This window comes from Apium graveolens, chromosome 9 (assembly GCF_009905375.1).
Source record: "Apium graveolens cultivar Ventura chromosome 9, ASM990537v1, whole genome shotgun sequence".
NCBI classification, from domain to species: Eukaryota; Viridiplantae; Streptophyta; class Magnoliopsida; order Apiales; family Apiaceae; genus Apium; species Apium graveolens.
Window position 1 is genome coordinate 214,527,697 of NC_133655.1, and position 144,179 is coordinate 214,671,875.

Sequence of the window (144,179 nt, forward strand, 5' to 3'; positions counted from 1 at the left end):
ATCTGCGTAATTAAGATGGGAGGCGGCTATAATATGAGAGTCAGCCGAAGTATCATTACCAGTGTCCTTATCATTACAGAGGATCATCCCAACAGCGCCAGCATGATAAGCATTTAGGCTTTTAGCAGTTCTCGCATTTTCACCTCTTAAGCAAACCACTATCTTCCCCTTTACCTTCTTAGGATCCAGTGCTCCTGCCTCACAAATCAACCTAAAGTATGTAATATCAGCAATAATTTAGATACCACGCAGCAAATAAACAAATTATTCTGCATCAAAAAATTCATTAACAAAGGAGTTCATGTCTAACCATGATTCATGCATATCGTATTGTGATAGCAGATGGATAACAATAACATGTTTCTAAGTGCATATATCAGTGGTGCAGTTCATGTTGCAACTAAATTTGCAACAAACATTAGGTTATCATAATTAAACCATACACAAACACAAGATTCACTAACTACGACTGTTAAAAGTACACAGTTTGATCTTACGCTTTGTTGACAGATGCATGAGCAGCTTTAGCATCGGCAGCATTAATCAGTGGATAAAATTTCTTCTGTGGCAGGGGTGGCGAAAGGCTTGTTCCCTGTTAACATGCAAAACAGCAAATGAACAAATTGACGGCCCCGTGAATTTAATTAGCTATAACCTGAATACTTAATATTCATAATTAAGAAAAAGAAATAGACCTTTAGGAGATTTCCATTTTTAAGTCTGATAAAAGATAGAAACTGGCGAGAAATAGTACTTGCTCCAACAGTTATTATCCATGGTGCAACATTACTAACAGTTGCCTTGCCTGGTCCCTCATTCCCAGCTGAACATATCACCACGATACCATTTTTGACAGCATGAAAGGCCCCGATAGCAATAGCATCATTGAAGTAGGCATCAGGATCACCACCGAGGGAAAGTGAAAGGACATCAACTCGGTCATGAATGGCCCAGTCAAATGCTTTCAGTATATCAGAATCAAAGCATTCACCAGTATTATTCACAGGAGGCCAGCACACCTTGTAAGAAGCCACACGAGCTCTAGGAGAACCACCTTTTGCAGTTCCAGCTTTATAACCATACACTTTCGCACCATGTACAAAATTTCCACCAAGAGTTGATAGTGTGTGAGTTCCATGTCCGTCATGATCCACAGGACTCTGCAAAGAAGCATCCAGTTTCCCTGCAGTCGCTTCGTACCCTTTGCTAAAGTACCTTGCCCCAATAAGTTTCCTGCAACAAGTTTTAAACCAACAAAGCAGCCCAAGCTTTTAGTCTCCTTTATTTAATTCCTTCGTATAAATTAAAACTTAGAAGTAAAAATTAAGCACATATATGTTAAAAATTTATGTAAAAAACACAATATCATACATAAGTTACAGGGATAGATTATAAAATTTAGAGGAGGTGTTGTGACATACTTGTTACAAGAGATTTTATTTCTGTCACATGTGCCTTTCCACTTTGCTGGAATTTGTTCATATCCCTCATCACTGAAACTCTTTGACTCAGGCCATACACCTACAATTGGAGTAATATATAAGAGAAGTCAAAACTATAACACAAATCACAATACAAAGATAGAAACAAGTACAAGACTATCTGATATGCATATGAATATACCAGTGTCAAGATTGGCTATGATGATATCTTCACTAAAATTAGCTTTCTTCCACAAAGAATCACGTTGAATCCTGCCCTCATAATTATTCAGCATTAAAAACCCCCAAGAATTTGTTGTGTGCTTTTTTCTCCCTTTATCCGGGAAAACCGACAACACATTCGGATGCCTTGCAATCTCTGCTGCTTCCTCCTCTTCAAGAACAGCAGCAAAACCGTTTATGTGGTTGTGGTATGAGTGGTAGATTGCATCTCTAGCCTTCTGTTCACTGCATGAAATAAGTAACTATAAGCATTGTAACAAAACCTCAAACCACTTACATAATAACAAAACACATATGATTGGAAGAAAAAAAAATCGTAAACTTGCAGAAACATGCAAATAAAAGCACAACAAACCTTCCCAGTGAGGAAGCAAGAAATTGGTGGTGCGAATCCGAGACACGTTGTTCGAGTTCAGCCGAGTACAAACTGGAGTCGTCATGTGAGTGTTCTCCCAAGTACACTACATAAGACTGCACATTATAAATCAATTAGTCACAAACTAAAGAAAAAATCTTAAATATGATGCAGGGGTTAGGCTGAAGCCCCGACTAAATTCCGAAAATCAATAAAAAGAGAAGTTACAAAACAATATTACGATGCATGTAAACATAATTTATGCACGTACCCTTTTAACAGCTAATGTCGGAGTATGTAGCAAACAAAGGCACAAAAGATAAAACAGTACTGCACTAATTTTCGAAGAAGACATAGTGCTGGCAAACAATATATGAAGTTGCTAACCAAATATAATAAAAAGCATGAGATATCTGCAGATAAGTGTGTAATGTGTGTGAATTTATATTACGGAATCAGCATGCATGGTATATATAGAATTAGAATGCGTGGGAATAAGGGGTGATTACAATTTGTGTAGGACTCATGAACACTGAAAGGAAAAAGTGTTCATGTAGGATGTTGTAAACACATTCAGCATATGATACGCATATCTCAAGCATGAGACAATTAAGAAGTCCAAAACTGGTTACGAATCCTTGTTGTTGAAATATACATTTAGCTACCTGATTCTACGTGAAGATGGGACTTCTCAGCTCGGGCATGTGCATTAAAAATAACTACTTAATTTCCTACATCACATATAAAAAACATTTATAAATTACACACTAGTTGCGTTTACAACTAGTTATGTTCGGATAAATATTATATCATTTTATTTTATGATTAAAATACAGAGACAGTTTCACTAGATCAATAAAGTCACCAGATAAATATAATATTATTTTTTAAGATAAAAATGGTCAAAATATTGAAAATAGATATTTTTGTCACTTAGTCTTAAAACATGTGATTTTTGTCATTTTTTCCCGATACTTTAAATAATTTTTTTTGATCATGCAATTGGTATGTTTTTTTAAAAAAAAAATGATATTTTGATTTATTTAGTTCAAAAATGTTAGAATAATTTCATTAATATTTTTATCTTAAAAATTTATTATGCATTCTTGTCACGGTTAGAAATTAGAATGTTGTTGTATATTAGAGTAATTATATTCTTTATTATATATAATAAGCGTAATGGACTTTTTCTCCAAAATTTTGGATGTACAGCCAAAACAATCTCATATGTCATCAATACTTCTATACTATTATATTAAAGACAAAATATTAAAAATTTGATTGTTGGTTCTTGGTTACCTTTATTTTGGTAACTCTAAATCTGTAATTATATTTAACATAAAACACCATTCTTAATAGACTTATACTCTCAATATAATTATATAAATACAAATAAAATTAAATATTTATAATCGTTTCTAGCAGGAATAATATAATATATATATATAGGGGGCTGTTCAAATAGAAACAACCTTAAAATAAAAACTAGAAACACAGCCCAACCCAAAACAAAATACACCAGCCCAGCCCATAAAAAACAGTTCCTTATATTTGCCCCTTAAAATTAAAATTAAAAAACAGTTACACAAGTCACGCGCACAAAACTGCTCTATCATCTTCTACAAGCATCATCATCATCTTCATCAACGGAAATAATCACTAATTTCAACCATCAACGCGAGTTCTCGGATCTATTCACTCAATTTCAACATAATTTCTCCGTATACCTTCAAATACGACTTCAACCGAACTACTTTTCAACATTTGCTGCAACGAAGAACTTCAATTCAAAGTTTGTGACTAAAATCAACTCGAACATGTTTATATCTCATAGTTTTAAAGGTATTCATCACAATAATATGCATAAATTTATATATAAACTAAATTTAATGAATACATGCTTGTATTTTAGTGATTTTTAGGGATTTTTAATGATTATTATGTATTCGAACATATTAATCTTCAAACAGAACATATTTAGCATTTTATTGAAGCAAAAATGGCTAGGACTAGAGGAAGTATGTTGAATTAGGTTCTACAGTGCTTTATTTCATAATTTCATTTTATTTAATAATTTTTTTAATGAAATTGATTGATTTTGTTGAAATATTAAGTGATTATTTAAGAATATGTAGTGAATCTTCAATATATTAGACATAGTTTAGTGATTAATTATACGTATTTAGTTACATGAGATTGTGGATTATTATTTAGATGAACATGTATATTAATGAAAAATCATCACACTAAACTGCAAAAATTTATATATAATCTTAATTTGATGAATGTATGCTTGTATTTTAGTGATTTTTAAAATACAAGCATCCATTATTTAAGTTAGATTAAATACATAACATGTGAATTATAGAATTTTGTTAAGTTGGAATTAGGGATTAAATACAGAACATTTTATGATAATAAGATTCGAGGATAATTTGTGCTTCGATGCATTCTACTTTTGATATGATGAGATTTTATGGTGTGACTTATGTTTTGGTTTATTGATGGTTTTGCTATTTATGGATATGTTTAACGTTGTTACTGTGGAATGGAGATTCTTATTAATGGTGATGTTTCTTTCGTGTAAACTTTTGCTATTTTTACATATGTAAGTTATATGTAAGTAAACTGCTGTTGAAGAATCTTGAAATCACATATTCAGAGCCATTCACTTTTAATTTATTTTGATTCATTTAATCAAGAAACTAGGCACTTAAGTTATTTGTTTTTCTTGAACCGAGGATGTGGAAAAGGAAAGTGTACAGATTATTGTAAGTTGTGACTATTTACTAAATTCCTTATGACAACTGAGATTTAAAGAAATACAGAGATAACATTATTTTTTTTTGAAGTGCATGGTAGCTGTTTGCCTTTATTAGTCCAATTAAATAGTGAAATGATCAAAATACTTGGCCATTAGTGCCAAAGTTTCTTATGTGCTTGGCCTAGTGTCGTAAACTAGCCGAGCTTTGCTCTGTTCTGTTCTAGTATGATTTCTGAGAAAATTGTTATGTTTGAGTTCAATCTTCACATGAGCTTCTACAGTAACACCACGATGAAGTTCAAGGATAAGACAATCAACTCGACATATAAGATAAACCACACCTGTCTTTGTTGACTTGGAAGATTCGATAGATCAAGAAAATACAATAGAACAAGGTATAATATATTTAAAAATTGCTTACACTAATTTCATATTTCCATTAGTTTTATAATTCTTATAAATGATGCAGTGCCAAATACTCCTCTAAGAAGAAATACTGAAACAGTAAAGAAAATCAGGGTTTATATAAGACCAAATAAAAAATTAAAGCAAATTGCAGGAAGACCAGAAAACTACAACGATGTATGTATTCTACACTTATTTTGTTATTTCTAGTTTCCTAGATTAGTCTGCAGATTTTCCATTTGTTATTCACCTTACTTGTCAGCCCTATATGATACTAATAAATAAATAAAACTATGTAGGTTGAAATATCAACACAAGAAACACCAGAGACTACTCAGGGGGATATTCAAGAAGAACATGAGACACAAAAAAGTTAAGATGAAATGGAGATTGAACAACAAGAGACACAAGAAAGTCGAGAACAATTTGAAGAGCAAGAACCATCTAACAAACCAAAAATAAACAAGTGGAAGAGGAGGGCAGTGAAAAAGGTAAAAAATTATTATATTACAGATGTTATTCACCAAAACTGTACATAGTAATCACTAAATTACACATAGTAATCACTATATTGTACATATAAATCACTATTTATACAGTCTATTTTCTGGGATTTGAAACACATATAGACTTATGATTCATAATTGCAGGGTCCGTAAATTTTTGAGCTGGCAGTCATTAGCAATGAAAATAAAGTTGCTTTTGGTACACTTTTCGATGATGAAGAAATGAGTGTTACAGTACATGGAGTGCCACTAATGCCTGGACACGTTCGTGTGTCGGTTGACGAACAGATACAACCAGACGCATTAGTTTCTGCGCTGATACCTAATGAAATATAAAAAGTGTGCGAAACTGTTGGTTCTCACTTAGCATTGCCTCGACATTTAGTCAGCCTCCGAACAGTGGTGGTAATTTACATGTACTTATTCCTTAATAAAAATTGTCATAGGAAGTGTACTTACATTCTTTTTAATTTTACGTAGAAAAAGAAAAATGATGTGTCATCACAGTTAAAAAATAAGGGTGAAGTGCAGCAAATTCAGGATGAGTTCAATCGAGTGAAGGTGAATAGCGCAGTGCCAAGCCAATACAAGGTATTGTATAAACATGTTGCAACATTGATGAAAGCCATTTTCGGCAATATTTATCGTAGTTTCTATTTAGTAAAAAATGAGGTAAATATTTTTAAACCCTATTTAAGGAGTTGGTGAATCCCAAAAAATTAACAACTGTTAAATTTAGTTAAATTTTAAATTATACTCCCTCCGTCCCAATTTATCCGTCTGGTTTGATTTTTGATGGTCAAATTGACTCAATTTTGACCGTAAATAAAAACTCATTCTTTCATTATTTTGATAAATTAAAATATAAATATAAAAGTAGATTAAACATACTTTCTAATGATATAAATTTTATAAGTATTTTCGATATTATACTGTGTGAAATTTTCGGTCAAAGTTGAGTCAATTTGACCGTAAAAAGTCAAACAAGACAGATAAATTGGGACGGAGGGAGTTGATAGTAATCATTATTTATACAATCCAGTTTCTAGGAATTAGGTAGGCTCTAGGGTTTAGGGTCTAAATGCCCTAAACCCTAAATATATGTAATATTTATCCTAGTTTCTATTTAGTAAAAAAAGGGTAAATATTTTTAAAACCTATTTAAGGAGTTGGTGAACCCTAAAAAATTAACTACTGTAAATTTAGTTAATTTTAAATTATAGACATTAATTTCTAGATGTTGAATTATTAATTTTTGTAACTAGACAAAATAGACTATTCAAAGCAATGTTGAAGAAAAAATGGAATTTGAAGAAACTGAAACACAAGACAGTCAAGATAAATTTCAAGAGTAAGAACCAAGAAAGAAACCAAAAATGAACAAGTGGAAGAAGTGGACAGAGAAAAAGGTAAAAAAATCACTATATTAAACATGTTATTCACTAAACTGTACATAGAAATTAATAAATTACACATTCTAATCACTATATTGTATCACTATTAAAGTTGAAAAATTAATTACAGATATTAATATCTAGATCTTGAATTATTAAATTTTATAAATAGGACAACATTGAAGGTGAAGATAAAGAGATAAAGAGAAAAAGGGAAAATTTGAGAATTCTGAAGAAGAAAGCTGCAAAACTGGACACTGAGGTAAATCATATGGATAATAAAAGAAAATTATTATGCTTATAAAACTAGGTCACATTTGAGATACTATAGACGAACAAGTGAACTATATAGTCTCTAACATTTGTTTTAATTTAAAAAAATATCAACCAGATTGAAGGTGATGTGCATATCAATAAACAAAAAGGAGATTTAAAAATCAGGAATTCTCCAAGACTTTCATCCAAATGGTATACTACCTCTCAGAAGAACAAAAGAAATGGGTTAGAGAATCTGGATTCGAGCATCTAGTCGATTTCTGTTTAAAGTTGTTGCTATCAAAGCTTGCATACCATAACAATGTTTTTTTAAGGCTGAAAGATTCAAACATACAAATCACTGAGGAAAATGTTTTTGATGTTTTGGGAATCCCATATGGAGGACACTCTATCATGCTGGCATCAGGAGACAAGTACCGGAAGAGGACGGAACAGTGGTTAGAACAATTTCCAGCTGACAAAAGGGAACAAATTACTACTGGAATGGTGGTCGATCTAATGAATGGTCAAGGGCTGATTGAGAATTCTAAACTGAATTTTGTTATAGTTTTGTCAAATGTCATGTTTGGAACACCAACACATGCATACATTGACAAATAACTTCTTAAGTTGGATAGTAATCTTGATGATTTGTGCAAGTTTAATTGGGTAGAATACCTAATTTCCTACCTCGTCAAAGCAACTGATAGTTGGAACAAAAATAATTCTATTTTTTCGGGGGATCAATGGTCTTTTTGATGGTAACAATTGTATTTATTTGTATCATGTAAATTATTGTTTTTTTAGAAATAAATGTATTTATAAATCTGTTGTTATGTAGTTATTCTATGTAGACCAAGTACGCCACAGAGGAATCAACTTTATTGAGAGACACTTTCTATCTTACAAAGGTTGGCATGAGGAATTGTTGAAACAAAGACATGCACTTAAAGTGTTCAACGGAATTTTTGGTGTTGGTGCTGTTTTGCCACCATTGAGGGAATATTTGGAACAACAATCACAGAAGGAAAATATAACCAAAAAGGTAAAATTTAAAACCATTAAACATCTATGCATTCTTTTTTTCGATACTTGCTTAAACTGATTAATTATTTATGGTTTAAATTCCAAGGAAAAGAACTTGGATGACAATGAATATACTGGATTTGAAGTTGGTAATGATGGCTGGGAATAGAGTCAGGATGGACGAAAGAAAAATGATATTGTCAAATATCAAAATCAGGTAATTTAAAAAATCATTGATCTTAATACTGTATTACATAAAAAACCACTACTAACAATTAAAAAAACACAGGGTGACAAAGATGCTGAAAAAGAAATGGAAATTACGCAGAGTGATTCAGGAAAAACACATGATAAAAATGTATAATCACTAAAATTGAATATTTTAATCCCTAGTTCTTGAACTTTAATCACTAATTCGCTGCTATAAAATCACTAATACTTGAAAGTTTAATCACCAGTTTTTGCTTATTAATCACTAATTACAACTTGTATTATATCTTATATAATGTCTCCTAAAATATATTGCATATACAGGATGAAGTTGAAAAATTGCGAGAGAGAGCAAATAATTTAATTGAATCAAAGATTCTGTTTGATACGGATCTAAAATGTGCATTAGAAAAAGATCCAAAAAATCAGAACTTATTGATGATTAAAGACTTGATCAATGATGTATTTATTCCTAAGAGCCAAGGCGATACTACTGCAAAGAAAAATAAGCAATCAAATCAGAAAAGGCAATAAATAGACGAAGTAGATGTTGAATTGGGAGATGAAGAATTTGATGAAGAATTGGTAGATGTTGATCTTGTTGAATATGTGAGAGCTACACAAGGAAATCTTTCCAACTTTGGTCTAGAGGAAGACGATGATGGAATTCCACCTTTTTTTCTTGGAATTGATGAAGATATATATGGAGAAGAGAGTACTGATTACATTACTCCTAAGCCAACAATCAGAGAGAAAAACACACTTCTCCAAAATTGGGTAGATTTGGCAAATCACCATATGTTGACAGAATGGTAGACATTGAATCAAATTTTACAAGTCAGGAGGTTTGATTATGGAGATTTACACTACAAAAAAGAGATTTAATGTAAGTACTCCATATTTATTGTATTGTATTATACATTATAGTATATAATTAAAGCCGTACAATAAGCAATTAAATATTGTGGCAGGGAGATGATGTTTAGCATGGATGATTTCTTTTATATAAGGGAAGATATGCAAACTCTGAAAATCAACAATAATTTAGCAAGTGCAGTAATCGGCACATACGTAATTATTCTGAATGATAATGAAAAGTACAAGGCAGAGGAATCTTCATTGCATATATTCTGTACTACTGATTGTGTGGTAATTAATCTATCCACTAATATTCATAAAGATTATAAACTTATTTATCAAATGTCCAGTTCTAATTTCATAATATACATATTTAACAGCATCCAAGTTTGGATACTGAAAAGAGCGTTACTGCAACATATCCGATATTTGCTGAGAATATGGATAGGATGCTTGAAGGACAAGGATTTATAGTATGAATATGGTAAAATTCAAATTTACTGTATGAGCATTTCTATTCGATTTGCTACGATATTATTGCCATATTTACAAATCTGATACCAAATTTATTGCAGGTGTTTTTCCCAATTATTGCATATGAGCATTTCTATTTGATTTGCTACAATATCAAGAATCCAACATGGGAAATAATTGACAATATAAGAAGGAATGATGATCCAAAAATCTGCTATGGACAAAAAACAAAAACTCTGGTATAAAAATATCAACACTCAATTTTTTCAATTTATTCAGTAAATTTATGTAACTAAATTTTTGTTCAGTTTATTTCAGCTTTCACACTTTGTCAAGTACATCAAAGCAAAGGGACATGTCATGGCGGCAAATAGGATAAAAAGCTTGAAGCCAAATTATTTGAAAATGTCATGGCAGACATTATACAATTCAATTAATTGTGGCATATTCCTAACTAGGCACATGGAGACTTATAAAGGAGACGCAAATAACTGACAAACAGGGTTGAAAGAAGAACAGGTATACAAAAACTTCCAAAATATTCACTAAAAATATACAAATAATCAAAAAAAAAAATTAACAACTAATCAATGTAGTCTTATAATTTTTTAAATTGCAGAATGGGCAGAAAAATCAGCTCAACAGGCTTCGAATCAAGTATAACAGTGTTGTACTATATCATCACAACTCAATTCTATAAGGCAGGAAATCATCAAGGAAGGAAAAGAACTTTATATTAAATTTGCCTCAAATAAGCTAATGAACTTGGTGATTGAATTCTCTCAACAGTCTCAGGAACAAAGAATGACCAATAATCAAGGAGACAGAGAAGAGCAGTCTACAAAAACAAAAAATGTGACTTTTGCGAAAAACTTGACAAGTACATTTGATGAAGCTGCAAAGAAAAAATTTGTACAAGACTAGTTCTATTATGTTCTATCTTTGGAAAATGTAAATTTAAATAGTGGGAATCTCTATGTGATATTAACGTTTAAGTAGAAGCAGTGTTAATTTTTTAGTATTTCAGTTTTGGAAACTGAAGAATGATGATATGATTTAAATTTTAAATATTATGAATGTTTCTCCAAATACATTGTTACAGTTTAAAATTTAAATGTTATGTTTATTTTAGTTGCTGGATAATGTTTTGGTTAAATATTAATATAAAGCCACAGTATAACATTTATCTTTATAAGACATAAATTTTGTTTAACATCTTGTATTTCTCTAAATATAATGATAAAAATGATACAAAATTATATCATATCATAATAAAAGACCCAAACATATTTTATAACAATAAAAAAATATAAGCTTGTCCCGTAAAAATTAAACAATCTATATAAGTAAAAAATTTGAATTGTCTAAACAGTACTCACAAATCTCTTGCAAGAACACAAAGCATGGTTTCTAACAGAAACCTGCACAAAATATAGTGAAACACACTATAATCACTAATTATTCAACCAACAATCACTAAACAAAACAAACCCAATCACTAAAAAATTACAATTAATCACTTATAAAAAGTTGAAAAGTAACAGCCTAGTAGAATAGATTAATCTTAAAAAAGTTTGCCTTTTTCCATTCTTCTAATACTAAAAATACCATAATAATATACAACATATCATATCATAATGAAATTCACAAACATATACAAGTACTTTTATAACAATCAAAAAATATAAACTCGTCACGTAAAAAGTTCAACAATCTATATATCAAAATTTTAAATTGCCTAAACAGTAGTCACAATCAATTTTATTCAACCCTGGCTTTCTTCCTTTTTATACATCTTCTTGCATCCTGGGTTGTTGCGCCACATAGTGCACACTTTCGAGTCCTTTTATTCGATTTATTAATTACTTTTTCCTATCACTCATCAGCCTCTTAAAGTAGTTTCCTTTGTTCTTACAAATATTAGGTGGAAGAATGTTCACTTCTCTTTCAGGTTGCTGACCGACCATTGCAGCAATATGATCCTTTTTCATAAAACTGACAATAGATCCATCATAAGCATCTAACTCTGTATTTAACTTTTTTATAGTGTTGTGTACATGCTCAAGCCTATCCATTTCTACTCCAGCCTTGTCAACTACTTGGCGAAAATCAAACCAAATTGTGGTCAGTTTTAAAGATACTTGTTCCATCTTAAAATAATCACTGGTTACCACATATAAATTCAATGAAGTTCCACTATCAACAGTCTGCATCAAATGATTAAGAACAAGGCTTCTTGGAAATTTGGTAACCCCAATTTGTTTCAAACCACAAAATGCATGTCTGCAAACAATACCACACATCACAAATTTCTTACAAGAACACACAACATGGTGCATACTAACAGAAACCTGTATAAAATATAATGAACACATTATAATCACTAATTATACAACTAAAAATCACTAAAACAAACACATCCAATCATTAAAAAATAAAAAATAATCACTAATAAAAGATGAAAAGAAACAAAATAGTAAAAGAGATTAACCTTAAAAAGTTTGTCTTTTACCCTCACATCCTTGATTTCAAAATGAGTAACACCATCAACTTCTTCACTCATACGCTTAATTTGCATTTCCAAACAAGAAGCAAGGATTTCTTCCTGAATTTTATAAAAAATAGTACGTGTATACAAAGTGGCTGCATCATCTTCTATAAACCACTTTGACAATATCGTAGGAAGACTTGACTTTGACTCATGATCCAGTCTAACTGGCTCATTCCTTTGCTTGTCCATTGCACTTTCAAAACACAACCAAAATTCACATAACGTATCTCCTTGTTTATGAAACTGCCCAAAAATGAGTTTTCACTCTCAGATCTTAAAGTAGTTCTTAGCAACCCAAACATTGACTCATTTCTAAAAAATGCAGAAATCCATGAAGCCTTTAGATCATACATATCTTGCAACTACTTATTATTTTCTAAATTAAATTCCTTTATAACTGCCTTCTATCCGCTCTCAAACTCTTCAGTTTCAATAATTGATGACCATATATAAGTTTTCATTTCTCCGTAAAGTCTGTCTCCTTGCATAATTGGTTACCAAGCTGTTTAAAAAAATAGAAAAATAATAAAACACAATATAAAACACAATGAATAATTATTTTAATCATTAATAAATATCACATTTATTAATAACAAGGAAGAACAATGATACATGGAAAAATACAAAGAAATATAAAAATTCACTAAAATAATTATTTTAATCACTAATAAATATCAAATTAATAACTATACATTATTTTCCTAATCACTTATAAATGGCACTATATTAGGTCACACACACTGTAGAAGGGAGGTTGAATACAGTGTATACTACAATCAAATCAAATTAAGAACACAAGTATGAAACACATAATAATCTTATTAATAAAATAGTATTACAATGGAACCGTTCTCTCTCAGTGATGAACAAATATCACGAGAGCTGCTAGAGTTACAATGAATAATATTCTCGATTATGATAACACATATAGTGTAAACCCTATGCTGTGTTTATATAGACACACAATTACAAGTTAATCTTCTAATTGATATCGAATATAAGTCTGCATCCTAAAATATATCAACTAGTTATCTTTTCCTCCAAGTATTCTATTCTTCATAGAATTCTTCTCCATGCATATATCTTCTTGTGTTTGTCTTAATCTTCTTTCCTTCAATCAGCCGCCTTCCTTATCTGAATGTCTTCTTAAGTCCTGATATTATCTCCTGATAAATATCTTCTGATATCTTAAGTTCTGATAGCTTAAGTTCTGATATCTTAAGTTCTGACTTCAGTATAAGTACTGATTTCCAGTTAAGTCCTGATTTGTCCTGTTAGTCAAGATCTAAAAACTAAACATAAATCATTATTAGACATGACATCACAAATATATCTAACAATCTCCCCCAACTTGTAAATTAGCATAATATACAAGTTTAATAGATATTTGATGATGACAAAAACATTAAGTACAAATGCATATGAGAATTTTACTAAGTAACTACAACTCATAGTCCTTGTAATAACCCCAATTTTTGGAAATTTTTTGAAACCCTTATGAATAGTGTTTTTGCTGAATGAGAAAACTTTTCATGCCACACTATGTAGGGGTTCTGATATGGATATTCTGAGATTTTATTAGTACTTTATATGGGATATAAGTGTATGTAAAGATCGTCAGAATCCAAATCCGAACACTTTGATTTTTCCCGGAAATCCACTAGATACGGAGAGAATTGAGTATAAGGTAACAGGATAAAAAGGATTTAAATTAAAGGATTATAGGAGAGGATCATAAAAGGAATATAATATATTGAGAAAGGTTAAGGGAACCTAAGTAATAAGATCCCGGGTATGATCCCTCAAACGATAAACGAAAACGAAAGTTAAGCGAACCGTATAACAGATCAGCGGTCATTAGGCAAACAATTAGGAAGTTAAGCAAAGGGATTAGAGGAAGTGATGTCACCCAACCAATGAGAAGAGGACAAGGAAGGGAGGATGACATAGCAATGTGATGTAAGCATGACATAGGGAAGGAGGAGGTGTGGTTGGTTTATAACCACACAAATATAAGGTTATTAAGGTAATTAACCAAAAACAAAACAAAAAACAACCAAGCTAAGCCAAACAAATCAAAAAACACAAAATCATTTCATTCTCATCATCTTGCTCTCGGCTTTTCATCTTTTTCAAGGGCAAGAATTTCAAAAATCAAGTTCCAAGCATTGTTAAATCACAAGGTAATTATCTAAGCTTCCTTGTACATAGATATGGATATGCTATAAGTTTAAGCTCCTAATTCCTTCACAATCTCTTCCAATAAATCAAGGAAGAAGATGGTGAATAGTAACCTTCAAGAAATAACTTTAGTTTTCTTGAATTTTTATGAAAGATTAAGGTTATACAAGCAAGGATCAAGGTTCTTTTAGGCATTCAAAGCTCTTGGGTTGTGTTAGGAAGCTTCAAGGAGGTATAAACAACTTTCACCTTTAACTTATAGTTTGAACTTTGAGTTTTGATGAGTTCATGGATGGATTAATGTATATATAGAAATATCCATGTATGTATAGCAAGATCCATGTATGTTAGATAGTTTGGTTGGATTTGTGGTGATTTTGGATATGAATCTTGGTTAATGGTTAATGAATCTTAAGTTATGGTTAGTAGATCATGTTTGCGGTTGAATAAGTTGGAAAACCTTGAGATTATGGACTGACTTTGCCTTGATATAAGTTGTGTTTGATGTATTGATGATGGTTGGGTGGTTTGTAGTGAATTGGTAAAGAATTGGAGTGGTATAAATATTGGTAATCGCGTAAACATAGCCGTCGTAACGGCCGATTTTCTTTGGACTGTTTTTGTGCATAGCCTTAGGACCCGAGAACCCCCTGCTAGATTATGACCACTGCCATGTTTAGATAGCTCATGTTACGAGCTTCATTTTGATATGTAGTTCGTTCGATTCCGATGCACGGTTTAGGAGAAACGACCGTTTCAAGTAACGGCGTTTCGCGAACGAAACTTTTTCCCTCGCCTTACTTTGAAACATAGGTTAAAGACCAAAAAGGGTTAATTAATGTATGAAACATTTATGGTAAGTGTGTTAGGCAGTTGGTAAGACACTCGCGAAGGAATCGCTTTAAAACTCGTAAAGGTTAAATTATTAAAAATGGTGGAGCCGAGGGTACTCGAGTGACTTAAGAGAATCAGTAAGCGCAGAATAAGCGTTAGAGTCTAAGTTAGTTAAAGTATAGATTTACAAGTGATTTTGGTTTAATTCCAACTTACTTGTTGTTTATAGGTTACCAGACTCGTCCCGAGCCATTCGTAACCCCAGTCGCTCAGGCAAGTATTCTATCCGTTATACTGTTGTTGTGATGTATACATTTGTATATGCATGATCTTGCGATAAATGCATATTGGTTATTTAGCAAATTCTTGCGATATATTGTAGCATGTGATATGGTGTATATGCATGCCTGTTTCATATTCTTGAAATATATATCTGTTGGTTCAGTTGATAATACCTATGCTAGAGAATAGCGGTAACTTGCGTATACCCTTAGTACAGGGACCCAAAGGTGAAAATATTTTCTAAAACCGGGAGTCGAGGATCCCGAGTAGATTTTGTATATATGGATATGGATATATATATATATATATATATATTTATATATATATATGGTTATAGTTTTTCCAAACTATTAATCGAATAAGGTTTATTCGATAACTTTAACTTTATTTTATTATTGAATATTATTTTGAATATTATTCGAAGGCGTATGACTCCTTTTATTTATTTATCTGAATATTATTTGAATATTCATTCGAGGGCTTATGACTCTTTTATATTATTTATTGAATATTATTTGAATATTCATTCGAGGGCTTATGACTCTTTTATATTATTTATTGAATATTATTTGAATATTCATTCGAGGGCTTATGACTCTTTTATATTATTTATTGAATATTATTTGAATATTCATTCGAAGGCTTATGACTCAGTTTATATTATTTAATGAATATTATTTGAATATTCATTTGAGGATCTATGACTCCGATTATTTGCTGAGGTATATTCTTTATTTTATTAAAGAATAAGGTGTCAATAATCAAACTTATTTTCGATTATTCAAATAAAGATAATACTTTCATATAAGTATATCTTTGGTTATTTAATACTCGTTTCAAGTATAAGTTTTAAAACTTCTACTTCAATTATTTTTATAAAAGATTATTCTTTATGGGAATATTATTTAAATAATAATATTCAGTCATTTTCTAAATATTCTGGGGACTGATTTACTTCATTAAATCAGCTTTACTCCAAACACTCTTTAAAGTGTTTTCGAGTCTTCAAAATGATTTTTAAAAAGTTAGAGCGGATCCCAAAACTCATTTTTATATTTAAGATCTTCCTTTAAAGGGGATTTAAATACTCGTTCAAAACCTGGGGAATCCGGCTCTGTGGTGTATTTTATATTCGCAACAAGGTTGCAGTTTTGGTAAATGAATTGATTACTTACCCAACGTTCGGGAAGTAAGTCCATCTATTGAGTCGGCATAAGCAACATGGGCTCAGTGGGCGTCCATGATAGTGTAAGTGGCTCAGTGGGAGTCCATCAAATGCATAAGTGGCTGAGTGGCAGTCCAGCATAAGGTCCTAATTATGACCAGGGTGATGACCAGTGGGGAATTCGTCCATCTACTAGTAGAAAAGGTTACTTATGGGTATCTTTGCCTGATCAGCAAGATATCTGGTTTATGCCAAAGGTTTTCTTTTCCTTCCAAATTCATTGGATATTGCAACTCTGTTCATACTTTACATAACAGAGGTTCCAGGAAATGTTTTAGAGATATATATATGTGGATATATATATATCGGGACTAAATAAAGTATCTCATAACTTTTTCATTCAATAATATTTCAAAGATTGAATCTATTCAAATCTTGTCTTGTAGTCTCATCTATGTGATGAACTTTTGAAACTGATTATAACTTGAACGGTGGTAGTTCAAGTAGTATTGGGAAAGATATAAGTATATTGGGGTATTTGGTAACCTCATCTTTTAAACTTATATCTAGTTAATAATTGTCTTATGAATGACAAAGATTTTCAGAAAAACGTTGAGACAAGGTTAGATGTATGAGATCACCTTGCAACGATATTTTTTTTATATATACAGTTATATACTGGGATTTTGTGTATATTATGCATGGAAGAGGACTTCCAATATTTTGAAAAGTATATATGTATATATACTGAATATTTTGCGACTTCATCGCATTAAGATATCAAACTTGGTTCATTTCTTTTGACCAAGACTTTCATGAGTATTATGAGTAGGCTCATATATTGTAAATCATTATACATATTATTTTGGTGGGCTTGCTGCTCACCCTTGCTTTATTTCTTCATCACACAACAACAGTTAGGAAAGATGGCCAGACTCCAGCAGACCCAGCGCAAGCGCGTGGGAAGCGTCCCGCGTCTTCCCGTTGATGTTGTAGCTGCTATAGCTGCAGAGGTAGATCTATTGTAGATCAGACCATCTACTTTTGAGAATCAATTATGTATAATTATAACTTGTGGCAGATAATGGCAATTAACTGTAAATTTATCAAGTAATCATTTTGGGTTGTAATAACTTTTAAATTGTGGATTCAAAGACTTGTACTTATTTAAATTTCATCTCTGAGACTATAACGGGTTGTGGTGTGTGTTAGTGTGGGGTCACAGCATAAGGTTATTATTATTAATTAAGTGAAGTGATATTGTGGAAAGAAAGATCGTGACGACCCGGATCCTCGACCCCGGATCTGGGGGTGTTACAGAAATGGTATCAGAGCTAAGCGTTATAAACCTCAGAGATGATGGGACGTTAAGATAATAAGTTCACAAAGATAATAAGAACTCTTGCCAAGTTCATAGTCGGGCTACCTAACGTAGTACTGACAGTTAAAACCCTTATGGGAACCCTTATAAATATCATGATAGGAGCGTAGTTCGTTATCGTATATGGTAGCGGGACTCCGAACCCTGAGGTTGAGGAGCAACAGTGCGATGATGTTTTATTACTAATTGGAGATCGGATTGTGGATCCGATAGAGTGTCCTAATGCAGGACCGGATGATGTTGATATTGAGGATGTAGCGGTTGAGGATGTTGTCCTAGAAGGGATAGTTGTTAAGGAGGATCCCATGGAGGATCCTGACAAGATTGGATAAAGGACCACTGATGAATTGATGACCATGGTTAGGTCGACTACCAGAGGTAGGATTGGCCGGTCACTACCGGAGGTTCGTTCAAGTTTGTAAAGATAGTAACCCCTTTAACGCGGCTTACTCGTAAGACTGAGAAGTTCGAATGGACAGAGAAATGCGAGAACAACTTTCAAGAACTGAAGCAGAGGTTGGTGATGGCCCCTATGTTGGCATTGTCGAATGGAAAAGGAGATTTTGTGAAGTGTAGTGACGCTTCGCACAAGGGCTTAGGGTGCGTGCTTATGCAGCACGGTAAGGTAATCGCGTACATGTCAAGACAATTAAGGTAATATGAAATTCGATATCCCTGCCCATGAGCTTAGGCTCGTGGCAATAGTTTTACCCTAAGGATTGGAGGCACTACTTGTATGGAGAGAAGTGCAAGAATTACCTAAGCCATAAGTGCTCTAGTACATTTTCACGTAGAAAGAGCTCAACATATGCCAGAGGAGGCAGTTAGAGCTAATCAAGAATAATGATTGGGAGATTCTTTATCATTCGGGGAAAGCCAATATGGTGGCTGATGCCCTTAGTAAAAAGGAGAGACTCAAGATGATAATGTCTTTTGGAGAGTTTATAAGAGATTTTGAGAAAATGGAAATAAAAGTGAAGGTAACCGGAGCCGGTACCGAAAAGCTGTTTGAGATTGCAATACAGCCCGAATTATTGGAAAAGATCATATTGTGCCAGAAAAAGTTATGAATGAAGGCAGAGAGCCAACAATTAGATAAAAGATTAATATCGAGAAAGATGGTAAGGGAATAATGAGGTATTCCTATAGAATTTGGGGTTCCAAATGTTTAAGAGCTTAAAGATGAAATCTTAGATGAAAGCTAGTTTGAGGAATAAGAGTTAGAGCAAACCCTGAATGTGATAGTCAGGGAGGACGCCATCAAGATAGAAGGAACCCATAACATAATGAAGTGGAAAATGAGGATTTTAACGTACAAGATAACCCCAAGTATGGGAGAAGGATGAAACATTCCATACTAAGGAAATGGAAAGTCGAGTAAGGAAAGGAGACCCGAGACGGTACTCCAATATGGCAATTCATGGACCTGTCTAAAGAGAACTTAGACTATTATCCCCAACCACCACCCTGAGGGGACAATGCGGCAGGAAATTCTTTCATGACCTTTAAATCGTTAAGCTCTCAGAGTTCCAAGGAACAGGTTGACCTAGTCGAGGCAAGAGCCTGGCTAAAGGAAATATAGGAATCATTTGAGATTCAAAATGATTGATGAACCACAAAAGACTATTTTTGTCACTTACCCTCCTAAGAGAGAGACCACCCGCCGGTGAAAGACCAAGAAAGGCACGGAGCCAGAGGTTACAATAAACTGATTTAAGTTTAGTCAATTGTTTTCGGGAAAGTAATTCCCAAAGATAAGGAGATAGTGTAAAAGCTTTGGAGCTAGAACAAAAGTGGATGAGTATGATGAATTATGAATCTAAGTTGTAAAAGTTATCAAGATTCGTTCTGAGGACACGAATCCAGAATGACGGGATGTTTGGAATCAATACTTATGTTGTGTTAGTTCATGAAATAATGATAAGAGAAAGAAAAAAAAAGAGAAGAAACTGAAGTGGAAAGGAATATAAAGGCAATAGAGTTTGAGGTATGATAAGGGAGTTGGGTATGAGGAAACCCTAAAGACTCGTAGCAATAGACATAGAAAAGTATGTAATCGTCAGGATGATGATGATCCACCATGAGTTAAAATTTATGGTTGAAGGCATAAGAGATACATATATTGTACCCCCTTTAAGTTGGGAGGATTCGAGGAAACCTTGAAACAGTTCGAAGGATAAATAATGAGACGCGGATAGACTGAGGAGACAAGAAAGTAAGAAATTAGGAAAATTGGATGAAGGAAGTGACCTTCAAGAATGTGAAGTGTAAGACCGGTGGCTTGATACCCAGAAAGGGAGACGCCAGGTATGAAAGATATCCCAACATTGAGGTGACTGTTGAGATAAACAACAAAAGTAAATAAGGAATTATTAAGAAGAAGTTCACGTTGAACATGACCAATATCTTCCAGAACCTCCATGTTATCATTACCAAATCAGGAAAGAAAAGCGGATGACCATTGTTATCTTTTGGAGGCCATATGGATTGACCTCAATTTGAATAAGGATGCTTGTACCTTTTTAGAGGTGGAATTAAGGATAGAACATCGGTAACTTAAAACGAATCCTAGGGGAATGCATAAAGGTTGGCATTTCACCCTTAATAGGGATAGTATGAGTTTTGACAGTATGAATTGGAAAGGGTTAAGGTAACAACAACCTTTAAGGATCAGTGGAGAAATTTTTCAGAAGTATATAGACAATGGTTCTACTATTAGTAAATGGTATTGTGATATGCCCTGTATCTAGGGAATACAGGAGGAACGATTGAAGGATAACCTTAGAGGTTTTATAAGGAAAAAGGTAATATTCAAAATTTTCAAGAATAGAAATGTGGATAAAGGAAATATGACGTAATTATAATGATGCCAAGTGGGGCACGTGTTGAACCACGAGAAAGTATGAATCGAACCAGTAAAGGTCGAAATTGTTCAGGGCAATTAGGGCCCAGGATAAAAGATGTTCTAAGTATGATTAAGAGTCAGTCATGACAGTGATTAACCTCTAAAGACTGAGGCAATAACTTATGGAAAAATGGTGATATTTTTTTTTTAAGGAATACATCTTCACAAAAGCAGTGATTGAAATAAGGTAGAAAATTTATTTGGAGGTGGTTAAAATGACATTGACTATAAGGAAATTGTACTATCAGGAAAGGCCAAAGAGGTGGCCGACACTTTAAAGGTAAGAGGATAATTATAGGCACTTGTGCCAAAGGAATACAGTGATGATGGTTAAAACTGTGAAGGTTGTATTATGGTTTGGAAGATTGACATTCCTTCTGATGACCGTGCAATACCCAACCGTAATAGTAGTTAGTAAAGGTTTAATTCGTGTAATCGCCATGAACGGGCTATCTATCTTAGAAGGTCCTATCTTGAGATAATCCAGGACCATGTTTCAAAAAGGACCAAACAAACCTTTGAGTTAAGTCTTCTATTGAAGGCATATGATTAAGAATGGTATTAACCTGCTATCGGTGCTTTGATTGAAACTCTTCTGCAATTTTATCTGCTTCATGTCATGAAAGTACGTCAGAGTTTGGAGTGTTCTTCATGAATTGTGATTGGTGGTTATGTTAACTCCTTAGAAGAATTAGATACGAGATGTATGGACTCCGTATGGTTAGTTATTAAGACTTCATGGAAAACGAATGACTACAGTAGGTCAGTGGTGGACCTTAGTAAGGCAGCAATGATTCTGCGAGTAATGAGCTGATTACAACCGTGAGAGTTGTATTGGAATGGATGTTGAGATTGAGTACCACTAATCGGGTCGTGGTAGTGTATAAGTTATCATTGATAGACTAATTAAGTAGAGTATCTACCTAGTGAATATTTATTCTTTCTTATCAATAGAGAGTCGTATTATTATACGAAGAAGGTTGCGGTATAGAAATGGGTTCTAGTAACGATGAGGTCTAGAATGAGATCCCAGATTCGATTTTCGATGTCGAGGGAGTTTCAAAGGTGATTGTGTATAAGCTCGAGGAAGAGCATGGGTCCATAGAATGATGGACGGGATAGCGAAAATATTTAGGCACGTGAAATGCGATGCTATAACACTTGATGTTGATATAAATACATATATGTTTTGTTCTTCTATGACAAACCTCTATAGTTCAGAGGTAGATTCCAAGCCAGATATTTTATGGCAATAAATTTTTTTTTTATGAATATACAATTCTCTTCAATTCGTTCTTTTCTCTTCTTTTCATTTCATGTAAGCTGAGAAGAACAACCCTTCCAGAAGGGGAGGTATTGCCGAATGACTATCTATCTGTGTGATAGAAGCCTAGTAGGATACCATCTATTGTTTAATTGCTGGTCAAGTACTAAAGGCTGGCCACCTTCTGTACTAACTATGCGATATAACAAGTGTTCATGATCATAGTGATCTCTCAACAAATTCCTTTACTTCTATTTGATTGATCAAATTCCGGAAAATAGAAACAGCTGAAAAAGGAGTAATAAAGTTGTGGTAGTATTCGGAATGGAAACACATTCGTGATACTAAGGTTGACGTGGTTATTAAAAGGTTATAGAATGCTAACGAGCAAAAGTATAACCAGTATAATATTAGGAACGGAAGGTAGTAGCGATTACGAACTGGAAAAGAATGGGTATTGAGAAGCAGAAGCTCTAATGCTAAAAGCAATAATGAGAGTCTGTGCAATAGACTTGAAAGAATTTGGAATGATCACTTAATTCGGATTGAGTTATCTTACGACAATAGATCATATGTCATTATCGAGATGTCGCCTTATGAGATCCTTGAGGGAAGACAATGTCGATCTCCCTTATGTTAGGATGAAGTTGTAGAGCGCAAGATGCTCGGACCCGCAGTAGTCCAAAGGACCAAGGATATGATAGATCTAATCAGAGGACGGCTGGTAGTAGCCCAAGATGGACATGATAAGTATGTTGATTTGACACGAAAGGATAAAGAGTATGAAATAGGGGACCTAGTAATGATATAGGTATCCCTTGGAAAGGATTGATGAGGTTCGGAAAGAAAGGAAAGCTAAGTCTACAATTTGTTGGACCCTTGGATATATTAAGACGTTTGGGAAGTTAGCATATGAGCTAGCCCTAACCCCAAACATGTAGCAGGTTGTAACGTGTTTCATGTATCAATGTTAAGGAAGTGTAATTCAGATGCCAGATAAATAGAGGCATATGAGCGCATAGATATGCAACCCGACGTAACCTATATGGAGCAACCAGAAAGGGTTATAGATCGAAAAGGGACAAGTGCTTAGGAGAAGGGTTATCAAACTAGTCAGAGTTTGATGGTAGAACCACAATGTGGGAAAATTGACTTGAGAGTTAGAAAGTGCAATACTAAGAAAGTATCCCTATTCATTTCTATCTGATTCCGGGACGGAATCCTTTTAAGGAGGGGAGACTGTAATAACCCCAATTTTTGGAAAATTTTTGAAACCCTTATGAATAGTGTTTTTGCTGAATGAGAAAACTTTTCATGCCACACTATGTAGGGGTTCTGATATGGATATTCTGAGATTTTATTAGTACTTTATATGGGATATAAGTGTATGTAAAGATCGTCAGAATCCAAATCCGAACACTTTGATTTTTCCCGGAAATCCACTAGATACGGAGAGAATTGAGTATAAGGTAACAGGATAAAAAGGATTTAAATTAAAGGATTATAGGAGAGGATCATAAAAGGAATATAATATATTGAGAAAGGTTAAGGGAACCTAAGTAATAAGATCCCGGGTATGATCCCTCAAACGATAAACGAAAACGAAAGTTAAGCGAACCGTATAACAGATCAGCGGTCATTAGGCAAACAATTAGGAAGTTAAGCAAAGGGATTAGAGGAAGTGATGTCACCCAACCAATGAGAAGAGGACAAGGAAGGGAGGATGACATAGCAATGTGATGTAAGCATGACATAGGGAAGGAGGAGGTGTGGTTGGTTTATAACCACACAAATATAAGGTTATTAAGGTAATTAACCAAAAACAAAACAAAAAACAACCAAGCTAAGCCAAACAAATCAAAAAACACAAAATCATTTCATTCTCATCATCTTGCTCTCGGCTTTTCATCTTTTTCAAGGGCAAGAATTTCAAAAATCAAGTTCCAAGCATTGTTAAATCACAAGGTAATTATCTAAGCTTCCTTGTACATAGATATGGATATGCTATAAGTTTAAGCTCCTAATTCCTTCACAATCTCTTCCAATAAATCAAGGAAGAAGATGGTGAATAGTAACCTTCAAGAAATAACTTTAGTTTTCTTGAATTTTTATGAAAGATTAAGGTTATACAAGCAAGGATCAAGGTTCTTTTAGGCATTCAAAGCTCTTTGGTTGTGTTAGGAAGCTTCAAGGAGGTATAAACAACTTTCACCTTTAACTTATAGTTTGAACTTTGAGTTTTGATGAGTTCATGGATGGATTAATGTATATATAGAAATATCCATGTATGTATAGCAAGATCCATGTATGTTAGATAGTTTGGTTGGATTTGTGGTGATTTTGGATATGAATCTTGGTTAATGGTTAATGAATCTTAAGTTATGGTTAGTAGATCATGTTTGCGGTTGAATAAGTTGGAAAACCTTGAGATTATGGACTGACTTTGCCTTGATATAAGTTGTGTTTGATGTATTGATGATGGTTGGGTGGTTTGTAGTGAATTGGTAAAGAATTGGAGTGGTATAAATATTGGTAATCGCGTAAACATAGCCGTCGTAACGGCCGATTTTCTTTGGACTATTTTTGTGCATAGCATTAGGACCCGAGAACTCCCTGCTAGATTATGACCACTGCCATGTTTAGATAGCTCATGTTACGAGCTTCGTTTTGATATGTAGTTCGTTCGATTCCGATGCACGGTTTAGGAGAAACGACCGTTTCAAGTAACGGCGTTTCGCGAACGAAACTTTTTCCCTCGCCTTACTTTGAAACATAGGTTAAAGACCAAAAAGGGTTAATTAATGTATGAAACATTTATGGTAAGTGTGTTAGGCAGTTGGTAAGACACTCGCGAAGGAATCGCTTTAAAACTCGTAAAGGTTAAATTATTAAAAATGGTGGAGCCGAGGGTACTCGAGTGACTTAAGAGAATCAGTAAGCGCAGAATAAGCGTTAGAGTCTAAGTTAGTTAAAGTATAGATTTACAAGTGATTTTGGTTTAATTCCAACTTACTTGTTGTTTATAGGTTACCAGACTCGTCCCGAGCCATTCGTAACCCCAGTCGCTCAGGCAAGTATTCTATCCGTTATACTGTTGTTGTGATGTATACATTTGTATATGCATGATCTTGCGATAAATGCATATTGGTTATTTAGCAAATTCTTGCGATATATTGTAGCATGTGATATGGTGTATATGCATGCCTGTTTCATATTCTTGAAATATATATCTGTTGGTTCAGTTGATAATACCTATGCTAGAGAATAGCGGTAACTTGCGTATACCCTTAGTACAGGGACCCAAAGGTGAAAATATTTTCTAAAACCGGGAGTCGAGGATCCCGAGTAGATTTTGTATATATGGATATGGATATATATATATATATATTTATATATATATATATGGTTATAGTTTTTCCAAACTATTAATCGAATAAGGTTTATTCGATAACTTTAACTTTATTTTATTATTGAATATTATTTTGAATATTATTCGAAGGCGTATGACTCCTTTTATTTATTTATCTGAATATTATTTGAATATTCATTCGAGGGCTTATGACTCTTTTATATTATTTATTGAATATTATTTGAATATTCATTCGAGGGCTTATGACTCTTTTATATTATTTATTGAATATTATTTGAATATTCATTCGAGGGCTTATGACTCTTTTATATTATTTATTGAATATTATTTGAATATTCATTCGAAGGCTTATGACTCAGTTTATATTATTTAATGAATATTATTTGAATATTCATTTGAGGATCTATGACTCCGATTATTTGCTGAGGTATATTCTTTATTTTATTAAAGAATAAGGTGTCAATAATCAAACTTATTTTCGATTATTCAAATAAAGATAATACTTTCATATAAGTATATCTTTGGTTATTTAATACTCGTTTCAAGTATAAGTTTTAAAACTTCTACTTCAATTATTTTTATAAAAGATTATTCTTTATGGGAATATTATTTAAATAATAATATTCAGTCATTTTCTAAATATTCTGGGGACTGATTTACTTCATTAAATCAGCTTTACTCCAAACACTCTTTAAAGTGTTTTCGAGTCTTCAAAATGATTTTTAAAAAGTTAGAGCGGATCCCAAAACTCATTTTTATATTTAAGATCTTCCTTTAAAGGGGATTTAAATACTCGTTCAAAACCTGGGGAATCCGGCTCTGTGGTGTATTTTATATTCGCAACAAGGTTGCAGTTTTGGTAAATGAATTGATTACTTACCCAACGTTCGGGAAGTAAGTCCATCTATTGAGTCGGCATAAGCAACATGGGCTCAGTGGGCGTCCATGATAGTGTAAGTGGCTCAGTGGGAGTCCATCAAATGCATAAGTGGCTGAGTGGCAGTCCAGCATAAGGTCCTAATTATGACCAGGGTTATGACCAGTGGGGAATTCGTCCATCTACTAGTAGAAAAGGTTACTTATGGGTATCTTTGCCTGATCAGCAAGATATCTGGTTTATGCCAAAGGTTTTCTTTTCCTTCCAAATTCATTGGATATTGCAACTCTGTTCATACTTTACATAACAGAGGTTCCAGGAAATGTTTTAGAGATATATATATGTGGATATATATATATCGGGACTAAATAAAGTATCTCATAACTTTTTCATTCAATAATATTTCAAAGATTGAATCTATTCAAATCTTGTCTTGTAGTCTCATCTATGTGATGAACTTTTGAAACTGATTATAACTTGAACGGTGGTAGTTCAAGTAGTATTGGGAAAGATATAAGTATATTGGGGTATTTGGTAACCTCATCTTTTAAACTTATATCTAGTTAATAATTGTCTTATGAATGACAAAGATTTTCAGAAAAACGTTGAGACAAGGTTAGATGTATGAGATCACCTTGCAACGATATTTTTTTTATATATACAGTTATATACTGGGATTTTGTGTATATTATGCATGGAAGAGGACTTCCAATATTTTGAAAAGTATATATGTATATATACTGAATATTTTGCGACTTCATCGCATTAAGATATCAAACTTGGTTCATTTCTTTTGACCAAGACTTTCATGAGTATTATGAGTAGGCTCATATATTATAAATCATTATACATATTATTTTGGTGGGCTTGCTGCTCACCCTTGCTTTATTTCTTCATCACACAACAACAGTTAGGAAAGATGGCCAGACTCCAGCAGACCCAGCGCAAGCGCGTGGGAAGCGTCCCGCGTCTTCCCGTTGATGTTGTAGCTGCTATAGCTGCAGAGGTAGATCTATTGTAGATCAGACCATCTACTTTTGAGAATCAATTATGTATAATTATAACTTGTGGCAGATAATGGCAATTAACTGTAAATTTATCAAGTAATCATTTTGGGTTGTAATAACTTTTAAATTGTGGATTCAAAGACTTGTACTTATTTAAATTTCATCTCTGAGACTATAACGGGTTGTGGTGTGTGTTAGTGTGGGGTCACAGCATAAGGTTATTATTATTAATTAAGTGAAGTGATATTGTGGAAAGAAAGACCGTGACGACCCGGATCCTCGACCCCGGATCTGGGGGTGTTACAGAAATGGTATCAGAGCTAAGCGTTATAAACCTCAGAGATGATGGGACGTTAAGATAATAAGTTCACAAAGATAATAAGAACTCTTGCCAAGTTCATAGTCGGGCTACCTAACGTAGTACTGACAGTTAAAACCCTTATGGGAACCCTTATAAATATCATGATAGGAGCGTAGTTCGTTATCGTATATGGTAGCGGGACTCCGAACCCTGAGGTTGAGGAGCAACAGTGCGATGATGTTTTATTACTAATTGGAGATCGGATTGTGGATCCGATAGAGTGTCCTAATGCAGGACCGGATGATGTTGATATTGAGGATGTAGCGGTTGAGGATGTTGTCCTAGAAGGGATAGTTGTTAAGGAGGATCCCATGGAGGATCCTGACAAGATTGGATAAAGGACCACTGATGAATTAATGACCATGGTTAGGTCGACTACCAGAGGTAGGATTGGCCGGTCACTATCGGAGGTTCGTTCAAGTTTGTAAAGATAGTAACCCCTTTAACGCGGCTTACTCGTAAGACTGAGAAGTTCGAATGGACAGAGAAATGCGAGAACAACTTTCAAGAACTGAAGCAGAGGTTGGTGATGGCCCCTATGTTGGCATTGTCGAATGGAAAAGGAGATTTTGTGAAGTGTAGTGACGCTTCGCACAAGGGCTTAGGGTGCGTGCTTATGTAGCACGGTAAGGTAATCGCGTACATGTCAAGACAATTAAGGTAATATGAAATTCGATATCCCTGCCCATGAGCTTAGGCTCGTGGCAATAGTTTTACCCTAAGGATTGGAGGCACTACTTGTATGGAGAGAAGTGCAAGAATTACCTAAGCCATAAGTGCTCTAGTACATTTTCACGTAGAAAGAGCTCAACATATGCCAGAGGAGGCAGTTAGAGCTAATCAAGAATAATGATTGGGAGATTCTTTATCATTCGGGGAAAGCCAATATGGTGGCTGATGCCCTTAGTAAAAAGGAGAGACTCAAGATGATAATGTCTTTTGGAGAGTTTATACGAGATTTTGAGAAAATGGAAATAAAAGTGAAGGTAATCGGAGCCGGTACCGAAAAGCTGTTTGAGATTGCAATACAGCCCGGATTATTGGAAAAGATCATATTGTGCCAGAAAAAGTTATGAATGAAGGCAGAGAGCCAACAATTAGATAAAAGATTAATATCGAGAAAGATGGTAAGGGAATAATGAGGTATTCCTATAGAATTTGGGGTTCCAAATGTTTAAGAGCTTAAAGATGAAATCTTAGATGAAAGCTAGTTTGAGGAATAAGAGTTAGAGCAAACCCTGAATGTGATAGTCAGGGAGGACGCCATCAAGATAGAAGGAACCCATAACATAATGAAGTGGAAAATGAGGATTTTAACGTACAAGATAACCCCAAGTATGGGAGAAGGATGAAACATTCCATACTAAGGAAATGGAAAGTCGAGTAAGGAAAGGAGACCCGAGACGGTACTCCAATATGGCAATTCATGGACCTGTCTAAAGAGAACTTAGACTATTATCCCCAACCACCACCCTGAGGGGACAATGCGACAGGAAATTCTTTCATGACCTTTAAATCGTTAAGCTCTCAGAGTTCCAAGGAACAGGTTGACCTAGTCGAGGCAAGAGCCTGGCTAAAGGAAATATAGGAATCATTTGAGATTCAAAATGATTGATGAACCACAAAAGACTGTTTTTGTCACTTACCCTCCTAAGAGAGAGACCACCCGCCGGTGAAAGACCAAGAAAGGCACGGAGCCAGAGGTTACAATAAACTGATTTAAGTTTAGTCAATTGTTTTCAGGAAAGTAATTCCCAAAGATAAGGAGATAGTGTAAAAGCTTTGGAGCTAGAACAAAAGTGGATGAGTATGATGAATTATGAATCTAAGTTGTAAAAGTTATCAAGATTCGTTCTGAGGACACGAATCCAGAATGACGGGATGTTTGGAATCAATACTTATGTTGTGTTAGTTCATGAAATAATGATAAGAGAAAGAAAAAAAAAGAGAAGAAACTGAAGTGGAAAGGAATATAAAGGCAATAGAGTTTGAGGTATGATAAGGGAGTTGGGTATGAGGAAACCCTAAAGACTCGTAGCAATAGACATAGAAAAGTATGTAATCGTCAGGATGATGATGATCCACCATGAGTTAAAATTTATGGTTGAAGGCATAAGAGATACATGTATTGTACCCCCTTTAAGTTGGGAGGATTCGAGGAAACCTTGAAACAGTTCGAAGGATAAATAATGAGACGCGGATAGACTGAGGAGACAAGAAAGTAAGAAATTAGGAAAATTGGATGAAGGAAGTGACCTTCAAGAATGTGAAGTGTAAGACCGGTGGCTTGATACCCAGAAAGGGAGACGCCAGGTATGAAAGATATCCCAACATTGAGGTGACTGTTGAGATAAACAACAAAAGTAAATAAGGAATTATTAAGAAGAAGTTCACGTTGAACATGACCAATATCTTCCAGAACCTCCATGTTATCATTACCAAATCAGGAAAGAAAAGCGGATGACCATTGTTATCTTTTGGAGGCCATATGGATTGACCTCAATTTGAATAAGGATGCTTGTACCTTTTTAGAGGTGGAATTAAGGATAGAACATCGGTAACTTAAAACGAATCCTAGGGGAATGCATAAAGGTTGGCATTTCACCCTTAATAGGGATAGTATGAGTTTTGACAGTATGAATTGGAAAGGGTTAAGGTAACAACAACCTTTAAGGATCAGTGGAGAAATTTTTCAGAAGTATATAGACAATGGTTCTACTATAAGTAAATGGTATTGTGATATGCCCTGTATCTAGGGAATACAGGAGGAACGATTGAAGGATAACCTTAGAGGTTTTATAAGGAAAAAGGTAATATTCAAAATTTTCAAGAATAGAAATGTGGATAAAGGAAATATGACGTAATTATAATGATGCCAAGTGGGGCACGTGTTGAACCACGAGAAAGTATGAATCGAACCAGTAAAGGTCGAAATTGTTCAGGGCAATTAGGGCCCAGGATAAAAGATGTTCTAAGTATGATTAAGAGTCAGTCATGACAGTGATTAACCTCTAAAGACTGAGGCAATAACTTATGGAAAAATGGTGATATTTTTTTTTTAAGGAATACATCTTCACAAAAGCAGTGATTGAAATAAGGTAGAAAATTTATTTGGAGGTGGTTAAAATGACATTGACTATAAGGAAATTGTACTATCAGGAAAGGCCAAAGAGGTGGCCGACACTTTAAAGGTAAGAGGATAATTATAGGCACTTGTGCCAAAGGAATACAGTGATGATGGTTAAAACTGTGAAGGTTGTATTATGGTTTGGAAGATTGACATTCCTTCTGATGACCGTGCAATACCCAACCGTAATAGTAGTTAGTAAAGGTTTAATTCGTGTAATCGCCATGAACGGGCTATCTATCTTAGAAGGTCCTATCTTGAGATAATCCAGGACCATGTTTCAAAAAGGACCAAACAAACCTTTGAGTTAAGTCTTCTATTGAAGGCATATGATTAAGAATGGTATTAACCTGCTATCGGTGCTTTGATTGAAACTCTTCTGCAATTTTATCTGCTTCATGTCATGAAAGTACGTCAGAGTTTGGAGTGTTCTTCATGAATTGTGATTGGTGGTTATGTTAACTCCTTAGAAGAATTAGATACGAGATGTATGGACTCCGTATGGTTAGTTATTAAGACTTCATGGAAAACGAATGACTACAGTAGGTCAGTGGTGGACCTTAGTAAGGCAGCAATGATTCTGCGAGTAATGAGCTGATTACAACCGTGAGAGTTGTATTGGAATGGATGTTGAGATTGAGTACCACTAATCGGGTCGTGGTAGTGTATAAGTTATCATTGATAGACTAATTAAGTAGAGTATCTACCTAGTGAATATTTATTCTTTCTTATCAATAGAGAGTCGTATTATTATACGAAGAAGGTTGCGGTATAGAAATGGGTTCTAGTAACGATGAGGTCTAGAATGAGATCCCAGATTCGATTTTCGATGTCGAGGGAGTTTCAAAGGTGATTGTGTATAAGCTCGAGGAAGAGCATGGGTCCATAGAATGATGGACGGGATAGCGAAAATATTTAGGCACGTGAAATGCGATGCTATAACACTTGATGTTGATATAAATACATATATGTTTTGTTCTTCTATGACAAACCTCTATAGTTCAGAGGTAGATTCCAAGCCAGATATTTTATGGCAATAAATTTTTTTTTTATGAATATACAATTCTCTTCAATTCGTTCTTTTCTCTTCTTTTCATTTCATGTAAGCTGAGAAGAACAACCCTTCCAGAAGGGGAGGTATTGCCGAATGACTATCTATCTGTGTGATAGAAGCCTAGTAGGATACCATCTATTGTTTAATTGCTGGTCAAGTACTAAAGGCTGGCCACCTTCTGTACTAACTATGCGATATAACAAGTGTTCATGATCATAGTGATCTCTCAACAAATTCCTTTACTTCTATTTGATTGATCAAATTCCGGAAAATAGAAACAGCTGAAAAAGGAGTAATAAAGTTGTGGTAGTATTCGGAATGGAAACACATTCGTGATACTAAGGTTGACGTGGTTATTAAAAGGTTATAGAATGCTAACGAGCAAAAGTATAACCAGTATAATATTAGGAACGGAAGGTAGTAGCGATTACGAACTGGAAAAGAATGGGTATTGAGAAGCAGAAGCTCTAATGCTAAAAGCAATAATGAGAGTCTGTGCAATAGACTTGAAAGAATTTGGAATGATCACTTAATTCGGATTGAGTTATCTTACGACAATAGATCATATGTCATTATCGAGATGTCGCCTTATGAGATCCTTGAGGGAAGACAATGTCGATCTCCCTTATGTTAGGATGAAGTTGTAGAGCGCAAGATGCTCGGACCCGCAGTAGTCCAAAGGACCAAGGATATGATAGATCTAATCAGAGGACGGCTGGTAGTAGCCCAAGATGGACATGATAAGTATGTTGATTTGACACGAAAGGATAAAGAGTATGAAATAGGGGACCTAGTAATGATATAGGTATCCCTTGGAAAGGATTGATGAGGTTCGGAAAGAAAGGAAAGCTAAGTCTACAATTTGTTGGACCCTTGGATATATTAAGACGTTTGGGAAGTTAGCATATGAGCTAGCCCTAACCCCGAACATGTAGCAGGTTGTAACGTGTTTCATGTATCAATGTTAAGGAAGTGTAATTCAGATGCCAGATAAATAGAGGCATATGAGCGCATAGATATGCAACCCGACGTAACCTATATGGAGCAACCAGAAAGGGTTATAGATCGAAAAGGGACAAGTGCTTAGGAGAAGGGTTATCAAACTAGTCAGAGTTTGATGGTAGAACCACAATGTGGGAAAATTGACTTGAGAGTTAGAAAGTGCAATACTAAGAAAGTATCCCTATTCATTTCTATCTGATTCCGGGACGGAATCCTTTTAAGGAGGGGAGACTGTAATAACCCCAATTTTTGGAAAATTTTTGAAACCCTTATGAATAGTGTTTTTGCTGAATGAGAAAACTTTTCATGCCACACTATGTAGGGGTTCTGATATGGATATTCTGAGATTTTATTAGTACTTTATATGGGATATAAGTGTATGTAAAGATCGTCAGAATCCAAATCCGAACACTTTGATTTTTCCCGGAAATCCACTAGATACGGAGAGAATTGAGTATAAGGTAACAGGATAAAAAGGATTTAAATTAAAGGATTATAGGAGAGGATCATAAAAGGAATATAATATATTGAGAAAGGTTAAGGGAACCTAAGTAATAAGATCCCGGGTATGATCCCTCAAACGATAAACGAAAACGAAAGTTAAGCGAACCGTATAACAGATCAGCGGTCATTAGGCAAACAATTAGGAAGTTAAGCAAAGGGATTAGAGGAAGTGATGTCACCCAACCAATGAGAAGAGGACAAGGAAGGGAGGATGACATAGCAATGTGATGTAAGCATGACATAGGGAAGGAGGAGGTGTGGTTGGTTTATAACCACACAAATATAAGGTTATTAAGGTAATTAACCAAAAACAAAACAAAAAACAACCAAGCTAAGCCAAACAAATCAAAAAACACAAAATCATTTCATTCTCATCATCTTGCTCTCGGCTTTTCATCTTTTTCAAGGGCAAGAATTTCAAAAATCAAGTTCCAAGCATTGTTAAATCACAAGGTAATTATCTAAGCTTCCTTGTACATAGATATGGATATGCTATAAGTTTAAGCTCCTAATTCCTTCACAATCTCTTCCAATAAATCAAGGAAGAAGATGGTGAATAGTAACCTTCAAGAAATAACTTTAGTTTTCTTGAATTTTTATGAAAGATTAAGGTTATACAAGCAAGGATCAAGGTTCTTTTAGGCATTCAAAGCTCTTGGGTTGTGTTAGGAAGCTTCAAGGAGGTATAAACAACTTTCACCTTTAACTTATAGTTTGAACTTTGAGTTTTGATGAGTTCATGGATGGATTAATGTATATATAGAAATATCCATGTATGTATAGCAAGATCCATGTATGTTAGATAGTTTGGTTGGATTTGTGGTGATTTTGGATATGGATCTTGGTTAATGGTTAATGAATCTTAAGTTATGGTTAGTAGATCATGTTTGCGGTTGAATAAGTTGGAAAACCTTGAGATTATGGACTGACTTTGCCTTGATATAAGTTGTGTTTGATGTATTGATGATGGTTGGGTGGTTTGTAGTGAATTGGTAAAGAATTGGAGTGGTATAAATATTGGTAATCGCGTAAACATAGCCGTCGTAACGACCGATTTTCTTTGGACTGTTTTTGTGCATAGCATTAGGACCCGAGAACCCCCTGCTAGATTATGACCACTGCCATGTTTAGATAGCTCATGTTACGAGCTTCGTTTTGATATGTAGTTCGTTCGATTCCGATGCACGGTTTAGGAGAAACGACCGTTTCAAGTAACGGCGTTTTGCGAACGAAACTTTTTCCCTCGCCTTACTTTGAAACATAGGTTAAAGACCAAAAAGGGTTAATTAATGTATGAAACATTTATGGTATGTGTGTTAGGCAGTTGGTAAGACACTCGCGAAGGAATCGCTTTAAAACTCGTAAAGGTTAAATTATTAAAAATGGTGGAGCCGAGGGTACTCGAGTGACTTAAGAGAATCAGTAAGCGCAGAATAAGCGTTAGAGTCTAAGTTAGTTAAAGTATAGATTTACAAGTGATTTTGGTTTAATTCCAACTTACTTGTTGTTTATAGGTTACCAGACTCGTCCCGAGCCATTCGTAACCCCAGTCGCTCAGGCAAGTATTCTATCCGTTATACTGTTGTTGTGATGTATACATTTGTATATGCATGATCTTGCGATAAATGCATATTGGTTATTTAGCAAATTCTTGCGATATATTGTAGCATGTGATATGGTGTATATGCATGCCTGTTTCATATTCTTGAAATATATATCTGTTGGTTCAGTTGATAATACCTATGCTAGAGAATAGCGGTAACTTGCGTATACCCTTAGTACAGGGACCCAAAGGTGAAAATATTTTCTAAAACCGGGAGTCGAGGATCCCGAGTAGATTTTGTATATATGGATATGGATATATATATATATATTTATATATATATATGGTTATAGTTTTTCCAAACTATTAATCGAATAAGGTTTATTCGATAACTTTAACTTTATTTTATTATTGAATATTATTTTGAATATTATTCGAAGGCGTATGACTCCTTTTATTTATTTATCTGAATATTATTTGAATATTCATTCGAGGGCTTATGACTCTTTTATATTATTTATTGAATATTATTTGAATATTCATTCGAGGGCTTATGACTCTTTTATATTATTTATTGAATATTATTTGAATATTCATTCGAGGGCTTATGACTCTTTTATATTATTTATTGAATATTATTTGAATATTCATTCGAAGGCTTATGACTCAGTTTATATTATTTAATGAATATTATTTGAATATTCATTTGAGGATCTATGACTCCGATTATTTGCTGAGGTATATTCTTTATTTTATTAAAGAATAAGGTGTCAATAATCAAACTTATTTTCGATTATTCAAATAAAGATAATACTTTCATATAAGTATATCTTTGGTTATTTAATACTCGTTTCAAGTATAAGTTTTAAAACTTCTACTTCAATTATTTTTATAAAAGATTATTCTTTATGGGAATATTATTTAAATAATAATATTCAGTCATTTTCTAAATATTCTGGGGACTGATTTACTTCATTAAATCAGCTTTACTCCAAACACTCTTTAAAGTGTTTTCGAGTCTTCAAAATGATTTTTAAAAAGTTAGAGCGGATCCCAAAACTCATTTTTATATTTAAGATCTTCCTTTAAAGGGGATTTAAATACTCGTTCAAAACCTGGGGAATCCGGCTCTGTGGTGTATTTTATATTCGCAACAAGGTTGCAGTTTTGGTAAATGAATTGATTACTTACCCAACGTTCGGGAAGTAAGTCCATCTATTGAGTCGGCATAAGCAACATGGGCTCAGTGGGCGTCCATGATAGTGTAAGTGGCTCAGTGGGAGTCCATCAAATGCATAAGTGGCTGAGTGGCAGTCCAGCATAAGGTCCTAATTATGACCAGGGTGATGACCAGTGGGGAATTCGTCCATCTACTAGTAGAAAAGGTTACTTATGGGTATCTTTGCCTGATCAGCAAGATATCTGGTTTATGCCAAAGGTTTTCTTTTCCTTCTAAATTCATTGGATATTGCAACTCTGTTCATACTTTACATAACAGAGGTTCCAGGAAATGTTTTAGAGATATATATATATGTGGATATATATATATCGGGACTAAATAAAGTATCTCATAACTTTTTCATTCAATAATATTTCAAAGATTGAATCTATTCAAATCTTGTCTTGTAGTCTCATCTATGTGATGAACTTTTGAAACTGATTATAACTTGAACGGTGGTAGTTCAAGTAGTATTGGGAAAGATATAAGTATATTGGGGTATTTGGTAACCTCATCTTTTAAACTTATATCTAGTTAATAATTGTCTTATGAATGACAAAGATTTTCAGAAAAACGTTGAGACAAGGTTAGATGTATGAGATCACCTTGCAACGATATTTTTTTTATATATACAGTTATATACTGGGATTTTGTGTATATTATGCATGGAAGAGGACTTCCAATATTTTGAAAAGTATATATGTATATATACTGAATATTTTGCGACTTCATCGCATTAAGATATCAAACTTGGTTCATTTCTTTTGACCAAGACTTTCATGAGTATTATGAGTAGGCTCATATATTATAAATCATTATACATATTATTTTGGTGGGCTTGCTGCTCACCCTTGCTTTATTTCTTCATCACACAACAACAGTTAGGAAAGATGGCCAGACTCCAGCAGACCCAGCGCAAGCGCGTGGGAAGCGTCCCGCGTCTTCCCGTTGATGTTGTAGCTGCTATAGCTGCAGAGGTAGATCTATTGTAGATCAGACCATCTACTTTTGAGAATCAATTATGTATAATTATAACTTGTGGCAGATAATGGCAATTAACTGTAAATTTATCAAGTAATCATTTTGGGTTGTAATAACTTTTAAATTGTGGATTCAAAGACTTGTACTTATTTAAATTTCATCTCTGAGACTATAACGGGTTGTGGTGTGTGTTAGTGTGGGGTCACAGCATAAGGTTATTATTATTAATTAAGTGAAGTGATATTGTGGAAAGAAAGACCGTGACGACCCGGATCCTCGACCCCGGATCTGGGGGTGTTACAGTCCTTGTAGCTTTTACCATCCTTAAAGTCTGATATCAGCCTTAACCTGTATATCCTTCAAAAATTATCAGCTGTAGTTCTTGACTTGGATTCATTGTATGATCTCTCTAATGTCAGGAGTTGTTCTAAGATAGTTCTTGAACAAACTCCTCTCAACATATTCAAGTTCATTCTGCATCCTCCTTTTTGCATCTTTAAGTTCAACAGTATCTTCTCCTGTCTGGAAGATAGCAGCCCTGAGATCATTTATTTTTGCTTTCCTTATTTCCTGATCTAGTCTGATGACATAGTCTTTATCAGACTCTAGATTGAATTCAAGACCCTTAATACCAAGAAATGTAGTGATTTTGGCGGTATTAGGCTTCATCTCAAAAATATCACCATTGTGAGCTCTGTACTTAGAATAGTATGGTCTGTCAGACTTTACAGAATAAAGTTTCTTCTGCATTTGAATATCATATTTTAAGTAACTGGCAGCACCATCTGTTGATCTATTTTTCACTTGAAGTAGAAATAATACATGTTGCAATTCTTCAAAGTACTTCAAACGAATAGAATCATTTCTAATCTGGAATACCCTCCCATCTGTCATGAAATATAACATGATATCTTCTTTCAATACAGAGTGGTAAACCATTTGTACAGACTCCAGTTGATTCAATCTTTCAGGAGTTGTTCCTACTCCCGGTTCACTCAAAGAGGTTGGATCAGAGGTAGTATTATTTACTCTCTTTTCTTTAGAACTACCCAATCCTGATTTGTCTCTAGCTTCCTTCCCACTAATAACTCTTGCTTCAAAATCATTTGATGTAGTCTTCAAAGGTTGAGTAGATTGTTGAGCTTTAGTAAACCCAGGTAGTAGAATTTTTGAAGGTTTAACATGAGCTATGTCAGAGGTTTCCTTTTCTTTATCTTCTGATATCAAGACAACTTGAGCTTTTTTAGAGGTTGCTTGCTTCATTGTCATATCAGAATTTACTAAGTCCTGATCTTGAACAACATGAGCTCTGTCAGAGGTTGTTGAATATTCTTCTTCTTTTTCAAAATCAGACTAGTATCTTCATCATCCTTTATTTCCAGATCCATAAATGGCAGATAGATTTTTACAGGTTCATTAACTTTATCTTTGCCCTTGAACCTTGGATCTACCTCTACTTGTGATTTGGCTTTGGATTCAATTTTGGTTGCCTCAGAGTTTGTCTTCTCTTTAATCACAATGCCCTTAGGCTTTGGAGGTTTCTTTGCAGTAATAGAAGCTTTAGACTTGGATTTGACATTTTCTGCTTTAAGTCTGGCTTCTTCTTCTTTCAGACTTTCAAGGTCCATTCCTGGATTGTCTTTGAGAAATAATCTTTTTGAAATTTCTTCATCCAGCTTCTGTAACTTGGGGTCTTGATAGTAAACTGATGTTTCCTTCCCCTTAAGCTTCAGTGTCTGCATAAACTTCTGTGATTCTTGACTTTCACCTTGTATCAGAACATCAGGCTTAGTCAGAACTTGCTTATCAGAACTTTTTCTTCTATCAGCATCAGAGCTTGATCTCTGTGTAGAAGTTCCTGCTTTCCTCGATGAAAAGCCTTTGCCTTGACCATGACCTCTACCCCTTTCAGAGTTTCCCTGGTCATCATTTCCATCATCCTTTTTCTTCAGTGCTAAATCAGTAGAGCATTTGGACTTAATCACTTTCTCCCCCTTTTTGGCATCATCAGGTAATAGGAGAGAGAGAAGTAATTCCACTGAAGATTGGATTTCATTTAGTTGAACTTGTTGAGAAGCTTGATTCTTTAGTACCTCATCAATCTGAGCTTGCTGTTTTTCCTGAGCTTTCTCAATAGCCTCAACTCTGCTAAAGGTAGGCTTGAAAAACATGTTCTTATCCAGTTTAACATTCATGTCTTGCTGAATCAGTGTTTCTTGAATTTTGGTCACCTTGGCTTGAGTTATTGAGTGTTGACCTTGAAGGTGCCTTGTACTCAATGCAGTAACTCTGAGCTGTGCTTTGAAGTCATTATTCACCAGCATCTCATCAGCTTTAGCCATGTGCTCAGCAAGAATATTTGCAGTAGAAATAAAATCAACTTTGTTCCACTCCTTGATCCATTCTTGTCCTCTTGGAGTTTCACTCCAAGGTACTGGTGCATCCTCTCTAACAAAGTTCTTGATTAAATCAGCTTTGCCTAGAACTTGTTGAGGTGCATGTCCTGAAGGACCAGCTGCATCATCATTTAGATTTATAGCAGCTTCACCAGTAGTATCAACATTTACAGCATCAGAACTTACAGAGCCTGCAGAATCAGCTTCCTCTATTAAAATAATAGTGTGTGAGGCTATAGAGGTTTCAAAATCATCCTCTAAGTTCTGATCAACATCCAAATTCTAATGCTCACCTAATATCTGATCTTCATCATCTAGATTCAAAAGAGGTGTTGTTGGAATATCTGCATTATAATCAGCATCTAAAATTGGTGTTGTGGGTGAAGTATGTTGAAGAATGGTTGGAGCTTCTAAGTACAAAACCTCAGGCATATTCAAGTTGTGAATGTCTATTTCAGCACTTATACCTGGGTCTTTAGCATGTACTTGTTCAATGATAGGAGACACATGAGGTGTAGGCACTCTGTCTTGAGCAGTTTCTTCAACTTGAACTGGTGACAGTGGAGGTGTAGATGCAGTGGCTTCAGCAAATTCTGGTTGTGTAGATGGAAGGGATTCAATCACAATTGGCTCCTTTGGAATCAGAGATTCCTAATCCCCTTCCTTAGTTGCTGCTTCCACATCCTCTGAATCTGACTCAGCTATTTCCTTGTTAGCTCTTTATTTCTTCACTTTCTTCAAGGGTGGAGAGACTTTGGGAGCTTTGTCATCATAATTTATCTTTCTAAGCCTTTTGAGGGGCCTAGAACTCCCAGTTTCCTTTGTTTTCTGAGGATTCACTTCCTCTGCTGCTTTTACAACAGGTTCTGATGTTTGAACCTGTGCCTCATCTTCTGATTCATCTCTCAGAATCATCCTCCTTCTATTCTGTTGTGTCTGAGGTACAGTCTTTGTCCTCTTTACTTTAGAAGAAGAAGGCTTCACAGTAGGTGCTGATGGTTGATTGGTATGTGCTGATGTTTGTGTTTGTGGAGTGACAGGATTAGGTGCTGATGGCTGTTGTGTGTTGGTAGGTTGGACATCAGGATATAACAATGAATATGTAGCAACATCAGCATTTACAAGAGCCTGCTTTACTGATAAAGGAATACTAAGGGGTCTCAAAACTCCCTTCTTGTTGTCAGCAGTGAAAAGATCAGTAAAAGCCCTTTTTGCTAACCTAAAAGGTTCTATGAGTTCACCTGCTAGTTTTGGTTCATCTTCTGTACAGTAATTGTAAATTAACTGACAGAACCTAGCAAAGTAAACTACATTCCTGTCCTCTTTCATTCTATCTCCTATAAAACATAACACAGTCTTAGCATAATCAAAATGAGACTGGTTTAGGAGTGCATACCCAATTTGTCTTGTCAGAATAGGAATGGCATCAAAATTTGAGCACTTGTTGGCAAACATCTTCGTGATGCAATCGAAGAAGAAGCTCCATTCCTTTCGAATATATGGGCGTTTAAGTTGACCCAACTTAGCCAAACTCTATTCATACCCAAGATTAGCCATCATTTGCTGTAGCAAGGGCTCCTCCACAGCAGAACTGAATTGACAGGATTCAGGTAGGTGTAGAGCTTTTCGAACTGCTCCCAGAGTAACAACATACTCAACCTCATTTGCTGTAAATATGATGCTTGGAGTCCCATGCTTACCACCATCATCATAATGTCCAGTATGCCAGAATGTCAGAACTTGAGTTCAGATATACTGTATGACTGTGTCAAAGCGAACCCAATTTCACTATGAGATAAGAAATCCTGTATAAAATGAAGTTTTGAAGGAGCTTCACTCTTAGTGAGAATGGAAGCATAGTTGTTGGGGACGAACTTTGCTTCATTAAAGATTATATCCTTGGGTGCCATTGTGAATAGGTGAGAAGTTAGAATGCATGAAAAGTGTTTGATAAAAAGTCTGTATAGCAAACCGTCAGAAAATATGAGAGAATAGAAAATGAGAGAGAGTAAATAGAATAGAGATGAAAATAAAAGATTTGAAAATCTTTTATCTCTTTTACTTAGACACCCCATGTGACAACAGTTATTGAGAAGTGAAACAGACTATACACCTGTAAGGCATACAGCAGTTAAGACAAAAGTTAATGGGCACGGGAAATAAGTAATGATTACTATGCACATGCAGTTTCTTTTTAAAAAACAATTGTTCTCACTAAAAAAATGATTATTACTGTCTTTATCTCACTTAAACTAATATTCTGATAAAATATAACCGTTCAAGTATTGACCTAAAAATAAATCAAGAAAATAAATACTGTCATGTCAGCATCAGAACTTGATTTTTATCAGAACTTAAAAGTCATCTGAATATGGCTTCTTTACTCAAAAAGTGAATGTTTATTTCTGTAATTATTCACACAAATACTGATATGTTTTCAACAGAACTTAATCATCAGAACTTGTCCTCAGAATTTATGCAATTGACACTTAAACTGTTCATCTAAAACAACATTGATCACCACAATAATTTTCATCATTTATATGGAGTGTAAGTGTGTGCATTAAGCTAAATATCAGACAAAGAGTAAAGTCTGATTCACTTCAGTACATCTTAGAAATAAGGCATAACTAAGAACTTTGCTTAAAATCTGTTATTAGTCTGAAGTCTACTATAGAATGAGATCATGCATGAGTCCACCTCAACTGTTTTGTTCTCATTTTATGCATCTTTTGAAATTCCTTTTTACAGTGGCTTCTCAGTGTAAGTGAGTCACAACTGCTTATCAGAATTTATGCTATTATCAGAGTATTTCTCCAGTAATCAGAGAATGTGAAAAGTCACCAAGAAAATTTTATTTTGCTTTTCTAATGCATATTACTTAATACCAACAATGCACTTGGGTCTTCGCTTCCACATAAATTTTTCTCTAGATCTCAAAGGAGTACCTGATATTTATTTCTTTTCTTTTTCTTTTGATAAGTGAGGCTTATCAGCACTTAGTACATCCATAAGATTTACCAACATCAGGACCTAACAGATAAGAAGCACTATTCTAGTTTTTGATTTAGTAATAAGATACACAAAGTAAACCTAACCAAGCTCAATATCAAAATTTTCTTGTGTTAAAAGATTACCACATAAACAATTACTTCAAACATTGGATCTTTAGTATATTAGTGACTACTAGGTCAGCATCTACCACAGTTATCCTCATTGGATTGAATAGTCAGAGAAACATTCATATCACTATCAGAGTTTAGAAGTTCATATCAGACAACAATCAACACTTAGTAAATTTCAATTTTAGCACAGATTACATAAAGAGACTAATATCTGTAAATACTGATCATAAAGTCTGATGTATCAGAACATAAACTAAACAGATTTAGAGAAAGAACCTGAAACCATTCCAAGTTCATTTACCAATCTTGTAAAAGTAGCTTCACACAGTGGTTTTGTGAAGATATCTGCTAGTCGTTGATCTGTTGGAATAAAATGTAATTCCACTGTACCTTCCATCACATGTTCCCTTATAAAATGGTACCTAATGCTGATGTGCTTTGTCATTGAGTGTTGAACTGGATTACCTGTCATAGAAATAACACTTTGATTATCACATTAAATAGGGATTTTAGAAAATTCTAACCCATAATCCAGTAACTGATTCTTCATCCAAAGAATTTATGCACAACAGCTTCCTGCAGCAATGTACTCTGCCTCTGCAGTTGATGTGAAAATTGACTTTTGTTTCTTGCTAAATCAAGAAACTAATCTGCCTCCAAGAAATTGGCAGCTTCCACTTGTGCTTTTCCTGTCAATTTTGCACCCTGCAAAATCTGCATCTGAGTAACCTATTAGCTTAAAGTCTGATTCCCTAGGATACCATAATCCCTGATCAGCTGTACCCTTAAGGTACTTAAAAATTCTTTTCACAGCTGTTAAGTGAGGTTCTCTTGGATCTGCTTGAAATCTTGCACAAAGACAGGTAACATACATGATATCAGATCTACTTGCAGTTAGATAGAGTAATGAGCCAATCATACCTCTGTAATCAGTAATATCTACTGATGTACCAGTATCCTTAGCAAATTTTGTTGCAGTGGCCATATGAGTGGATGCACTTGAACATTTTCTGATACTCCCCCTGAAATTATGCTCTTTGAGTTGGATCCTTCAGAATTTGAGTTTCCAGAATTATCAGAACTTGATGAATCAGAACTTGAAGAGCCTGTTCTAGGTTCTGATGCTTCTTGAGATGTGGTTGAATCTTCAATATGCTCCCCCTGCACAGGTGCATTTTCCTTTGGCGTAGTCACCACAGTTTCAAGAACATCAGAGTTTAACCCATCAGAGTTTGCAGTATCAGGATTTAGACTATCAGAATTTACAGAATCAGAATTTAAAGCTTCATTCTCAAATCTCAGCTAATCATGATCATTGAAATCTTCAAGTCCAGTAATCTTCTTATCATCAAAAGAGACAATGATAGATTACATGACAACCCTTATTCTTAAATTGTAGACTCTGAAGGCTTTTGTGGAAAGTGGATATCCAACAAAAATTCCTTCATCAGCTTTTAGATCAAATTTGGATAGCTGTTCAGGATGAGTCTTAAGAACAAAACACTTGCATCCAAATACATGAAAGTACTTCAGATTTGGCTTTTTTTCTTCACCATCTCATATGGTGTCTTTCCATGCTTGTTGATAAGTGTTGCATTCTGAGTAAAAGAAGCAGTCAGCATAGCTTCAGCCCAAAAGTAGATTGGTAACTTTGCTTCATCAAACATAGTTCGTGCAACTTCAATAAGAGTTCTATTCTTTCTTTCAACAACTCTATTTTGCTGTGGAGTTCCAGGAGCAGAGTATTCCTGCTTTATTCCATGGTCTTTGCAAAACTCTTCCATAATCATATTCTTGAACTCAGTGTCATTATCACTTCTTATAATTTTCACAGAGTCTTTGACCAATTTATCTAGTTGTTTGACATGATCAATCACGATAGATGTAGTTTCACTTTTTGTGTGTAAGAAATACAACCATGTGTATCTGGTAAACTCATCTACTATGACCATAACATATTTCTTCTTTGCAATAGACATGACATTCACTGGACCAAATAGATCAACATGTATTAGGTGATAAGGCTCAAGAATTGAAGATTCAGTCTTGCTCTTGAATGAAGATTTTCTTTGTTTTTCCTTTTGATATGAATCACAAAGGCCATCAGGAGCAAATACTGATTTTGGTAGTCCTCTCACAAGATCTTTCTTGACTAGTTCATTTATATTGTTGAAATTTAAATGAGAGAGTTTCTTGTGCCAATCCCAGCTTTCTTCAATTGATGCTCTACTTAACAGACAGATTGCAGAACCATCAGAACTTGTTGAAAGTTTGGCTTCATAAATGTTACCATGCCTGTATCCCTTTAGAAGAACTTTGCATGTAGATTTGCTTACAACTTCACAGTGTTCTTCAAAGAAATCCACATGATAGCCTCTATCACAAATTTGACTAACACTCAGCAGATTGTGTTTTAAATCCTGAGACTAGAGCTACTTTTTCAATGATGACATTCCCAAGATTGATATTGCCATATCCCAGAGTTTTTCCCATAAAAAACTCCTGGGCCAGCTTTCTCCACAAAGTCTGATAGCAGGGCTTTATTTCTAGTCATATGTTCTAAACATCCACTTTCCAGAACTAGGATATTTTTTCAGTTGCCCTGCAATCACAAAGACCACTAATGATTAGTTTTAAGGACCCACACTTGCTTGGATCCTTTGGCCTTATTAAGTTTGTTAACATTTGCAGTGGATTTAACATCAGAGTTTATGTTAACATTTTTCTTATTAGAATTTACAGTATCAGACTTTGCATCAGAACTTACACTAGAAGGAATAATACGAACTTTCTTTAAAGAAGGTTTTATTTGATAATAATCATAATACAAACTATGATATTCCTTACAAGTATAAATGGAATGCCATAAACTACCACAATGAAAATAAGGATTTTGTGGTTTAAACCTAACAGACTGAGTCTTAACTCCTGATTTAGGAGGTAAAGAATTTATATCCTTATTCTTCCTGCAAAAAGAAGCAAGATGGTTAGTGTTTCCACAGTTATTGCATTTCTTTCTTGGAGCATTAGGAACAGACTTATAATTATTGCTTTTGTTCACACCTTCCTTTCCATTCCTATTTTTCCTAGGTGGCTTTACCTTGTTTACATCCTTAATCTCTTTCAGCTTGTACTTAAGCTGCTTCTTAGTCATTAAGCCTATGTTAACTTCAGCTGGTTTATCCAGTTTTAATTTGTCAGAAGTTGACTCTGCCTTAACTCTTGTACCAATATCTTTCATCTTTTCAGAATCAGACTTTACAGTTTTAGCTACAAACTTAATAGGATTTACCTTTGGCTTATTAGTCTGTTTAACAATAATTGGCTTAATTTGTTTAGTTCCTGTTTCACTTTTATCATCTCCATAACCTAAATCCTCTTTCCGGTTTCCACTACTTAGTAAATTCTGAGTTGTTCTGCCAGAGTTAGTCCAAGTCCTGATAATCTCTCTTTCATTTTCTAACTCAGTTTTTAGAGATTGATTCAATTTTAACACTTCATCTCTAACATAAAAAGCATCATCTCTTTCTTTCTGAGTTTGATGGAACATAACTAACTCCTTTTCTAAATAGTCATTCCTTTTCTTAAAAGCCAGATTTTCAGAAGTTAACCTATCACATGTTAAGGTCTGATCTCTATAGCTAATGAATATGGTTTTAAGATAAGATCTCAACTCATTAATATCATCAGTATGAAAAGAATAAGTTGTTTGAGGTACCTTTAACTCAACAGCTTCAGAACTGCTATCAGCACTTCCCATCAAGGCATAGTTCACCTCATGTTTAGAATCTGAAGTGTCTGTCCAACTTTTCTTCTTTGTGACAAGTGCCTTGCCTTTGTCACCTTTTCCTTTCTTGTAATCAGGAGATATATGGCCTTTCTCACCATAATTGTAGCATTTAACATTTGAGTAATCTCCTCTGTCAGACTTTCCTGCTTTGCCTTCAGATTTTCTAAATCCCTTCTTATCAGAACTTCCACTTTTCCTGGAAAATTTCTTTCCCTTTCTGAATTTCCTGTAGGCTATCTTTGTGATGCCCTTCACCATAAGAGCACACAATCTCATCATCTCTTCATCAGCATCCATCTCAGATAGACTTTTAATTTCTGAATCCTCATCATTATCAGAACTTGATGACTCAGTATCAGACTTTGTGATGAGAGCCTTTCCTTTGCCTTTCTTTGAGATAACCACTTTGGGGGATTCCTCCTCAGCTTTAAAAGCAACTGTTTTTGACTTTCTCCCATGTCTCTTGCTTCTTTGATCCATCTCAAGTTCATGAGTTTTGAGCATACCATAAATTTCATCAAAAGTAGTTTCATCAAGAGCATAGTTGTCTCTTATAGTAGTTGCCTTCAAATCCCAACTTTTAGGAAGAGCTAAAATGAATTTAATATTAGTATCTTCAAGATCATATTCCTTATCCACCAGTGATAGATCATTCAAGAGTTTGACAAATCTGTCATATAAACCAGTTAATGACTCATCAGGTTTTAAGTCAAAGTGCTCATACTCTTGAGTGAGTATAGTCCTCCTGTTCTTCTTAATTGAATCAGTTCCCTGGCATCTTGTTTCCAAGGCATCCCATATCTCCTTTGCAGTTTTGCAGTTAATAACCCTGTTTGACAGGACATTATCAATGGCACTATGCAGCAAATGCCTTACCTTTGCATCATTGGCAATAGATGAGATATCTTCAACTGTATATTCACTTTTCTCCTTTGGTACAGTCATTGCTGGCTGATTTGAAACTACAACATAGAGCTTGGTTGGCTTATGTGGTCCTTCATTAATTCTGTCAAGGTATTCTGGATCTGTAGCTTCCAGAAACATAGTCATCCTCACCTTCCATATGGGATACTCAGAAGGTTTCAGTATGGGAACCCTAATAGTCTCATATCGATTATGGATTTGAGTCTTTGGAGTTTCTTCAATTTTGGTGGGCTTGGTTGGAGTTTTCTCTTTTTCAGGCATGATTGTTTTGGATCTTTACTGTATATGTGTTAACAGATTGGCTCTGATACCACTTGTTAGGTCACACACACTGTAGAAGGGGGGTTGAATACAGTGTATACTACAATCAAATCGAATTAAGAACATAAGTATGAAACACAGAATAATCTTATTAATAAAATAGTATTTCAATGGAACCGTTCTCTCTCAGTGACGAACAAATATCACGAGAGCTGCTAGGGTTACAATGAATAATATTCTCGATTATGATAACACATATAGTGTAAACCCTATGTTGTGTTTATATAGACACACAGTTACAAGATAATCTTCTAATTGATATCGAATATAAGTCTGCATCCTAAAATATATCAACTAGTTATCTTTTCCTCCAAGTATTCTATTCTTCATAGAATTCTTCTCTATGCATATCTCTTCTTGTGTTTGTCTCAATCTTCTTTCCTTCAATTAGCCGCCTTCCTTATCTAAATGTCTTCTTAAGTCCTGATATTATCTCCTGATAAATATCTTCTGATATCTTAAGTTCTGATAACTTAAGTTCTGATATCTTAAGTTCTGACTTCAGTTTAAGTACTGATTTCCAGTTAAGTCTTGATTTGTCCTGTTAGTCAAGATCTGAAAACTAAACACAAATCATTATTAGACATGACATCACAAATATATCTAACACACTATAATACCTTAACTGGGAATTTCTCCATAATATGCCACATGCGTAAACGATGCTTACTACGAACAAGACCGTTAACATCAGAAAATACATCACACACAGACACCTTCATAGCAGGACATTGATCAGTAATAAACAAAATAGGATTTCGTCCCATTGCCTTTACAAGATAACCAAAAACCCAACTGTAATCAACAACACTCTCATGTGAAAAAAGACAGGATGTAAAAGTTACACATCTGTCGTGTTTGTCAACGCCAGTGAATGGTGCAAAAAATCAAATTATACCTGGAAAAATAAATAATAAAAAACATAAAAGAGTTAAAAACTAAATAGAAAAAACAACATAATAAACAAGAAAACTCAGTATATAATTAGAGTAAATAGATGTCGAGTACCTGTTTGTATCAAATATTGCATCAAATGATATTGCATCACCATACAATTCAAAATTCCAAAGACCAATAGAATCATCCCAAAATAGCTTTGTGAGACGACCATCAGAATCAACATCAAAAGCATAATAGAAGGTTTTAGATTTATCCTGGATATGTTTGAATTTGTCAATCATCATCTGTGCATCCTTATCACATATAAACAATTTCAAATCCTTAATTCTGTCAAGGTATTATGGATCTGTAGCTTCCAGAAACATAGCCATCTTCACTTTCCATATGGGATACTCAGAAGGTCTCAGTATGAGAACCCTAATAGTCTAATATCGACTATGGGTTTGAGTGTTTTGAGTTTCTTGAGTTTTGGCGGGCTTAGTTGGGGTTTGTGTTTATTCAGACATGATTGTTATTTGGATCTTTACTGTATGTGTGTTAACAGAAAGGCTCTGATACCACTTGTTAGGTCACACAACACTATAGAAGAGGGTTGAATATAGTGTTTATACAATCAAATCGATTTCAACACAAGTATGTAACAAAAGATCAAGTATATTCAAATAAACTCTATTACAATAGAACTGTTGTTCTCTCTCAGTGATGAACAATATCACTAAGAGCTGCTAGGTTACAATGAATAATGTTTCTCGATAATGATAACACATATAGTGTAAACCCTAAGCTGTGTTTATATAGTACAAAATTTCAAGATATATTCTAATTGATATGGAATATAATTATGTCTCCTAAAATATATCAATCAGATATCTTTTACAAGTCTTCTAGTCCTCTAACTCTTCATTGTATATCTTCTTTTGTTTTAGTCCAAATCTTCTCCTGTAAATTAGCCGCATTCTTTATCTGAAGTTTTCCCGCACTTAAGTCCTGATATTTATCTTCTGTCGCCTTAAGTACTGATATTAAGTTCGGACTTCAGTAAGTTCTGATTTCAGTAAGTCCTGATATGTCCTGTTGTTAAGTTGTGAAAACTAAACACAAATCAGATTAGACATGACATCTCAAATATATCTAACAATCTCCCCCAACTTGTGAATTATGCAAAATATACAAGTTAATAGATTTGATGATGTCAAAAACATTTTAAGTACAAATAGCTTTTACCAATCTCATTGAGTCAATCTGAATCCAAAGTGATTCTTGACAAAGTTTGATATCAGCTTTTCTTCTTTATTCCTCAGGACTTGAGCTATTGTAGCTTTGACTTGTTTCAATTCTTTACCCTGACTTCCAATCTAGTATATTGCAGTCCTTAGTGCTGAGATGTGATTTCTTTCTAAACCATCAACAAGTTTGATAACCCTTGGATGAGAAGAGTCTTCATTGTAGCACAGACATTTCTCTTTCAGAATTACTTCAAGTTTAGCAGAATCCTCTTCATTGGAATTTCTCTTCCACCATCTTCAACTATGTTTGGAATGAATTCTATAACCCTTGAACCAGAAATTCTTGCTTTATCTCTTATGGTCTTTATTATGAAATTTGACCATCTCCTGGTAATCTCAGACTTTATCTCTAAAAGATAATGAAAGAATTGAAGTTCTTTCAGAGATTTGTTCAGCACATCAGTTTGTGACATTTGATATGTTCTTCCATCTTCAAGAAATAGAATCAGATTTTCTTTGACATTATGCTTATCATGAGCATCCAGTACCACTTGAACAGATATAACCATATCAAGATATTTTTGTGTAACTTCTTCAAGAGGTTTGTCAGTCAATAAGAATGGATCTCTTGTAAGCACTTCAACTCCTGTCTTGATCTTGGCTTCATCAAAACCTAGTCCAGCTCTGTCTCTTGCTTCTCTGGCTTTCAATCCAACAGTCATGAAATAAGATAACAATTGGCTTTTCTTTGGATCTGATGGTTTAACATTTTTCCATAGGTGTTTCTTCTTATCAACAACTTTCATCTTGTCTAAATCAACTTGAGCACTGTCAGAGGTTGATTTCTTGATGACTTGATCGTAATTTGTTGTTTCTTTTGTGGCTTGTTATTTTTCACTCTGAATAACTTGAGTTTTGTCAGAGGTTGTCTTGAATTCATCAGTTATCTTCCTTCTTTTCAGAATTTGAACAGTTTCATCTTCAACAGCAGTATCATCATAAACTTGAACCATTTTGCACACAGGTTTCATCAGGATTTGAGGAATCTTCATCTCCTATGGCTTTGTTGGTTGATCAACTTTTCCTTTCCCTTTATCTTTGGGATCAATCTCAACTTGTGATCTTGTCTTGGGCTTTGAAGCCTCAGAATTTGACTTTTCCTTGATCACAATGCCTTTTACCTTAGGCCTTGGAGGTTTCTTTGCATCATAAGCTTTAGACTTTAGATTTGTCTTCTCAGCTGCAAATCTAGCTTCTTCCTCCTTGAGATTCTCTAAATCCATTCCAGGATTATGCTTGAGAAATAATCTTCTAGCTATCTCTTCATCAAGTGTCTGAATTTTAGGGTCTTTGTAGTAGACAGTAGTCTACTTTCCTTTGAGCTTCAGAGTTTGCAAGAACTTCTAAGAGTCTTTACTTCCTCCATGAATCAAAACATCAGAACTTGATATCAGATTTTGATTATCAGAACTTGCTATCAGAGCTTGAGCATTTATAACATCAGAATTTGTCTTCTTTTGAGTAGAAATAGAAGATTTGCTAACATCAGTAATTAGTTTCCTTGAAGAAACTTTGCTGCTTTGCCCTTGACCTTGACCCTTTCTTGGGTTTCCCTGGTTATCACCTTTCTCATCCTTTTTCTTCAGTACTTGAGTATTAGAACATTTGGACTTAACTACCTTCTCCCCCTTTTTGGCATCATCTGGTAGTAGGAAAGAGAGAAGAAGTTCTACTGAAGATTGAATTTCACTAAGTTGAGCTTGTTGAGAAGCTTGATTCTGCAGGACCTCAGAAATTTGGGCATGTTGCTTTTCTTATACCTTCTCAATAGCTTCAACTTTCTCATGTATAGGTCTGATAAGTCTTGACTTGTCTAATTTGAGAGTCATATCTAGCTTTTCAGTTGATTCCAAAAGTTTATCAACCTTGGCATGAGTTTGAGAGTGTAGACCTTGAAGAGATTTGGTACTTAGAGCAGTGACTTTTAGTTGGTGCTTGAAATCAGAATTTGTCATCAGCTCATCAGCTTTGGCAATGTGCTCTATCAGCACTTTTGAGCTTGGAATGAAATCAGATTCATTCCACTTCTTGGTCCACTCAACCCCTCTGTGAGTTTCTTCCCAAGGAATAGGAGCAACTTGCTCAACAAACTTTTCAATCAATGCATCCTTTCTAAGAATGGGAGCTTGAGTATTAACTGGAGCTGACTCTCCAAAACTTGCAGAAAACCCATCATCTTCTAACAGTACTAAAGTATGTGTTATTGAAGGTGATTCTGCAGTAACTTCATATAAATTCTGATCATCGGAATTTATCTCCAGAACTGGAGTTGTTGGTATCTCAGCCTGTAAGATAGGAAAAGTTGCATTAGTTGGCTGAGCTGCAGTAGGAGCTTCCAGATAGAGCACAGTTGGAATGATCAGCCTATGAAGGTCAATTTCAGGACTTAATCCTGAATCTTCAACTATAATATTGTCATGAATAGGAGAGACAGGAGGTGTGAAAACTGTATTCTGAACAATGTCTTCAGCCTGAGTTGGAGGTGGCAAAGATTCAATTACTATTGGCTTTGAGATCAGAGATTCTTGATCCCCTTCCTCAGCTTCATTAGTATCCTCAGATGGAGGTGTGCCAAATGCATTCCTGCTCTCTGTTTCTTTGATCTCCTGGATGGTGTAAGAGTTGCTTGATTAGCATCAGAACTTGAAGTTCTTTTTCTTTTCAAAATATTAGAATTTGATGCTTTAGTTTCAGTCTGAGAAGTTGCCTTTTCAGCTTCCACTGTCACAGGTTTTGATGCTTGAACCCGGACTTGCTCATCTTCATTATCAGATTCATCCCAAAGAATCATCCTTCTTCTTCTTGGTGGACATTTAGGGACATATTTTGCTCTTTTAGGCCTGGAGGATGAAGTTCTGATGGTAGGTACTGATGGTTGAGGTTGAGATGATTGAGCTGGCTGGAAATATATTCTGATGGTAGGTTGAGTTGGTTGAGGTTGAGAAGTGTAGGTGGTTGATTGGTTGTAGGTGCTGATGGAGGTTGGGATGATTGTACATCAGGAAATATAGCACTGTATGTGAGAGGGTCAGAGTTTACTAAGACCTGTTTGACTGACTGTGGAATTTGGAGGGGTCTTAGTACAACCTTCTTATTATCAGTAGATAATAAGTCAGTGAAAGCCCTTTTTGCAAGTTTAGAGGGTTCAATCAACTCACTAGCTAGTTGGGCCTTATCAGAACTACAGAAACTGTAAATAAGTTGGCAAAACCTAGCAAAATATATAGTATTTCTGTCCTCTTGCATCCTATCCCCAATAAATCCTAGCACAACACTAGCATAATCAAAATGAGATCGAGTAATTAGAGCATACCCAATTTGCTGACTAAGGATTGGAATTGCATCAAAGTTGGAGCACTTGTTTGCAAAGGCCTTGGTGATGCAGTGGAAAAAGAAACTCCATTCCCTCCTTATATGGGGTCTCTTCAATTGGCCCAGCTTTGCCAAAGGATTTTTATAGCCTAAATTTGCCATCATTTGTTGAAGAGCTGGCTCCTCAACTGTTGAATTGAAAATACAATCTTCTGACAGATGTAGAGCTTTGCGAACAGTAGACACAGTCACCACATGTTCATCCTCCCCTGTTGTAAAGATAATACTTGGGGACCCATTTGCACCACCATCATCATATACACCACTCCTCCAAAACTCCAGTATTTGAGTTCCTGAAAGTGTTTCTGGTTGGGTCAAAGCAAACCCAATCTCACTGTTAGCAAGAAAGTCCTGAACGAAATGAAGATCTGATGGAGCTTCGTTCTTGCTAAGAATAGCCATGTAGTTGTTGGGAACAAACTTGGCTCTATTGAAAATGATATCTTTTGGTGCCATTTCTGTAGAGAAATAAGTGAGAAAATGTGTGTTTGCCAAGTGTTTGATAAAATGCCAGTGAAAAATAGAGCGTCAGAGAATATTAGAAAGAGAGAGAGAATAATAGAGATAAGAAAAGAATTTGAAAGTAGGTAAAAGATTGTAAAATCTTTTAACTCCCATATATATACTCTCTCCACTCAACAGCTCTTTTTGGAAGTAAAACAGACACTTTACACCTGTCAGCCAATAAATAGTTAAAGCAGTAGTTAGTGGGCACGAGAAATAAGCAGTAATTATTGTGCACATGTAGTTGTCAAGGCAAACACGTTTCCCACTAACCAAATGATTATGACTGTTTTTATCTCACTTAAATATTTTTTGATAAATATGACCATTACAGTAAAACCATAAATAAGTCAAGTAAATAAATAATGCAACGTAAGTATCGGAGTTTCCATCAAGATTTGCATTAGAACTTGACTATTATCAGAATTTAATGGTCATCAGAACATGGCTTCTGTACTCAAAAAGTGAATGTCTATTTATGAGATTCTTTATACAAATACTGACTTGTTTCTTCAGAATTTAATCATCAAAACTTTCATCAGAACTTGTCCTCAGAATTTATGCAAATAACAGTTAACTGTTTGTTAGAAACAACTTAATCACCATAATAATTTTCATCATTCATATGGAGTGAGAGTGTGTGCATTTACAAATGATCAGATAAAGATTAAAGTCTGATAAACTTCAGTATATCTTAGAAATAAGGCATAACTATGAAAAATGCTTAAAATCTGTCTTTAATTTTGAAGTCTACTATAGAATAAATTTATGCAAGAGTCCACCTCAACTGTTTATGCTCATTTTATGCATCTTTTGACATTCTTTTTACAGTGGCTTCTCAGTGTAAGTGAGTCACAACTGCTATCAGAATTTATGCTATTATCAGAGTATTTCTCCAGTAATCAGAGAATGTGAAAAGTCACCAAGAAATATTTATTTTCTTTTTTATTGCATATTACTTAATACCAGCAATGCACTTGGGTCTTCCCTTTCACATATTTACTCTCGATCTCAAAGGAGTACCTGATCTCAATTTTCTTTTCTTTTCTTTTCTTCAGATAAGTGAGGCTTATCAAGCATGTAGTTCATCCTTAAGATTTACTGACATCAGAATTTAGCAGATAAGAAGCAAGAGTCTAGTTTGTGACTTAGTAATAAGATACAGAAAGTAAATTTGACTAAGCTCAAAATCAGAATTTGCTTGTGTTAAAGAATTTCCATATAAACAACTAATTTAAACATGATTTTTTAGTATGTTAAAGACTACTAGGTCAGCATGTAGCACAATAATCCTCATTGGATTGAATAGTCACAGAACATTCAAAACACTACTAGAGTATAGAGAATCACATTAGATAACAATCAGTATTTAATATATTACAGTTTAAGCACAGATTACATGGAGGTAAGACAATCTGTAAACACTGATCATAAAGTCTGATGCACGAGAATAAAAACTAAGCAGATTTTGAGAAAGAACCTGAAACCATTCCAAGTTCATTTACCAGTCTTGTAAAAGTAGCTTCACATAGTGGTTTTGTGAAGATATCTGCTAGTTGTTGATCTGTTGTAACAAAATGCAATTCTACTGTACCTTCCATTACATGTTCCCTTATGAAATGGTACCTGATGCTGATGTGCTTTGTCATTGAGTGTTGAACTGGATTACCTGTCATAGCAATAGCACTTTGATTATCACAGTAAATAGGTATTTTAGAAAATTCTAACCCATAGTCCAGTAACTGATTCTTCATCCAAAGAATCTGCTTCTGCAGTTGATGTGGAAATTGATTCCTATTTCTTGCTAAACCAAGAAACCAATCTGCCTCCAAGAAATTGACAGCTTCTACTAGTGCTTTTCCTGTCTATTTTGCATCCTTCAAAATCTGCATCTGAGTAACCAATTAGCTTAAAATTTGATTCTCTAGGATACCACAATCCTAAATCAGCTGTACCCTTGAGGTACTTGAAAATTCTTTTCACAGCTATTAGATGAGGTTCTCTTGGATCAGCCTGAAATCTTGCACAAAGATATGTAGCATACAAGATATCAGGTCTACTTGCAGTTTAATAGAGTAAAGAGCCAATCATACCTCTGTAGTTAGTAATGTCTACTGGTGCTCCGGTATCTTTATCTAACTTGGTTGCAGTGGCCATATGAGTGGATGCTGTTGAACAGTCTTGCATTCCAAATTTCTTGAGTAAATTTCTGGTGTACTTGGATTGATTTATGAAAGTACCTTCTTCATTTTGCTTGACTTGAAGTCCCAGAAAATAGCTAAGTTCTCCCATCATACTCATTTGATATCTTGACTGCATTAGCTTTGCAAACCTTTCATAGAGTTTGGCATTTGTAGAACCAAATATGATATCATTAACATATATTTGTACTAAAAGTAAGTCCTTTCCATGGTTCAGGTAGAACAATGTTTTATTAATTGTGCCTCTGTTAAATCTACTTTCCAGAAGAAATTGAGCTAAAGTCTCATACCATGCTCTTGGAGCTTGCTTAAGGCCATAAAGTGCTTTATCAAGTCTGTAGACATGATTAGGAAATTTTGAATCTACAAATCCTGCAGGTTGTTCAACATATACTTCTTCTTCAAATTCTCGATTGAGAAAAACACTTTTCACATCCATTTGAAAGACTTTAAACTTTTTATGAGCAGTATAAGCCAAAAAGATTCTTATGGCTTCCAATATGGCAACTGGTGCAAATGTTTCATCATAATCAATACCTTCATATTGAGAATAACCTTTAGCAGTCAGCCTTGCTTTGTTTCTTGTAATTATGCCATCACTGTCAGTTTTGTTTCTGAACACCCATTTTGTGCCAACAATTGATCTGTTCCTTGGTCTTGGCACTAGGGTCAGTTTTGTTTCTTTAGCAACCAGCCTTGCTTTGTTTCTTGTAATTATGCCATCACTGTCAGTTTTGTTTCTGAACACCCATTTTGTGCCAACAATTGATCTGTTCCTTGGTCTTGGCACTAGGGTCCAGACTTTATTTCTTTCAAATTCATTTAACTCTTCCTGCATTGCTTGCACCCAATCAACATCTTGAAGAGCTTCTTCCACTTTCTTTGGTTTAGTCTGAGATAGAAAGGAATGATAGAGACATTCATTTGATGTTGCAGTTCTAGTTTTGACACCTGCTTCAGGATCTCCAATTATTAAGTCAGGTGTATGTGCTTTAGTCCACTTCCTTGTAGATGGAAGTTGTTCTCTAGAACTAGATCCTCCCCCATGATCCATGCTGTCTTCATCAACATTTTCTGATGCTCCCCCTGTAGTTATGCTCTCTGAGACTTCAGAATTTGAGTTGGATCCTTCAGGAATTGAAGAATCAGAGTTTCCAGAATTATCAGAATTTGGCTCATCAGAACTTGATGAATCAGAACTTGAAAATCCAGTGACGGGTTCTGATGCTTCTTGAGAGTCTTCAGTTATGGTAGGATCTTTAGCTTGCTCCCCCTGAACAGGTGCATTTTCCCTTGGAGTAGTTACCACAGTTTCAATGACATAAGAATTTAACCTGTCAGAACTGACAAGATCAGGATTTAAACCATCGGAATTTACAAAATCAGAATTTAAATCTTCATTTTCAAATCTCAGCTGATCATGATCATTGAAATCTTCAAGTCCAGTAATCTTTTTATCATTAAAATATACATTGATAGATTCCATGATAACCCTTATTCTTAAATTGTAGACTCTAAAGGCTTTTGTGGAAAGTGGATATCCAACAAAAATTCCTTCATCAGCTTTTAGATCAAATTTTGACAGCTGTTCAGGATGAGTCTTAAGAACAAAACACTTACATCCAAATACATGAAAGTATTTCAGATTTGGCTTTTTTTCTTCACCATCTCATATGGTATTTTTCCATGCTTGTTTATGAGTGTAACATTCTGTGTAAAACAAGCAGTCTGCACAGCTTCAACCCAAAAGTAGGTTGGTAGCTTTGCTTCATCAAGCATAGTTCGTGCAGCTTCAATGAGAGTCCTGTTCTTTCTTTCTACAACTCCATTTTGTTATGGAGTTCCAGGTGCAGAAAATTCCTGCTTTATTCCATGCTCTTTGCAGAACTCTTCTATGATTGAATTCTTGAACTCAGTGCCATTATCACTTCTTATTATTTTAACAGAATCTTTGACCAACTTATCCAGCTGTCTGACATGATCAGTTAGAGTAGATGCAGTTTCATTCTTCTTATGCAAGAAATACACCCAAGTGTATCTTGTGAACTCATCAACTATAACCATAGCATATTTCTTCTTTGCAATTGACATGAAATTGACTGGACCAAATAGATCAACATGCAGTAAGTGTAAGACTCAAGAATTGAGGATTCAGTTTTGCTCTTGAATGAAGATTTTCTTTGTTTTGCCTTTCGAGATGAATTACAAAGGCCATCAGGAGCAAATACTGATTTTGGCAGTCCTCTCACAAGATCTTTCTTTACTAGCTCATTTATGTTGTTGAAATTTAAATGAGAGAGTCTCTTGTGCCAATTCCATCTTTCTTCAATTGATGCTCTACTCAACAGACAGATTGCAGAACCATCAGAGTTTGTTGAAAGTCTTGCTTCATATATGTTACCATTCTTGTAACCTTTCAGAACCACTTTACCTGTAGAATTACTTATAACTTCACAGTGTTCTTCAAAAAAATCCACATGATAACCTCTGTAACACCCCCAGATCCGGGGTCGGGGATCCGGGTCATCACGGTCTTTCTTTCCACAATATCACTTCACTTAATTAATAATAAATAACCTTATGCTGTGACCCCACACTAACACACACCACAACCCGTTATAGTCTCAGAGATGAAATTTAAATAAGTACAAGTCTTTGAATCCACAATTTAAAAATTATTACAACCCAAAATGATTACTTGATAAATTTACAGTTAATTGCCATTATCTGCCACAAGTTATAATTATACATAATTGATTCTCAAAAGTAGATGGTCTGATCTACAATAGATCTACCTCTGCAGCTATAGCAGCTACAACATCAACGGGAAGACGCGGGACGCTTCCCACGCGCTTGCGCTGGGTCTGCTGGAGTCTGGCCATCTTTCCTAACTGTTGTTGTGTGATGAAGAAATAAAGCAAGGGTGAGCAGCAAGCCCACCAAAATAATATGTATAATGATTAACAATATATGAGCCTTCTCATAGTACTCATGAAAGTCTTGGTCAAAAGAAATGAACCAAGTTGATATCTTAATGCGATGAAGTCGCAAAATATTCAGTATATATATACATATATACTTTTCAAAATATTGGAAGTCCTCTTCCATGCATAATACACACAGAGTTCCAGTTTATAACTGTATATATAAAAAATATCGTTGCAAGGTGATCTCATATATCTAACCTTGTCTCAACATTTTTCCGAAAAATCTTTGTCATTCATAAGACAATCATTAACTAGATATAAGTTTAAAAGATGAAGTTACAAGATACCCCAAAATACTTATATCTTTCCCAAATACTACTTGAACTACCCCCGTTCAAGTTATAATCAGTTTCAAAGGTTCATCACATAGATGAGACTACAAGACAAGATTTGAATAGATTCAATCTTTGAATATCATTATAAATAATGAAGCTACGAGATACTTCATTAAGTCCCGATATATAAATATATTCATATATATCTCCCATACATTTCCTGAAAACCTCTGTCATGTAAAGTATGAACAGAGTTGCAATATCCAATGAATTTGGAAGGAAAAGAATTTTGGCATAAACCAGATATCTTGCTGATCAGGCAAAGATACCAATAAGTAACCTTTTCTACTGTAGATGGATGAATTCCTCACCGGTCATCACCCTGGCCGCATTAGGACCTCGCGCTAGACCGTTACCCGGCCACTCACGCGTTGATGGACTGCCACCCAGCCACTTATACTTTGATAGACCGTACCCCGGCCTGTCGCTTATGCCAACTCAATTAGATGGGCTTACTTCCCGAACATTGGGCAAGTAATCAATTCATTTATCAAAACAGCAACCTTGTTGCGAATATAAAATACACCATAGAGCCGGATCCTTCAGGTTTTGAACGAGTATTTAAATCCCCTTTAAAAGGAAGATCTTAAATATAAAAATGAGTTTTGGGATCCGCTCTAACTTTTAAAAATCATTTTGAAGACTCGAAAACACTTTAAAGAGTGTTTGGAGTAATGCTGATTTAATGAAGTAAATCAGTCCCCATATATTAGAAAATATCTGAATATTATTATTTAAATAATATTCCCATAAAGAATAATCTTTATACAAATAATTGAAGTAGAAGTTGTAAGACTTATACTTGAAATGAGTATTAAATAACCAAAGATATACTTATATGAAAGTACTATCTTTATTTGAATAATCGAAAATAAGTTTGATTATTGACACCTTATTCTTTAATAAAATAAAGAATATATCTCAGAAAATAATCGGAGTCATAGATCCTCAAATGAATATTCAAATAATATTCAATAAATAAAATAAGCTGAGTCATAAGCCCTCGAATGAATATTCGAAATAATATTCATTAAATAAAATAAAGGAGTCATAAGTCCTCGAATGAATATTCAAGATAATATTCATTAACAAAATAAAGTTAAAGTTATCGAATAAACCTTATTCGATTAATAGTTTTGAAAACTATGACCATATATATATATAAGTATATATATATATATATTTATATCCATATATACAAAATCTACTCGGGATCCTCGACTCCCGGTTTTAGAAAATATTTCCACCTTTGGGTCCCTATACTAAGGGTATATGCAAATTACCGCTATCTTCTAGCATAGGTATTATCAACAATTATATATGGAAAGAATACGAAACAGGCATGCATATATATATACCATAGTAGCATGCTTCAATATATACCACATTTGCTAATTAACCAACATGCATCTATCGCAAGATAATGCATATACATATACTCATCACCACAACAGTTATAACGGGTTAAAAACTTGCCTGAGCGACTGGGGGTTACGAATGGCTCGGGATGAGTCTGGTAACCTATAAACAACAAGTAAGTTGGAATTAAACCAAAGTCACTTGTAAATCTATACTCTAACCAACTCAGACTCTAACGCTCGTTTTGTGCTTACTGATTTGCTTAAGTCACCCGGGTACCCTCGGCTCCACCATTTTTAATAATTTAACCTTTACGAGTTTTAAGGCGATTCCTTCGCGAGTGTCTTACCAACTGCCTAACACACTTACCATAAATGTTTCATACATTAATTAACCCTTTTCGGTCTTTAACCTATGTTTCAAAGTAAGGCGAGGGGAAAAGTTTCGTTCGCGAAACGCCGTTACTTGAAACGGTCGTTTCTCCTAAACCGTGCATCGGAATCGAACGAACTACATATCAAAACGAAGCTCGTCACCTGAGCTATCTAAACATGGCAGTGGTCATAATCTAGCAGGGGGTTCTCGGGTCCTAATGTTATGCACAACAACAGTCTACAGAAAATCGGACGTTACGACGGCTATGTTTACGCGATTTCCCAAATTTAAACCAATTCAAACAACCACAATTTCAACTCCAATTCACAACCCAATCAAACCTCCATCTAAACTACATTACAACAGCCCCCAATCAACTCAATATTACCAATTTATTCATCTAAACCAAGTCAAAAAAAAGTGACCAAGAACTTCAAATCTAACAAGCATCATTCCTAACTCCAAAATCAACAAAACCACTTACTAAACAAAGCTCTATTATGAGTACACACTCATTACACTAACCCATCATCTAACATTATGAAATCCAAACCAACAAAACTTAATACTAAGGGTTTGAGAAGTTATACCTTCCTTGGAGAGTGGAGAATCAAGAGAATGGCTTGGAATCACCCTTAAAGTCCTTATCCAAGCTTAATCTAAACAAAACTTCAAGAACACAAATTTTATTTCTTGAAAAACACTATTCACCATCTTCTTCCATGATTTATAGAAAAAGATTGGCTTGGAATTAGAAGCTTAAACTTATAGGAAGTATGTAACTATCCATGGGGAAGCTTAGATAATTACCTTGCTAAATAGTAAGTGGTGGAGCTTGGATCTTCATTTTTTAAGGAATGGGCCGAGAGCATGAAGAAGAAGAAGAGAGATTTTTGTGTTTTGCCTTGTTTTGCTTTTGGTTGGTTGGTTTTTGTTGTTTGATTTAGTCAATTACCTTGTTGTCCTTGAATTTGTGTGGTTCTCATTCAACCACACCTCCTTCCTTCCCATGTCATGCCTACATCACTTTGTGATGTCATCACCCCTCCTTTGTCCTCTTTCTATTGGTTGGATGACATCATCCCCACTAATCCCTTTGATTAGCTTTTAATTGTTTGCCTAATGACCGCTGATCTGTTATACGGTTCGCTTAACTTTCGTTTTCATTTATCGTTTGAGGGATCATACCCGGGATCTTATTACTTAGGTTCCCTTAACCTTTCTCAATATATTGTATTCCTTTTATGATCCTCTCTTAAAATCCTTTAATTTAAATCCTTTTTATCCTGTTACCTTATACTCAATTCTTTCCGTATCTATTGGATTTCCGGGAAAAATCAAAGTGTTCGGATTTGGATTCTGACGATCTTTACATACACTTATATCCCATATAAAGTACTAATAAAATCTCAGAATATCCATATCAGAACCCCTACATAGTGTGGCATGAAAAGTTTTCTCATTCAGCAAAAACACTATTCATAAGGGTTTCAAAAATTTCCAAAAATTGGGGTTATTACAGTCTTCCCTCCTTAAAAGGATTCCGTCTCGTAATCAGATAGAAAATGAATAGGGATACTTTCTTAGCATTACACTTTCTAACTCTCAAGTAAATTTTCCCACATTGTGGTTCTACCATCAAACTCTGCCTAGTTTGATAATCCTTCCCCTAAGCACTTGTTCCTTTTCACTCTATAACCCTTCCTGGTTGCTCCATATAGGTTACGTCGGGTTGCATGTCTATGCGCTCATATGCCCCTATTTGTCTGGCATCCGAATTACACTTCCTTAACATTGATACGTGAAACACGTTATGAACTTGCTACAGGTTCGGGGGTAGGGCTAGCTCATATGCTAACTTCCCAAACGTCTTAATATATCCGAGGGTCCAACAAATTGTAGACTTAGCTTTCCTTTCTTTCCGAACCTCATCAATCCTTTCCAAGGGATACCTATAACATTACTAGGTCCCCTATTTCGTACTCTTTATCCTTTCGTGTCATGTCCATCTTGGGCTACTACCAGCCGTCCTCTGATTAGATCTATCATATCCTTGGTCCTTTAGACCACTGCTGGTCCGAGCATCTTGCGCTCTACAACTTCATCCTAACATAAGGGAGATCGATATTGTCTTCCCTCAAGGATCTCATAAGGCGATATCTCAATACTGACATATGATCTATTGTCGTAAGAAAACTCAATCCGTGTTAAGTGATCATTCCAATTTCTTTCAAGTCTATTGCACAGACTCTCATTATAGCTTTTAGCATTAGAGCTTTTGCTTCTCAATACCCATTCTTTTCCAGTTCGTAATCGCTACTACCTTCCGTTCCTAATATTATACTGGTTATACTTTTGCTCGTTAGCGTTCTATAACCTTTTTAATAACCACGTCAACCTTAGTATCACGAATGTGTTCCCATTCCGCATACTACCACCACTTTATTACTCCTTTTTCAGTTGTTTCTATTTTCCAAAATTTGATCAATCAAATAGAAGTAAAGGAATTTGTTGAGAGATCACTATGATCATGAACACTTGTTATATCGCTTAGTTAGTACAGAAGGTGGTCAGCCTTTAGTACTTGACAAGCAATTAAACAATAGCTGGTATCCTACTAGGCTTCTATCACACAGATAGATAGTCATTCGGCAATACCTCCCCTTTCTGGAAGGGTTGTTCTTCTCAGCTTACATGAAATGAAAAGAAGAGAAAAGAACGAATTGAAGAGAATTGTATATATGAAAAAAAAATACACTGCCACAAAATATCTGGCTTGGAACCTACCTCTGAACTATAGAGGTTTGTCATAGGAGAACAAATCATATACGTATATAAATCAACATTAAGCATTATAGCCTCGTATTTCCCATGCCTAAATATTTTCGCTATCCCTTCCATCATTCTATGGACCCACACTCTTCCTCGAGCTTATACATAATCACCTTTGAAACTCCCTCGACATCGAAAATCGAATCTGGGATCTCATTCTATACATCATCGTTACTAGAATTCTATGCTTGCACCGCAACCTTCCTCGTATAATAATACGACTCTCTATTGATAAGAAAGAATAAATATACAATAGGTAGATACCATTAGTCTATCAATGATAACTTATACACTACCACGACCCGATTAGTGGTACTCAATCTCAACACCCATTCCAATACAACTCTCACGGTTGTAATCAGCTCATTACTCGCAGAATCAGTGCTGCCTTACTATGGTCCACCACTGACCTACTGTAGTCATTTGCTTTCCATGAAGTTTTAATAGCTAACCATACGGAGTCCATTCATATCATATCTAATTCTCCTAAGGAGTTAACATAACCACCAATCACAATTCATGAAGAACACTCCAAACTCTGACATACTTTCATGACATGAAGCAGATAAAATTGCAGAAGAGTTTCAATCAAAGCAATGATAGTAGGTTAATACCATTCTTAATCATATGCCTTAAATAGAAGACTTAACTCAAAGGTTCGTCTAGTCCTTTTGGAAACATGGTCCTGGCTTATCCCAAGATAGGACCTCCTAAGATAGATAGCCCGTTCATGGCGATTACACGAATTAAACTTTTACCAACTACTATTACGGTTGGGTATTGCACAGTCATCAGAAGGAATGTCAATCTTCCAAACCATAATACAACCTTCACAGTTTTACCCATCATCACTGTATTCCTCTGGCACAAGCGCCTATAATTATCCTCTTACCTTTAAAGTGTCGGCCACCTCTTTGGCCTTTCCTGATATTAAAATTTCCTTATAGTCAATGTCATTTTAACCACCTCCAAATAAATTTTCTACCTTATTTCAATCACTGCTTTTGTGAAGATGTATTCCTTAAAATCTGATGAGTAAAAAAAAAATATCACCATTTTTCCATAAGTTATTGCCTCAGTCTTTAGAGGTTAATCACTGTCACGACTGACTCTCAATCATACTTAGAACATCTTTTATCTTAAGTCCTAATTGCCCTGAATAATTTCGACCTTTACTGGTTCGATCCATACTTTCTCGTGGTTTAACACGTGCCCCACTTGGCATCATTATAATTATGTCATATTTCCTTTATCAACATTTTTATTCTTGAGAATTTCGAATATTTCCTTTCTCCTTGTAAAACCTCTAAGGTTATCCTTCAATCGTTCCTCCTGTATTCCCTATATACAGGGCATATCAAAATACCATTTACTAATACTAGAACCATTGTCTATATACTTCTGAAAAATTTCTCCACTGATCCTTAAAGGTTATTATTACCTTAATCCTTTCCAATTCATACTGTCAAAACTCATACTATCCCTATTAAGGGTGAAATGCCAACCTTTATGCATTCCCCTAGGATTCGTTTTAAGTTACCGATGTTCTATCCTTAATTCCACCTTTAAAAAGGTACAAGCATCCTTCCATGGATAAATAAGGTCATATATCCCTGATAAGGGTATCTTATTCAATCATTTCCACCTCGATAGTCTATACCGAATTTCACAATAGCATCCTTATTCAAGTTAAGGTCAATCCACATGGCCTCCAAAAGATAAAAATGGTTATCCGCTTTTCTTTCCTGATTTGGTAATGATCACATGGATGATCTGGAAGATATTGGTCGTGTTCAACGTGAACTTCTTCTTAATAAATCCTTATTTACTTTTGTTGTTTATCTCAACAGTCATCTCAATGTTGGGATATCTTTCATACCTGGCGTCTCCCTTCCTGGGTATCAAGCCACCGGTCTTACACTTCACATTCTTGAAGGTCACTTCCTTCATCCAATTTTCTTAATTTCTTACTTTCTTGTCTCCTCAGTCTATCCGCGTCTCATTATTTATCCTTCGAACTATCTCAAGGTTTCTTCGAATCTTCCCAACTTACAGGGGATAATATATATGTATCTCTTATGCCCTCAACCATCAATTTTAACTCATAGTGAATCACCCTCATCCTGATGATTACATACTTTTCTATTTCTATTACTACGAGTCTTTAGGGTTTCCTCATACCCAACTTCCTTATCATTCCTCAAACTCTATTGCCTTTATATTCCTTTCTCTTATCATTATTTCATGAACTAACACAACATAAGCATTGATTTCAAACACCCCGTCATTCTGGATTCGTGTCCTCAGAACGAATCTTGACAACTTTTACAACTTAGATTCATAATTTATCATACTCGTCTGCCTTTGTTCAGACTCTAAAGCTTTTACACTATCTCCTTATCTTTGGGAATTACTTTCCCGAAAACAATTGACTGGACTTAAATTAGTTTATTATAATCTCTTGCTCCGTGCCGTCCTTGGTCTTTCACCAGCGGGTGGTCTCTCTCTTAGGAGGGTAAGTGATAAAAACAGTCTTTTGTGATTCGTCAATCATTTAGAATCTCAATTGATTCCTCTATTTCCTTTAGCCAGGCTCTTGCCTCGACTAAGTCAACCTATTCCTTGGAACTCTGGGAGCTTAGAGACTTAAAGGTCCTGAAAGAATTTCTCACCGCATTGCTTCCTCAGGGTGGTGGTTGGGGATAATAGTCTAAGTTCTGTCTAGAAAGGTCCATAAATTATCATATATGAGTACCGTCTCGGTTCTCCTTTCCTTACTCGACTTCTATTTCCTTAGTCTGAACGTTTCCTCCTCCTCCCCGTAATCGGGGTCATCCTTCATGTTTTAAATCCTCATTTTCCACTTCATTATGTTATGGGTTCTTTCTATCTTGATGGCGACCTCCCTGACTATCACGTTCAGGGTTTGCTCTAAATCTTATTCCTCAAACTAGCTTTCATCTAAGATCTCATCTTTAAGCTCTTGAACATTTGGAACCCAAATTCTGTAGGAATACCTCATTATTCCCTTATCATCTTTCTCGATATTAATCTTTTATCTAATTATTGGCTCTCTGCCTTCGTTCATCACTTTTTCTGGCACAATCTGTTCTTTTCCAATAATTTGAACTGTATTGCAATCTCAAACAGCTTTTCGGTACCGGCTCCGGTTACCTTCACTTCTATTTCCATTTTCTCAAAATCTTTTATAAACTCTCCAAAAGACATTATCATCTTGAGTCTCTCCTTTTTACTAAGGGCATCAGCCACCACATTGGCTTTCCCCGAATGATAAAGAATCTCCCAATCATTATTCTTGATTAGCTCTAACTGCCTACTCTGGCATATGTTGAGCTCTTTCTACGTGAAAATGTACTAGAGCACTTATGGCTTAGGTAATTCTTGCACTTCTCTCCATACAAGTAGTGCCTCCAATCTTTAGGGTAAAACTATTGCCACGAGGTCATGGGCAGGGATATCGAATTTCATATTACCTTAATTATCTTGACATGTATGCGATTACCTTACCGTGCTGCATAAGCACGCACCCTAAGCCCTTGTGCGAAGCGTCACTACACTTCATAAAATCTCCTTTTCCATCCGGCAACGCCAGCATAGGGGCCATCACCAACCTCTGCTTCAGTTCTTGAAAGCTGTTCTCGCATTTCTCTGTCCATTCGAACTTCTCAGTCTTACGAGTAAGCCGCGTTAAAGGGGCTACTATCTTTACAACTTGAACGAACCTCCGGTAGTGACCGGCCAATCCTACCTCTGGTAGTCGACCTAACCATGGTCATCAATTCATCAGTGGTCCTTTATCCAATCTTGTCAGGATCCTCCATGGAATCCTCCTCAACAACTATCCCTTCTAGGACAACATCCTCAACCGCTACATCCTCAATATGAACATCATCCGATCCCGCGTTAGGACGCTCTATCGGATCCATAATCTGATCTCTAATAAGTAATAAACCTCATCGCATTGTTGCTCCTCAACCTCAGGGTTCAGAATCCCGCTACCATATACGATAACGAACTACGCTACTATCACGATATTTATAAGGGTTCCCATAAGGGTTTTAACTGTCAGTACTACGTTAGGTAGCCCGACTATGAACTTGGCAAGAGTTCTTATTATCTTAGTGAACTTATTATCTTAACGTCACATCATCTCTGAGGTTTATAATGCTTGGCTCTGATACCATTTCTGTAACACCCCCAGATCCGGGGTTGGGGATCCGGGTCGTCACGGTCTTTCTTTCCACAATATCACTTCACTTAATTAATAATAAATAACCTTATGCTGTGACCCCACACTAACACACACCACAACCCGTTATAGTCTCAGAGATGAAATTTAAATAAGTACAAGTCTTTGAATCCACAATTTAAAAGTTATTACAACCCAAAATGATTACTTGATAAATTTACAGTTAATTGCCATTATCTGCCACAAGTTATAATTATACATAATTGATTCTCAAAAGTAGATGGTCTGATCTATAATAGATCTACCTCTGCAGCTATAGCAGCTACAACATCAACGGGAAGACGCGGGACGCTTCCCACGCGCTTGCGCTGGGTCTGCTGGAGTCTGGCCATCTTTCCTAACTGTTGTTGTGATGAAGAAATAAAGCAAGGGTGAGCAGCAAGCCCACCAAAATAATATGTATAATGATTAACAATATATGAGCCTTCTCATAGTACTCATGAAAGTCTTGGTCAAAAGAAATGAACCAAGTTGATATCTTAATGCGATAAAGTCGCAAAATATTCAGTATATATATATACATATATACTTTTCAAAATATTGGAAGTCCTCTTCCATGCATAATACACACAGAGTTCCAGTTTATAACTGTATATATAAAAAATATCGTTGCAAGGTGATCTCATATATCTAACCTTGTCTCAATGTTTTTCCGAAAAATCTTTGTCATTCATAAGACAATCATTAACTAGATATAAGTTTAAAAGATGAAGTTACAAGATACCCCAAAATACTTATATCTTTCCCAAATACTACTTGAACTACCCCCGTTCAAGTTATAATCAGTTTCAAAGGTTCATCACATAGATGAGACTACAAGACAAGATTTGAATAGATTCAATCTTTGAATATCATTATAAATAATGAAGTTACGAGATACTTCATTAAGTCCCGATATATAAATATATTCATATATATCTCCCATACATTTCCTGAAAACCTCTGTCATGTAAAGTATGAACAGAGTTGCAATATCCAATGAATTTGGAAGGAAAAGAATTTTGGCATAAACCAGATATCTTGCTGATCAGGCAAAGATACCAATAAGTAACCTTTTCTACTGTAGATGGATGAATTCCTCACCGGTCATCACCCTGGCCGCATTAGGACCTCGCGCTAGACCGTTACCCGGCCACTCACGCGTTGATGGACTGCCACCCAGCCACTTACACTTTGATAGACCGTACCCCGGCCTGTCGCTTATGCCGACTCAATTAGATGGGCTTACTTCCCGAACATTGGGCAAGTAATCAATTCATTTATCAAAACAACAACCTTGTTGCGAATATAAAATACACCATAGAGCCGGATCCCTCAGGTTTTGAACGAGTATTTAAATCCCCTTTAAAAGGAAGATCTTAAATATAAAAATGAGTTTTGGGATCCGCTCTAACTTTTAAAAATCATTTTGAAGACTCGAAAACACTTTAAAGAGTGTTTGGAGTAATGCTGATTTAATGAAGTAAATCAGTCCCCATATATTAGAAAATATCTGAATATTATTATTTAAATAATATTCCCATAAAGAATAATCTTTATACAAATAATTGAAGTAGAAGTTGTAAGACTTATACTTGAAATGAGTATTAAATAACCAAAGATATACTTATATGAAAGTACTATCTTTATTTGAATAATCGAAAAATAGTTTGATTATTGACACCTTATTCTTTAATAAAATAAAGAATATATCTCATAAAATAATCGGAGTCATAGATCCTCAAATGAATGTTCAAATAATATTCAATAAATAAAATAAGCTGAGTCATAAGCCCTCGAATGAATATTCGAAATAATATTCATTAAATAAAATAAAGGAGTCATAAGTCCTCGAATGAATATTCAAGATAATATTCATTAAAAAAATAAAGTTAAAGTTATCGAATAAACCTTATTCGATTAATAGTTTTGAAAACTATGACCATATATATATATATATATAAGTATATATATATATATATTTATATCCATATATACAAAATCTACTCGGGATCCTCGACTCCCGGTTTTAGAAAATATTTCCACCTTTGGGTCCCTATACTAAGGGTATATGCAAATTACCACTATCTTCTAGCATAGGTATTATCAACAATTATATATGGAAAGAATACGAAACAGGCATGCATATATATATATACCATAGCAGCATGCTTCAATATATACCACATTTGCTAATTAACCAACATGCATCTATCGCAAGATAATGCATATACATATACTCATCACCACAACAGTTATAACGGGTAGAAAACTTGCCTGAGCGACTGGGGGTTACGAATGGCTCGGGACGAGTCTGGTAACCTATAAACAACAAGTAAGTTGGAATTAAACCAAAGTCACTTGTAAATCTATACTCTAACCAACTCAGACTCTAACGCTCGTTTTGTGCTTACTGATTTGCTTAAGTCACCCGGGTACCCTCGGCTCCACCATTTTTAATAATTTAACCTTTACGAGTTTTAAGGCGATTCCTTCGCGAGTGTCTTACCAACTGCCTAACACACTTACCATAAATGTTTCATACAATAATTAACCCTTTTCGGTCTTTAACCTATGTTTCAAAGTAAGGCGAGGGGAAAAGTTTCGTTCACGAAACGCCGTTACTTGAAACGGTCGTTTCTCCTAAACCGTGCATCGGAATCGAACGAACTACATATCAAAACGAAGCTTGTCACCTGAGCTATCTAAACATGGCAGTGGTCATAATCTAGCAGGGGGTTCTCGGGTCCTAATGTTATGCACAACAACAGTCTACAGAAAATCGGACGTTACGACGGCTATGTTTACGCGATTTCCCAAATTTAAACCAATTCAAACAACCACAATTTCAACTCCAATTCACAACCCAATCAAACCTCCATCTAAACTACATTACAACAGCCCCCAATCAACTCAATATTACCAATTTATTCATCTAAACCAAGTCAAAAAAAAGTGACCAAGAACTTCAAATCTAACAAGCATCATTCCTAACTCCAAAATCAACAAAACCACTTACTAAACAAAGCTCTATTATGAGTACACACTCATTACACTAACCCATCATCTAACATTATGAAATCCAAACCAACAAAACTTAATACTAAGGGTTTGAGAAGTTATACCTTCCTTGGAGAGTGGAGAATCAAGAGAATGGCTTGGAATCACCCTTAAAGTCCTTATCCAAGCTTAATCTAAACAAAACTTCAAGAACACAAATTTTATTTCTTGAAAAACACTATTCACCATCTTCTTCCATGATTTATAGAAAAAGATTGGCTTGGAATTAGAAGCTTAAACTTATAGGAAGTATGTAACTATCCATGGGGAAGCTTAGATAATTACCTTGCTAAATAGTAAGTGGTGGAGCTTGGATCTTCATTTTTTAAGGAATGGGCCGAAAGCATGAAGAAGAAGAAGAGAGTTTTTTGTGTTTTGCCTTGTTTTGCTTTTGGTTGGTTGGTTTTTGTTGTTTGATTTAGTCAATTACCTTGTTGCCCTTGAATTTGTGTGGTTCTCATTCAACCACACCTCCTTCCTTCCCATGTCATGCCTACATCACTTTGTGATGTCATCACCCCTCCTTTGTCCTCTTTCTATTGGTTGGATGACATCATCCCCACTAATCCCTTTGATTAGCTTTTAATTTTTTGCCTAATGACCGCTGATCTGTTATACGGTTCGCTTAACTTTCGTTTTCGTTTATCGTTTGAGGGATCATACCCAGGATCTTATTACTTATGTTCCCTTAACCTTTCTCAATATATTGTATTCCTTTTATGATCCTCTCTTAAAATCCTTTAATTTAAATCCTTTTTATCCTGTTACCTTATACTCAATTCTTTCCGTATCTATTGGATTTCCGGGAAAAATCAAAGTGTTCGGATTTGGATTCTGACGATCTTTACATACACTTATATCCCATATAAAGTACTAATAAAATCTCAGAATATCCATATCAGAACCCCTACATAGTGTGGCATGAAAAGTTTTCTCATTCAGCAAAAACACTATTCATAAGGGTTTCAAAAATTTCCAAAAATTGGGGTTATTACAACCTCTGTCACAGATTTGACTCACACTTAGCAGATTGTGTTTAAGTCCTGAGACAAGAGCTACTGATTCAATGATGACATTCCCAAGATTGATATTGCCATATCCCAAAGTTTTTCCCATGTTGCCATCTCCATAAGAAACTCCTGGGCCAGCTTTCTCCACAAAGTCTGATAGCAGGGCTTTATTTCCAGTCATATGTCCTGAACATCCACTGTCCAGAACTAGGATATTTTTCCTGTTGCCCTGCAATCACAAAGACCACTATTGGTTAGTTTTAAGGACCCATACTTGCTTGGATCCTTTGATCTTTTTAAGTTTGTTAGCATTTGCAGCAGATTTAATTTTAGAGTTTATGCTAACATGCTGTTTATCAGACTTTATATCAGACTTTGCATCAGAATTTACACTTGAAGGAATTACACTGACTTTCTTCAAAGAAGGTTTTATTTGATAATAATCATAGTACAAACTATGATATTCCTTACATGTATAAATGGAATGCCATAAACTACCACAATAAAAATAAGGATTTTGTGGTTTAAACCTAATAGACTGACTCTTAACTCCTGATTTAGGAGGTAAAGAGTTTATATCTTTATTTTTCCTGCAAAAAGAAGCAAGATGGTTAGAGTTTCCACAGTTGTAACATTTCTTTCTAGGAGCATTAGGAACAGGCATATAATTATTGCTTTTATTCACACCTTCCTTTCCATTCCTATTTTTCCTTGCTTCCTTGGCCTTGTTCACATTTCCAATCTCTTTCAGCTGATGCTTAAGCTGCTTCTTTGTCATTAAGCCTATGTTTACTTCAGCTGGTTTATCCTGTTTTAATTTGTCAGAAGTTGACTTTTCTTTTACTTCTGTCTTAGAATCTTTCATCTTTTCATAATCAGACATAATAGTTTTTGCTACAAATTTAACAGGATTTACCTTTGGCTTAGCAATATGTTTAACAATAATTGGCTCAATTTGCATAATTCCTTTCTCACTTTTATCATCTCCATAACCTAAGCCCTCTTTCCAGTTTTCACTACTTAGTATATTCTGAGTTGTTCAGCCAGAGTTATTCCAAGTTCTGATAATTTCTCTTTCCTTTTCTAAATCAATTTTTAGAGATTCATTCATTTTTAGCACTTCATCTCTAACATACAGAGCCTCATCTCTTTCTTTCTTAGTTTGATGAAGAAAAACTAACTCCTTTTCTAAATATTCATTTCTGTTTCTAAGAGCAAGACTTTCAGATGTTAATCTTTCACATGTTAAAGTCTGATCTCAAAAACTAATGAACGTTGTTTTAAGATATAATCTCAACTCAGTAATATCATCAGTATGAAAAACAAAAGTTGTTTGAGGTACCTTCAATTCAGCAGTGTCAATACTGCTATCAGCATTTGCCATCAATGCATAGTTCTTCTCATCTTTAGAATCTGAAGTGTCTGTCCAGTTTTTATTCTTTGTGACAAGAGCCTTGCCTTTATCACTTTTTCATTTCTTGCAGTCAGGAGATATGTGGCCTCTTTCACCACAATTGTAGCATTTGACATTTGAGTTGTCTCTTCGGTCATACTTTCTTCCTTTGCCTTCAGAATTTCTGAACCCTTTCTTATCAGAACTTCCACCTTTCCTAAAAAACTTCTTGCCCTTTCTGAATTTCCTGTAGGCTATCTTTGTGATACCCTTCACCATAAGAGCACACAGTTGCATCATCTCTGCATCAACATCAACTTCAGAAAAAATTTCAGTTTCTGAATCATCATCATCAGAATTTGATGACTCTGAATCAGACTTTATGATGAGAGCCTTTCCTTTGCCCCTTTTCGAGGCAACCAATTTAGGAGATTCCTCCTTAACTTTAAGAGCAAGTGTCCTTGACTTTCTTCCATGCCTCTTTCTCCTTTGATCCATCTCAAGTTCATGAGTCTTGAGCATACCATAAATTTCAGCAAGAGTAGTTTCAGTAAGGTCATAGTTGTCTCTTATGGTAGTAGACTTCAAATCCCAATTTTCAGGAAGAGCTAAAAAAAATTTTAGATTTGAATCTTCAAGATCATATTCCTTGTCCACCAGTGACAGATCATTCAACAGTTTGGCAAACCTGTCATATAAATCAGTTAATGAGTCATCAGCTTTTGAGTCAAAGTGCTCATACTCTTGAGTGAGTATAGTCCTCCTGTTCTTTTTGATTGCATCCGTTCCCTGACATCTTGTCTCCAAAGCATTCCATATCTCCTTTGAAGTCTTGCATCCAATTACCCTGTTTGACATGACATTATCAATTGCACTATGCAGCAAATGCCTTACCCTTACATCCTTGACAATAGATGAGATATCTTCAGGTGTGTATTCATTTCTCTCCTTTGGTATAGTCTTTGCTGGTTGAACAACAACTGTAACAGAGAGATTGGTAGGCTTATATGGCCCTTCATTAATTCTGTCAAGGTATTCTGGATCTGTAGCTTCCAGAAATATTGCCATCTTCACTTTCCATATGGGATACTCAGAAGGTCTCAGTATGGGAACCCTAATAGTCTCATATCGACTGTGGGTTTGAGTGTTTTGAGTTTCTTGAGTTTTGGTGGGCTTAGTTGGGGTTTGTGTTTCTTCAGACATGATTATTATTTGGATCTTTACTGTATGTATTTTAACAGAAAGGCTCTGATACCACTTGTTAGGTCACACAACACTATAGAAGGGGGTTGAATATAGTGTTTATACAATCAAATCGATTTGAACACAAGTATGTAACAAAAGATCAAGTATATTCAAATAAACTCTGTTACAATAGAACTGTTGTTCTCTCTCAGTGATGAACAATATCACTAAGAGCTGCTAGGTTACAATGAATAATGTTTCTCGATAATGATAACACATATAGTGTAAACCCTAAGCTGTGTTTATATTATACACAATTACAAGATATATTCTAATTGATATGGAATATAATTCTGTCTCCTAAAATATATCAATCAGATATCTTTTACAAGTCTTCTAGTCCTCTAACTCTTCATTGTATATCTTCTTTTGTTTTAGTCCAGATGTTCTCCGGTAAATCAGCCACATTCCTTATCTGAAGTCTTCCCGCACTTAAGTCCTGATATTTATCTTCTAACGCCTAAAGTACTGATATTAAGTTCTGACTTCAGTACGTTCTGATTTCAGTGTGTCCTGATATATCCTGTTGTTAAGTTCTGAAAACTAAACACAAATCAGATTAGACATGACATCTCAAATATATCTAACAAAAATAATAATAATCACATAAACAAATCACAACTAACATCAATCGCATATATAATTAAAAAATTAAGCTTAAGCTATTCGTTATACAACTTAAAATCACAGAAAGATACAAAAAAGCCTAAACAAATCAAAAAATGAACTTTTCAACATATCAAAACATATAAAACAAAATAATTTACGTTGATTAACTCTAATTTTATCCAAATCAGCTATAATCATCTTCAAACCAATCGACAAGCCGGGAATTTCTTTATAAATCAACAATCACTAAATCTGTGTTTTCAACAAAGTTTCCGAAGCTAATTCTTTTTCGAAGCTAAAAAACTATATCAACAATCAACTATTTCTTTTTCGAAGCTAGATGAACAATGTTTAATGGAATAAAACTGAAAAACTAGAGAGGGATGGAGAAAGACACGGAAGAACAAGAGAGAGAGAGAGAGAGAGAGAGAGTCAAAGAGAGAGAAACTAAAAACCGGTTATGAATTTTAGTGAACAAAATCTATGTCTTATATTTTTTAATAAAATTAAATGAGTGGCTAAGATTTAAAGTTATAAGAAAGGAATGGATGGCTAGGATGGGTTTCTATTTTTTATTTTAGGGTTGGTTTCTATTTGACCACTCCCCTATATATATATGCCAAAAAAATTATACTACCGAGCTGATGTAAAATAAAATAATTAAATATGTATAATGGTTTCTTGCTAAAAAAAATTATATAATAATCACCCGAGCCAAAAAAATTATACTATTGAAACGATCTAAAATAAGATTAAAATTAGAATAATTGGTTAGTATGTATGACAGCTGGGGATAAAGGAAAATAATATACATTATTCATACGGGTTTAAACAACATTATATACTACTGATCCGGGTTAAAGTAATAAATAAAAAAAACTAAATATACTTTGTTGATTTGTTGTATCGAGCTAAAACACAAAAATAAATGTTACTTGCGGTTTATAATAATATATAGTATCATTTAGGCTAAAACTAAATACAACTAATTCGTACTCATCCGAGCTAAAATTAAATATAACTAATTTATTGTTTGATATAATGACATCTAGTTAAGACAAATAATATATACAACCCATCCACGCTAAAACTAAATACTATTCAACCCGAACTAAAATATAATTAAAAATAAAATAAATTTAATTACTTGAATTTGGTTGATATAAATATCGTAAATAATGAAAGGCTTTCTTCTATATCTATAATATCCGTATTATTTTATGAAAATAAAACTAGAGACAATATTATTTTATTAACACAAAACTAGACATTTTTCGTTGATTTGTATCATAGGGCCGAATAAACACAAAATAATATATATTGTCATCCGAGCTAAAATAAATTTATATAATTAATCCAAGATAAAAATTAAAAAACAAAATATTATTAGACCAACTATATATATATATTTATAATTTTATTAGGTATAAAAAATTTATACAATATATCCGAACTTAAATAAATTATATTAAAATTTGAATATAATTACTTGGATTTTGGTGATTATAATGTGTTTAGGTTAAAACAAAATAATGTGTACAACTGAAGGCTAAAACAAGGCTAATATCGAATTAAAAAAATCCCATTATTAATTATGTTAAAATATTAAAATAAAATAATAAATAATATATATATATATATAAATTAATAATAGAATATTAAAATTAAAAATTATAGTTATATAAAACAATCGTTCATCACAGGGGTGATAGGCTGGTAATAAAAAATAAGCGATTAACTATAATTTTGGTCATGTACTGTCAAAACAATCTGAACCGTTGATCTGATATAATAAAAATAGACGATTAAAATTATATGTTATTAGAATAAATATACTCTTAATACAATCACAAATATGAAATAATTACATTGTTCTACTACTATTCAAACACCAATATACAATATTTTAATACAATCTTAGATAAGGTATGATCATAGATTTAACAAATCATAAATATAAAATGTGATAGGCCCGACCCAATCTGTCAGGCCCAAACCCATCAAAAAGCCCAAAAAACAGGCCCAACCAACTAATAAACCAAATGCCGCGCTCGAACAATCCAGGCCCCAACTGACAAGCTTTACTGACAACCCATATGGGCAAATGATACCCACATGGGGGGCTCCTGTCATATCACCAGCCTTCAATAGCCTACACCCGATACATCATCAGCCGTCAGTAGACTACGCCTGACATCGCCACCTACGACACCAAGTATGACAGCTCATGCACATCCCCCAAGCACTTATGCCACTCACATGCTCCCATCCCCTATACATATCCAGCAAAGCAAAGAAGAAAAGGGTTCACCTTTTTTCCTACATGTTCGTAAGCTCTACTTTCTCTATATCTTTCTCTCTCTAAAATTTGACCGAAATACTTACTCTTACATCGGAGGTGTCCCCGAAGATCCCATCTCCACTGGACATTCCGTTTCAGTTACCATCACACTCGAAGCCGGCACAACCCAGGAGAGAAGAAAGCCCACGGAGATCTAGAGGCTTATCATTTGGCGCTAGAAGGAGGGGCCTCCCCAAAGCTCTTCCACCCAACATCCAGTCATAAACCATACCTCACCTCCTCTGTGTTGATTAGTACTTAACTGGGCCACGACTCAGTTAACATCTAATCAGCATATGAGGCCATACCTGAACATCATGGCGGTAAACCTTTCCAACAACACCCTCAACGATGACCGAGAATCGTCGATCGTGCAGCAGCTCCCTCCCTCTCCTCCGGCCATGGACTGAAGTCGAGGACCAGAGGCAGAAACTTGACCGGCAAGATGCAGCCCGTGAGAGGGATCTTGCATGCAAGAGGGAAACCGAGGCCCGGGTCCATGCAAATCCCAACCCTCATAAACTTGCCCTCAGATCAGCAACCTCTCAGATAATGACCACCCAACAGCTATAATCGTTAACCCAACCCCAGTTGACGGCTCTCGTGGGCTTCTATCAAACCTTAATGCCTCCCAATACGGTCGCAATCAATACCCCATGATAGATCCTCAACACGAACATCGAAAGAGATGTGATCATATCCCACGACTCAGATGAAAACTCCCAAGTCGGATCGCCAAGACAACGGGTGTTTTCCCGACTAGGCGAATCACGCTAAGAAGGTCATCCTCGTCACAATGGCCCCCACCACAGGAAGGAAACCTGGGACCACTACAAAGCCCATCTGGAAGATTTCTTGAACCTCCACACTCTAATCTCTCAAGGTCCCCGCGAAGGCCATAACGAGCAAGATCAACCCCCATCTCGCTGAAAGGAAAAAAGGACCCGGAAAACGTAAAATTAGAAAACTCTCAAAAAAAGACGGTCACTTATAACAGTGCATGATAGCCCCACTCGAGAAAGATAAAAGTCTTCATTCGATCCTAAGAGAACCTCTGATAAGGAGCTATAAATAGAGATTGACCAATTACACTGCCCTGTGAACGACGAAGAGGATTGTAACCCAAAAGAGTCCCCATTCACGAATAAGTTAAAGGTCTAAAGAAAAGACCCCAAGATCAAACACCCGCAACCCAGATTCTACAGTGGAAATCAACACTCGGAGGATCACACCCAGTTTTTTGACCAGCAAATGGCTCTACACGACCATAATAACCTGATCAAGTACCGACTATTTATGTTCACCTTAGAAGGACATGCGCAAAAATGGTTCTCTCTTCTCCCAGCACGCAACATAGGCACTTGGGCCGAGTTCCGATCTGCGTTCCTCAAGCGGTTTAGAGCCAACCTCCTGTATGACATACACACAATATCCTTAGAAGCCATAATACAAATTAAAAACTAAAGTCCCAGTAATTTCATTGAAAGTTTCAAAGAGGGAGTCAATAATGTCAGCTCTATAGATGATATGAGGCCATTCGCACCTTCTGTCGAAACCTCAACAACTATGTGTAAAAGGACTATGTCTTAGAGCTAATCAGGAAGAAGCAACGAGACCTAGCCAATGTATACGCCATAGCTTCCTAGTATATCACAGCCGATAACGCCCTCAGGGCCATCAGAATTAATTAGGGGATGGTGAGGAGAGCCCGAAGCACGCAAGATTTACAAAAAAGGGCAAATATCACCACTACAGTCTGGCCCCGGCTCCCAACCAACAAAGTCATTTTATCCATCATTCACCCTCTACGACCCTACCTCCTACAAGGGCTCCTCTTCCAATAAGAAATAGTCACTCCCAGTTTGCAGATACTTTCCCGCCACCCAAACCCCTCTCAAAATGGACCAAATTTACCTGAATCCCCTTGTCTATACTGGTCAACATCAAAGACAAGCCCTACTTTAAAATACCACAACCCATGGCCCCATCTACAACCCAGAACCTGTCAAATAAATGCGATTACCACTAGGAACCCGAGCATAGAATATAGGAATGTCTCTCCCTAAAATTTCTACTCGAGAAATTGGTCAAACAAAGACACCTCTCACCTTCCTGCCAACAACCATTAGAGTACCAAAGTCAACAACCAGAGCTAAGAAAGTGATCAATATGCTCATTGGGGGGACTCAGCCCCCGAAGATATATTTCAAGAAATTCTCTTTATCGAACGATCTCCGAATTGCAATATGGTATCATTTAGTGACACATACTACACGGGAATTCACTCGGGCACAAACACATGATAGTCATCATATTAGACATCGCCGACCATAATGTACGGAAAACTTTGGTAGACAACGGGTCCTTAGTCGACATCCTGTTCTATCATGCTCTTAGTCGTATGCACCTAGGGGATCATAGACCCTAGCCACCAGAAGAGGGCATCATGTACGGTGTGGGTTATAACACAATCCCCATTCAAGGAGTCATGTACCTTCCCGTCACCTTCGAAACTCTGCCTCAACAGGTCCGCCACATCATCAAGTTCTATATCATCAACATTCCCTCGACCTACAACGCAACACTCGGAAGGCCTGGTCCAAGGAAACTCCCGGCTATAACCTCAACCCCTCACCTCAAAGTCAAATTTCCGACCCCCTTGGGGGTCGGAGAACTTAAAGCTAACCTTTTGATAGCAAAGGCTTGTTACAGAATTGCATTGGCCCTATGAATGACCCGCAAGGGAAATAAGGGAAAAGCCTATGACTGACAGAAGGAGGACTCTATCATCATTCGAACCTACAAAAAGGCCAAAAAGGCCGAGGCCCATAAAGCTCGCATGATGCAACAACACCGGCGCTGACTCTCGGAACAAGTCCACATGATGGAACAATCAGTTAACTGTTAGGAATATGTTGTAGGCTTGATGATATTTTACCAAAACACCTTAATAGATTTTATTAAGTGAATTTGTAGCTTTTAACGGATAATCTTACTTGTCATCCATTGAAAGAGTAGGTTATGTTTAAATAAATTTTTGTAGCACATTCCTGTATACTGTAATGTCTTGAAGGATTAGATGTTGTAGGATATTCTAAGTCACGTTGACTTCTAGTATGATCTGTAAAATAGGTTGGCTAATTGTAAATATTAGATGCCTTGTAATTTTGCATAAGTGAAATTGAGTCAACTGTTAAGAATATTAAGTTCTCTCTCTGTAAATTCACTTGTAAGCAGCTATGTGCTTTTTGCATCACAGAGATCTTCTATATTTATATATATCTCTGGTGGAAACAACAATCCACCAGAAAGTTTCTAAACATCCTTGTTTATTTACTTTTTGTTTGAATACTTGAATATTTCTTATCCGCACTTAGCATATTCATACACAGTTATATTTATATTTGCAAGAAGTTTTAAAGATTGAAAAGAAACCGGGAATTACATTCAACCCCCTTCTGTAATTCTACTTGTTAGATTGTTTTGGAATAACATTAACCCAACCTCAGAAGCTTCAACCTCCACTCACATCGAAATGATATAAGACGTTTCGATCATTCCAGGAAACCCAAAAAAGATAATCAGCATAGGCACCAAATTACAGCCCGAGACCCGAGAAGGATTCATCAACCTTCTGCAGACTTACTCGAATGTCTTCGCATGGACGGTGGCAGATATGCCCGGGCTACTTGAGTCAATCACCGTCCTTCAATTGGGTGTTGACCCCTGCTGCTATTAGAGGTGGCCAATTGTGCGGGTTTGAACCGCACAACCGGGACCGGCTCTTTCTAAAACCGGTATTTATTCGGCCCGGCTCGGCTCGCTAAAAACCCGCACAATTCGTCTGAAGAAACGAGCCGATTACGAGTTAGGAATCTGAAAACTGGGACCGAGCCCGCACGGCTCGCACGAACCGCACGAACCCGCACGGCCCGGACAAACAGCACGAACCCGCCCGGCTCGCACGAAGAACATATAAATACATGTACTTGTTCATGTGTTTACACAAACCAACACTTTCAAATCCAGATTAACATTACCAACTAATCAATTGCCGCAAAATAACTGTAACTGATCAAGTAATGGCTGGTTTAACAAGGATGAACAACTTGATTCTGGCGGTATTAGTGGTGGCCATGACGGCGAGTTGGGTAACAGAAGCACAAACCCTTCCATCGTGCGTTCAAAAGCTGATAGGTTGCGCTGATTCTCTCAACACCACGACCAAACCCCCAGAGACTTGTTGTGCACCACTTAAAGAAGCTTTAACTAATGAGCTTCCATGTCTGTGTAAACTCTATATCGACACTGATTTGCTTAAATCTTTCAATATTTTCAATGCAGTAGACTAGTACTCTAGTAGAGTAGTAGGTGGGAGGTGGCTAATTAAAGAACTCTATCTAAAGAGACTGTAATATATTAATAAATTATAATATATTATTTACTAAAGCTACTAAAGCTAACAAGTGGACTATACTATATTATCAATAGTTGGGTGCAAAACACAGATTGGAAAATGAGGGTGCAAAGCACGCGACCCGGTAAACCGCACAAAACCCGCACGGCTCATTCGCGGTTTTTCGGCAAGAGGTCCTGAGTTCATTTTCGTCGACTTGAGCCCGGCCCGAGCCCGGTTCGCTTGTTGACAGGCCGGTCCAGTGTCCCGTTTTCGAGTATCAAACCCGTGTACGGCCTGGCCCGGCATGCACGGACCGCACATGTGGCCACCTCTAGCTGCTATCCTATCAAACAAAAAAAGCGTAACTTCGTACCAGAAAGACAACAAGCGATCGAAACCGAGGTCAATAAGCTCCTCACAACGGGAATCATTTATGAGATCTAGTATCCAGAATGGCTGGCCAACATGGTCATGGTCAAGAAACCAAATGGGAATTGGCGCATATACATCTATTACACTGATCTAAACACGATATATCCCAAATATTGCTACCCCCTGCCGAAAATCGACCAGCTGATAGACACCACGACCGGACATCTAATGTCTAGCTTTATGGACGCCTTCTTCGGATATAATCAAGTACTTATAGCCCTGAAAGATTAGCCAAAAAAGGCTTTCATCACACACTGAGCTGTATATGCATACCTGTATATGCCCTTTAAGCTAGTCAATGTCGGGGCAACGTACTAAAGGGTGGTGAACAAAACCTTTAGAACCCAGCTGGGTCAAAATATAGAGATATACGTCAATGAAATGATTGTCAAATCCATGAGGGAAAAGGACCATCTCCTGGACTTAAAGAAATGCTTCGATTACCTAAGGGAAAGTGGCAAGAAACTCAACCCGACAAAATTCACTTTCGGGACTAACGCCGATAAATTCCTTGGCTTCCTTGCAAGCAACTGAGAAATGGAACAAGATTAAAGTTATGCTAGACATGAAACCCCCACGGAACCCGAAAGATATACAGCGGCTCACAGGCCGTCTCACAGAGGGTTTATTTTTAAATTGGCCGATAGATGCATCCCGTTCTTCGACACTTTCAAGGGAGCCAAAAACAGCAAATCCTTCAAATGGAATCCGTAATGTCAGTCCGCATTCGAGGCCTTAAAGCACTGCCTAATCTCTTCCCCAGTCCTGTGAAAGGCACTACCCAAAAAACCCTTATATATCTACCTCCCAGCAGGACCGATAGTGGTTAGTGCCGCTTTAATCCGCGAAGATGCCGAAGGCCATAAATCGGTCTATTATGTCGGTCAGAAATTGAAAGATATAAACCATATACCCAAACCTCGAAAAATTCACATACGTCCTGGTCACATCAAGCAGAAAATTGAGGCACAATTTTCAAGGCAGAAAAATATGGGTCGTGACCAATCAACCCCTCCGCAAGATCTTGCATATGCCTGAGCTGTCGGGGAGAATGGTGAATTGGGAAATGGAGCTCAGCTAATATAATAACCCCAAAAATTTTGGACTTTTTGTAATCCTTATGAATAGTGATTTTGCTGATTAAGGAAATTTTTCATGCCACACTATGTAGGAGTTCTTTTATTGATATTCTGAGATCTTATTAGTACTCCATAAAGTATATGAGTGTATGTAAAGATCGTCAGAATCCAAATTCGAACACTTTGATTTTTTTCGAAAATCCACCAGATACCGAAAGAATTGAGTATAAGGTAACATGATTAAAAGGATTTAAATTCAAGGATTATAAGAGAGGATCATAAAAGGAATATAAAATATTGAGAAAGATTTAGGGGAACCCAAGTAATAAGATCACGGATATGATCCCTCAAACGACGAACGAGAACGAAAGTTAAGCGAACCGTATAATAAATAAGCGGTCATTAGCCAAGTAATTAAGGTTTAATTAATGAGGTTAGTGGATGATGATGTCATCACACCACAAGGATAAGACATGTGTTAAAAGATGACACAATCATGATGACATAAGCATGACAAGTAGATTTATTTTGTTGGATGATTATTAGCCAAGTAAAATTTACCATGGTAAATTCTAAAAAGTAGCCAAGCCAAAAAGGGGAAGCAACCAACAAAAATCATAACACAAAAAAAAGAAGTTGACTTTGCTTTCCAAGAACAAAGCTCTCGGCCTCTTTACTATTCAAGGAAGAAAGATTTTGCAACTCCAAGCTTCACTCCATAATCAAATCCAAGGTAATTATGTAAGCTTCCCTATGATTAGATAAGTATATCCTAGGAGTTTAAGCTTCTAATTCCTTGTAAATCTCTTTCAATAAATCAAGAAAGGAGATGGTGAATAGTAATTTCTTGAAATTAAGTTTTGTGTTCTTGATTTCTTTGAAAGATCAAGCTTGTAGGAGGTTAGATCAAGACTCCTTAAGGCTTCCTAGCAACTTATCACTCACCAAGGAAGGTAAAACCTCATATCCTAGCTTTACTTTTGAGTATTTAGGAGTGGTTTTGATTGATATAGTTTATGAGAAGCATGATTCTTTTTTGTTTAAAGTTTGGTTGGATTTGTAGTGATTTTGGGTTATGAATCTTGGTTATTGGTTAATGAATCTTAAGTATAGTTAGTAGCTCATGTTTGTGATTAAATGAGTTAGAAAATCTTGAGGTCATGGACTGATGTGGTGAGGTTTAGATGAATTTTGGTTGTATTGATGGTTATGAGTTGGTTTGTGGTTAATTGAAGTAGTATAAATATTGGTAATCGCGTAAACATAGCCGTCATAATGCCCGTTTTCATTAAACTGCTTGTTCTTACTGTTCGGGAAAGAAATCTCACTGATCAATCTGTAACTTTTCCTTTTTTTAGCTAGATCGTGTCGTAAGCTTCATTTTGATATGTGGTTTGCTTGGATCTGATGTACGGTTTAGGAGAAACGACCGTTTTAAGTAACGGTGTTTCGCGAGCGAACCATTACCCCTCTCCTTACTTTAAAACCTTGATTAAGGTCCTTAAATGACTAATTGGAGTACGAAAAAATTATGTAAGATTAAATGGTCAGTTGGAAGAATATTCGCGAAAGAGACGCCTTAAAAAGTTAAACGGTTAATTTTATAAAAATGGTGGAGCCGAGGGTACTCGAGCGACTTATGTGAATCGTTAAGCGCAAAAGCGAACGTTAGGGTCCAATTGGTTAAAGTCTAGTTTCTTAAGCGACCGTAGTTTAATTCCAACTTATATGTTATTTATAGGTTACCAGACTCTCCCCAGGCCTTTTACCACCCCCAGTCGCTCAGACAAGTTTTTTACCCGTTATACTGTTATTGTGATGTATATAATTGTTGTGCATTATCTTGTGATAAGTGCATGGTTATTATTAGCAAGTCTTGCGATATATTGGAGCATATTGTATGATATATATATATATATATGCATACCTATTTCGTAATCTTGATGTCTCATTGTTGATTCAATTGATTATAAACTGCATAATACCTATGCTAGAGATAGGCAGTACTTGCGTATACCCTTAGTATAGGGGACCAAGAGTTGAACATTTTTATAAACCGGGAGGCGATCTTCCCGAGTATATTATATATATAAAAATAGTTTTCAAAACTATTAACCGAATAATGTTTATTCGATAGTTTTATATTATAAATGAATATTATTTTGAATATTCATTCGAGGACTTATGACTCCGCTTATTTTATTTAATGAATATTATTTTGAATATTCATTCGAGGACTTATGACTCCGCTTATTTTATTAAATAATATTCTTTATTTTATTGAAGAATAATGTTTCGATATTTTCCAAGTATTCGGAAAATGATTGATACGATCAAATCATTCTTACTTTAAATATTTCCAGAGATTATTTTCAAACTTTATCAAAACTATTTTTGGAAATTTAGAGCGGATCCCAAAACTCATTTTTAAATTTAAGATCATCCTTTCGAAGCGGATTTAAATACTCGCTTAAAAATCTGAGGGATCCGACTCCGTGATGTATTTTTATATTCGCAACAAGGTTGCTGTTTTGATAAAAGAGTTTTTGATTACTTACCCAACACTCGGGAAGTAAAATTCTTGGAATGAGTTTAATCCATTAACAGGTATTGCCTGGGAAATATCGGTGAGTTTTCCTTTCCAACTAGATACGACTTCTTGGTGGAGCCATATCAATAAGTTTCTACTTGGGGAAAGGGGGAATGAGCTTTACGTTTCAGAGTCATGGATTTTATCTGAACTAGGAGTAGCGTAAGTGGTCGAGTAGCGCCGACCCAGCCTTATTATATTGGCCCAACTGGCCCTGAAGTTCCGCTAAGACAGTCCATTCCTTAGGAGTCCAGCGTTCAGTCGACAAGTAAATTCGACTGTTCTCCTCTACATATAGAAAATTGTGGGGTTGCACTACTGCGACTGATCATCGTGAGTGGTCTTCCTGGCGCGGCAAACTCCCGTAATGAGTTCATCATCCAGTTTGGATATTTCTGCAACACTACCCAGAGCATTTCGATAGAATGGCTACGGATGGGTGATTGCTGAAGTGTTGTCAGGGTCGAATGGTTATAATGATGTTTCTATCGAATGAAGTACCTCGTAACTTCATTTCTTTTAAACAGTATTTTAAAGATTGAATCTATTCAAGTCTTATGTTGTAGTCTTATCTATGTGATGAACCTTTGAAAACTTATCATACTTTGAACAGTGGTAGTTGTTAGTCGCTAAACACACGCTAATATTACACGCAAGTATACGAGTTCGCAAGTAGTATATAATCTTTTCTAGTTCGTTCCCACAGAGACTGTATTGGCTAACTAATTAATTCACGCACTTAAGCAACAATGTATGGTTATTATTTAGTGCTAATATGATAACTAATTGAGGTTGTTCATATCTAAGAATTGAACTAATAATTATAACTACGAGAATAAGATTACTTGAATTAATAATTATGACAAACATGGGATTCTAACTTCATTAAATACTTCATCCAATAGCCTTATTGATTTTAACCTTAGCATGCAATGCTGATGACACTAATCAGATAACACGAAACTGATAAACGCCAACTTTCGTTGCATGAATACAATACTACCAGACATCCACAAAAGAGATAGAAGCTGAATAGACACCAATTATATTGAGACCCTATATGTATATAGAATTTGACAACATAACAGTTTAATCACAAGTTATCTATCTTGATTACACAGGGCAAGTAAGATGGTTAAAATTACCTACAAATCATGCATGACAAATACATGAACCTATGCTAGCATGGCAAGTTCTAAATCCTTAAATTCACTTTCGCTTCATTAAGAATTAACACACTATCTTATAAGTTTGCGACGCTCATAAGACGAATACGCACAACCAATACTAGGATATCATACAATCACCACATACTAAGACATCAATCAATTTAACTAAAGAAATCCATAAATAAATCTGCTAGAACCCCACGATAACGATTAGCCCATAATCGGACTCATCATCAACGTGGGTTCCGATGAAAGCATGGTAAATAAAACGTAGTCTTTATAACGAATAAATAAAATCAAGTACAAACAAGAGTATAGGTTCAACAAAAGAAGAAACGAGCATCCAAGATTACAACTTAAAACAAAGATTCACAAGAATAAAGTAGATCGTCTTCGCCTTTGTTGAATTGTGTTATAGGTCTCTTGTTGTCTTCTCCTTGTGCTCTGGTAAGTCTTCTTTTTAAAAATGATTTTGAGTTATCAATATATAGCAGTCCAAACAGCCCAGGAGTCCAGAAAACATAATTGCAATAGAATCAGGATTTTATTATCCCGACACGGTGCGGTCGCGCGCTTCATCAGCGCGGGCGTGCTGGCTCCCTAAACTTCGGCACGGGCACGCGCTTCATCAGCGCGGGCGTACTGGCCTTCTGCCAAAATTGATTTCTTGCATTTTTCTTGCAGATTCGAGCCGGTCTTCGCGAGCTTTTATTCCAACACCACCTAGACACTATATAAGCATCAAAACAATGCTAATTCACCTGATTACCTAGATAATGTCTGAAATTTAAAATACTAGAAAACACGTTAAAACACTTAACAACTTGAGTACAAATGCACCAATCCAAAGCTTATTAGAGCATTATAAAGTGTCACAAATGCCACTCATCATACCCTCAAACTTGAATCGATGCTTTTCCTCAAGCATAAACAGACTCAAAGAACAAGAAATAAAAATGCATGAATGCAACTAATATGAATGCAATGATCCCCATAGAATAACTAAACCAACCAATAAGCAACACCTCAGCAAATGCAATTATTCGCATAAAGCTTATTAGAGCATTATAAAGTGTCATAAATGCCACTCATCGTACCCCCAAACTTGAATCGATGCTTGTCCTCAAGCATAAATAGACTCAAAGAACAAGAAATAAAAATGCATGAATGCAACTAATATGAATGCAATGATCCCCATATAATAACTAAACCAACCAATAAGCAACACCTCAGCAAATGCAATTATTCGCATAAAGATCAATCAAATCTCTCAAATCAACCTACAAACTAGAGAGGTGCGTGTGTGCAGATACTTACAGATATACTATTGCTACTAGATCGGCAATCATGACTCACTACTTATCAAAACAATCGCAAGTTTATAAATAGAATAAAAGTTAGACTCAAAATAACTTATAACACTTCAATTCTTATATCAGAGTTCTTATGGATTCATGCTTTTATTCACAATAACACAACACAAGTATGCTTATTTGATCGTGCAATGAGCGAGGTCCACAAAAGACTTATACAATAGTACCCATGTAGCGAGCGTTAGGTTAGCAAATCCCAGACTATAAAAGCCTTAGGTCACTAGGCACAAAGTCCCTTAAGTACTTAATAACTCGAGTACTAAAGAGCCCACTCGTGATCAATTATACATAACTCTTATATTTTTTTCTTTTTTTTTCTCTTTTTTTTTTCTTTTTTTTATAAATTTCTGAACGAGTGTATTTCGGACCATCTCGTTCAACCCTAGACTACTCATATAAATATGATCCGGCTACTAGCCATTTGACACCTAGCCACATAACTAGCAATGAAATCCAATTTATCCAATATTTTAAATATCCATGTCTTTTATTATTAAGAGAATACCCTAAATTCTAAATGTAAAGAAGCGATTAAACCTCGACAATCAAACAAATCATGACTATGATCTAGCACTCTAGAAACCTATAATACTTAGTGAAATACAAGTGTCTCCAGCATGAAAATCAATCTAAAAATAACTCAATATCACCAAACACGACATCACTACACTAGCATCAATATCATAAATCAATCGGAAAGTTACCTAAGGGATCAGGTTATAATGCAAATGCATGAAACTACATGAACAAAATATCATAAAACTACCAAAAATAAAATAAATAATAAAAAAACTACATGGCAAAATATGCAACTATATGAATTAAAACTATCATGAATATGCAAACTATATGAGACTCACACAAACTATATTCCGTCAACTACTACTGTTAGGAGTTGTCCCACATCGCTTGTGGGAGGGGCAGTTTGCTAGAATATAAGCAGCCAGATAACTCCAATTAGTATGAGGCCTTTTGGGAGGTGCCCAAAAACAAACTCGTGCGGGCTCGGCCCAAAGCGGACAATATCATACTAATATGTAGTTAGGCCTGCTCAGCAAGCCCAACAAGTGGTATCAGAGCTTCAGGTTATAAACGGTCCAAAACAATCTCAGATGGGCTCCAGAAGTGACCTAGGAAGAGGCATATGGGCTTTCCCCAGAATGGGCTCAAGGAAAAGGCAGACGGGCCTTCCAGTATGGGCCTAGGGGGAGCAGATAGCCAGATGGACTTTCAGTATGGGTCGAGGGGGAGTCTGGTCACATTGAAGGAGGCAGAATCGACTGGTGTCGGGCCCGATGTGTGAAGGGGGAGATTGTTAGGAGTTGTCCCACATCGTTTGTGGGAGGGGCAGTTTGCTAGAATATAAGCATCCAGATAACTCCACTAGTATGAGGCCTTTTGGGAGGTGCCCAAAACCAAAACCGTGAGGGCTCGGCCCAGAGCGGACAATATCATACTAATATGGAGTTAGGCCTGCTCAGCAAGCCCAACAAGTGGTTTCAGAGCTTCAGGTTATAAACGGTCCATAACAATCTCAGATGGGCTCCAGAAGTGATCTAGGAAGAGGCAGATGGGCTTGCCCCATAATGGGCTCAAGGAAAAAGGCAGACGAGCCTTCCAGTATGGGCCTAGGGGGAGCATATAGCCAGATGGACTTTCAGTATGGGTCAAAGTGGAGCCTGGTCACACTGAAGGAGGCAGAGTCGACAGGTGTCGGGCCTGATGTGTGAAGGGGGAGATTGTTAGGAGTTGTCTCACATCACTTGTGGGAGGGGCAGTTTGCTAGAATATAAGCAGCCAGATAACTCCAATTAATATGAGGCCTTTTGGGAGGTGCCCAAAAATAAACCTGTGCGGGCTCGGCCTAAAGCGGTAATATCATACTAATATGGAGTTAGGCAGCCAGATAACTCCAATTAATACTGGAAGGCTCGTCTGCCTTTTTCCTTGAGCCCATTCTGGGGCAAGCCCATCTGTCTCTTTCTAGATCACTTCTGGTGCCCATATGAGATTGTTATGGACCGTTTATAACCTGAAGCTCTGATACCACTTGTTGGGCTTGCTAAGCAGGCCTATCTCCACATTAGTATGATATTGTCCGCTTTGGGCCGAGCCCGCACGATTTTGGTTTTGGGCACCTCCCAAAAGGCCTCATACTAGTGGAGTTATCCGGCTGCTTATATTCTAGCAAACTGCCCCTCCCACAAGCGATGTGGGACAACTCCTAACAATCTCCCCCTTCACACATCGGGCCCGAAACCAGTCGATTCTTTCTCCTTCAATGTGACCAGACTCCCCCTCAACCCATTCTGGGGCAAGGCCATCTGCCTCTTCCTAGATCACTTCTGGAGCCCATCTGAGATTGTTATGAACCGTTTATAACCTGAAGCTCTGATACCACTTGTTGGGCTTGCTGAGCATGCCTAACTCCACATTAGTATGATATTGTCCGCTTTGGGCCGAGCCCGCACGGGTTTGTTTTTGGGCACCTCCCAAAATGCCTCATATTAATTGGAGTTATCTGGCTACTTATATTCTAGCAAACTGCCCCTCCCACAAGTGATGTGGGACAACTCCTTACAACTACCCCCAAACTTAAAATATTCACTATCCTCAGTGAAGGTAATAGTAAGGAATCAGGCATACCTACTGTGAATTAGAATCCTCACCCTCAACGGGTGGAGTATCAGGCGTGTCTGGAGGCGGATACACTGAATCCTCACCAAAAACTGGTCACTGGATGTCAACACTGGTGGCTCAAAAAACTGTCCCAAGTGCCTGGGTGAGATCACATGCAAACCGACTATGGATGTCGTGCATCACATCCATCCTCCTCGCGAGACGCCTATACTGCGTCGAACTCAAACCAGATCTCATCTCTGCTCCTGCTGCCTTATGCTGCCTCCTGCTGCTACTGCTACTGTGACGAACGAGCCTCCTCTCCATACTGAGCTCTCCAAACTGCTCTACGGGCATGCTGAGAACCTCCTGTTGTAGCTTCCTCCATAGACACACCACCTGGAAAATGATCATATGAATAACCAAGCCCCTTAGGATCGGGCTTCCCTCCATACCACTCTTGCATGCTCTGCAGCGTAGCACTGTCAATAGGAGCACTGGAAAGCTGAAGCTGCTCATGTTTTGGCCAATGAACACCAACTGCCATACATAACTTCATCACAACTGACGTATACGGAATAACACCTGTAGTACCTCCCCTCAAGAATCTCAAAATCCCCTGATGTATCACTATCCCCAAGTCAATATAATCACCCTGCAAATACCCCATAGCAGACGATCATGCTCCATAGTAATCTCATGCACATGCAAAGATGGAATGATGTTAGCACAAATAAATGAGTTCCAAGCCCGTGCAAATCTGTTCATGCACGACGCCAAGAATGTGGAGTAATCAGTAGTGCCCCTCTTGACCTTCCAATGAGTCTCAGGCACACAGAGAGTAGTAACGATGAGATCCAAATCGAAGTCCTCCGGAGTCTTATTATTCCACGTGTCCTGACCCACCTTCCTCACGGGCTGCTCAATCACTACCCTGATAGCATCAGCACTGTACTCTACAGTCCTCCCTCTCACCACCGTAAACCCATTCTCCTCCTCCTCGGCATTTGCATAGAACTCCCGCACAACACTCATGGGCACAGCAGTGGGAGCCTCACAGAAAGGTACCCAGCCCATCTCGAGAATCATCTCTAACAGCTTACCATCCTTCCCTGATGGCAGAAAACCTCGCTCCTTAGTAATAGAATTCGAGAGAAGCCTCGTGTACTCCTCTTCAGCCTCAGGAGTAGAAAACCTGGGCCTTACACCACCCGCAGATGAAGAAACAGTGGTGCTACTTCTAACTTGCGTTCTTTGTCTCTTGGGTGCCATCGGGATTGAAGAAGAAAGAACAAAAGCTTAAGTGTTTAGAGAGAATTTGTGTTTGAGAGTTTGAGAATTGGTGGAGAAGTTGTGTGTAAGTGTATATATTTATATGTGGAGAGATATGAATTTTATAAGGAATAGAAGTGGGAATTTATTATGGGAATCGTAGAAATAATGAAATTGATTAGGAGATGGAATTATGGGATGTGGAAGAGTAAAAATCGGGTTGGAATTGATTTTGGAGTAAAAGTCCCGATTTTACCTTAATAATTGCTGAATTAATTTTTTTTCAAACAGGACCCGGCGCGGCCACGCGCTAGAACAGCGCGGGCGCGCTCACTCTCTGGAAAACCGGTGCGGGCACGCCCTAGAACAGCGCGGGCGCGCTTGGTTACTGGAAAAACAGCGCGACCGCGTGCTTGTTTAGCGCGGCGCGCCCAGCTTCTGTAGTAGGCCCTGATTTTTTTCCTTTTTCTGGTTTTTTTGTGTTTTTCTCTTTTCTTCTTGCTTCTTTTACCTACTAATGTACAACATACTTGGGTTTCCTCCCAGAAGCGCTCTTTTTATGTTGTTAGCTTGACATAGAATCTCAAGATCAAGTGGACAATAACACGACACTAACCACCTTGCAGTTTGCCGTGTCACCATAATAATGCTTCAATCTTTGACCATTTACCTTGAACGCTTGGCCCAGATCATTCTCAAAAATTTCCACCGCTCCATGTGGAAACACAGTTTTGACAATGAACGACCTTGACCATCTTGACTTCAACTTTCCAGGAAAAAGAAGGAGACGAGAGTTGAATAAAAGAACTTGTTGCCCCGACATAAATGACTTGAGCACTAGACCCCTATCGTGCCACCTCTTGACTTTCTCCTTATACATTTTGTTATTCTCATAAGCTTGAAGTCGGAATTCATCAAGTTCATTCAATTGAAGTATCCACTTCTTTCCAGCCGCATCCAAGTCCAGATTCAACTTCTTCAAAGCCCAATATGCCTTATGCTCGAGCTCCACAGGAAAATGACACCCCTTACCATAAACCAACTGAAATGGGGACATTCCCAATGGAGTTTTATATGGTGTTCTATACGCCAAAACTGTTTCATCAAGCTTCAAAGACCAATCCTTCCTTGATGGACACACCACTTTCTCCAAAATGCGCTTGATCTCTCTATTAGATACCTCAGCCTGATCATTCGTCTGAGGATGATAAGTCGTAATAATGCGATGATTCACATTATACCTTTTCATCATAGCAGTGAACTTGCGATTGCAAAAATGTGACCCCTCATCACTGATTATGATTCTTGGAGTTCCAAACCTTGTGAATATCTGCTTGTGAAGAAAATTAAGTACCACTTTCGCATCGTTCATTGGCAACGCCTTAACTTCAACCCATTTCGACACATAATCAACTGCCAACAAGATATACTGATTGTTACAAGATGAGACAAATGGCCCCATGAAGTTAATTTCCCAAACATTGAAGACCTCAACCTCAAGAAGCATATTAAGAGGCATCTCATCCCTCTTAGACATATTACCCACACGTTGACATTGATCACATTTCAAAACAAACTGATGAGCATCTTTAAACAACGTCGGCCAAAAGAAACCTGCTTGAAGAACCCGAGCTGATGTCTTTTATCCCCCATAATGTCCTCCATAAGTCATTGAGTGACAATCTCGCAAGATCCCCCCCGTTTCGCTGTAAGGAATACATCTCCTGATGATTTGATCAGCTTTTTGGTAAAAGAGAAACGGCTCATCCCACATATACCACTTCACCTCATGTAGAAACTTTTTCCTTTGAGCATAAGATAAGTCGGAAGGCATGATATTACTCACAAGGTAGTTCACAATGTCTGCAAACCACGGTTCTTCTTCTTGCACTCCAAATAATTGCTCATCGGGAAAAGACTCATTTATCCAATGAAGTAGAATTAGGATTTTCTAAACACGAAAGATGATCAGCAACTTAATTTTCAGTTCCCTCTCTGTCCTTGATCTCTAGTTCAAATTCTTGGAGCAAAAGAACCCATCTAATCAATCTAGGCTTTGAGTCCTATTTTGAGACGAGATATCGAATTGCGGCGTGATCAGTGAAAACTGTCACCTTAGTCCCAAGTAGATAAGATCAAAATTTCTCAAAACCATAGACAATAGCCAAAAGCTCTTTCTCTGTAGTAGTATAATTCAGTTGGGCACCATTTAGGGCCGTACTAGCATAGTAGACCACAAGAAATATGTTTTTCTTCCTCTGCCCAAGAACTACTCCAACTGCATAGTCACTTGCATCGCATATCATCTCAAAAGTCTCATTCCAATCAGGTGCAGTTATGACTGGTGCCATGATTAAACTCTTCTTCAATGTCTCAAAAGCTGCTAGGCACTCGTCATCAAACTTGAAAGGAACATCTTTCTCTAACAGACTGCACAAAGGCTTTGAAATTTTTGAAAAGTCTTTGATGAAACACCGATAGAAACCCGCATGACCAAGAAAACTGTGAATTCCCTTAACAGAAATAGGTGGAGGAAGATTTTCAATGACTCCCACCTTGGCCTTATCCACCTCAAGACCCTTACTAGAAACTTTGTGCCCGAGAATGATGCCCTATCGCACCATGAAGTGACATTTTTCCCAATTGAGAACCAGATTGGTCTAAACATACCTCTTGAGAACATGTCCAAGATTTTGCAAGCATTCATCAAAAGAATCGCCAAAGAGTGAGAAGTCGTCCATGAACATCTCCACATTTTGGCCAATCATGAATCGCCCTCCAGACCCGGGGTATAAGTCTGGGGGTTACTAACTAATCACAAACTTGTACAATATGATTAACAAATAAAAAGAAATGAATCTAAACCCCTTTAACACTAACCAGGATCTTTTTAGGTTAAAGTATGAAAACAAGAACCACTAACTACTTTATTACAAACTAAATTCAAAATCTTAAAACTCTCTTTATTACAAACTATTGTCTAACAAATTTTAAACTAATTTCATCTTTTATTCAAACACACACACTAACTATCTACACTCCACCTGTTTGGGCAACTCAAAGCTTTCTTCCTGGATTGGGATCAACACCTTGGGTATGAGAGGATCCCGAGGCTTGACCCGCTTCTTTACCACTCGAGTCCTGATGGATTTCATATTCCTTCTTAACTGAAAACAATAAGGTGAATAACAACAAAAAGGGGTGAGCCAAAAATTGCTCAAAAAGTCCGCAAAATATAAACAGTATTTAAGCAGTTTAAATGAATCGGTAACCTGGGTATATCTGTAAAGATATAACCCCGCGAAAATAGAAAGAAGGCCATTACTGGCGAGTACAAATAAACTAAACTAGACACAAGTTCGCATCTATATCCTGCTGATCATCCAGAATACAATGCAGATCTATATCTCCCTATATAGATCCAGTCGGGTACCCAAGCTCTACGGCCCATTTCAAGGCACCGGTCATGTTCCGGTCTTTAGGATCAAGTAAAACTTAATCCACAAAATATCACTATCCAGTCCATAGCATAGCAACTGGAACAATCGGTATGCTTTGATATATTCTAATCACCAGAATATATCAATATAAGTGAGTAACAAATGGAATATGAATAAGGAATTCAAGGAAAAAGGAGAAATCAAGAATCGAAATGAAATATGAACAAGAGAATAACAAGTGTGTATCAGTGTTTACGAAGAAGAATCAAAAGAGTGAAAACGTGATAAGAATCTGAAGAAATATCACTATTCTGAAATTAGAATAGGGGAAAAACTTGCCTTTTGCACGACTCACTACAAATATGTCACCTTCGTCTATCACCGACTCAACTTACCTTGCTGGCTTAACTTCTATTAGAGAAATAGACTGGTTTAGTCATTTCATACTTCAATTACGTCTTGAACCGACTTCACATCGTTCCTATTATCTACCCATACGCTTATGACTGACTCGTATATTATATATTAAGAAGTAGGACTCGATTAACCACATAATACACATAAGCACATAATCATTTTTATAGTTAAAATAATTTTTAGAATCAAAATCGACTCGCTGATCGCTCAACTGATCATTATCTGACTCGTTTTCAATTTTTCGGAATTTTTCGGACTCGTCTTGACACGCGATTCAAATGATACTCAAACAAATAACAAAGTCAACTAATTTTGTAGAAGAAATTAGGTTTTAGTATTATTTTTAATGAAAAGAATCCATTTTTCTAAGTCAAAGGGCTTTCGTTTCGCTCGAATCGGACTAACGGTCTATTTAATATCAATTAAATACAGATAATTCAATTTATTATTCAATATAAATAATTATTACTAATTTTAAACCCTAAAATAATTTTTAAATAATTGTTTAAGGAAAATCAGAATTAAAATGAATTTTCTTTAATTTTTGGAATTAAAATAAATTTATTATGATTTATGTTAGGTCACACACACTCAAATCGAACTTAAAGAACTTGAGTAACAGAAAACAAACTTTATTGAAACAATAAACTCTGTTACAATATAGAACTGTTACCTCTCAGTGATGAACAAATATCACGAGAGCTGCTAGGGTTATATATAATAATAACTTCGATAATGATAACACTTATAGTGTAAACCCTATGCCTGTGTTTATATACTACACAGTTACAAGATAATCGCTAATTGATATGGAATATAATTCTGCTTCCTAAAATATATCAATCAGATATCTTCTATTCCAAGTATTCCATTCTTTACGGAATTCCTTCTTCATGCATATCTCTTCTTATGTTTTATCTCTATCTTCATTCCTTTAATCAGCTACTGTCCTTATCTGATTGTCCTTCAGCACTTAAGTTCTGATATCTATCTTCTGATGATTATCTCCTGATAATATAAGTACTGATATCCTTAAGTCCTGACTTCCAGTATAAGTACTGATCTATCCTGTTCACACAAGATCTGAAAGCTAAACATAAAACATATTAGCCATGACATTATCAAATATATCTAACAATCTCCCCCAACTTGTAAATTAACAAAATATACAAGTTAAACAGATATTTGATGATGTCAAAAACATTAAGTACAAATGCATGAGAAATAGACTAGATAACTACAACTTACAGTCCTTAAAGTTTTACCAATTTCAACTTCTGATAACAACTTCAATCTGTATAAATATCAGAATTTAAGCAGTTATAGATCTTCGACTTGGCTTCATCATCTTCTGATCTCTCTGATGTCAGGAGTTGTTCTGAGATAGTTCTTCAACAAACATTTCTCAGCATATCTTAGTTCATCAATCATTCTCCTTTTAACACCTTTAAGCTCTGCAGTATCTTCACCAGTTTGAAAGATTGCAGCTCTGAGATCATTAATCTTTGCTTTCCTTAACTCCTGGTCTAGTCTTATGACATAAGCTTTGTCAGATTCAAGATTGAATTCAAGTCCCTTAATACCAAGATACGTTCTGATCTGTGCAGTATTAGGCTTCATATCAACAATATCCCCATTGTGATCTCTGTACTTTGGAACATATCTGCTGTCAGACTTAACAGAATAAAGCCTTTTCTGTCTCTGAATCTGTTCTTTTAAGTAGTTTGCAGCAGTCTCTGTTATTCCATCATCCACTTGAAGTAAGAAAAGTACATGCTCCAATTCTTCAAAATACTTCAAAGGAATGGCATTTTGTCTTATATGATAAACCCTACCATCTGTCATGAAATACAACATGATGTATTCTTTCAAGTAGGTATGGTAAACCATCTGTACAGATTCTAGTTGATTCAATCTCTCAGGAGTTGCTCCAATACCTGGTTCACTCAAGGAAGTTGGATCATCGGTAGTGTTGTGTACTCTTCTTTCATCAGCACTTCCCAATCCAGTTTTATCTCTAGCTTCCTTTCCAGTAACTACTCTTGCTTCAAAACCACTTGGAGTAGTCTTCAAAGATTGAGTCTGTTTTGCTTTAGTGAATCCTGGTAGGAGTGTTTTAGATCTATTTTCTGATATCAAGTTAACTTGAGCACTGTCAGAGGTTACTTGCTTCTTCTGAATATCAGAACTTACAATTTCTTGACTCTGAACAACTTGAGCCATGTCAGAGGTTGTTTTAAGAACTTTTCTTGAAGTCAGAGCAAGATCATCTTTTCCACCAGTAATTTCTTCTTCCTCAGGAGGTACATAAGGCTTGATAGGGTCACCAACCTTTTCTTTACCCTTGGATCTTGGATCTATCTGTGGTTGTGATCTAGCCAAAGTTTCTTCAGTATGTATCCTTTCTTTGATCACAATGCCTTTAGGTTTTGGAAGTAACTTTTTACCAGAAGCTTCAGATTTAGATGTGACTTTCTCTGATTTAAGTCTGGCTTCTTCTTCCTTTAAACTTTCCAAGTCCATCCCTGGATTTTCTTGAAGAAATAACTGTCTTGACATTTCCTCATCAAGATCTAGAAGTTCATCAGAACTTATCCTTTTACCAGCAGCAGAACTTATTCTTTTCCCAGTATCAGAACTTGTTCTGTGACTAGCTTGTCTTGATGTATACCTTCTACCTTGACTATGACCACTACCCATTCCAGAGTTTCCTTGGTCATCTTTTCCATCATCCTTTCCTTGCAGTGTTTTGTTGGTTTTGCATTTGGACTTAATTACCTTCTCCCCCTTTTTGGCATCAGCAGGTAATAAAAGAGAGATAAGTAGTTCCACTGAGGTCTGGATTTCAGTAAGTTGCGATTGCTGAGAAGCTTGATTTGTCAGAATTTGATCAATCTGAGCTTGTTGCTTCTCTTGAGTTTTCTCAATATAAGCAACCCTGTCAATGGTAGGTTGGAAGAACTTTTTCTTATCAATTTTCCAAACTTGTTCCTGTTTAATAAAGTTCTCCTGGATCTTGTGTAGCTCTGCATGAGTGTTGGAATGAAGACCTTGTAGATGTTTAGTACTCAATGCAGTGACTCTAAGCTGGGTTTTAAAATCATCAGAATGTAACATTTCATCAGCTTTAGTCAAGTGCTCAGCAAGATGTAAAGCATTTGGAACACATGAAACTGAGTTCCATTCCTTAGTCCACTCCTGACCTGCAGGAGTTTCACTCCAAGGTACTGGTGCATCCCTAATAACAAACTCCTTTACCAGTTCAGACTTAAGAAGAGTCAGTGGAGGAGTATGTCCTGAAGGACCTGCTGCATCAGCATCTACAGTTGTAGCAGCCTCACCAGTGTCTCCAACATTTGCAGCATCAGAACTTAGAGAATCAGTATCTTCGGATAAGACAATAGTGTGAGTAGCAATGGAGGCTTCAACATCCTCTAATTGCTGATCTGATACTAAGTTCTGATCAACAGCCATATCCTGATGCTCACCTAAAATCTGATCATCAGCATCTTGATGCAGAGAAGGTGTTAGTGATAACTCAGGAGTTTGAACAGCATCAGTAACAGGTGTTGTGGAAGGATTATTTGCTGTTGGAGCTTCTAAGAAAAGTATTTCAGGCACAACCAGGTTCTGAATATCAATTTTAGCACTTGTGCCTGGATCAACAAGAGACACAGAAGGTGAATTACCCTTTTCAGATACAGATTCCTGAGATGGAGTTGATGGAGAAGAAGTGACTGGAGCAAATTCCTTGTCTTGTGAGATCAGAGATTCCTGATCCCCTTCCTTAGCTGCTTCCTCCTCATCATCTAAAACTGACCTTTGTGCCCTCTGTTTCTTGTACTTCCTTGTTGATTTGGATTCCTTGGGAGTTTCAGGAACCGTCATACGTCTAAGCCTCTTGAGAAGCCTAGAACCCCCAATTGCAGAATCCTTCTGAGAAGTTGCCTTCTCAGCTTCATTTACCACAGGTTCTGAAGAAGGAATCTGATCCTCAGAATCTGATTCATCTCTCAAAGTAATTCTCCTCCTTTTTTGAGGTGTTTGAGGAACAGTCTTTGTTCTCTTTGGCTTAGAGGATGTAGGCTTCACAGTAGGTACGGAAGAAGAAGGTTGAGCAGTCTGTGAAGTGGAGAGATAGGATTTGAGATAAGTTCTGAGGGTAGGTTGAGTAGAATGAGAGGTAGGTACTGAGGTTGATGGATTTTGGTTATGGTGAGTTGGTTGAACATTTGAGTAAACAGATTTGTAAGTAGCAGGATCAGCATTTACCAGAATCTGTTTCACAGACTGAGGAATCTGTAATTGTCTCACCATTGATTTCTTTGTGTCAGCATTTATCAGGTCGTTAAAGTACCTTTTTGCAACCTTAAAAGGTGGGGTTTGAGTGCTGACTAACTGAGGTTCATCAGTACAATAAGTGTAAATAAGTTGACAGAATCTAGCAAAATAAACAACATCTCGATCCTCTATCATCCTATCCCCAATAAAACCAATTAAAGCAGTTGCAAAATCAAAATGAGTTTGATTGATAATTGCATACCCGATGTGCTGACTCATAATGGGAATAGCATCAAAATTTGAACACTTGTTGCCAAAAGCCTTGGTGATGCAATCGAAGAAGAAACTCCATTCTCTTCTGATATTAGCCCGTTTCAACTGTCCAAGTTTCGTCAAACTCTTTTCATATCCCAAATCAGTCATTAACCCCCGAAGTTCTGATTCCTCTGGGATAGAGAAGGTACAATCTTCTGGAAGATGTAATGCTCTTCGTACTGTACCAGGAGTGACTACATAGGATGAATCACCCACTTGAAAGATAATACTGGGAGTGCCTCGTTTACCACCATCATCAAAAACTCCATTCCTCCAGAACCGCAGAACTTGTTGACTTAAAAATAATTCAGGCTGAGTTAAGGCATACCCAACCTCACTATGTGCAAGAAGATCTTGCACAAAGTGCAATTCAGATGGAGCTTCAGCATGATCAAGAATTGCAGCATAGTTGTTTGGAACAAACTTTGCTCCATCAATGATTAAATCCTTTGGTGCCATGTGAAAAAATATTGAGATTCAAGTATGCCTGTTAGATGTTTGAGATAATATCTGTATGAAAAACCAACGTTAGAAAGAATGAGAAAGAGAGTAAAAGTAAGAAGAGAGATAAAGTATAAAGAAAATAAAAGATTAAAGAAATCTTCTCTCTGTTGTTCTTATACTCTGAAAAAAAATGTTACCGTTGGACACCTGTCAGACATGCAGTAATAACGGATAGTTATTGGGCTCGAGAAAACAGGAATGATTACTTACCCAGTTGCCTTGTTTCAAGGAAAAACCGTTCCATTTATCAAGAGACACAGTTTTAATTCAAAATTTAAACCGTTAGCACTGATTGAATTATTTTTCACTGTAACATTAATATTCTGAAAATGAATCATGTTAAAAAATGATCGAGATAATTTCAATGGTTAAGTGCTGACAGAGAATCAGAACTTAAATGAAGACAAAATTTAAATGGTCATCAGAGTATCAAGCAGGATTTAATCACAAGATAAAATAACTCAGAGACAAAATCTTGAAGTAAAAACAGTTTTCATTAATATATCAAGTCAATACATATATGAAATAGAAATTACATCAATACAAGATTTGCCCTAAGCTTCTAATCCTAACGTCAACAGCTTTAGTCCTAGCTAAGAAGCCTGACAAAGCTGAGGATGAAGAAGAACAGGAAGAAGACGAGATTAAGTCATCTTCCTCTTCCTATCTTCGATGAACAAGATGGCGAGTCGTATGATTCGCTCTTGCTGACGGATAGCTTCCCGCCTTTCCTCCTCCAGGCGCTCCAGATGGCGATGATAATCCATCTCGAAGAATAGAAGGTGAGCCAGCACCTCCTGTGGGACAGAGTCCCAGATCTCCTCAGGAATGGCTGTTATATGCCACTCCTGCTGCCACTCGGCACAACTGAGCTCCATGGTGAAGGTTTGTGCGTTCAAAAACATGTTGTATCGAACCATTGTGTTAGTGACAGAAGAAGGAGGATAAGTGTATGAGAAGAATGTGATTGAAAGACTGATGTGAAGTGGTTGTTTATATAGGCAAAAGAATGCCAAGAGACGCAAAGATATTTAATGCTGACAGGTAGAATTAATTCTACCTCATCTCCCTAGACTTTGAAAAAGAATAACAGTCATTGGAAAGAGGAATCATGGTCTAGACAACACAAGACACAAGAAATAGTGGACTGTTCAAGTACAAAACCATTAATCCTAAGCATAGTGACTATTAATCTTCCACTTCAACATATTTGAGTACAAACTGAGACTGTTATGAAATTTCATTCAAAGATAAGCCAAGTAAAGGATTAGACTGAGAAATCAGAACTTAGACCTATACGAGAACTTAACAGTCATCAGAACAGAATTTCTTAACTCGAAAAAAGAATGCTCATCTTAGTAAATACTCATGCAAGTTCGTAGTTATGAACGTCAGAACTTAATCATCAGAACGTGTAACTAGAACTTGTCCTCAGAATTTGTGCAAAAATGACACAATGACTGTTTATCTAAAATAACATAGACCACCACAGAAATTTTCATCATTCAGATGGAGTGATTAGTGTGTGCATTAAGCTAAAAACAGACAAAGAGTAAAGTCTGATTCACTTCAGTATATCTTAGAAATAAGGCAAAACTAAAATTTTGCTAAAGATCTGTCATTGTCCTGAAACCTATTGATGAATGAGTTCATTCTTGAGTCCACCTCAACTGTTTTGTGCTCATTTTATGCATCTTTTGAAATTCTATTTTACAGTGGCTTCTCAGTGTAAGTGAGTCACGACTGTTTATTAGAATTTATGCTATTAACAGAGTATTTCTCCAGTAATCATAGAGTGTGAAAAGTCACCAAGAAAATATTTTGCTTTTCTAATGCATATTTACTTAATACCAGCAATGCACTTGGGTCGTCCCTTGCACATTTTTACTCTAGATCTCAAAGGAGTACCTGATTTTATTCTTTAATCTTTTTGCTTTTGCTTTTGATAAGAGAGGTCTATCAGCACTTAGTACATTTAGCAGTTTTACTAGTATCAGAACTTAACAGATGAGTAGCATTATTCTAATTTGTGACTTAGTAATAAGATATACAAAGTAAACTTAACTAAGCTCAATTATCAGAATTTGCTAGTGTCATAAGATTTCCACTGAAATAATTACTTCTTCCATGGAATCATTTGTTTATTGAAGATTACTAGGTCAGTATCTAGCACAGTTATCCTCATAGGATTGAATAATTACTGAAACAGACATATCACTTATCAGAGTTTAGAAACATATATCAGACAACAGTCAGTACTTAAAGACATTTATCAATTAAGCACAGAATACACAATGAGATTAATTCTGTAAATACTGAGCATAAAGTCTGATAACACAGAACAAGTCTAAGCAGATTTAGAGAAAGAACCTGAAACCATTCCAAGTTCATTTACCAATCTTGTAAAAGTAGCTTCACATAATGGTTTTGTGAAGATATCTGCCAACTGTTGATCTGTGGGAACAAAATGCAATTCAACTGTACCTTCATCCACCTGTTCCCTGATGAAGTGGTACCTGATGCTGATGTGCTTTGTCATTGAGTGTTGAACTGGATTACCTGTCATAGCAATAGCACTTTGATTATCACTGTAAATAGGGATTTTGAAATATGTTAACCCATAATCCAGTAACTGATTCTTCATCCAAAGAATCTGTGCACAACAGCTTCCTGCAGCAATATACTCTACTTCTGCAGTTGATGTGGAAATTGACTTTTGTTTCTTGCTGTACCAAGAAACCAATCTGTCTCCAAGAAATTGGCAGCTTCCACTTGTGCTTTTCCTGTCAATTTTGCAACCTGCAAAATCTGCATCTGAGTAACCTATTAGTTTAAAATCTGATTCTCTAGGATACCATAATCCCAGAGCAGCTGTTCCTTTAAGATACTTAAAGATTCTTTTTACAGCTGTTAAGTGAGGTTCTCTTGGATCTGCTTGAAATCTTGCACAAAGACAGGTAGCATACATGATATCAGGTCTACTAGCAGTTAGATAGAGTAGAGAGCCAATCATACCTCTGTAGTCAGTAATATCTACTGATTTACCGGTATCCTTATCCAGTTTTGTTGCAGTGGCCATTGGAGTGGATGCACTTGAACAATCTTGCATTCCAAATTTCTTTAGCAAGTTTCTGGTGTACTTGGTTTGACAAATAAAAGTGCCTTCCTCATTCTGCTTGACTTGAAGGCCCAGAAAATAGCTAAGTTCCCCCATCATACTCATCTGATATCTTGACTGCATTAGTTTGGCAAATTTCTTGCAAAGTTTGTCATTTGTAGATCCAAAAATGATATCATCAACATAAATCTGGACCAGAAGTAAGTCCTTTCCATGGTTGAGGTAGAATAGTGTTTTGTCTATTGTCACTCTGTTGAATCCACTTTCCAGAAGAAACTGAGCTAAAGTCTCATACCATGCTCTAGGAGCTTGCTTAAGTCCATAAAGTGCTTTATCAAGCCTGTAGACATAATCTGAATGTTTGGTATCTACAAAACCTGGAGGTTGTTCAACATATACCTCTTCCTCCAATTCTCCATTGAGAAAAGCACTTTTCACATCCATTTGAAAGACAGTAAATTTTTTTGTGAGCAGCATAAGCCAAAAATATCCTTATGGCTTCTAACCTAGCAACTGGTGCAAATGTTTCATCATAATCAATTCCCTCCTGTTGAGAATATCCTTTTGCAACCAGCCTTGCCTTATTCCTTGTAATTATGCCATCACTGTCAGTTTTGTTCTTGAATACCCACTTTGTACCAACAACAGATCTATTCTTTGGTCTTGGCACTAGGGTCCAGACTTTGTTTCTTTCAAATTCATTCAACTCTTCCTGCATTGCTTGCACCCAATCAGCATCTTGAAGAGCTTCTTCTACTTTCTTTGGCTCATTCTGAGAGAGAAAAGAATTGTATAGACACTCATTTGAAGTACCTGTTCTAGTTCTGACACCTGCATCAAGATTTCCAATTATCAAATCAGGTGTATGTGATTTTGTCCACTTCCTTGCAGATGGAATGTTTTCTCTAGAACTGGATGCTCCCCCATGATCCATGTTATCTTCATTTTCATTTTCTGATGCTCCCCCTGAAACTATGCTCTCTGAGTTGGATTCTCCAGTATTTAGATTTTCAGCACTATCAGAACTTGGCTTATCAGAACTTGACGAATCAGAACTTGAAGAGCCAGATGCCTGTTCTGATGTTAAGAGCCAGATGCCTGTTCTGATGTTTCTTGAGATGTGGTAGGATCTTGAGTATGCTCCCCCTGCATAGGTGCATCTTCCTTTAACGTAGTCACCACAGTTTCAATAACATCAGAGTTTAATCCGTCAGAGTTTGTAGTATCAGGACTTAGACTGTCAGGTTTTTCAGTATCAGAATATAAGTCTTCATTTTCAAATCTCAGCTGATCATGGTCAACGAAATCTTTAAGACCAGTGATCTTCTTGTCATCAAAAGAGACATTGATAGATTCCATGACCACTTTTGTTCTCAAATTATAGACTCTGAAGGCTTTTGTGGAAAGTGGATATCCAACAAAGATTCATTCATCAGCTTTTAGATCAAACTTTGATAGCTGTTCGGGATGAGTCTTGAGAACAAAACACTTGCATCCAAATACATGAAAATATTTCAGATTTGGCTTCTTTTTCTTCACCATCTCATATGGTGTTTTTCCATGCTTGTTAATGAGTGTTGCATTTTGAGTAAAACAAGCAGTCTGCACAGCTTCAGCCCAGAAATAGGTTGGAAGCTTTGCTTCTTCAAGCATTGTACGTGCAGCTTCAATGAGAGTTCTATTCTTCCTTTCAACAACTCCATTTTGCTGTGGAGTTCCAGGAGCAGAAAATTCCTGCTTTATTCTATGGCTTTTGCAGAACTCTTCCATTATCAAATTCTTGAACTCAGTGCCATTATCACTCCTTAAAATTTTCACAGAATCTTTGACCATTTTATCCAGCTGTTTGACATGATCAATCAAGATAGATGCAGTTTCACTTTTTGTGTGCAAGAAATACACCCATGTGTAACTGATGAACTCATCCACTATGACCAACGCATACTTCTTCTTTACAATAGACATGACATTTACTGGACCAAATAGATCAACATGTATAAGATGATAAGGCTCAAGAATTGATGATTCAGTCTTGCTCTTGAATGAATATTTTCTTTGTTTGGCTTTCTGACATGAATCACAAAGACCATCAGGAGCAAATACTGTGTTTGGCAATCCTCTCACAAGATCTTTCTTGACCAGTTCATTTATATTGTTGAAATTTAAATGAGAGAGTTTCTTATGCCAATTCCAGCTTTCTTTAATTGATGCTCTACTTAACAGACAGATTACAGAACCATCAGTACTTGTTGAAAGCTTAGCTTCATAAATGTTACCACGTCTATATCCTTTCAGAACAACTTTGCCTTTAGATTTACTCACAATTTCACAGTGTTCTTCAAAGAAATCAACATGATAACCTCTGTCACATATTTGACTTATACTCAGAAGGTTGTGTTTAAGTCCTGAGACCAGAGCTACTTCTTTAATGATGACATTCCCAAGATTAATATTGCCATATCCCAATGTTTTTCCAATGTTGCCATCTCCATAAGAAACACTTGGGCCAGCTTTCTCCACAAAGTCTGATAGCAGGGCCTTATTTCCAGTCATATGACCTGAACATCCACTGTCCAGAACTAGAATATTTTTCCTGTTGCCCTGCAATCATAAAGACCACTAATTATTAGTTTTAAGGACCCAGACTTGCTTGGATCCTTTGGTCTTATTAAGTTTGTTAACATTTGCAGTGAATTTAGCATCAGAGTTTATGTTAACATTTTTCTTATCAGAATTTACATTATCAGACTTTGAATCAGAATTTATACTAGAAGGAACAATGGAAACTTTCTTCAAAGAAGGTTTTATTTGATAATAATCATAGTACAGACTATGATATTCCTTACAAGTATAAATGGAATGCCATAAACTACCACAATGAAAACAAGGATTTTGTGGTTTGTATCTAACTGACTGACTCTTAACTCCTGATTTCGAAGGTAAGGAGTTAATATTCTTATTTTTCCTGCAAAAAGAAGCCAGATGGTTAGAACTTCCACAGTTATGACATGTTTTCCTAGGTGCATCAGGAACATGTTTATAATCATTGCTTTTATTCACACCTTCCTTTCCATTCCTATTTTTCCTAGGTGATTTTACCTTGTTTGCATTCTTGACATCTTTCAGCTTATGCTTAAGCTGCTTCTTTGTCATTAAGCCTATGTTTACTTCAGCTGTCTTTTCCTGTTTTAGTTTGTCAGAAGTTAATTCCTCTTTAACTTCTGATTTCTCATTATCAGACTTTACAGTTACAAACTTAACAGGTTTTAACTTTGGCTTTTGCTTAACAACAGGCTTAATTTCTTCAGTTCCTTTATCATTCTTATTTTCTCCATAACCTAAGCCCTCTTTCCAATTTTCACTACTTAGCAAATTTTGAGTTGTTCTGCCAGAGTTAGTCCAAGTCCTGATTATCTCTCTTTCCTTTTCTAACTCAGTTTTTAGAGATTCATTCATTTTTAGCACTTCATCCCTTACATAAAAAGCATCATCTCTATCCTTCTGAGTTTGATGGAATATGACTAACTCTTTTTCTAAGAAATCATTTCTTTTCTTATATGCAAGATTTTCAGAAGTAAATCTTTCACATGTTAAAGTTTGATCTCTATAGCTAACAAACATGGTTTTAAGATATCTTCTCAACTCATTAATATCATCAGTATGAAAAGCATAAGTAGTCTGAGGTACCTTTGTTTCAGCAGCTTCAGAACTGCTCTCAGCACTTTCTTTATCAGCATTTGCCATTAATGCATAGTTCTCCTCACTTTCAGAGTCTGAGGTGTCTGTCCAGCTTTTCTGCTTTGTGACAAGAGCCTTGCCTTTGTCACCCTTTACCTTCTTGCAGTCAGGAGATATGTGGCCTTTCTCACCACAGTTATAGCATTTAACATTGGTGTAATCTCCTCTGTCAGACTTTCCTCCTCTTCCTTCAGATCTTCTGAAATTCTTCTCATCAGAACTTATGCTTTTCCAGGGAAACTTCTTTCCCTTCCTGAACTTCCTGTATGCAATCTTTGTGATTCCTTTCACCATAAGAGCACACAGTTTCATCATTTCCTCATCAGCATCAGTCTCAGGCAAGCTTTCAGAATCTGAGTCATCATCACTCTCAGAACTTGATGACTCAGTATCAGACTTTATGAAAAGAGCTTTACCCTTATCTTTCTTTGAGGAAGCTGTTTTGGGGAATTCTTCTTCAGCCTTAAGAGCAACTATCCTTGACTTTCCTCCTTTCCTCTTGCTTCTTTGTTCCATCTCCAGCTCGTGTGTCTTGAGCATTCCATAGATTTCGTCAAGAGTTGTTTCATCAAGATTGTAGTTGTCTCTTATTGTCGTTGCCTTCAAATCCCAGCATTCAGGAAGAGCTAACAGGAACTTAAGGTTTGAATCTTCAAGATCATACTCTTTATCAACCAATGACAAATCATTCAAAAGTTTGACAAATCTATCATATAAATTATTCAATGACTCATTAATCTTTGAGTCAAAGTGTTCATACTCTTGAGTGAGTATTGTCTTCCTGTTCTTCTTAATTGTGTCAGTTCCCTGACATCTTGTTTCCAGAGCATCCCATATCTCCTTAGCAGTCTTGCAGTTGATTACCCTGTTTGACATTACATTATCAATGGCACTATGCAGTAAGTGTCGTACCTTAGCATCCTTAGCAATTGATGTTATGTCCTCAGCAATATAATCACTCTTCTCCTTTGGTACGGTCGTTGCTGCTTCACCTGCAACTGCAACAGCGAGTTTGGTTGGTTTGTGAGGACCTTCCTTGATTCTATCCAGGTATTCTGGATCTGTTGCTTCCAGGAACATGGTCATCCTTACCTTCCATATGGGATATTCAGATGGTCTCAGTATGGGGACTCTGATGGTCTCATACCGACTCTGAATTTGTGTCTTTGGTGGTTCCTCAGTTGTGTAGGCTTAGTTGGAGTTTCTGTGTCCGACATGATTGTGTTTGGATCTTTACCTGTATGTAAGTTAACAGATAGGCTCTGATACCAATTGTTAGGTCACACACACTCAAATCGAACTTAAAGAACTTGAGTAACAGAAAACAAACTTTATTGAAACAATAAACTCTGTTACAATATAGAACTATTACCTCTCAGTGATGAACAAATATCACGAGAGCTGCTAGGGTTATATATAATAATAACTTCGATAATGATAACACTTATAGTGTAAACCCTATGCCTGTGTTTATATACTACACAGTTACAAGATAATCGCTAATTGATATGGAATATAATTCTGCTTCCTAAAATATATCAATCAGATATCTTCTATTCCAAGTATTCCATTCTTCACGGAATTCCTTCTTCATGCATATCTCTTCTTATGTTTTATCTCTATCTTCTTTCCTTTAATCAGCTACTGTCCTTATCTGATTGTCCTTCAGCACTTAACTTCTGATATCTATCTTCTGATGATTATCTCCTGATAATGTAAGTACTGATATCCTTAAGTCCTGACTTCCAGTATAAGTACTGATATATCCTGTTCACACAAGATCTGAAAGCTAAACATAAAATATATTAGCCATGACATTATCAAATATATCCAACAATTTATTAAAAATTATTTGATTAATTATCAAAATAAATAATCATTTTTAAATAATTAATAAATAATTAATAATTAATTAATAAATAATTGAGGAAATAATTAAATCTGATTTTTAGAAAATATTTCAGAATTATTTATAATATAAATCAATTAAATAATTAATTAATCAATTTATAAAATAAATAAAACTGATTTTATAATTGAAATAAAAATAGAATTAATTCTCAGAAACATCTGTCAGAAAATTACACTTGATAGAAACGGATCAAAACCGGGTTGGAAACCGGATTCTGATTCGGGTTGGCAAGAACAAAAACGGGTCACCGACCGGTCTAAACTCCGGCGACGTTGCCCAGTTTCCGACTAGCTCAATTCTGATAGCTCTGAGGGTTATTCAACCCTGTTCTCATAGGGTTTTTAATCCTTAATCATGCAGAAATCCAATCCCCATGGCTACAGGTACAGACGATATCTGTATCGTCTTCTCCGATCAAACTCGAAGAACGCTGGCGACAGTCGCGGCGGTTTCCGGTGACCAGAACCCAGAACTCGACCAAACTAATTGCAAAATACTCCTTACATCGTTATGATGCTAACCCAGCCCACCAAAACGTTAAACAATCAGTCCGGTGATCAGAAAATCAAAATCGTCGTTTAAGGCGGCGATATTCCGGCGAACATCAAACGTAAACCAAAATCAACGAAACCGGTCTCAATCGATCACAAATTTTACGATCTATAACTCTATATCATTTAATTGAATCAAAACAGTCTCAAATAAAAAGACCTGAAATTGAATTAAAACCCTATCAATCGAACTACGATATATAGCTATCGTTTATAAAATTAACTATCAGAAATCCAACATAAATCATCAAACAAAGCCATATCCAGCATCAATTTCAACAAATAACCCTAAAATCGAAATGTACCAATTCTAGCATAAACCCTAGAATTACAAATTGAAAATCTAAACATCAGAACCTGAAATTGATTGCATAAACCGAAAGAACAACTCAAAACCATCGATTTGAGTACTTACATGATACGATTTGGTGTTCAGAAATGTTCAAAATCACTGATTGATTCCTGACCCGAATTCCGACCCGAATTGTTCTTCAGAGAATTCCCAGAAATTGCGCAGAATTTTTATAATTAATTAATTATATTTAATTAATAATTAGGCTATTTATAGTAGTGAAATTAATACTCCTAAATAAAATTATGGCCCTAATTCTACACTTTTTAAAATTAATAGGCCCCTAATTTTATAATTTTTGAGTATTAAAATTTAATTTATAAATATTATATATATATGTAATATATATGCCAAAATTTCCTAAAAATTGTGAATAATGCAAAAATACAAAAAAATGGTATAAATAAAAGTCCTATAATTTTATTAAAAAAATGTGATTTTTGTGGGGTTTTTAACACCCAATGGGGCCCGGAAAAGTCATTTTTCACAAAACGAGAAAATTTATAAAATGCCAATATGTTCAGAATAATGCGATGGTAAAAGCCGTTTGATGAAAAATAAGGCCCATTATTTTATTTGAAATACCTACTTTAAAATCATGATTCGGGTCGTAAATTTTTTCAAATGAAAGCTAAAACTGAAAAATAAAATATCTGAAAAATATCTTAAAAATACCGGGACGACACAGAATGCACATAACACATAGCACTTAGGCTTTGACAGTTAATTCCACATAAATGACACATTAACACACATATTATAAATATGATATAATACAGATGTAAATTTCCCAGACGCTACAAATCACGTCTGAAAAGATTGCCATCATACATCTCTGAAATGTGGCTGGCGCACCACACAGACCAAAAGAAACTCGTCTGAAGGAGAAAGTACCAAATGGATAAGTGAAGGTAGTTTTCTCCTGATCTTCTGGAGTGATACAAATCTAATTATAACCCGAATAGCCATCTAGAAGATAATAGTACTCATGATCGGCCAACCTGTCAAGCATCTGATCAATGAAGGGCAAAGGGAAGTGATCCTTCCTAGTGGCTTTGTTTAGCTTCCTGTAGTCCATGCAAACTCTCCACCCCGTGACTGTCCTTGTAGGAATAAACTCATTCTTATCATTTGCTACAACAGTAATTCCACCTTTCTTTGGCACACATTGGACCGGGCTTACCCATGAACTGTCAGAGATAGGGTTGATATTCCCTGCATCTAGCCACTTAAGAATTTCCTTTTTCACTACTTCCTTCATTATAGGATTAAGTCTTCTTTGCTGCTCTAGCAGAATTTTATGCATACAGTAAGAAGGGCAATTCCCTTGATATCTGCTATAGTCCATCTAATTGTTGATTTGAACTCTCTTAGCATCCTCAAAAGCTTTTCCTCATCACTACCTGAAAGGTCAAATGCAATAATAACAGGCAGAGTAGATGCATCACCTAAAAATGCATACCTCAAATGTTCAGGTAAAGGCTTAACTCAAGAGTGAGAGCTTCCTCAATAAAAGGCTTGAGGCGTTTAGGAGCTTTGTTCAATTCCTCCATTCTAAGAGATTTAAAAGGCATATCAATTTTTCTTTTCCAGGGAGAAGCATTCAAATATTGTAATTGTTCTTCCCCTTCGTCATCTTCACTCTCTGAATTCCCCAATAAGACTTTTTCCAAGGCATCAGACCTTAGCAATTGATCAAGTTCCGATGTGACCACCGAATCAACCAACTCCACTTTTAAGCACTCCTCATTATCAGTAGGGAATTTTATAGCATTGAACACATTAAACATAACATCCTGATCCAACACTCGCATGGTGAGCTCACCCTTCTGCACATCTATCAAGGTTCGGCCAGTCTCCAGGAAACGTCTTCCCAAGATTATGGGAATCTTCTTATCCTCCTCGAAATCAAGAATTATGAAATCTACAAGAAAGATGAGTTTATCAACCTTGACCAAAACATCCTCCACAATACCTCGCGGATATGTATTAAAACGGTCGACCAACTGTAAAGTCATATAAGTCAGTTTGGGATCAGGTAAGTCCAACTGCTTAAAAATTGACAAAGGGATCGGATTGATGCTAGCTCCTAAGTCACATAAGCATATGTCAAAAGACACTTTTCCAATATTTCATGGAATAGTGAAGCTTCCTGGATCTTTAAGCTTCGAAGGCAGCTTCTGTTGCAGCACATCACTGCATTCCTTCGTGAGAGCGACTGTCTTTAAATCATCTAGCTTCACCTTTCGAGAGAGAATACCTTTCATAAACTTTACATAACTAGGTATCTGCTCGAGAGCCTCGGCGAAAGGTATGTTGATATGAAGTTTCTTGAACACCTCCAGAAACTTCTCAAATTGCTTGTCCAACTTTTTAATTTGCAGCCTCTTGGGAAAAGGTGGTGAAGGATAGATTTGTTTCTCCCATGTATTACCTTCACGTGGAGTGTGCTCAACAGTAGTCTTCATTGGTTCCACTTCTTTGTCCTGCTACACTACTTCTTTCTCAGCACCAACTTCTTTAGTCAACTCTTGAGTTTGTTCGGGATTCGCAACTTTTCCAGACCTTAAAGTGATTACCTTTACTTGCTCCTTAGCTTCCCTCTTTCCTGGAACTACAGTATCACTAGGTAATGTACCAGGCTGACGATTTAGCAAGGCATTGGCAATTTGACCAATTTGATTTTCCAAGGTCTTGATAGAAACAACTTGACTCTTGCACATAAGCTTCAACTCCTCTAATTCAGATTTTTCATTGGCTTGTTGTAGCTGAAGTTGTTGTCTCGGTGCATACTGTGGTTGCTGAAACCCTGGGGGTTGTATTGTTTAGCTGGGTACTGCTGATAAGGTTGTTGAACCGCATTCTGAGCATTGCTCCAAGTGAAATTAGGATGATTGCGGTTATTAGGATAATAGGTGGCTGGCGCTGGTTGCTGTGATCGCTGGAAGTTGCTCACAAACTGAGCTGATTCACTAGAAATTGTACACTGATCAGTTTCATGGGCACCATCACAAAGCTCACAAACACTTGCGATTTGATTTACTCTATAATTAGCCAAAGTGTCCACCTTCATCATCAGAGCTTTAAGTTGGGCAGCGATAGTAGTAGCTGCATCCAACTCTAGAATTTCTGCGACTTTTCCTTGAGTTAGTCTCTGGGAATGATTCAGGTACTCATTAGCAGCCATTAGTTCAATAAGTTCATAAGCTTCATCATAGCTCTTAGCCCACAAGGCTCCTCCTGATGCTGCATCTAACATGGGTCTAGAAGTAACACCCAATCCATTGTAGAAGCAATTATAATCATCCAATCAGGCATGCCATGGTGTGGGAACTTCCTTAGCATCTCCTTATATCGATCCCAAGCCTCACACAGAGATTCCCCTGTTTGATGAGAAAACTGGGTAAGAGCATTCCTGATTGCATCAGTCTTCGCCATGGGGAAGAATTTAGTGAGAAACTTCTGCGCAAAATCCTCCCAAGTGGTGATAGATCCTGCTGGCAGAGAGTGTAACCAGCACTTCGCCTTGTCCCTTAGAGAGAACGGAAATAGGCGTAGCTTGATAGCGTCTTCAGTCACATCATTGAATTTGAAAGTATCACAGATCTCGATGAAATCCCTGATGTGCATTTGGGGTCTTCAGTAGGAGAACCCCCAAACTGAACTGAGTTCTGTATCATCTAAATCGTGCTTGACTTGATCTTAAAAGTGTTAGCCCTGATGGCTGGTCTGATGATGCTTGACTGAATGTCATTAATCTTAGGCTGAGAATAGTCCATTAAAGCCATCGTATTTTCTGCTTGATCTCCCATCGCTACTACAATTGGTTCTTCGACTTTTTCTTCTTCTTCTACCTTCTTTTTTCCCTCAAAAACTTCCTTCCGAACTACCACAACTTCTTTCTCGGCTTTATCCAGTGTTCTCTTACGAGTACGCGAATGCGTATGTATACACCCTCGCTAGAGTATCTGAAATAAGACAAGGAAACAGATAAGTAACAATGTCTGAGTTAGTGAACTTTAACGACCACCGATGGAAAGCACATAAACTATCAATTAACACTGCAGTCCCCGACAACGGCGCCAAAAACTTGTTAGTCGCTAAACACGCGCTAATATTACACGCAAGTATATGAGTTCGCAAGTAGTATAGAATTTTTTCTAGTTCGTTCCCACAGAGACTGTATTGGCTAACTAATTAATTCACGCACTTAAGCAACAATGTATGGTTATTATTCAGTGCTAAGACGATAAGTAATTGAGGTTGTTTATATCTAAGAATTAAACTAATAATTATAACTACGAGAATAAGATTGCTTGAATTAATAATTATGACAAACATGGGTTTCTAACTTTATTAAATACTTCATTAAATACTTCATCCAATAGCCTTATTGATTTTAACCTTAGCATGCAATGGTGATGACACTAATCAGATAACACGAAACTGATAAACGCCAAATTTCATTGCACGAATACCATACTACCAGAAATCCACAAAAGAGATAGAAGCTGAATAAACACCAATTATATTGAGACCCTATATGTCTATAGAATTTGACAACATAACAGTTTAATCACAAGTTATCTATCTTGATTACACAGGGAAAGTAAGATGGTTAAAATTACCTACAAATCATGCATGACAAATACATGAACCTATGCTAGCATGGCAAGTTCTAAATCCTTAAATTCACTTTCACTTCATTAAGAATTAACACACTACCTTATAAGTTCGCGACGCTCATAAAACGAATACTCACAACCAATACTAGGATATCATACAATCACCACATACTAAGACATTAATCAATTTAACTAAAGAAATCCATAAATAAATCCGCTGGAACTCCACGATAATGTTAAGCCCATAATCAGACTCATCATCAACGTGGGTTCCGATGAAAGCATGGTAAATAAAATGTAGTCTTTATAACGAATAAATAAAACCAAGTACAAACAAGAGTATAGGTTCAACAAAACAAAAAACGAGCATCCAAGATTACAACTTAAAATAAAGATTCACAAGAATAAACTAGATCGTCTTCGCCTTTGTTGAATTATGCTATAGGTTTCTTATTGTCTTCTCCTTGGGCTCTGGTAAGTCTTCTTTTTAAAAAATAATCTTGAGTTATCAATATATAGCAGTCCAAATAGCCCAGGAGTCCAGAAAACAGAATTGTAATAGAATCAGGATTTTATTATCCCAACACGGCGCGACCGCGTGCTTCATCAGCGCGGGCGCGCTGGCTACCTGAACTTCGGCGCGGTCGCGCGCTTCATCAGTGCGGGCGCGCTGGCCTTCTGCCAAAATTGACTTCTTGCATTTTTCTTGCAGATTCGAGCCGGTCTTCGCGAGGTTTTATTCCAACACCACCTAGACACTATATAAGCACCAAAATAATGCTAATTCACCTAATTACCTAGATAATTCCTGAAATGCAAAAACACTAGAAAACACGTTAAAACACTTAACAACTTGAGTACAAATGCACCAATTCAAAGCTTATTAGAGCATTATAAAGTGTCATAAATGTCACTCATCAGTAGTTCAAGTAATTTTCTAAATTGATATAAGTATATTGAAGTATTTGGTAACTTCATCTTCCTTTAAGCTTATATCCAGTAAGTAATTATCTTACACTTGATAGAGAATTTCAGTAAGTTATCTATTCAGGTACCTGCATTATTGATTAAACTATATATTACCTTGCGAGTTGTAATGCTCACTCTTGCTTCATTTCTTCATCACACAACAATAGTTAGGAAGGATGGCTAGACTCAAGCAGACCCAGCGCAAGAGCGTGGGAAGCGTCCCGCGTCTTCCCGTTGATATCATAGCTGCCATAGCTGCAGAGGTAGATCTATCTATGGGTCAGGCATTCTACTTTTTGGAATTAATTATGTATAATTATAACTTGTGTTGGATAATGGCAACTTACTACAAACTTATTAAGTAATCATTTTCGGTGGTAGTAGCTTTTAATTTATGGATTCAAGGACTTGTACTTATTTTAATTTCATCTCTGAGACTATAACATGTTGTGGTGTGTGTTATTGTGGGGTCACAGCATGAGGTTATTTATTTTTAATTAAGTTAAGTGATATTTATGGAAAGAAAGACCGTGACGACCCGGATCCCCGACCCTGGATCTGGGGGTGTTACAGAAATGGTATCAGAGTTAAGCGTTATAAACCTCAGAGATGATTCGATGATATAATAATAAACTCACAAAGATAATAAGAACTCTTGCCAAGTTCATAGTCGAACTACTTAAAGTAGCGCTGACAGTTAAAACCCTTACGGGAATTCTTATAAGTATCATGATAATGACTTAGCTCGTTTAATGTGTAGGCGCATGAGATAGAGGACCTAGAGATGTTCGAGCGTGAGGATGATGAGGCACTATTAGATGCCGAGGATCATGAGGAGCCTGAGGAGGATGATACGGATGAGGAGGACCCCTCAGAGGATTTAGAGACAGAGGTTATTGCGATTTCAGATGAGGAGAACCCGGATGAGGTCCCAATAGCTGAGGAGCATGTCGGTGCTATCGTGGAGTATACTGGTACCCCTACCCTCACTCCCCGTGGTCAGAGCTCCTACCCCTCCACCACTATCTTGTAGCCCCTATGATGAAGACTCTGAGACCCATACTCCCTATCCCAGGCAGACCGAGGATGCACCCCCAGCGGATCCAGATTCACCACCCCTCGACCCTGCCCATAAGCAGTCTTTGTTAGCTCACGGCTATGTTCAGGATGTTCTGAGGACTCGAGTGGCTGTTGCTGAGGCCCAGCTAGATGAGGCCAGGAGAGAGTTAGATGCAGAGAGAGCTGGTAGATGTGCACAGGCTCATGCGGCTGGAGCTACCATACCCTAATCTCTGAGGAGAGAGCTGACTGGGATAAAGCTTATGGCAAGTGCGAGACTCTGATAACTTCATGGACACAGACATGGCAGGATATCCAGGAGGCAGGATGATTACATTTTCCGTCATGCGATGGAGAGAGTGTGGGAGTTGACCCGCCATGGTGATTGATTCAGGACCAGTGATGTTGTAGTCTAGTCATCTAGTTAGTCGAGGCCATAGTAAGAGCCAGTTTTCCAAGATAGTTGACTTGTATATAGTATCCCTTTCTCTGACTAGACAGGTAGACTCAGGTATTTCACTTTTGGGCAGATGACTGTAGCACTATTGTACTTTTGACCAGATCGAACTATTTATTTCTCGCATTATGTATATATTTGTTTCCTTTCAGTTCAGTTCCTTGGTGACGAGATCAGTGTTCTTATCTTTATTATTACTACACTTCTTGTGATTAGAACTGTCATAATATAATAAAATTGCTAGAATTGCGAGATACGTTCTCCCCATTATAGAAACTGTGCAAGGCACAATCTTATGTATGATTGTGACCTAACGTTGAATTTTCTAAAATTTATCAGTATCATGCCGCCAAGAAGGATTGGAATTAGGGCTAACCCTGGATTTGAGGACCAGGGAAGCCATAACCAAGATGGTAGAAACCAAGAACACAGTGAAGAGGAAGATGAGGATTATGTTGAACAGGATGACTCCCAGTATGAAGAGGAGGATGAAACATTTGATGTTGAAGGATTTGAAATAGAGGCTGAAGAAGGAGAAGCTGAGGTTGAGCAACAGGTACCAAACCCAGGCATGGATCCCATGGGGCAGTTCATGTAACTACTAAGGCAGAACTTGGAACATCAACCAAACCCACCCCCTCAAGGAAATAACAATGTTGTGGCGAACTTTTTCAGGGAATTTTAAGTCCCTTAAGCCCCCTGAGTTTCACGGATCAGCCGACCCAGTTGAGGCAAGGGCATGGCTAAAGGAAATGGAGAAATCCTTTGAGATTCTGAGTATCAATGAGGCACAGAAGACTGTATTTGCTACCTACCTTCTAAAGGGAGAGGCTAACTACTGGTGGGAGGCCAAGAAAAACATGGAGACGGATGCTATCATAACCTGGGAGAGGTTCAGTCAATTGTTTTAGGGAAAATATTTCCCAAGGCTTATGGAGAACCAGATGGAGCTCAAGTTCTTGGAGCTAAAGCAGAATAACTTGTCTGTAGCAGAGTACGAAGCAAAATTTACTGAGTCATCAAGGTTTGTGCCGGAGTTTGTGAATACCGAGGAAAAGAAAGCTAGGAGGTTTCAGCAGCGACTGAAACCGTGGATTCAGAATAGGGTGGCAATACTTGAGCTTACAGACTATGCCACTCTGGTGCAAAAAGCAACAATTACAGAAGCCGGAAGTGAACAGATGTAGAAGGAAAGAGAGAAGAAAGGAATAAAGAGGAAAAACATGAGCATAGGCAGAGGTTCCACAGGAGGGAGCTTCCCAACTAGATTTAATCGAGGAGCAGTGTCCCTACCGGGAAGAAGTACTGGGTTTAAGCGGCCCGTGAGTGTAAACGTGAGCCAGATCGGCCAGAAGTCGGGAATTTCCCATTCCAACCAGTCTCGACCCCCATTACTAGCATGTAACACTTGTGGAAGGAAGCATTCTGGGGTGTGTGGAATGAAGGTAGTAACTTGTTTTAAGTGTGGTCAAGTGGGTCACTATTCCCACAAGTGCACTTCGCCAACCCCCGCAGTCAGCCACGACATCACTTGTTATAGATGTGGACGTCTGGGTCATATGAGAAAAGATTGCCCAATGAATAAACCAGCAGCTTCAAGAGAAAGTAGGGCTGCTTCTAATAAGCCACCTACTACAAGGAATTTCAACATGACAGTTCAAGATGCTGTGAAAGACTCAGATTTGATAGCAGGTACCCTTTCTCTAAATTCAGTCAGTGCAAATATTTTATTTGATTCGGGAGCAACTAAATCTTTTATATCGAGGGACTTTGCGCTTAAATTAAGACTTAAGGCTGAACCCTTGATAGAACCCTTACTAATAGAAATAGCCAACCATGAAGTTATCCCTGTTAACCAGATTCACTCCGCCTGTGAGTTAGGCATAGGGGAACAATCTTTAAGTGTTGATCTAATTCCTTTTAAATTAGGGGAATTTGATGTAAATTTGGGAATGGACTAGCTATCTAGCAATGATGCTCAGATAGACTGTAAGAGGAAGAAAGTTAAGTTGAATATCCCAGGGAAGAAATGAGTCATATTTAGAGGGAAGAGGCAGACATAGAAATTTTTGACCATGGCCCATGCCAATAAGATGCTACGAAAAGGAAATGAGGCTTACCTAGCCTATATGGTGGACACGCAGAAGGAGGTACCTAACTTGCAAGACATTCCAGTAGTCAATGAATTTGAAGATATATTCCCACAAGACCTTCCGGAACTACCCCGATAGAGTGATTGAATTTGCTATTGAGTTGGCCCCAGGGACGGCGCCAGTTTCAAAGGCACCTTACCGGTTTGCCCCGTTAGAAATTAAGGAATTGGCTACCCAATCACAGGAACTCTTGGATAAGGGTATGATCAGACCGAGTATGTCTCCGTGGGGAGCACCAGTATTATTTGTTAAGAAGAAAGATGGGAGCATGAGGCTGTGCATCGACTACCGAGAGTTGAACAAGCTAACCATAAAGAACATGTACTCGTTACCCAGAATAGACGATATGTTCGACCAGCTAAAGGATGTTGTCTACTTTTCCAAGATTGACCTAAGAACTGGATATCACCAACTAAAGATTAAACCTGAAGACATTCCAAAGAATGCGTTCCGTACCAGGTATGGGCACTAGGAGTTCTTAGTAATGTCCTTTGGATTAACCAACGCCCCAACGACTTTCATTGATTTAATGAATAGAGTATTCAAGAAGTATTTGGACAAGTGTGTGATTGTTTTTATTGATAATATTTTAATCTACTCAAGGACCGAGGCAGAACATGCAGATCATTTGAGGATAGCTCTAGGAATACTCAGAGAAGAACAGTTGTATGCCAAATTTTTGAAGTGTGAATTCTGGCGGAATGAATTACAGTTTTTAGGACATGTGATCAATAGGGAAGGAGTATTGGTCGACCCCTCCAAGATAGAGGCGGTCTCAAATTGGGAAAGGCCAACCACACCCACAGAGGTAAGAAGTTTCATAGGATTGGCCGGCTACTATCATAGATTTGTACAGGATTTTGCGAAGATCGCAGACCCTTTAACACGACTTACTCGTAAGACAGAGAAATTTGAATGGACAGAGAAATACGAGAACAATTTTCAAGAATTAAAGAAAAAATTGGTAATGGCCCCGGTGTTGGTGTTGCCAGACGGAAAAGGACATTTTGTGATATATAGTGCCACGTCGCACAAAGGATTAGGGTGCGTGCTTATGCAGCACAGTAAAGTGATCGCGTATGCATCGAGACAACTGAAGGAATACGAGATTAGATATCCTACTGATGACCTTGAGCTCGCGGTAATAGTTTTTGCCTTAAAAATTTGGAGGCACTACTTGTATATAGAGAAGTGCGAGATTTTCACAGACCATAAGAGCCTCAAGTACATATTCACGCAGAAAGAGCTCAACATGCGCCAGAGAAGATGGTTAGAGCTAATCAAGGACTATGATTGTGAGATTCTCTATCATCCATGGAAAGCCAATATGGTGGCTGACGCCCTTAGTAGGAAGAAAAGACTCAAAATGATAATGTCTTCGGAGGAATTGATAAGGGATTTCGAGAAAATGGAAATAGAAGTAAAGGTAACCGGAGCCGGAACCGAAAAGCTGTTTGAGATCGCGATGCAGCCAGAGTTATTGGAAAAGATCAGATTGTGCCAAGAAAACTTGATGAATGAAGGCAGAGAGTCAATGAATGGAGAAGAGATCCATACCGAGAGAGATGATAAGGGGATAATGAGGTATTCCTACAGGATTTGGGTTCCGAATGTTCAAGAGCTTAAGGACGAGATTTTGGATGAAAGCCATAGTTCAAGGTATTCCATTCACCCGGGGAGCACCAAGATGTATAGGGATTTAAAGGAATATTACTGGAGGCCCAACATGAAGAGGGAAATAGAAGAATGGGTAAGCAAATGTTTGACTTGCCAAAGAGTAAAAGCGGAGAACCAGAGACCCAGTGGACTTTTACGACCCCTGGAGATTCCCGAATGGAAATGGGAACAGATAGCTATGGATTTTGTTGTAGGCTTACCAAGGACGAAAGCCAATCACGATTCCATATGGGTAATTATAGTCCGACTGACAAAGTCAGCTCACTTCATTCCAATCAATGAGAGATACACAGTCGACAGACTGATGGACATTTACCTTAAGGAAATAGTGATGCGACATGGAGTCCCAGCGTCCATTGTCTCAGAACGAGACCCCGGATTCAACTCCAGATTTTGGAGGAGCTCTCAAGAATGTGCGGTAACCAAATTAAACATGAGTACCGCTTACCATCCCCAAACGGACGGGAAAAGTGAAAGGACCATCCAGACATTAAAGGAATATGTTGAGAGTCTGTTCAATAGACTTTAAAGGAAGTTGGGATGATCACTTTCCGTTGATCGAGTTTTCTTATAACAATAGCTTTCATGCCAGCATTGGAATGCCGCTTTATGAGGCCCTGCATGGAAGAAGGTATCGATCTCCCTTATACTGGGATGAAGTGAGAGAGCGCAAGATGCTCGAACCCAAAGTGGTCCAAAGGACCAAAGACATAGTGGATCTCATCAGAGGACGGCTTGTAGCAACCCAAGACCAACAGAAGAGGTATGCAGACTTAACCCGAAAGGACAAGGAGTATGAAGTAGGGGACTTAGTACTGCCAAAGGTATCCCCTTGGAAAGGATTGATGAGGTTCGGAAAGAAAGGGAAACTAAGCCCAAGTTACATTGGACCTTTTGAGATATTAAGACAGATTGGGAAGTTAGCTTACGAGCTAGCCCCAACCCCGAACCTACAAAAAGTTCATAATGTGTTCCATGTGTCAATGCTAAGGAATTATCATTGGGATGCCAGGCATATAGTGGAATACGAGCATGTGGACATGCAACCAGACCTGACTTACGTGGAGCAAACAGTAAAGATTATGGATAAAAGGAGCAGGTGCTTCGAAACAAGGTGATTAAGCTAGTCAGAGTGCTATGGCAGAATCATAATGTGGAGAAGTCAACTTGGGAACTAGAGAGCACAATGCTAGAAAAGTACCCCCATTTGTTTTCTATCTGATTCCGGGACAGAATCCTATAAGGAGGGGAGACTGTAATAACCCCAAAAAATTTGGACTTTTTTTAATCCTTATGAATAGTGATTTTGCTAATTATGCTGATTAAGAAAATTTTTCATGCCACACTATGTAGGAGTTCTTTTATTGATATTCTGAGATCTTATTAGTACTCCATAAAGAATATGAGTGTATGTAAAGATCGTCAGAAACCAAATTCGAACACTTTGATTTTTTTGCCGAAAATCCACCAGATACCGAAAAAATTGAGTATAAGGTAACATGATTAAAAGGATTATAAGAGAGGATCATAAAAGGAATATAAAATATTGAGAAAGGTTTAGGGGAACCCAAGTAATAAGATCCCGGATATGATCCCTCAAACGACGAACGAGAACGAAAGTTAAGCGAACCGTATAACATATAAGCGGTCATTAGCCAAGTAATTAAGGTTTAATCAAAGAGGTTAGTGGATGATGATGTCATCACACCACAAGGAGAAGACATGTGATAAAAGATGAAACAATCATGATGACGTAAGCATGACAAGTAGATTTGTTTTGTTGGATGATTATTAGCCAAGTAAAATTTACCATGGTAAATTCTAAAAAGTAGCCAAGCCAAAAAGGCGAAGCAACCAACAAAAATCATAACATAAAAAACAAGTTGACTTTGCTTTCCAAGAACAAAGCTCTCGGCCTCTTTACTATTCAAGGAAGAAAGATTTTGCAACTCCAAGCATCACTCCAAAATCAAATCCAAGGTAATTATGTAAGCTTCCCTATGATTAGATAAGTATATCCTAAGAGTTTAAGCTTTCAATTCCTTGTAAATCTCTTCCAATAAATCAAGGAAGGAGATGGTGAATAGTAATTTCTTGAAATTAATTTTTGTGTTCTTGATTTCTATGAAAGATCAAGCTTGTAGGAGGTTAGATCAAGGCTTCTTAAGGCTTCCTAGGAACTTATCACTCGCCAAGGAAGGTAAAACCTCATACCCTAGCTTTACTTTGGAGTATTTAGGAGTGGTTTTGATTGATATAGTTTATGAGAAGCATGATTCTTGTTTGTTTAAAGTTTGGTTGGATTTGTAGTGATTTTGGGTTATGAATCTTGGTTATTGGTTAATGAATCTTAAGTATAGTTAGTAGCTCATGTTTTTGATTGAATGATTTGGAAAATCTTGAGGTTATGGAATGATGTGGTGAGGTTTAGATGAATTTTGGTTGTATTGATGGTTATGAGTTGGTTTGTGGTTAATTGAAGTAGTATAAACATTGGTAATCGCGTAAACATAGCCGTCGTAATGCCCATTTTCATTCAACTGCTTGTTCTTAGTGTTCGGGATAGAAAGCTCACTGACCAATCTATAATGTTGATATGTTTAGCTAGATCGTGTCATAAGCTTCATTTTGATATGTGGTTCGCTTGGATCCGATGTACGGTTTAGGAGAAACGACTGTTTTAAGTAACGATGTTTCGCGAGCGAACCATTACCCCTCGCCTTACTTTGAAACCTTGATTAAGGTCCTTAAATGACTAATTGGAGTACGAAACAATTATGTAAGATTAATTGGTCAGTTGGTAGAGTATTTACGAAAGAGTTGCCATAAAAAGTTAAACGGTTAATTTTATAAAAATGGTGGAGCCGAGAGTACTCGAGCGACTTATGTGAATCGTTAATGTGGCGCCCTCCAAACCCGGGTCAGAAGTTTGGGGTCCATAACACAAACACAATATATCAACCTGTATAAGAAATATTATTTATAATGACCCTGCTTCACGAAACCATGGATCGCAACAGGTTAAAGTATGAAAACAAGCCACAACCTTAATTATTACATCGTACCAAATCCCAACTAATTTAACTTACGATTGATAATAAAATCATTCTTACAATCTGACTATATCTTTACCGCATGAAACTTCTGCTAGCTCGATCCAACTCGACTGGAACCTTAGCCCGCACTTTGGACTGGGGAACTTCACTATCATCCATATTCTTTTCAACTGTAAAATATATAAAAGAATCGCAAGGGTGAGCTATCTAGCTTAGCAAGTCATGATAACGATAACTGAGGTTAAACCATAATCAAATAAGATGATTCAAAGGAATCAAGTTTCTTTTTAACTATTCATTAGAATTGGATATTCATTTTAAGTTTTAAAAACCAAGGTTAGGCTGCTGATCAGTCACGCACTAACCCCGAGCAAGCACACAACACTGCTCTAATTACTGGATCCAAGGCACACATTGGCCTAACTTGACCATTGTATGGTCTGACCACGAATCTGGTCCACATATATAAAAACTATCCAATCCTAAAGCAGTTCAATATGATAACAATATGATTCAATAAAACAAGATCATAATCGATGATGGTTAAACATTTGCATAAAAGTATAAGAAAACTCATGGATATCTCAAGGGTATATCAGGGTATGTATAAGAAATGGTTTTCAGTTTGTACAAGGGTCAGGTATCAAACCAGTAATGATTTCTCAGGATATGGTTCTTTGATGTTAATAAGAATGATTGGAGTATAAAAGGTTCTGTGTTTTCAAACCATCTTCTTCTGGTGCTTGGTGTTTGCTAGTTAAACATTTGGGAAATAGTATCATATTTGTGTGGTTTGGTGTCTGAGGATCAACAAAGGATGGTTTACAAAGAACAAGGCTTACGGCTCAAGATCAAGAGGGATTCAAGTGTAAATAATTTAATGCACTTGCAATGTAAACAAGAGTTATTTTGAATAATAGCGACATGTTATAAAACAGTTCGAAAACATTGGTAATATATCTTGAAGAAAAGTTCAGAAATACTTGCCTTACAAGATTTTACAACTATTACTGATCAATTCTGGGCCAACTCTGCCGCTTAGGCTTTTACGTCCAACCACTATATCCCTCTGGATTCGACCTCAATACTTAAGTCCTTTGATTGGGACCTCACTGAGCTTTTCGACTCACCACAAACTATCCTTTGTCCAATTCCAATTCTCGGGCATTCCGACTAGAACCTACAAGGTCGAGACATCCGAACTTAGACATTCGATTATGCTTGACATATCCTCGCTAACAATCTACCTGAACATTAACAAAATCTGATTCGTAACATACTTCATATAATAATACACGTATCACTTAGGGTTCACGTTCTCGAAAATCTGTTCAGCGTTCATTTTCGAAAAATACTCATACTCTTTATTTGACGAAATCAGGGTTATCGATTTAGAAAAATATTTCATCACATCGTACCATCAAGTTTTGTATAAAATACACACAGATATATATATATATAGTCTCTCGACGTCCCGATATTCATCGGATAAGTTTCCGTATTTGCGTAATTCAGTTTTTCGAAAATCGGACAGCATTTCCTTTATTTATCGGACTACCCGTCGAAAATCAATCGACGTCAAATCCTAAACACAACAATCGCAACAATTATCCAATCCAAACCCACACATATTCAAATTCTAACTCAATCATAATTATCAATTACTACTCATATTTTTTTTTTATTTATTAATTTAGGACTCAGAATATGATCATCACGGTCCACCGTCCGCTCGTATAAATTCATCGCGGACGGCGGCAAAATTTATTGGTGCCCGATAATATTCGGGTTTCCAAATAAACTTCGCCGATTAATTACAACTCCCGCACGAAATTATTTTACTTCACGAATCGAAATCATTTAATTAACTTCCTGCAAGAATTAATAAAAGAAGAAAAAGAATTAGTCAAGGAATTAGATACTATCAATACGCGCCTACGCGCTGCCAAAACAGGGAGGGTCGCCTCGCCGGAATTAGGCCGGCAGCAACCAACAACAACAACCACGCTGCATCACAGGCAGCTACACACACAATACACACACACACGAATTACATGCACACGAATTACACACACAGCCGTATACCTACGTAGGTACACATATATCAAAGAAACAGGGACGAATCCGCTGCTGAACGGAGAACAGACCGGAAGAAACCAGGCGGCGGCGTAATACCGGAGAACAGAGGTGACAAGAACGGGAAAAAGGGAACAGAGAACAGAATATAGAGGGACTAATCGGGAGAGGTGAAGGAAAGATTGAGAAAATCAAAGAGAGATTGAATGTTTAGAAAGGAGATGAGAGATTGATGCTATCGTCTGGGTCGGAAAAACAGAGAAACCGGGGCTTAATTTACCCCATTACCACAAATCAAACCACGTGTCCTGAAATTGGACACGTATCCTTTTTGTTCCTATCTGAAAATCCTATCTCTGTCACCAAATTTAACGATTTAACGAGAAATTTTACGGATAAAAATAACTTTAAAATTTACCAAAATAGTTTTAAAATTTCCGGGATAATTCAAAACCAGTGGAATAAAATTTTCATAGTTTTTAAAGCATCTTTGAAACGCAATTTGTACCCGTCTTTCACAATTAACGAACCGAGGTGCGTTTAAAACAAATTCAGAAAATCGCGAAAATAATCTTATAATATTATAAATATTCCGAAGTAAATAAAAATGTAAGTTTCATAATTTTAACATAATTTTTGAAATGTCACTTATACCCGCTTTTATCAATAAAATGAAACAACGAGCGCGTGAAACTAATCCCGAAAATTTCCAAAATTATTTTAAAATTCTCGGAATATTCCAAACTTAAATAAATATGGGTTTCATAATTTTTGAAGAATTACAGAATTAAATATGGATTTTGCAAATAAAAGCATTCAGAAAATCATTTAAAAATAAATAATTAATAAAATATTAATTTCTCAATTTTATAAAATCCTAAAAGTAATTATTGTAATTATAAAATCATAAAAACAATTTTAGAGACACTTCAGGTATTTGTACAAATAATTTTGCATTAAATCCACTTTAAAAGTGAAACAATTCAATACGATTCCTTATTTAATCACACGAACAACCCGGTACATCATAAATCACACATAGATAATAATCAAACAACACATAATGGTAAAAACCAATACACATATTTGATTTAATAATTTCCATATTAATCACATATTTAAATAATTCAAAAATATACGAGTCGTTATATCCTTCCCCCCTTAAAAAGATTCTGACCTCAGAATCTGGTCTAGTTACACAAGTGAGGATATTTGTCAAGCATATCTGACTCTAATTCCCAAGTAGACCCTTCTACTCAAGGGTTCAAGCGTATTTACTATAGATATATACTCATTTCTAAGGAATTGCCTTTAACAATCAAGAGTTTGGATCAATAACTATATACAAAACAAATTTGGACTAGAGCCCATTGGCTCCTGATCAATCACTTGATTTGAATCAGATACTTATCGTCTGACCCTAACAGGCAAAACGTATTATATGAACATACTGTTGCAATGGTAACATCAACTCATGAACAACTTTATCTATACTTATCAATACTTCGAATGGTTCACTAATTTTTAGGACTTAACTTGTCCCTTCTACTCAAACTTATTTAATCTCTTTCAGGACGACACTTTTACTAACACTACTGGTCCTATTTCTATATTCATACTTTCCCTCGATACAATTCCGCTTCTTTCTTTGTCTACTCTGCTGCTTCAATCAATATCGTTACGCTCTTGGTGTGTTGGATTAACTTTGAATTTGACAACTTTCTTCCTCCCATTTTATCTTAATAAAATTGGGAACTACACTTGCATTCATATGAAGCTTGGTAAAGCAGTATTCCAAAGTTGACATTGCTAATAAATGATCATTCCGGTATTTCTTTAAAACTCAACCTCTCAATATACTTTATATCCTGAATCACTTTATCATTATGACCCTTTGTTTAAGGATGATATGCAGTGCTTGTTTTCGACTTGGTTTCCAAATATTTAAACATCTCTTACTCTTTCCAATTCGTTTACTAACTCCTCGGTGGTCTTATTTACATTCAATCTTTCCAGTTGGTATAATGTATCTGTTACCATACAGCTTTGCTTAGGTAGTTATTAATGGATTAATTTAGAATATTTTGTTAACCCTAGTCAACATTTTATTCTTGAAGACTCGGTGTATAGTTACTTTCCTTCCGATCTTTGGAGAAAAATACTTGGGCATCCCACGCAGACTTTCTTATTCCTTGGGTAGCTGAGGATGTTATTAATAAACACAGTTTGCTTATCCAAGTACTCCTTTTACACCACGTTCTTTAATTCCTTATAGTCACCTGATACACTCGTCATTTCACATAATATTACCAGAGCTTGCAATGCTCTTAACTCACTTTAATCATAATCTCTGATATTTTCTCAGGTTGGATCTAAAGTTAATCCTCGAGACATAATACACTTCTTAGATTAGGTCTCATAGGTAATCAATCTTTATAGGGGTCTCACTTCTTCTTATTCGTTGTTTTGTTAAACTTCCGATAATCAGTACACATTCTCATAATTTCATTCCTTTTTCTCCCTTAACATCACTGGTTCACTTCACGATTCGCTTTTTGTAAAACCACTCCCTGGGTCTGCCTTATCCACTAAGCCTCTGATACTTTGTCTTAATTCTTTGATATGTCCAATACTTCCCAGTATATTTTGAAATTCTCTTCTTATACCTGGTTATCACTATTTTTCTTTAAATTTCCGTATGTATTGACATTTCTTTAATAGAGTATATACTTTATACTATGAATTCCCTGTGGCATCTCATTTCTTAATTCTTCTACTCGTAACTTCCAAGTGCTGGAAGAGAACTTGGGGATATCATGATCATTCTCCTGGGCATATAAATTTCCTCTCACTACTGCTAACATAGTGATCCATTATCTTCTTTTGACATCTCCTTATATTTCCCTTAACAACTTCGACTAAAAGGTCATACTATTCATCATTGCTCCTATTTGGATTATAAACTCTGATTCCCAATTTCAACTTCTAAAATTCCATAGAAAATTCTTCCGGTATAGTCTCTATGTCCGTTATTGCTTTCCTCTATCTTTGCTTTTCCTCGTGAATATATACTTCAACCTCTTATAGCCCGTATAGATCTTACACCTTTCTCCATACATATTATGTTTCCCAAATCTTTCAAAACGAATATTATTACTGTTATTCCCAAATTATGGGTAGGATACTTCTTCTCATAAGGTTTCGATTGTCTAGATGCATTTACAATAACCCTATTGGGCTGCATCAACACACATCCTATTCCCTAATGAGAAGCATCACTATCAACTACCAAACCTTCTTGATACTTTTAAATTGATAAAATAGGTGCTGAAACCATTCTTTCATTTAACTCCACAAAACTTTCCCTTTATCCTTCTCCATTTCACAAAACTTCTTGCTTTTCCTGATTAGCTTCGTCCAAGATATTGCAACTTTCACCAAATCCTGCACCAATTTCCAATAGTAACCGACCCATGATAAAACTTCTTACTTTTGTTGGTGTTTCTGGTCTCTTTTCATTCATAGTAATTTTAACTTCTGCTGAATCTCTTTTAATCTTCTCTACATTGACTATCTATGCTAAGAACTATATTTTATACAACTTCTTTCTTCTCCAACTTCCCAGTCATCATTAAACGCTTTGCATGGTCCTCCATTAACTTTAAGTATTACAACTATAGCTTACTCGGATATTCCTTAAAGGTGCTGTCCCTCCAGTTCATATATTACTGGTATATTGGTTAATATAGATGACAATATGAGAACAGTTCTTAGTTCTGAAAATTATCCTTGATACATCCATAGGTTTAGTCTTCAATTGGTGAAATATCAAGTCTTAAATCAGTCTTATGAAAGTAATTTGCTTCCTTCGTTTGATCAAACAAATCATTGGGTCAAGGTAACAGATACTTGTTCTTGATAGTAAACTTGTTGAGCTCTTGCTAGTCGACGCATAATCACATACTTCCATCTTTTTTATTAACATTTAATACCGGTGCACCTTATTGGGTACCCTAGGTCTAATCGCTTCTTCTTCTAGCATTTCTTGCATTTACTTTGCTAACTCATTCACTTTAACTGGCGCCATTCTGTGCGGGGCCTTGGACACTGGCTTCATTTCAGGTGCTAAATCAGTCACGAACTCAATTTCTATATCCGAAGGAAATGTTGATAACTCATCCAAAAATATATCTTGAAACTCCTTAATTACTATAAAATCTTCATACTTTGTTTGCTTCCGACTTTTATATATTCCATAATCACCATAAGGCTCATATTTTGATCACCACAATTATCATTAACAATTTCGTTACCTTCTTTCATCTTCTGAACCTCCTCACCTTCTCATTTGGCATCCTCAGAATTATCTTTTCGTCACGAAGGTCTGTATGGACATCACGCTTTAGTAGTCAATCCCTTCCTTAGAATAATATCAAATCTTCTTACCTTCCAGGATATCAATTCTACACAACTTATTGCCAAGAATTTCAATTTCAACATTGATACTCACTTATTTAACAACTACACGTTCTTGACTTGCTAATCCTTTAATCACAATCTTATCAATTCAACAGGGTAATTCATCTTATCAACAAAACTTTGAGAGATAAACAATTAAGTTTCTCCCACATCTTTTAATACTTTAACACATAAGGTATTCACCTTGATCATCCATATCATCACGTCCATATTCTGAATAACATATTTCACAGGAAAATCGCGTATTCTCGTTCTTTTAAAACATATTCCTTATTGGAGTAGATTCCCTTGATTCTTAGTGGATTCTTCACTGGGACTAGTGATTTGCAAACCTTGCCAGGTGCCCTTATTTCCTTCCCATGCATAAGACGTAGATGGAACTTCGTCCGCTTAATTCAGGATACGTTGATTTCTATTTGAAAACCTCTTACATAGAACGATAGTACAACGAAATGACTAGAAGGATTCAAAGTCCAACAAAAATTAGAGTTGAAAAGAAAGAAGAAACAAGGATTTGAATATGAATAAGACAACCACATTGGTACTTAAGATGGCCAGTCTTTCGTACCATATGGCATATAGCATATGATTAGGTGGCGTCCCACCCGACTCTTCGTCATTCTGACAAAGTGTCTCACCATCACACTGTTTGTCCCAATCAGAAAGCAAAAATTGAGGGAAATAATTAAATCTGAAAGGAATCCAATATCCTTCTTTTCGAGATCATAGCAAGGAGTTTATTTAAGAAAAGAAGTTCATACTTATTTAGGAATCAAAAAGGGAATATACGCTGTAATATTGAAGACAAGAACGATACCATTGGTCACCATCCACATTTCACTTATATTCATCTTTCGAGCTTGTTCGATCATATCTCCATTGTTTCATATAATAACTTTTAGAAAGTACGTTCAAATGCCTTCGCAAATTAAGCATTATGGTAGATTCTTACTTGTCACGTCTTGCGTCTTTAGCATCACACCTCTACATATAATACTTTAACAACTCGATTATAATGACGTCCCTACCAGACAACCTCGAGTTTCCTTTTTCAATTTAGAATAACCCCGAAGCATTCAACATAGCGATCCTTGTTTTAATAATATTCTTCTTTTTAGGAAATCTGGAAATCTTCTCAATCTCCTTCAGTCATACTCAAACTTCTATTAGATCAGTGAATTCTTTGAACTTGGATAATCCTGTAATTGGATGAGTAATTGCTCCGTATACTGATTCTGTTGTTAATCTTATCAAACAATATTTGTACCTTTCTGTTGAGAATAACCAACTTCTTCATAATCACGGATCACTTTGTCCTCTAAATTAACAATACTAAGTCTGAAACAGCATTCTTCCAGGTAATCCGGGCTTTCTAACAAACAAGAAACTCAAATAGTAACTTGACAACCAATGTTTAAAAATCATTTTATTCAAAAAGGCTTTTAGAAATTTGTAAAGGAAAATCTTTTTCAAAAACTTGTTTTAAAAGTTTAGAAAATCAAAAACCTAGTTATCCTTACTGTATGAGTTGGTTGTTGTCTTTCCGACCTATAACAAGGTACCATATTAAAGAAACAATTACATAAAAATTCGTTCACTCCAATCTACCTTTTCTCCTTTATCAGGTCCATTTGCCTTCCTTAATCGGCAAAAACTTCAATTGTCGTTGCATGTTATCTTATTCATAGCTTCACGTCAAAGCTTCCATACTGGTAATACTTCCGACATTATCGTTACAGTAGTTAAGTAAAACAGACTATCCAATAGTCAATAAGTCTATTTTATATAATAAGGTTTGCTCATATCACATCACATTACTACTTTACATATCGCGTTTATCATATCATCCTCATTTAATTTCGCAGAAATCCCAGGTTTATACTTTTCTCTCTTACTTTTTCAAAATTCATCTAGTTCATCCCATACTTATTCACGGGTGGCTTAGTCACTAAGGGCTTCTTTTAACCCGATAACAACTATCCTCTGAAACACTTAAATCTCCTTTCTAAACTTCGTCTCACCTCTATTTATAACTCAAGCGCTCACCATTTACTATAGCTCTCGAATCCATCCTTGTAGGTACAATTGCTTCATAGGACAAGTTCTAAACTGGGGGTATAGAACAGGATGTAGGGTAAATTAAAGAGATACGCTCATAGCCGAATGTCCAGTGAAAGAAGAATAATCAGATGGAGGTTCTTGAATAGGTAATCTCATATCAAAAGATGGAAAAATAGCGTAGAATAGCTTGAAGAAGTGCAACCGTTATAACAGAAGGTAGTGCCATTAATACTGATGGAGGAATAAGGTACAAATCCAATTTGAGAGAAGATGACGATCCTCAAATAGAAAGCTCCAAACGATCAAATGACATCGGGAAATCAGGATCTACCATTGCCGTTGTCTGGAAATCACGTCGCAAGCTGAGAATCCCGAATCGCAATACGAACTGTGCCGGAGACTTACTATGTAATAGCACTCATCCTCGCGACGTCTTATCTTTCTATTTCCTATTCCTAATCCTAAACCTCTACCCAATCCCGACAATCTAGGCTTGTTTCAGTGACTTATAACCTGCAGCTCTGATACCAACCTGTGGCGCCCTCCAAACCCGGGTCAGAAGTTTGGGGTCCATAACACAATCACAATATATCAACCTGTATAAGAAATATTATTTATAATGACCCTGCTTCACGAAACCATGGATCGGAACAGGTTAAAGTATGAAAACAAACCACAACCTTAATTATTACATCGTACCAAATCCCAACTAATTTAACTTACGATTGATAATAAAATCATTCTTACAATCTGACTATATCTTTACCGCATGAAACTTCTGCTAGCTCGATCCAACTCGACTGGAACCTTAGCCCGCACTTTGGACTGGGGAACTTCACTATCATCCATATTCTTTTCAACTGTAAAATATATAAAAGAATCGCAAGGGTGAGCTATCTAGCTCAGCAAGTCATGATAACGATAACTGAGGTTAAACCATAATCAAATAAGATGATTCAAAGGAATCAAGTTTCTTTTTAACTATTCATTAGAATTGGATATTCATTTTAAGTTTTAAAAACCAAGGTTAGGCTGCTGATCAGTCACGCACTAACCCCGAGCAAGCACACAACACTGCTCTAATTACTGGATCCAAGGCACACATTGGCCTAACTTGACCATTGTATGGTCTGACCACGAATCTGGTCCACATATATAAAAACTATCCAATCCTAAAGCAGTTCAATATGATAACAATATGATTCAATAAAACAAGATCATAATCGATGATGGTTAAACATTTGCATAAAAAGTATAAGAAAACTCATGGATATCTCAAGGGTATATCAGGGTATGTATAAGAAATAGTTTTCAGTTTGTACAAGGGTCAGGTATCAAACCAGTAATGATTTCTCAGGATATGGTTCTTTGATGTTAATAAGAATGATTGGAGTATAAAAGGTTCTGTGTTTTCAAACCATCTTCTTCTGGTGCTTGGTGTTTGCTAGTTAAACATTTGGGAAATAGTATCATATTTGTGTGGTTTGGTGTCTGAGGATCAACAAAGGATGGTTTACAAAGAACAAGGCTTACGGCTCAAGATCAAGAAAAATCAGGGATTCAAGTGTAAATAATTTAATGCACTTGCAATGTAAACAAGAGTTATTTTGAATAATAGCGATATGTTATAAAACAGTTCGAAAACATTGGTAATATATCTTGAAGAAAAGTTCAGAAATACTTGCCTTACAAGGTTTTACAACTATTACTGATCAATTCTGGGCCAACTCTGCCGCTTAGGGTTTTACGTCCAACCACTATATCCCTCTGGATTCGACCTCAATACTTAAGTCCTTTGATTGGGACCTCACTGAGCTTTTCGACTCACCACCAACTATCCTTTGTCCAATTCCAATTCTCGGGCATTCCGACTAGAACCTACAAGGTCGAGACATCCTAACTTAGACATTTGATTATGCTTGACATATCCTCGCTAACAATCTACCCGAACATTAACAAAATCTGACTCGTAACATACTTCATATAATAATACACGTATCACTTAGGGTTCACGTTCTCGAAAATCAGTTCAGCGTTCATTTTCGAAAAATACTCATACTCTTTATTTGACGAAATCAGGGTTATCGATTTAGAAAAATATTTCATCACATCGTACCATCAAGTTTTGTATAAAATACACACAGATATATATATATATAGTCTCTCGACGTCCCGATATTCATCGGATAAGTTTCCATATTTGCGTAATTCAGTTTTTCGAAAATCGGACAGCATTTCCTTTATTTATCGGACTACCCGTTGAAAATCAATCGACGTCAAATCCCAAACACAACAATCGCAACAATTATCCAATCCAAACCCACACATATTCAAATTCTAACTCAATCATAATTATCAATTACTACTCATATTTTTTTTTTATTTATTAATTTAGGACTCAGAATATGATCATCACGGTCCACCGTCCGCTCGTATAAATTCATCGCGGACGGCGGCAAAATTTATTGGTGCCCGATAATATTCGGGTTTCCAAATAAACTTCGCCGATTAATTACAACTCCCGCACGAAATTATTTTACTTCACGAATCGAAATCATTTAATTAACTTCCTGCAAGAATTAATAAAAGAAGAAAAAGAATCAGTCAAGGAATTAGATACTATCAATACGCGCCTACGCGCTGCCAAAACAGGGAGGGTCGCCTCGCCGGAATTAGGCCGGCAGCAACCAACAACAACAACCACGCTGCATCACAGGCAGCTACACACACAATACACACACACACACAAATTACATGCACACGAATTACACACACAGCCGTATACCTACGTAGGTACACATATATCAAAGAAACAGGGATGAATCCCCTGCTGAACGGAGAACAGACCGGAAGAAACCAGGCGGCGGCGTAATACCGGAGAACAGAGGTGACAAGAATGGGAAAAAGGGAACAGAGAACAGAATATAGAGGGACTAATCGGGAGAGGTGAAGGAAAGATTGAGAAAATAAAAGAGAGATTGAATGTTTAGAAAGGAGATGAGAGATTGATGCTATCGTCTGGGTCGGAAAAATAGAGAAACCGGGGCTTAGTTTACCCCATTACCACAAATCAAACCACGTGTCCTGAAATTGGACACGTATCCTTTTTGTTCCTATCTGAAAATCCTATCTCTGTCACCAAATTTAACGATTTAACGAGAAATTTTACGGATAAAAATAACTTTAAAATTTACCAAAATAGTTTTAAAATTTCCGGGATAATTCAAAACCAGTGGAATAAAATTTTCATAGTTTTTAAAGCATCTTTGAAACGCAATTTGTACCCGTCTTTCACAATTAACGAACCGAGGTGCGTTTAAAACAAATTCAGAAAATCGCGAAAATAATCTTATAATATTATAAATATTCCGAAGTAAATAAAAATGTAAGTTTCATAATTTTAACATAATTTTTAAAATGTCACTTATACTCGCTTTTATCAATAAAACGAAACAACGAGCGCGTGAAACTAATCCCGAAAATTTCCAAAATTATTTTAAAATTCTCGGAATATTCCAAACTTAAATAAATATGGGTTTCATAATTTTTGAAGAATTACAGAATTAAATATGGATTTTGCAAATAAAAGCATTCAGAAAATCATTTAAAAATAAATAATTAATAAAATATTAATTTCTCAATTTTATAAAATCCTAAAAGTAATTATTGTAATTATAAAATCATAAAAACAATTTTAGAGGCACTTCAGGTATTTGTACAAATAATTTTGCATTAAATCCACTTTAAAAGTGAAACAATTCAATACGATTCCTTATTTAATCACACGAACAACCCGGTACATCATAAATCACACATAGATAATAATCAAACAATACATAATGGTAAAAACCAATACACATATTTGATTTAATAATTTCCATATTAATCACATATTTAAATAATTCAAAAATATACGAGTCGTTATAGTTAAGCGCAAAAGCGAACGTTAGGGTCCAATTAGTTAAAGTCTAGTTTCTTAAGTGACCGTGGTTTAATTCCAACTTATATGTTGTTTATAGATTACCAGACTCGCCCCAGGCCCTTTACCACCCCCAGTCGCTCAAGAAAGTTTTCTACCTGTTATAATGTTGTTGTGATGTATATAATTGTTGTGCATTATCTTGTGATAAGTGCATGGTTGTTATTAGCAAATCTTGCGATATATTGGAGCATATTGTATGATATATATATATATATGCATGCCTATTTCGTAATCTTGATGTCTCATTGTTGATTCAGTTGATTATAAACTGCATAATACCTATGCTAGAGATAGGCAGTACTTACGTATACCCTTAGTATATGGTACCAAAGTTGAACATTTTTCTAAACCGGGAGGCGATGTTCCCGAGTATATTATATATATATATATAAATAGTTTTCAAAACTACTAATTAAATAATGTTTATTCGATAGTTTTATATTATAAATGAATATTATTTTGAATATTCATTCGAGGACTTATGACTCCGCTTATTTTATTTAATGAATATTATTTTGAATATTCATTCGAGGAGTTATGACTCTGCTTATTTTATTAAATAATATTATTTATTTTATTAAAGAATAATGTTTCGATATTTTCCAAGTATCCGAAAAATGATTGATACGATCAAATCATTCTTACTTTAAATATTTCCAGAGATTATTTTCAAACTTTATCAAAACTATTTTTGGAAAGTTAGAGCGGATCCCAAAACTCGTTTTCAAATTTAAGATCATCCTTTCAAAGGTGATTTAAATACTCGCTTAAAAATCTGAGGGATCCGGCTCCGTGATGTATTTTTATATTCGCAACAATGTTGCTGTTTTGATAAAAGAGTTTTTGATTACTTACCCAACACTCGGGAAGTAAAATTCTTGGAATGAGTTTAGTCCATAAACAGGCATTGCCTGGGAAATATCGGTGAGTTTTCCTTTCCAACTAGATACGACTTCTTGGTGGAGCCGTATGAACAAGTTTCTACTTGGGGAAAGGGGGAACAATCTTTACGTTTCAGAGTCATGGATTTCAGCTGAACTAGGAGTGGCGTAAGTGGTCGAGTGGCGCCGACCCAGCCTTATTATATTGGCCCAACTGGCCCGGAAGTTCCGCTAAGAAGGTCCATTCCTTAGGAGTCCAGTGTTCGGTCGACAAGTAAATCCGACTATTCTCCTCTACATGTAGAAAATTGTGGGGTTGCACTACTGCGACTAATCATCGTGAGTGGTCTTCCTGGCGCGGCAAATTCCCGTAATGAGTTCATCATCCAGTTTGGATATTTCTGCAATATTACCCAGAGCATTTCGATAGAAAGGCTACGGATGGGTGATTACTGAAGTGTTGTCAGGGTCGAATGGTTATAATGATGTTTCCATCGAATGAAGTACCTCGTAACTTCATTTCTTTTAAATAATATTTCAAAGATTGAATCTATTCAAGTCTTATGTTGTAGTCTCATCTATGTGATGAACTTTTGAAAACTTATCATACTTTGAACATTGGTAGTTCAAGTAGTTTTCTAAATTGATATAAGTATATTGAAGTATTTAGTAACTTCATCTTCCTTTTAGCTCATATCCAGTAAGTTATCTATTCAGGTACTTGCATTATTGATTAAACTATATATTATCTTGTGAGCTGTAATGCTCACTCTTACTTCATTTCTTCATCACACAACAACAGTTATGAAGGATGGCCAAACTCAAGCAGACCCAGCGCAAGAGCGTAAGAAGCGTCCCGCGTCTTCCCGTTGATATCATAGCTTCCATAGCTGCAGAGGTAGATCCATCTATAGGCCAGGAATTCTACTTTTGGGAATCAATTATGTATAATTATAATTTGTGTTGGATAATGGAAACTAACTATAAACTTATTAAGTAATCATTTTGGGTTGTAATAACTTTTAATTTATGGATTCAAGGACTTGTACTTATTTCAATTTCATCTCTGAGACTATAACGTGTTGTGGTGTGTGTTATTTGGGGTCACAGCATGAGGTTATTTATTTTTAATTAATTTAAGTGATATTTATGGAAAGAAAGACCGTGACAACCCGGATCCCCGACCCCGGATCTGGGTGTGTTACAGCTAATTCCAGATACAATATATACTCCGCACAACCATCCAAGGACATGCCCTAGCCAACTTTTTCATAGAATATTCCTTCATGTCTGAAACTCAGGAATCCACAAACCCTCGAACCGATAAAATAGACCACTAACCCAAAAACTGGGAACTATTCGTGGATGGATCCTCCACGACAGATCGAAGTGGCAGCGACATTATTCTGAATTCACTGGATGGGTTCTGAATACAACCATCACTTCGATTCCACTTCAAATCTACTAACAACCAGTCCGAGTATGAGGCTCTAGACGGCCTTCGGCTAGCTCATCACTTGAAAGCCATTCGTGTTATGGCCCACGGTGATTCTAAGCTGGTCATCAGACAGATCCAGAGGAATACCTAGAAAAGGACCCTGTCATGCTTAAATATCAGCAATTTTCCCAACATGCCATCCAAATCTTCCAAATTTTTGAACTACAGAAAGTAAACCGCGAAGACAACACAATAGCCGATGCACTCTCCAAGCTCGCCATGTCCGAACTGGGAAAACTAGAAGGGCCCGTCTATCTTGAGTATCTAGAAAAACCAAGTACTGATATAGCTGACATAATGCAGATATCAACTGACCCGGGATGGCAAGCCCCATTCCTCTTGTACCTCCGCCAAGGGACCCTACCGACTGATTCATATGAAGCAAAGGTTATCAAATCCAAGGCCTCGAGTGTAAGAACCCAAATTTTTGACGTCAGTAAAAGACCTTTTAGAATAGTAATATAACAACTCAAATTTTTGAGACCTTGTAAAATGCCTAATGAATAGTAACCCTGATAGACGGGAAAAACTTTTTAGCCCACACTATGTTGTGCATGAGAAAATGAGATTCAAAGTTGATATTATGATTATACGTACCAAATGAGTGTATGTAAATGCTATTAGTTTTCGAAGAAAACGAACTTTAAAACGACCATATGTACGAATCATCGAGGATTACGGGAATCACAATATAATTACGAATTTAAAACCCTAAGGATTTATATCCAAGTATGATAATTCAAAACATAAGGAATAAATACGAAAGAAATTACGTCGCGAACCATTTTCGAGAAAGTATTACGAAAACGTTTAAGCGACCGAGCGAACGCGTAAACACTTAAATAAACGTAACACACTAACTAACCATGGTAGTAAAGTAACCATGGTTACTTTATCAAATAGTGAGCTAAGGTATAGGTTGATCAACCAAGGGCTAGAGAATATTAAGCTAAATGGCTAAGCTAATTAGGTTAGCTTGTAAACTAGGAAGCCTAGCTAGATTTGTCCAAGGATTTTGCAACAAGAATAAATCCTAGGATATATACTAGAGAATAAAGATCAATTACAAGCTACCACTTACATTATTTCCAAGAAGCAACCAAGAAGCAACCAAGGAAGCAAACATAAAAATACTTCTTCTCTCCCCATTTCTTCCATTCGGCTTCTTCTTCTTCACCAAGAAATCAAATTTAAAACCTCAAGTTCTAGCCATGGTTAAATCCTCCCATTAATTCTCAAGCTTCCTAACAACCAAACTAAGGTAAGATAAATCTTTGATCCCATTTTATCAAGGTTTGATGGGTGAAATAAAATCAAGAAAGTTGCTAGTGAATAGTATGAATAGTAACTCTTCTTTGGTTTCTTGATTTCAATGGTGGTTTTAGGTTCCAAAAACTATACTAAGCACTCCCAAGACTTCACCATCATCAATAACACATCTCAAGATTTCAAGAAAGGTAAAAATCTTTGATCCAACTTTATTTAAGATTCAAATTCAAGATCATTTTAGTATGTAGTTATAAACCTAGTTTTAGTGGTGATATTGTTAAGATCTTGATGTTTAGTGGTTGATTGTTGTTACCTCAAGAACATGATTTTCTTGAGAGGAGTTAGTGTGTTGATGATGATATGGTGATTGTTGGTGGTAGTATGAAGATTTAAGGCGTAAATGAAACTCCGATCATAAACGTAATCTCGTTAAAACGAACAAAACGTAACTTTAAGTTTCTGCAGAAAGTCCCAAAGATCTAAACTGTAGTTTCTTGAAAAATAACCCTTTATTAAGATAGACAATGTTATAAGGATCGTTTAGGCACTTGAATCGCTTGATTCCGATTTACGGATCAAAAGTTATGGCCGTTTTACTAAAAGTGATTTACGCGACAAAAACTGCTACGAATTACGAACTTTGAAAATATAAAGGATCAACTTAAAAATATTCATAAATCATGAAAATTTTACAGAGATTATTAAATTGAGTTTCCTAACTTCCATAAAGATTTCAAATGAAAATAATGAATTTTCAATTTTATAAAAATATCGGAGTCGAGACCGCGCGATTAAAACCGTAGAATCCATAAGCGGGGCCGACGATGAAAATGAAAATGGACTTAAGATACTTTGAAAAAGGAAGCGACCATAATGTGAATAAGGACTTAAAGATATAATAAGGGTAATATAAGTTAAGAGGGTACATAATGATTAGCACATGAGTGCGGGTAGCCGTAAATTAGAACGGGACCTAACAAAATGACTTGTGTTATGGTTATAGATTTCCGAGCGGAACCTGGAGCATCCTCCACCTCAAGATACCCAGGAAAGTTTTCAAACCCTACCTTTTAAGAACTGTTGTGTTGTGAATATTTTACAAAATTGTGATATATGCATGAGATCGCTTTAAACTATTTTACGAAGTTTGAGATGTATTACATTACTCAATTGTTGATAATTTCTAGTATATGTTCATACCGAGTTCAAAATGTTATATTTAGACCGAGAGTCGGTCGGTGTAAGCTTATAAAAACCCGGAAGTATCCCGGAGGAGTTTATAATTGAGAACGTTAGCGCTAGCGAGTAGCGTGGCGTGTAAATATTTTAGACCGAGGATCGGTCAGTAAAAATTGATGAAAACCCGGAAGTATTCCGGAGGTGCTTTATTTAAGAATATTAGCGCTATAGTAGAGCGTGATGTATAAGTTGTAAGACCGAGAGTCGGTCAGTTTTGTTTTTATAAAATTAAAACCCGGCAATCATTCCGGTGATATTTATAGGAAGATTAAAGTCCATAGTGGTTACGTTTCAAGGGACTCAACGTCCACTTACGAAATATTAAAATACCTCGAACTTTTATTAAACGATTTCCCAACGATCATATTCCCTCAACTATATTTTATTGTTCAAATAATAAATATTATATACCTATTCCTTCATTAAGGGAGAAGTATACTACAACGATTATTTATTTCAAACCTGATTAAACATTAAAGATTATTACTTGCGTAGACATAAACTAGTTAAGGAATATTATTTTAAATATTCTTTTAAGGAGTAAACTCATTCGAGGTTTAATTATTTATCGATTATCATTTAATTAATTATTATTCATTAAAGGGTTTATTTATGATTTAAAAATCATAGAACCTGATTTAAAATACTTTCTGATTTTCGGAAAATCATTCGACTAATTTCAGATCATCAGAGAATATTATCTCGACTTATTTTTATATTTTGAATATAGCTTCAATAAGAAACTCCCCCTTATTTAATTATCTGTTGACAACGGTCAACTCACATCCTTAATACTTCCTCCGAAAACTTTCGGAAGTACATATATATATATATGAAGTAAAGCTATACCTATCAACAAGCAAAATACTTGGGGGAACTTCGATGTGGTTCGAGTTCTCGGGATATGATAGGATCTCCTAACAGGCCTTAGAGGACCGAATCCACGTATGTGGAAAGGACAAGGGAGGGGTTGGATCCAAGTACTTCGTGTATTGGATAGACTA

At 36.2% G+C, this 144,179-nt stretch overlaps 2 protein-coding genes and 1 non-coding gene across 3 annotated transcripts in view; 1 reads left to right on the forward strand and 2 right to left on the reverse strand.

Moving 5' to 3' along the window:
- Window positions 1–2,438, reverse strand: part of LOC141686655 (subtilisin-like protease SBT5.4) — a 3,786-nt gene extending 1,348 nt beyond the window's left edge. Inside the window, exons 1-7 of the mRNA XM_074491696.1 lie at window positions 2,291–2,438; window positions 2,020–2,135; window positions 1,624–1,889; window positions 1,422–1,521; window positions 696–1,233; window positions 498–592; window positions 1–211 (exon numbers count right to left, since the gene is read on the reverse strand). The exon at window positions 1–211 is cut by the window's left edge and continues 35 nt beyond it. Coding sequence (XP_074347797.1) covers window positions 1–211; window positions 498–592; window positions 696–1,233; window positions 1,422–1,521; window positions 1,624–1,889; window positions 2,020–2,135; window positions 2,291–2,374 — 1,410 coding nt within the window. The 5' untranslated portion in view covers window positions 2,375–2,438. The remainder of the gene's footprint in view (window positions 212–497; window positions 593–695; window positions 1,234–1,421; window positions 1,522–1,623; window positions 1,890–2,019; window positions 2,136–2,290) is intronic.
- A 9,335-nt stretch (window positions 2,439–11,773) lies between these two features.
- On the reverse strand, window positions 11,774–78,363 carry LOC141685930 (uncharacterized). Its single transcript, XM_074491005.1, has 6 exons — window positions 78,237–78,363; window positions 52,340–52,581; window positions 49,084–49,229; window positions 48,696–48,870; window positions 12,403–12,516; window positions 11,774–12,262 (listed from the first exon to the last, which is right to left on the reverse strand). Exons 1-6 carry the CDS (start codon window positions 78,361–78,363, stop codon window positions 11,774–11,776), a joined length of 1,293 nt encoding a protein of 430 aa, XP_074347106.1.
- Window positions 78,364–115,010: 36,647 nt separating this feature from the next.
- Window positions 115,011–115,117, forward strand: LOC141688656 (small nucleolar RNA R71). The gene has a single exon (XR_012562089.1). It is a non-coding gene; the product is annotated as a small nucleolar RNA R71 (small nucleolar RNA).
- The last annotated feature ends 29,062 nt before the right edge of the window (window positions 115,118–144,179 follow it).

What these genes read in the sequence shown, in the direction of transcription:
- LOC141685930 (XM_074491005.1), bottom strand. Translation starts at nt 78,363, where the DNA reads ATGGTTTATGACTGGATGTTGGGTGGAAGAGCTTTGGGGAGGCCCCTC. An exon ending in GCAATATTTGATACAAACAG is followed by an intron (nt 48,871 to 49,083) that starts GTACTCGACATC and finishes TGTTGATTACAG; the next exon opens with TTGGGTTTTTGGTTATCTTG. An exon ending in TGGAGAAATTCCCAGTTAAG is followed by an intron (nt 12,517 to 48,695) that starts GTATTATAGTGT and finishes TATAAAATTCAG; the next exon opens with GAAGAAATCCTTGCTTCTTG.